The sequence below is a fragment of the Scyliorhinus torazame genome, chromosome 12 (assembly GCF_047496885.1).
Source record: "Scyliorhinus torazame isolate Kashiwa2021f chromosome 12, sScyTor2.1, whole genome shotgun sequence".
NCBI lineage: Eukaryota > Metazoa > Chordata > Chondrichthyes > Carcharhiniformes > Scyliorhinidae > Scyliorhinus > Scyliorhinus torazame.
Genome location: NC_092718.1, coordinates 127,010,351 through 127,154,529, shown reverse-complemented (window position 1 = coordinate 127,154,529; position 144,179 = coordinate 127,010,351).

The following is a 144,179-nucleotide window of genomic DNA, read 5'->3' as shown; positions in this document are numbered from 1 at the left end:
AGTGGTAATTTGTTTGTTATGGACAAAGGTAGAGACAATTTGCAAAAAATGTTGTGGATTTGGGGAAAACACATTTTAATAAAATAGGGTACGATCTGGCCAAGGTAGACTGGAAATGAAACTTCAAGGGAAATCTGCACAGGAGAAGAGCAGTCACGGGCATTGAAAAATTAAATTGGGCGTCTACAGGCCCAACATGTATCCCTTGCGTAACAGGAATGATTAACAAGCCCAGAGAAACATGAATGACCAGAGACATTGAGGATACGATAGGAAGTAAAGGGAGAGGCTTTTAGCAAATACAGGGAAGAAAATAAACATGGGCATTAGTGGAGCACAAAAACTTCAGGACCAAACTTACGAAAGAAATTAGGACAGCAACGTAGGGATATGAGAATTCTGTGGAAGACATCATATATTATCATAGAATTTCCAGTGCAGAAGGAGGCCATTCGGCCCATCGAGTCTGCACCGGCTCTTGGAAAGGGCATCCTACCCAAGGTCAACACCTCCACCCTATCCCCATAACCCAGTAACCCCACCCAACACTAAGGGCAATTTTGGACACGAAGGGCAATTTATCATGGCCAATCCACCTAACCTGCACATCTTTGGACTGTGGGAGGAAACCGGAGCACCCGGAGGAAACCCACGCACACACGGGAAGGATGTGCGGACTCCGCACAGACAATGACCCAAGCCGGAATCGAACCTGGGACCCTGGAGCTGTGAAGCAATTCTGCTATCCACAATGCTACCGTGCTGCCCCTTATAAATTGAGAAACCCCAAATATTCTATACCTATATCAATGGGAAGAGGATAACCAGGGAAAGAGCAGAGGCACCAAGTGGGCAATCCGTGGGTGTTGCACAAGGACATCGGTTGCATGTTGAACGAAAACGTCACATCTGTCTTCACCAAGGAGAATGAGGAGATATGTATGGAACTCGGTAAGAGAGACTGTCAGAGTGTTCAGCAAATTGCCATAGGGAGTGACAGGGTATTGGAGGTGTCGGGACGCTTAAAATGGTCAAATCTCCAGGTCTGAATGACGTGTGTCCCAGGATGCTGCGGGAGGCGAGCGAGTCCCTGACCCAAACATTTAATTGCTCTCTGGCCACGGAGGATTCAATAGAGCTGTAGAATAGCTAACTTGATCCCACGATTTAAGAAAGGTTGTGGAGATAAGCAAGGAAACTATTGGTCAACCAGTTTCTAGTCAGTGATAGAGAAACTATCGGAGAAACTTATGAAGGAGCGAATCTACCTTCAATCGGCGAGGTGAGGTGTGATCAGGAATAGTTAAGGTGGCTTCATCAGAGGGAGCTCATGCATAACACAACTTATTGATTTTTCTGAGAACACGCCCACGTGTGTGGATGAGGACATTGCAGTTCATGCACTTTGCATTGATTTGAGCAAATCCTTTGAGAAGGTCTCATATCGGGGATATATGAAGACGCCATGCACACACTGGGATGCAGAATAACGAATACGGTTCTTTCAAAATTTGCTTACAAATAGGTGACAGAGTTTTATGCCAGACTGCTCCCGCAGTGACTGATAGTCAGTGCCCTGCGGCATACGACAGGGATCTGTGCTGGCACCTCCATTGTTTGTCATTTATATAATGACATCGATGTATACGTGGGGGGGGGGGGGGGGGGGGGGGGGGGGGAAGGGGGGTATCAGTAAGTTGGCAGATGACACAAACGGGTGGCAGGTTGGTTAACAGTGAGTTTGAGTAGCCCGCAGGTGGGTCAGGGGCGGGTGTCAGGAGGGATACGACACCATGCATCCCCACGTGCCTGATCGCCTGTCCATCCGCTGCGGCATGCTTGTTGTTCCCTGCATGCATGATCCTTCAATAAGGCACATGCAGGGAACCTAGCGAGGTAGAACGCCTCGTCCTGATGCCAGTGCGCTGCCCCAGGATCTGATCATCTTTTTTTAAATCGCCGGAGTCTTCCTGCCTGGAATGATGGCAGAGCTCCTGCCACGCATGCTTCCGTCACGTGTCTTGCGCGTGAAAGGGATTCTTCCATTTTTCAGTTGCCAGCAAGGGTGGAGTGAACTCCAGGATAATTCATGAAGAGCCCATGAAAATCAAGCTGAAAACAGGAAGAAAGCAGCATGAAGATGATTACTTGAAGAATCCAAGTTGGCGCAGGTGCATGGAGACTGTCTGAGAGACCGCTCACCCAGACACTTTACTTTAATCTCTTATCACCGTTATGACTTACTGAAACTGTTTTCCACTTCATATACAATCACTAAAACTTGATCATTTATTTTTTCTCAAAGGTTTTAGGGTCCTCGGAACCTCGAGGACCGGACCCGATGACGCGACCCGGCGCGACCGGGCACGACTACGTCAACATCCTACATTCGGAAGCCGCCGAATCACCGCTCCCGACCAGCGATCGCCCGATGACTGGAGCCCACCCGAACAGCGAACGCCCGACGACTTGAGCCCTCCCGACTACTGACCGCCCGACGACAGGAACCCAAACGCCCAGCGACAGTACGGAGATCGGAATCATCCAGCCCAATGACCGGCCGACAACCGGAGCCCACCTACCGAGCGACCACCCGACGATCTGATCCTACCCGCCCGACGTCCCGAAGACCAACCAAAAACTACTCAGCTACTCCAGGAGATCTACTTTGTCCTTTAGGCTCTTGGCTCGACTAAGCCCACAACGAAGTGTGACCAGCTGACCTCTCCGTCCAGTCACCGGGCACGTACCTGATCCGACAACGTGGTATTCAACCTGCCCATCATCCTGAAGAACCTGGGGGAAGGAAAGGTAAAAGACGCGGCCTTTCCCCTCCTACCAATGCCAATCTCAGCGAAACTACACCATAGGTGCATGAGGTCTCGCCGGCGAAGCAGGAATGTCTAAGCCACCCGCGACGCAACAAGTACCGACCGACTTGACCGCAAGGTGAACGCGACCTCGCCGCTCCACGAGACAACACCGGTCCACGTACAACCCCCTCCAGTGAGCCTGCCAGCACCATCATCATCCACGGCCCCTCCCAACGCAACAAGTTACCTTATGCAAAGCTTATACTCACATACAAGACCAGCCGCCGACCCGGAAATCGGGATAACGCGGCAGTCTGAAGGTGACACTTAAATTACACGGCCTCAAGACTCGTCTCCACAGCCTACTCCTGGCGAACGTCCAAGAGATTGAGGACAAGCTGGATGACCTCAATGCTAGACGTACAATCCAGAGAGAAGTGAGGATCTGCTGTGTGCTTTGCTTCACAGTGACATGGCATACGCCGGCCACACCAGACCGTGTCATCCAACCCGAAGGCTTCTCGATCCAGTGCATGGAATGAACAATGGCCTCAGGAAAGCCGAAGGGCGGTGGCGTTTGCCTCCTCACCAATAGCTCCTGGTGCTCGGATGTGGTGTCCCGAGCGTGCCACTCCTCCCAGATCCTGAATACTGACGGTGCAGTGCCGCCCTTTCTACCTCCCACATGAATTCAGCAGTGTACTCATCACAGCATTCTACCCCCATTCCCCCCCCCCCGCCCCCCCCCCCCCCCCCAACCAAGGCGGAAGTGAAGAAAGCACTTGACGATATACACTCCACTATCAACAACCAAAAAACAAATCACCCTTCCAGCCTGGCAAACGCGTCTAGAGACCTCAACTAGGCCAATCTCAGGAGGATTCTATCCAACCCTCATCAAAATGTCTACTGCCCCACCAGAGGTGCAAAACCCTCGGCCACAGCTACACGAGCATGAAAGGTGCCTACCACCCCATTCCTCGACCAAACTTTGGCAAATCTGAACACAAGCTGGAATTCCTACTTCCGGCTTAAAAACAGCAACTCCAGCGTGCTGATCCCAGTCACGAAAACCATGCAGTGTATGTCCGAGGCATCAGTGGACATCCTCCGTGCATGCTTGGACTCTGTGGATTGGCCCATATGCGAGGCCGTGGCAGCTTATGTGAACGAGTACACAACCATCGTCAAAGACTTCGTCAGTAAGTGTGTCGAGTACTGTGTGCCAAAAAAAGACAATAAGCGTGATCCCCAAACGGAAACCCTGGCTTATTCGAAAGTTTCACTCCCGACTGAAATCCCGGAGGGAGGCATTCAAGTCTGACGACCCTGACCGATATAAGAAATCCAGGTACAGCGTACATAAAGCCACCAGGGAGGACATAAGTCAATAATAGATTAAACTAGAGTACAAGCCCAACGACACAAAGCCTGGTCGTGTATGGCAGAGCTTACACGAGATCACAGGCGACAAAGTAAGAAAAGGCAGAATCACTGGGGCTGGAGCATCCCTCTCCGATTAACTGAAAAAGTTCTATGCCCACTTTAAATAGTCAGCCAATACATCAATGGCTCCCGCCCCAAGAGCCCTGGACACATCCATTCCAACTTTACAGCCCCAGAGGAAAGATCTGCCTTCTGTACTAAACGGGCCCCAAAGGAATCCCTTGGCGCGCACTAAAAACCTGCGCAGACCAGCTGGCGAGTGTATTCGCAGACAATGTCAAGACCTTACTTCTCCGTTTCCAGGTTCCCCCTCCCCCCCCCCCGTCTTCAAGATGATGATTATAACACCAGTACCACAGACGTCAAGGGGGCGTGCCTCAGCGACTACCGACCAGTGGCCTTTTTGTCAGTTATCATGAAATAATTCGAGCTGGATCAACGCCAGGCTTCCAGATCGTTTCGATCCATCAGACTGACATGTTCCCTGCAAAACGACTATCCATGATGCCCGATGCTGCTCTTTCTCGTGTATTTGCCACGTTTTGCCCTTGTTCCGCGCTGTAGCTAATCACTATTTGTTGATGTATCGTTTGTCAATCTACTTTGTCGATTATTATTTTTGTCTACCATGGACGTACTGTGCACATTCGCTTCGCCGCATACTTTTGAATTTACTGTGGTACGTGTGTCAATCAATCAATCAATTAAGCAATTTCGGTTTTGTTAATTGTGCCACTGCAAATTATTGTTTAAAGTTCTTGGATGTATATGTCGGGCAGCAGTGGCAAATGAAAGCTTAAAAACGTCAAAACTTCGAAGACATTTAATGTCTGAACATGGCGAGTTCATGAAGAAACCTCATTGACGGGATTCTCCGTTTCTGATACTAATTGGTGACAACAATGTAGAATTCGTGGACTTTCACAATAGAAAAACTGGCGCACCATCGTGACCTATTCCGTTATCGCTAATGGGCCATGAGGAACACAATCGAATTTGACGAGAAACGCTGCGGGTTCACACGTTTCGCAATTGACACTCAGGAGGCTGGAGTTGCAACTTCATATACACATTTCACTCCGCACACACACCATCGCAGCCAACAGGATGGCAGCGAGGATGCCAACCCAGAGGTTTACCGCTGCCGAGCTGGAGACCTTCTTGGAGATTGTGGAGGAGCGGCAGATGACCCTGTACCACGTCCCGTGAAGGAAGCTGCCTGTTACCGTCGTTCGCCGTGACTGGAGCAGGTGACAGAGGCCGTGAGCGCCATAGGCACCACTGTCCGCAAAGGCAAGCAGTGCTTGACGAAGCTTCTCAGGGCGGACAGGGTGAGTAGACAGCACTGTGCCGTTGGCAGTAGCCCACATCCCACACATCCTGCACCACATGGTGATAACGGTACTGGCCACTATGGCCGGGTGCGGCCACCAGCTAAACTCCTTGTGGGCTGCATCAGTCAGAATGTCAAACAATGCCGTTCTCTATTACCCCAAGCCGATGAGAAGGCCACATACAATCACTGGGAGCGAGAGATGAACAGATAGATACCGCCAGGCCTGCGGCCTCTCACAATGGCCGAGAAGAGGGCACTGGACGTGGTCGACGGTCCGGAAGAAAGGGAAGTCGTCGGGTTGGAGGTCGGTCTCAGGCCGCAAAGAGAGAAACTGTTAAGCTGCTGTTCCCCGTGGCACATGCGCCAAACTCATCAACTCCCGCAACCATCCTCACGCCTACCCCTCCCCCCCATTTCCCAGTCTTACACACATGGCCACCAATTCCCCTCCCCCCACCCCCTCCCCCCCCCCCCCCCCCCCCCCCCCCCCCGACCCCCACCCCCGCACCAGCCGGCGGTCGAATCATGCTTCTTGTACTGTGCCTTACAGGGATTTCTGGGGGATTGGGCGGGTGCATTTGTCATCCCCCACCCCCAGACAGTGCCATAGCCGGAGACCCCCCTAAACCCGAAAGTGATACTGACAGCAGCCGGACACACCAGACATCGGTTTGGAGGATGACACAGATTTTCAATCACAGCTATCTCCAACACCCTCCTGCATCCTAGAGACACTCATCTCACTCGGGCATATTCGTGAAGAGTCTCCTCGGACTATCTGCTTCGCACCACTCAATTGACACAGTGCAACAGGCGGAGGTAGGAACCACCGATGCGACAGATGGTCGGAGGGCGTCTGGAACAAACTACCCCATCCATAGTGGAAATGTAGTCAGAGAGACAGGTACTACACGAGGGGCTGTCGTAGAGCATCCAGTCCCTTCAGGCGCAGCTGGAGGAATCCAGCCATACGCATCAGCAGGATATCGTGCCGACAGTGCATTCAAGCCAGGCCAACAGCACACGGATGGCGTCTGCAGTGGAGGCATTGTGGGCAATGCTTTCGGTTATGGATCAGCATGTCGAAGGCCTGAACCATTCTATTCAAGCGATGACCGAGGCTCATCACTGGGTTGCCGCATCGAAGGCGACCATGTCCCAGAGCAACCTGTAAATCGCAGCGGCGATCCTGAGCGTGGCTCAGACACATCACGCCATGGCTGGGAACGTCGGTGGCATTAACTAGACGTTGGCCAACGTGGCGCAGACACAATGGGAAGTAGCCCAGTCTCAGAGGAAGATGGTGCAGTCAATGGTTGATGTGACACCAACGCAGAAGACGATGGCACTGTTGCAAGGTAATGTGACAGATGTTCCACTCTCTGTGTTCCATGCCGGCGAATGTGTCGACCCTGGGCGTGACAAGAGCAGACCTCCAGGAGTGGCAGTGCCACGTGGTGGCGGAGCCTCAGCGAATAGCTTCCTGAGAACCCCCATCCCATGGAATAGCCCGGAAAACCGTGGAAGGATGGGGTGATGGGGCATCTGGTGGTGACAGTCGCTTTGGAGGCGCCCGAACAGCGCGGCACCTCGGACTGCCCCGCCTCCTGTCCCTGGCGCATCTGGTGGGCAGCGGGAAGAACGGGGCGGCATAACGCCACCCGGGAGACCCTATCAGCCAGGTCTCATTCAGGCCTTGTCAGCTCAGAAGACCAGGTCGCAGGACAGGAATCAAACCTGGCCGCCTCCACTACTTCTGTACCGTCTGAAGGACCACCTGGCCAACGTGCTAGGAACGATACGACCAGGACGTTCGACACTAGTTAAGTTGGCACGGATGCAGGGAACAGTGTAGTTATAGTGCTAGGCTACAAATCTGTACATCTTCGTTCACGTTAAACAGCTGTTTGCACTAATACAACCTGACAGTGCGCTGTCAGATAGATGGGCTGCTCTCTGCTGGCCGGTGGGGGGGGGGGGAGGGGGGATATGAGATCGATGAAGAGGTAATCGCCGGACCCTGTGAGAGTCCCGCCCCCTCCTCCTCCCCACCCCCTCCACCCGCACCCCTAGACTGTCCCCAGCACGGCTCCCCAGGGAATCGATCGGACCGTGTGATGTCATGGCCAGCTCGCCTGCATGGATCTCCAAGATGGGTGTTGCAAAGTATTACCACGGATAAGAGTCAGACCTTGTCATACGATGCGGAGCACCAGAGATCATTGGAGAGCAGATTTTCCTCCTCCTCCATTCCATGCACCCGACCCGCTTACACTGCCAACCCAGGCCCCCAACCCATCGTGCAGCAGGTGTGTATCACGCAACGAGCTGTCCATGGCCATTTTCCACCTCCATTGCCCCCCTCCCCCATTCGTTGAACGTGGACACGATCAGAGCGCCCTGTGTGCGTTGACATTGGCACATACGTCGTGCGGTCTCCCAAGCTTGCCTGGGCCCCGTGTCATGCCCACACTCTCCCTCCTTGCATCCTCCTTTTTAGCCGAGCTCCGGTATTCTTCTGCTCCTCCAACACATCGTTCCTCTGCTCTGCTATGTTGTAGAGGCCGCAGCAGGATGGAACGATGCGGCGACACACTCATCAACATACTGGAATGCCCAAATACAGGGATCAGGCACCTGAACCGCAATATCAGGAGGCCAATGCACAACTCCATCACGCTCTTGGACGCTGCATAAGCTTCGTTGTAGTGGAGCTCAGCATTAGTGTGCGGCCTACGGATAGGCATCATCAACTACAAGCTGATTCGATAACCCCTGTCACCCTGGAGCATCCTACCGGCCGGTGCGCCTCGAATATGGCACAAATCGTCGAGATTGCCCGGATGAAGGAATCGTGCACCCTGCACGGGTATCGCACGCAGACGTGAATGTTGCGCAGCTGAATATCAAAGATCAGCTCCACGTTCATCGAATGGAACCCCTTTTGGTTGTTGCAGAGCGGCCGCTTATCTGCAGGTGCTCGAGGGTGGGCATTCATCCCGTCGACCACTCCCTGGAGCTGGAACATTGCGGTGATGGTGGCGGACCCTGCTATCAGGCATTCTGGTGGGCTCAGTCCATATTGAAGTGGACATAGTAATCTGTTTGGACATACAGGGCCTCCGTGCCGGCATGGGTGCATACGTGCACAGAGATCTGTGAGATCGCGGTCAAGTCCCGAAGGACACCATCATATAAACGTTCAGGGCGACGGTCACTTCGAAGGATACTGGGAGCGGGTGTCCTCCCCTTCCCCCATGCTGCCATGTGTGCCATCATCTGGTAGATATGTCGCACTGTCTAATCAGAGTCTTTGACGGCAGGCACTGTCCGGCAGGTCCTCGAATGACAGGCAGTGCCGGTACACATGAGGCCTCACGCGGCATGTCTTTGGAATCAACGCATTCTCCGTGTGTTCGGCAGATGGCTTTCAAACCTGGGCGGTTGCGACCTGTCCAACGCTGGCACGCTCAACTGCTGCCCGCTCTGCTGCTGCACCTTCTTCCTCCGCCTCGAGCAAGGCTCGCTCACACAGCCGCAGGGCATCCCCAGGTCTGCGCCGACTACCAGGAAGGCCCTCATTGCTGATTGAATTTCAGTATCCACTGTCTGCATGGATGACAGAGCGACATATTAGCATAGTGCAAACACTCCGTCGCCATCCAAGTCCACTGTTGTAAATGGTGGCCATGGCTGACACTATGGGATCTGCCCCGCATTACACTCCTCCCCCCCCCCCCCCCCCCCGCCCTCTCTCACCGTATCTCTGGTGCCGACAATGATTCGCACCTTCCGGGCCTCTGGCCCTGGCGCCCGTCCCTGACGCCAGAGGTACCGTTTTCTGGCACTGCCCTTGCCAGGGTTATGCGCCAGGGCACGAGTAGTGGCTAGCCTGCGTGTTGTCCTGGGTGGTATGCAGGTGGCTGGCGGCTGGAATGATGGTGTTGCTTTGGCGTGTTGCGGATTGTGGGTTGCAGGAGTGGAGACACCCATACGACCTGTGTCGCTCTGCAGACCAGGGGTCAATGTGGGGAGGGGTGCGTCAATAGGTGCGCAGCAACATCGCCGGAACAAACGGTGGTCAATACGTGGAAACCGGCTCAGTACCATGCGGGTTCATCTTGGTGACTCGGCTTGTTCCCCGTCCGCTCCCACTCAAGGCCCTGGCAGGGCCCCCTAGCCCAACCCAACCAGCACAGCCAGTGTCCGGCCCGCCAACCCGCAGTCGCTGCTTTCCATGTCCAAGGTCCGCTATCTGTAACACAGCAGCCTCCACACGGGTTTCTCGATTTTCTTTTAACTGAACCGCGCCATTGGGAGCTCGGAGCATCAGAGGACGAGAGTCGCGGAGTCCTCAAAGAATACTGGTCGGACCCGGGAACGGAATGCAAACTATTTCACTGTGTGTGCGTTCAGGAACGCCATGTCACAGCTGTCGACGTGATGGAGGGCCCAATCAAGTTTCCCGATTTCGACATCGGCAAACGGAGAATCCCACTCCATCATTTTTCTCTATGTATGCAGGGAAATCTGAACTCAGCATCTGAAAAAACTATCAGAAATGTAACATTTAATAACAAAGTGGAGCATGCACTTTGTTCCCGTGATACGTGGGTTCCCATGGGTATTACGGTTTCATCTCACAGTTTAACGATGTGCAGCCTCGGTTAACAGGCCATGCGAAATTGCCCGACGTTTGGGTTGTGGGATAGGGCTGTGGCTAGTGCCTAGCTAGAGTGCTTATTCAGAGGATCGATGCAGAACCTATGAGACAAATGGCCTGCTTTTGCACATTCGGGATTCTATGATTCTATTCAATGAAATTGTGAGGACGGAGGAGGCTGATCTGTCACACTAAAAGTAAGTGAAAATGGTAGGTCACCATGGTCGGCTAGTACGGGTCGTGAAGGTTGGCAATTGTGGGTACCAAAGCTTGACCGATTGATTAAAATGGGTCCCGGGTAAAAACGTTTGAAAAATAAAGGGTTGCAGGAAAATATTGACGGGATATTGAAACGGGCAGACAGTGGCAGTCGAAATTCAGCCTTGAGAAGTTTGAGTTGTTAAAAAGAACAAAGAAAGGTTCAGCTCAGCAATAGACCTCCCAAATCTCTGCAGACCACACTGTCCGTCTAACCTAAAAGGTATTACACCTCCGAGTTCCGTATCCCTTTCTTCCCATCCTATTCGTGTATTTATCAAGACGCCCCTGCAATGTCACTATTGTACCTGCTTCCACCACCTTCTCCAGCACTGAGTTCCAGACATTTACTTCCCTCTGTGTAAAAAAAGACCCTCCCACATCTCCTGTAAACTTTGCCCCTCACACATTAAATCTATGTCCCCTAGTATTTGACTTCCAACGAGGAACAATAGTTCTGACTATTCACTCTATCCATAAGACCATAAGACGTAGGAGCAGCATTAGGCCACTCGGCCCATCGATTCTGCTCTGCCATTCAATCGTGTCTGATATTTTCACATCCGCATGCACCTCCCTTCTCCACACAACCCCTGATCCCCTTGTTAATCAAGTACCTATCTAGCTATGACTTAAAGGCACTCAGGAATTTGGCCTCCACAGATTTCTACGGCAAATAGATCCACAGATCCACCACCCTCTGGCTGAAGAAGTTCCTCCTCATCTCTGTTTTGAAGGATCGTCCCTTTAGTCTGAGATGGTGTCCTCTGGTTCTAGTTTTTTTCCAGCATGTGGAAACATCCTCTCCACGTCCACTCTATCCAGGCCTCGCAGTATCCCTTAAGTTTCATTCAGATCCACCCCCCCTCATCCTTCTAAACTCAAACGATTACAGACCCAGAGTCCTCAACCGATCCTCATACGAGACATTCTTAATTCCAGGGATCATTCTTATAAACCTTCTCTGGACCCTTTCCAAGGCCAGCACATCATACATTAGATACTGGGGCAAAAACTGCTCACAATACTCCAAATGGGGTCAGACCAGAGACATAGACAACCTCAGAAGTACCTCCCTCGTCTTCCATTCTAGCCCTCTTGACATGGATGCTAACATTGCATTTCTCTTGTTAATTTCCGACAGAACCTGCACATTAGCCTTAACATAATAAGAACATAAGACCATAAGACATAGGAGCGGAAGTAAGGACATTCGGCCCATCGAGTCCACTCCACCATTCAATCATGGCTGATGTCAACTCCATTTACCCGCTCTCTCTCCATAGCCCTTAATTCCTCGAGAAATCAAGAATTTATCAACTTCTGTCTTAAAGACACTCAACGTCCCGGCCTCCACCTCCCTCTGTGCAATGAATTCCACAGACCCACCGCTCTCTGGCTGAAGAAATGTCTCCTCATCTCTGTTCCAAAGTGACTCCCTTTTATTTTAAGGCTGTGCTCACGGGTCCTAGTCTCCCCTGCTAATGGAAACAACTTCCCTACGTCCACCCTATCTAAGTCATTCATTATCTTGTAAGTTTCTATTAGATCTCCACTCAACCTCCTAAACTCCACTGAATATAATCCCAGGATCCTCAGGCGTTCATCGTATGCTAGGCCTACCATTCCTGGGATCATCCGTGTGAATCTTCGCTGGACCTGCTCCAGTGCCAGTATGTCCTTCCGGAGGTGTGGGGCCCAAAATTGCTCACAGTATTCTAAATGGGGCCTAACTAATGCTTTATAAAGCTTCAGAAGTACATGCCTGCTTTTATATTCCAAGCCTCTTGAGATGAATGACAACATTGCATTTGCTTCCTTAATTACGGACTCAACCTGCAAGTTTACCTTTAGAGAATCCTGGACTAGGACTCCCAAGTCCCTTTGCACTTCAGCATTAAGAATTGTGTCACCGATTAGAAAATAGTTCACGCCTCTATTCTTTTTTCCAAAGTGCAAGACCTCGCACTTGCCCACGTTGAATTTAATCAGCCATTTCTTGGACCACTCTCCTAAACTGTCTAAATATTTCTGCAGCCTCCCCACCTCCTCCATACTACCTGCCCCTCCACCGATCTTTGTATCATCGGCAAACTTAGCCAGAGTGCCCTCATTCCCGTCATCTAGATCGTTAATATATAAAGAGAATAGCTGTGGCCCCCAACATTGAATCCTGCGGGACACCACTCGTCACGGGTTGCCATTCCGAAAAAGAAGCTTTTATCCCAGCTCTCTGCCTTCTGCCTGACAGCCAATCGTCAATCCATGTTAGTACCTTGCCTCGAATACCATGGGCCCTTATTTTACTCAGCAGCCTCCCGTGAGGCACCTTATCAAAGGCCTTTTAGAAGTCAAGACAGATAACATCCATTGGCTCTCCTTGGTCGAATCTATTTGTTATCTCTTCAAAGAACTCTAACAGGTTTGTCAGGCACGATCTCCCCTTACTAAATCCATGCTGACTTGTCCTAATCCGACCCTGCACTTCCAAGACTTTAGAAATCTCATCCTTAACAATGGATTCTAGAATCTTGCCAACAACCGAGGTTAGGATAATTGGCCTATTATTTTCCATCTTTTCCTTGTTCCCTTCTTGAACAGGGGGGGTTACAACAGCGATCTTCCAGTCCTCTGGGACTTTCCCTGACTCCAGTGACTTTTGAAAGATCATAACGAACGCCTCCATTATTTCTTCAGCTATCTCCTTTAGAACTCTAGGATGTAGCCCATCTGGGCCCGGAGATTTATCAATTTTTAGACCTCTTAGTTTCTCTAGCACTTTCTCCTTTGTGATGGCTACCGTATTCAACTCTGCCCCCTGACTCTCCGGAATTGTTGGGATATTACTTATGTCTTCTACTGTGAAGACTGACGCAAAGTACTTATTCAGTTCCTCAGCTATTTCCTTGGCTCCCATCACAAAATTACCAGCCTCATTTTGGCGCTGCCCAATGTCAACTTTTGACTCCCGTTTGATTTTAATGTATTTAAATAAACTTTTAATATCATTCCTAATGTTACTGGCTCGCCGACCTTCAAATTTGATCCTCTCTTTCCTTATTTCTTTCTTTGTTATCCTCTGTTTGTTTTTGTAGCCTTCCCAATCTTCGGACTTCCCACTACTCTTTGCCACATTATCGGCTTTCTCTTTTGCTTTGATGCATTCCCTAACTTCCTTTGTCAGCCACGGCTGCCTAATCCCCTCTCTGATAACCTTTCTTTTCTTTGGGATGAACCTCTGTACTGTGCCCTCAATTACTCCCAGAAACTCTTGCCATTGCTGTTCTACAGTCTTTCCCACTAGGCTCTGCTCCCAGTCGATTTTCGTCAGTTCCTCCCTCATGCCCCTGTAGTTACCTTTATTTATCTGTAACACCTTTACATCTAATTCTACCTTCTTTCTTTCAAATTGGAGATGGATTTCGACCATATTATGATCACTGCCTCCTAAGAGCCCCCTTACTTTAAGATCTTTAATCAAGTCTGGCTCATTACATAACACTAAGTCCAGAATGGCCTGTTCCCTCGGGGGCTCCATCACAAGCTGTTCCAATAATCGTGGACAAGGACTCCCAAGCCCTTTTGGTCTTCTGAATTCCTGAGCATTTCGCCATATTGTAAATAGTCTATGTCTAAATTCCTCCTTCCAAAGCGCAGAAACTCATACTTTTCCCCATTGTATTTCATTTGCCACTTCATTGCCCACTCTCCTAGCTTGTCCAAATCTGCCTGGAGCCCCTTTGCTTCCTCAATACTACCTGTCCCTCGACAGACCTTTGAATCATCTTCAAACTTGACAGCAGTGCCTTCAGTTCCCTCTTTCATATTATTCATGTAAACTGATGAAAAGCTGTGGTCCCAGCACAGACCCCTAAGGCACACCACTAGTCACCGGCTGCCATCTTGAAAAAGACCCATTTATCTCCGCTCCCTACCATCTACCAGTCAGCCAATCCTCTATCCATGCCAGGATCGTATCCTTCACACAATGGACTTTTGTTTGGGGCATGCTCATGCCCCTCATAATTCTAAAGACATTTTTCAGGTCGCCCCTCAACCTCATCAATCAAGTGACAATAACGCGCGAATTTATCTAACCTCTACTCATAGCGAATGCCCTCCATTGCAGGCAACATAGTGGTATATCTATTTGGAAGGACTAATTCGACAAAGACGTATTCAAAGAATGGCCAGGCACAAATAGGTTTCGAGGAACAAAGGGACCGTGGAATGTTTGTCCATAAATATCTGAAGGCAGAAGGGCGAGTTAATAGCGTGGTGAACAGTCATACAGGACACGTGCTTCATCAATCGAGGCACAGATTACAAAAAGAGGGAGGACATGTTCCAGCTGAGTAGAACTTGGTTGAGGCCACAGCTGGACTACTGGGTGCAATTTTGCTCCCCACATTCTGGGGCAGATTTGATTACACAAGACGGAGTGCAGCTGTGATTAACCAAGGTGATGCCTGGGATGAAATATTGAAGTTGTGAAGAGCGGTTAGATCGGCTTGGCATGTTTCATATACAGTATAAAAACTGAGGGACGACTGGATTCAGGTATACAAGACTATGAGACGCATGGATAGTGTGTATAGAGCGAAACAGTTTTTCTTAGATGGAGGTAATTTACGTGGGACACACGTTCAAAGTCAGGGGCGTGAGCGTTCGGGGGGGATTTGAGGAAACACATTTTTATCCACAGCGTGGTGGCGGCCGGGATTTTACTGCCCAGCAGAGTGGGAGAGTTGCGTAGCCTTACATGCTTTAAAAAGTACCTTCATGAGCACTTGGGCACATCCAAACGGTCAAGGCTTTAGCTGAATTGCTGACAAATGCGATCAGGTATGCGGTTGATTTGTTTTTCATGTGTCGCTTTCCACTCGATAGATCGAAGATCCTCTTTCGCACTGCATTATTCAGTGATTCTGAGTTTAATCGACTTGTTCTCGCAAATAAATTACATCTTGATTGAGGAATCACGGGTATCTAATATGTACTACTTATTGATGGTTGACTGCCATTCCATGGTGCCCCAGAATTTGCCAAACCAAAATGCAGCATGAATGTGCTAATGTCAGTTGGTTTGATAGTCGCTTTCACAAGATTGGCTCCAATTATACAAATTAAAACCCTTGAATGTCTAGACTAAAAGGAGTCCTGTTGGAACCTAACCGACTTAGGGAGGACGGCCGGTCAAAGCAGGAACTGCCAAGGAGCTGCGTACGACGGTACGTTATAAAGCAGCCCATGGAATGAATGGTCCATCCAGTACTGCCATAAAGCCCAATAGTTCCTGAGGAATGACCACCACGCTCTTCTGGGCGAGTCTATTTTCCATGACGGGGAACCACGTGTAGACTGAGCGAATCCAATGCAGTGTCTCGTTTTTAATGAGAGAAAACGCATGCGAGCTCATTTACATGAAGGACTAATTAAGAATATATTGAAATGTAGTCATGCATGTGCGAAATATTGCATGGTTCAATAATTTTCTTTCACCGCCTCAATTCCGTTGGCACACCGGGGATGAAATATTGACCCATCTTCGTGAAGCTATACTTCCCAATGCCAATTAACTGGATATATCCATTTGGCACATTGTATGCAAGTTTCGCACATAGTTTATCTCTGTCACGTTTCTGATACTGCAACAATTTCTGAGGTGTCAACTTGGTGAAGCAACAACATAGGAATATCTGTGTGCTAAACAGCATAAGCAGCATGCAATAGGCAGAGCTAAGCCATTCCACAATGACGTCATGAGATCTAACCTCTGCAGTCATAACAGATCCAGCCAGGAATTGTGGAAAATTAGACAACTCACTTCAGGACTAAGCCCCACAAATGTCCCCATCCTCTAAGATAGAGGAGCCAAGACATATGTGCAATAGACAAGGCTGGGGCATTCACAACAATCTTCCGCATGAAGTGTCCATTGGATGATCAATCTCCGTCTCCTCCGGAGATCCATTCTATTACAGAAATCAGTTTTCAGCCAATACGATTGACTCAAATTAGATCAAGAAGCAGTTGAAAACACTGGATAGTGCAAAGCATGTGGGCGCCTGACAATATTCCGGTAATGGAACTGATGTTGTGTGCCATAGAACTTCCAGCACTCCTGGTCAAGCATTTGCAGTGCAGCCACAAGATTGCAACTACCTGGCAATGTGGAAAGGTGCCCAGGTGTGTCCTGCACACAAGAAAAAGGTCAACCCCACCCCAGTCAACCACCGCCCTTCAGTATACTCTCCAACATTAGTCAACCGTTGCAATGAGTCATCAACAGTAGTTTCAATCGGCAGTTACTCAGCAATACCTTTCCCGTGGAGACAGAGTTTTGGTTCTGGCAGGGAATCTCAGCTCCAGATCGCATTGAAACATTCGTTCAAACATGGACAGCAAAGCTAAACACTCGAGGTGAGGCGTGAGTGACTCTCACTGACATCAAAGCCGCATTGGATCGAGTATGGCATAAAGGAGCCCAAATAAAACTGGGGTCAATGGAAATTAGGGGATAGATCTCCACTGGTTTGAGTCATGCCAGACATAAAGTAAGATAGCTGTTTGGTTGGAGGTAAACTATCACAGCTTCAGGATATCACTGCAGATGTTTATTAGGGTAGTGACCTATGCCCAACCATCTGCTGCTGCTTCATCAATAGACTCTCTTCAACCATAAGGTCAGACGTGGGACTGTTTGTGGATGACTGCAGAAAGGCTCATCAGATAATCAAGCAGATTAATCAAATGCAGCAAGGTCTGGACAATATGCAGGTTTAGGCTGGCATTTGACAAGTTACACAAGTGCCAGGAAGTGACTATCTACTGCAAGATAGGTTTTAACCTCCACCCGTTGACATTCAATGGCATCACCATCATTTAATCTTCAAAATCAACATTGTGGCACTTACCATTGATTAGAAACCAAACTTCACTAGCCATATTAATATTGTGGTTGCCAGGGCAGGCCTTAGTCGAGGATCCTACGGCGAGTAAATCACCTCCAACATCTCCGAGGCATACGTCAGGAGCGTCGTGGAATGATTTCCATTTCCTGGACGAATGCAACTGAAACCACACTCACGAATCTCCACACCATCCAGTACAACGTAGCCCGCTTGATTAACCTCTTCGAGGAACATACAAAGCCTCCACCACAGACGAAAATTTGCAGATGTGTTTATCATCTACAAGATGTACAGCTGTAGCTTGCCAAGCTCCATTCAGCAGCAACTTACAAGCCAATGACAACTGCCACCGAAAAGGAAAAGAGCAGACGATACGTGGGAACCTCACGACCAAGAGGTCCCCCTCCAAGTCACTCACCACCTTGACTTGGAAACATATCGCCCTTCTTTCACTTTAGCTGGGGCAAATCCTGAACTCCCTCCCTGCATGTTTTAAGAGGATGTATTTTGTTATCGTACTGCCTATTAGTTGAAGCAGCAGAGTGGGTATAACTACACCTCCGGGACTGCAGCGGTTGAAGAAAGGAACTAACCACCACCTTTTGAAGGGCAACTAGGTATGGATAATAAATGCTGTTCTAACCAGATACGTCCGCATCTCTTACATGAATAAATAAAACGGCAACTGATTGACTGAAATGTGCTTCTTCCCCCATACTCCTGCGGTTTCTTCTCTAAATTGCTTAGTGGAATCGTATCTGCTCCGAGAAGAACGGACTTGGAGTTTCAGCGGGAGCGGAGTGCGGAGGCTGCTGCTGGGTGAGTATTGAAGTTTACAGGAACTTACCTTACAGGAGCATCTCTTGGAGTTTCAGCGGGAGCGGAGTGCGGAGGCTGCTGCTGAGTGAGTATTGAAGTTTCAAGTAACTTACCTTACAGGAGCATCTCTTGGAGTTTCAGCGGGAGCGGAGTGCGGGGGCTGCTGCAGGGTGAGTATTTAAGCAAACACTTACCTGGTCCCGTTTCTGTTCCTCTTTGCTGCTGTTGTATTGTTTTTTTAATTTTATATTTTTTAAGGCGGGAACAGGAAGTTCGGCCAGCGGACTTCTGGGAAGCGGCGTGCCGGGCTGCCGGTAGGTGAGTATTTAGGTTTAAAATAACTTACCTTGCAGGGGCAATCACTTGGAGTTTCAGCGGGAGCGGAGTGCGGAGGTTGCTGCTGGGTGAGTATTGAAGTTTAAAGTAACTTACCTTACAGGAGCATCTCTTGGAGTTTCAGCAGGAGCGGAGTGCGGGGGCTGCTGCTGGGTGAGTATTTAAGTAAACACTTACCTGGTCCCGTTTCTGTTCCTCTTTGCTGCTGTTGTACTGTTTTTTAATTTTATATTTTTTAAGGCGGGAACAGGAATTTCGACCCGCGGACTTCTGGGAAGTCCCTCACCAATAAATTCTGGTGGAGAGGAAACCCGACACACTACACGTGTAGTGTCTCCCACCCGCCCTCCTCCTCTAACCTAATAATAAAACCCATTGGTGTGAGGTAAGTACCATATTGTATGATTATTATTATTATTATTTTTTAAATTTAGTTGTTAGCCAGATCTTGGTTGAAAGTTAGAGGGATGGCAGGGAAGGGAGTGCAATGTTCCTCCTGCAGGATGTTTGAGGTGAGGGATGCCGTTAGTGTCCCTGCTGATTTTACCTGCAGGAAGTGCTGCCATCTCCAGCTCCTCCAAGACCGAGTTAGGGAACTGAAGCTGGAGTTGGAAGAACTTCGGACCATTCGGGAGGCAGAGGGCGTCATAGATAGCAGCTTTAGGGATTAGTTACACGAAAGATTGGAGATAGATGGGTAACTGTAAGAGGGACTGGGAAGAAGCAGTCAGTGCAGGGACCCCCTGCGGTCGTTCCCCTGAGAAACAAGTATACAGCTTTGGATCCTTGTGGGGGGGGGGGGGGGGACTTACCAGGGGTAAGCCATGTGGTACGGGCCTCTGGCACGGAGTCTGTCCCTGTTGCTCAGAAGGGAAGGGGGGAGAGGAGCAGAGCATTAGTAATTGGGGACTCGATAGTCAGGGGCACAGATAGGAGATTTTGTGGGAGCGTGAGAGACTCACGTTTGGTATGTTGCCTCCCAGGTGCAAGGGTACGTGATGTCTCGGATCGTGTTTTCCGGGTCCTAAAGGGGGAGGGGGAGCAGCCCCAAGTCGTGGTCCACATTGACACTAACGACATAGGTAGGAAAGGGGACATGGATGTCAGGGAGTCTTTCAGGGAGCTAGGATGGAAGCTCAGAACTAGAACAAACAGAGTTGTTATCTCTGGGTTGTTGCCCGTGCCACGTGATAATGAGATGAGGAATAGGGAGAGAGAGCAATTAAACACGTGGCTACAGGGATGGTGCAGGCGGGAGGGATTCAAGTTTCTGTATAACTGGGGCTCTTTCTGGGGAAGGTGGGACCTCTGCAGACAGGATGGTCTACATCTGAACCTGAGGGGCACAAATATCTTGGGGGGGGGTAGATTTGTTAGTGCTCTCTGGGGGGGGGGGGGTTAAACTAATGCAGCAGGGGCATGGGAACCTGGATTGCAGTTTTAGGGTACGGGAAAATGAGAGTATAGAGGCCAGGAGCACAGATTTGACGTCGCAGGAGGGGGCCAGTGTGCAGGTAGGTGGTTTGAAGTGTGTCTAATTCAATGCCAGGAGTATACGAAATAAGGTAGGGGAACTGGCAGCATGGGTTGGTACCTGGGACTTCGATGTTGTGGCCATTTCGGAAACATGGATAGAGCAGGGACAGGGATGGATGTTGCAGGTTCCGGGGTTTAGGTGTTTTATTTAAGCTCAGAGAAGGGGGCAAAAGAGGGGGAGGTATGGCGCTGTTAGTCAAGAGCAGTATTACGGTGGCGGAGAGGATGCTAGATGGGGACTCATCTTCCGAGGTAGTATGGGCTGAGGTTAGAAACAGGAAAGGAGAGGTCACCCTGTTGGGAGTTTTCTATAGGCCTCCAAATAGTTCTAGGGATGTAGAGGAAAGGATGGCGAGGATGATCCTGGATAAGAGCGAAAGTAACAGGGTAGTTATTATGGGAGACTTTAACTTTCCAAATATTGACTGGAAAATATATAGTTCGAGTACATTAGATCGGTCGTTTTTTGTACAGTGTGTGCAGGAGGGTTTCCTGACACAATATGTTGACAGGTCAACAAGATGCGAGGCCACGTTGGATTTGGTTTTGGGTAATGAACCTGGCCAGGTGTTGGATTTGGAGGTAGGAGAGCACTTTGGGGACAGTGACCACAATTCGGTGACGTTTACGCTAGTGATGGAAAGGGATAAGTATACACCGCAGGGCAAGTGTTATAGCTGTGGGAAGGGCAATTATGATGCCATTAGACGTGACTTGGGGGGGGGGAGGATAGGTTGGAGAAGTAGACTGCAAGTGTTGGGCACACTGGATTAGTGGAGCTTGTTCAAGGATCAGCTACTGTGTGTTCTTGATAAGTACGTACCGGTCAGGCAGGGAGGAAAGCTGAGAGCGAGGGAACCGTGGTTTACCAAAGAAGGGGAATCTCTTGTTAAGAGGAAGAAGGAGGCCTATGTGAAGATGAGGTGTGAAGTTTCAGTTGGGGAGATGGATAGTTACAAGGTAGCGAGGACGGATCTAAAGAGAGTGCTAAGACGAGCAAGGAGGGGACATGAGAAGTATTTGGCCGGTAGGATCAAGGAAAACCCAAAAGTTTTCTATAGGTATGTCAGGAATAAGCGAATGACTAGGGTAAGAGTAGAGCCAGTCAAGGACAGGGATGGGAAGTTGTGTGTGGAGTCTGAAAAGATAGGCGAGATACTAAATGAATATTTTTCGTCATTATTCACTCAGGAAAAATATAATGTTGTGGAGGAGAATGCTGAGACCCAGGCTATTAGAACAGGTGGCATTGAGGTACGTAGGGAAGAGGTGTTGGCAATTCTGGACAGGCTGAAAATAGATAAGGGCCCGGGAGCTGATGGGATTTATCCTAGGATTCTCTGGGAGGCCAGGGAAGAGATTGCTGGCCCTTTGGCTTTGATTTTTATGTCATCATTGGCTACAGGAATAGTGCCAGAGGACTGGAGGATAGCAAATGTGGTCCCTTTGTTCAAAAAGGGGAGCAGAGACAACCCAGGCAACTATAGACCGGTGAGCCTCTCGTCTGTAGTGGGTAAAGTCTTGGAGGGGATACAAAGAGACAAGATTTATAATCACCTAGATAGGAATAATATGATCAGGGATAGTCAGCGTGGCTTTGTAAAGGGTAGGTCATGCCTCACAAACCTTATCGAGCTCTTTGAGAAGGTGACTGAACAGGTAGACGAGGGTAGAGCAGTTGATGTGGTGTAAATGGATTTCAGTAAAGAGTTTGATAAGGTTCCCCACAGTATGCTATTGCAGAAAATACGGAGGCTGGGGATTGATGGTGATTTAGAGATGTGGTTCAGAAATTGGCTAGCTGAAAGAAGACAGAGGGTGGTGGTTGATGGGAAATGTTCAGAATGGAGTTCAGTTACAAGTGGCGTACCACAAGGATCTGTTCTGGGGCCGTTGCTGTTTGTCATTTTTATAAATGACCTGGTGGAGGGCGCAGAAGGATGGGTGAGTAAATTTGCAGACAACAGTAAAGTCGGTGGTGTTGTCGACAGTGCGGAAGGATGTTGCAGGTTACAGAGAGACAAAGATAAGCTGCAGAGCTGGGCTGAGAGGTGGCAAATGGAGTTTAATGTAGAGAAGTGTGAGGTGATTCACTTTGGAAGGAAGAACAGGAATGCGGAATATTTGGCTAATGGTAAAATTCTTGGAAGTGTGGATGAGCAGAGTGATCTCGGTGTCCATGTACATAGTTCCCTGAAAGTTGCCACCCAGGTTGATAGGGTTGTGAAGAAGGCCTATGGTGTGTTGGATTTTGTTGGTAGAGGAATTGAGTTCCGGAGTCATGAGGTCATGTTGTAGCTGTACAAAACTCTGGTGCGGCCGCATTTGGAGTATTGCGTACAGTTCTGGTCACCTCATTATAGGAAGGACGTGGAAGGTTTGGAACGGGTGCAGAGGAGATTTACCAGGATGTTGCCTGGTATGGAGGGAAAATCTTTTGAGGAAAGGCTGATGGACTTGAGTTTGTTTTCGTTAGAGAGAAGAAGGTTAATAGGAGACTTAATAGAGGCATACAAAATGATCAGAGCGTGAGATAGGGTGGACAGTAAGAGCCTTCTCCCGCGGATGGAAATGGCTGGCACGAGGGGACATAGCTTTAAACTGAGGGGTAATAGATATAGGACAGAGGTCAGAGGTAGGTTCTTTACGCAAACAGTGGTGAGGCCGTGGAATGCCCTACCTGCAACAGTAGTGATCTCGCCAACATTGAGGGCATTTAAAAGTTTATTGGATAAACATATGGATGATAATGGCATAGTGTAGGTTAGATGGCTTTTGTTTCGGTGCAACATCGTGGGCCGAAGGGCCTGTACTGCGCTGTATCGTTCTATGTTCTATGTTAACGGTCACCGTTTCCTAATATGTTTTCATTTTCTTAGATGTCAGGTTATATTTCTAATCTAGTATAGAGACCAGAGTGAATTATTGAACTGTAACATTGGGTTATTATATGACATCTTTTCTTCATGATTGGGACATGGGCGTCGCCGACTTGGGCTGCAGTTAGTGCCCATTAGAAATTACGTTCAGTAGGATGTAGGGAACTGGCTTATTGAATCCCTGGAGTCGAAGTGGTGCCAATACTCGCACAATTCTCTGAGGGACGTCCTTTTACGATGTTGACCAGCGACAATAAGGGCACGGCATTAAATTTCCAATTCGTGGAGGGGAAGTTCTACGTGGTGGTTTTGGAATGTGTCTGCTGCTCGGGTAGTTTGGCCAATAGTGGTCTTGCACTTGGAAGATATCTGGAGCTTTTGTGAGTTTCCATATTCTTTTTTGTACATGATGCACACAGCTGCACATATTAAGTACGTTATTCCCGTTTGCACCATGAAGATTATACGCAGACTATTTACTGGAATACTTCGAATGGAACGTGGATAAATTAATGCAAAAGTCATGCAGAGTGCATGATTTCAGGGAAGGTAACACTGATTTTCTCACGCACGGTAGTTTAAAGTAAATTTATCGGGGCGGCATGTGGCGCACTGGGCAGAATTGGGATTGCGGTGCTGAGGACCCGGTTTCGAATCCCGGCCCTGGGTCACTGTCTGTGTAGAGTTTGCACATTCACCCCATGTCTGCGTGGGTTTCACCCCCACAACCCAAATACGTGCAGGTTAGGCGTATTAGCCACGCTAAATTGCCCCTTAATGGGAAAAAAATAATTGGGTACTCTCAATTTATAAAGAGAAAAAATAAATAAATAAAGTTATCAATGGCTGCATGTTTTCAGGAGAAGAATTTTGTATTGGTACAACCGATCATGTGAAGCAGGGCAACTAATTGACTTTAATATCGTGCTTAAAGACATAACATATTCTAACTGAACAAATGTCAGTCACAATATTGCATTTCCCCTAATCAGCGTTCAACATAAAAACGAACGTTTTGTGAATCTCTGCATACCTCATGTAAGCATGCAAAAAAAAGTGTTGTCTTGTCACATTCTTAGACACTTCGATCAGTTTCTTCCTCAATCGCTTTATCCGGATGCGCTTAGTTGCGAGAAGAACACGTTTGTGATTGAACCAGATGTATTGGTAAACACAGTAGAACAGTCCCCCCCCCCCCCCCCCCCCCCGCCACCTCAAATTATCCAAAGTTAGAAAAATGATCAAAATAATTTTTATAGTCTCCATGTCAAAGAAAGCACTCAAGCTTCCGGCCCAATGCTCTGAGTCTCCATTTACTCAGGACTTCGTCCAAGAAGGTTACTCACACACGTTGTTTCCTTTTATCTCTGGACTATCAGCGATTCTTCTCTACCAGATCTGAAAGACTTCGCTGCGTGGAGTCCTGGTATTCGATATTAATACCTCTTTTCTCACCTTTCCATAAAATGTTCTGGCCCTCACCTAATATTGTCTGTGGGCAGACGTAATACCAAACGTATTGCCGATTGCAACTCTTCTGCAAACGGGAAATCCTACCCCAAGGGTCCATTCATAGCTGTATTATGTGCATGCAATTTTACTCCGTGTATGGTCGCTGGGTGCCAGAAAGTCTAGCTTTATCCGGGTAACCTAAATTAATTGCCCTAGCAGGTTCTCAGCGCTCAATATGTTCGAAATTGGCCAGTTGAAATTCCCATCAGGTCTGACTGTGGTTCTGACTGTGCTGTTATATAAAATATGGATTTGTAACACAAATAAACTGATTTTGTCCAGCATAAATTCCACGCCGCTATAATTTTTACAATAAAAAACATGAATTCTGTTAACATAATTGTTATTACTGCGGGCAGCACGGTAGCATTGTGGATAGCACAATTGCTTCACAGCTCCCGGGTCCCAGGTTCGATTCCGGCTTGGGTCACTGTCTGTGCGGAGTATTCACATCCTCCCCGTGTGTGCGTGGGTTTCCTCCGGGTGCTCCGGTCTCCTCCCACAGTACAAATTCGTGCAGGTTATGTGGATTGGCCATGAGAAATTGCCATTAGTCTCCAAAATTTCCCTTAGGTGTTGGGTGGGGTTACTGGGTTATGGGGATAGGGTGGAGGTGTTGACCTTGGATAGGGTGCTCTTTCCAAGAGCCAGTGCAGACTCGATGGGCCAAATGGCCTCCTTCTGCACTGAAAATTATATGCTGGGCTTGTGTACGGTATTTACAGCCTCACTTGACCGGAAGTAACAACACAGCTGATATTAAAGTTTATTGGCTATAATCCCACGTTTCGCAACTGCGTGTTTCTCTGCAGCATGTCGTTCTGTGACGGTGGAATTTAATCACCTGCGTGTCCACATATTGTGGCTCAGAAATTGGCTAGCTGATAGAAGACAGAGGGTGGTGGTTGATGGGAAATGTTCAGAATGGAGTTCAGTTACAAATGGCGTACCACAAGGATCTGTTCTGGGGCCGTTGCTGTTTGTCATTTTTATAAATGACCTAGAGGAGGGTGCAGAAGGGCGGGTGAGTAAATTTGCAGACGACACTTATGTCGGTGGTGCTGTCGACAGTGCGGAAGGATGTTGCAGGTAACAGAGGGACATAGATAAGCTGCAGAGCTGGGCTGAGAGGTGGCAAATGGAGTTTAACGTAGACAAGTGTGAGGTGATTCACTTTGGAAGGAATAACAGGAATGCGGAATATTTGGCTAATGGTAAAAGTCTTGGAAGTGTGGATGATCAGAGGGATCTCGGTGTCCATGTACATAGTTCCCTGAAAGTTGCCACCCAGGCTGATAGGGTTGTGAAGAAGGCCTATGGTGTGTTGGACTTTATTGGTAGAGGGATTGAGTTCCGGAGTCATGAGGTCATGTTGTAGCTGTACAAAACTCTGGTGCGGCCGCATTTAGAGTATTGCGTACAGTTCTGGTCACCTCATTATAGGAAGGACGTGGAAGGTTTGGAATGGGTGCAGAGGAGATTTACCAGGATGTTGCCTGGAATGGAGGGAAAATCTTATGAGGAAAGGCTGATGGACTTGAGTTTGTTTTCGTTAGAGAGAAGAAGGTTAATAGGAGACTTAATAGAGGCATACAAAATAGATAGGGTGGACAGTAAGAGCCTTCTCCCGCGGATGGAAATGGCTGGCACGAGGGGACATAGCTTTAAACTGGGGGATAATAGATATAGAACAGAGGTCAGAGGTAGGTTCTTTACGCAAAGAGTGGTGAGGCCGTGGAATGCCCTACCGGCAACAGTAGTGAACTCGCCAACATTGAGGGCATTTAAAAGTTTAATGGATAAGCATATGGATGATAATGGCATAGTGTAGGATAGATGGCTTTTGTTTTTTGACTTCCCATGTCGGTGCAACATCGTGGGCCGAAGGGACTGTACTGTGCTGTATCATTCTATGTTCTATGTCTATATTGAAGTCGCAATAGGCGACGGGAAACCCATGGGTGGTTATGATCTCCCGGCCGGAACAGTGGGCGGGATTCTCCTCCCCGCCAGCAGGTCAATGGTTTTTCCCACTTGCGGCAGCCCCACCCCCATCAGTAAATCTCAGAGAGTCGGTACGATTTAATGCGTAATGGAGAATTCCGACAGCGGAGAATCAAGCCATGTGAATCGCAAAGGATGAAGAAGATTACCCTTTGCTTCTGTTCGGTAAATTTGACTATAGTCAGCAAGTTTGTAAAAGGAAAGAGTAAAAAGTAAATAGAAGAGAAAGAGATTGGTAAAAACAAACGTAGCTCCCCTACAGACGGAAGCAGTGAAGAAAGAAATGGCTCAGCAATTCAACACATACTTTGTAATTTTCTTCACAAAAGAGGACATAAATCCGATACCAGAAATGCTGGTGAATTAAAGGTTTAGTGAGAGGGAAGCACTGAAAGAGATCAATATTAGTAGAGCAATGGTACTTGAAAAATTGATGAGATTGAAGGCGTATCAATGCCCAGGTCCTGATAATCTACACCCAGATACATTAAGGAGGTGGCTCTGGAAATAGTGGGTGCATTGGTGGTCATCTTCCGGGATTCTATAGACTCTGAAAGAATCCCTGCATATTGGAGAGGAGCTGATGTCACTCCAACATTCAAAAAGGGAGGTAGAGAGAAAGCAGTGAATTATAGACCAATAAACATAACGTCCGTGGTGGGAAAAATTCTTGAATCCAATATCTACGACTTTATATCGGGACATTTAGAAAGCAGTGCCAGGATCAGTCAGAGTCAGCATGGATTTATGAAGGTGCAATGATGCTTGCCAACTCTGTGCAAATTCCTTGAAGGTATAACTAGTACAGTTGACCATAGGGGCCCAGCCGAGGTGGTATATTTGGAAGTTACAGAAGGCGTTTGACAAAGTCCCTCAAAAGAGATTCTTGTGCGACACTAAAATGCATGAGGTTGGGGCAAGTGTACTGAGATGGATATAAAACTGGTTGGCAGGGAGTAAACAATGCGTAGGAATTAATGAGTAATTTTCAAATTGGCAGGCAGTATATAGTGGGGTGCCACAGGGATCGGTGCTGGGACCGCAGCTGTTCACAATATATATTAATGATTTGGATGAGGGAAGAAAATGTAACATCTCAAAGTTTGCAGATGGAACCAAGTTGGGTGGAGGGTGAACTCTAACGAGGATGCAGAGATCCTACAGCATGATCTGGTTAGATCGGGCGAGGGGGCAATTCAATGGCAGATGCAATATAATTTGGATAAGTGTGAGGGTTTTCACTTTGTAAGCAAACACAGGAAGTCGGATTACTCCATTAACGGTCGTAATTTGGAGAGGGTAATGTGCAGTGTGACCTGCGTTCTTTATGCACCAGTCGCTGAAGGTAAGCATGCAGTTGCAGCAGGCAGTAAAGAAGTCTAATGGTTTGTTGGCCTTCATTGCGAGGGGTTTCGAGTTCAGGAGCAGTGATGTGTTGTTGCAATTATACAGGACCTTGGTGAGGCCATACCTGGAATATTGTGTGCAGTTTTGGTCTCCGTTTCTGAGGCAGTATGTTCTTGCTCTCCAGGGAGTGCAGCGAAGATTTACCAGACGTATTCCAGGGATGGCGGGACTGCCATATGAGGAGAGATTGACTAGGTTAGGACTGTGCTCGCTGGAGTTCAGAAGGATGTAAGGTGATCTCCTAGAGAAATGTAAAAAGCTAACAGGACTAGACAGTTTAGATGCAGGGAAGATGTTCCAGATGATGGGTTTGTCTAGAACCACAGATCATAGTCTGAAGATTCAGGGTACACCATGTCGTACAGAGATGGGTGTCGTGAGCCTGTGGAATTCATTACCACAAAAAGTAGTTGATGCTAAAACATTGAACATGTTCAAGATGCGGTTCGGCATTGAACTTGGGCGAATGGGATCAAAGGTTATGTGGAGAAAGCAGAATGAAGCTACTGAGTTGATGATGGGCCTTGATCGTGATAAATGGTGGAGTTGGTTCGAAGAGCCAAAAGGGTTCCTCCTGCTCCTATATTCGATGCATTTAAAGTACTAGTAATTTTTGATTCTTAGCAGTAATCATAAATAAATAAATAAAGTACAACCATCTACTCACAATCTTGTTTCCAACTCGGACCCCCCCCCCCCTCATCCTCACAACACACACACAGAGGCACACGCAGGAATGGGTGGTGGAAAGTGAAGGTGTGTGACACAAGGAAATAAAAAGATTACGATATTTGATTAAGGTGCATGTCTTCGAGTTCGTTTCTGTCCCAGGTTTAGGCCTTTACCTGGGCACTTCTTCTTCCTTCAGTTTGTAATTATCTGCATTGTCGACTAACGGAGACAGCAGTCGACCTGCAGCCACTAGATGGGGAAACACAGCTCTTCTTCATGCGGGGGTCGAAAGGCTTAAGGAAACTTATCTGCATTAAAATAAAACAGCTGGTTCGAACCAACCACTGACTGTTGTTAGCCAGAGCACTGTCACTGGCCAGCTCATCGGTTGGCAGTTGGACAACTTCATGTCTTCCTCCAAAACTGGATCCTAAGACATAGTCGCCGCCAATGAGACTGATAAATGCAAAACATGGAACACATTGCCCTGGAAAGCACTTCTCACCGGAAAGGCACATTCCGATTATGGGTACACGGACCAAAAATAAATAAGACATAAGGGAACAATGGAAAGAAACAGGAATGGTTCTTGTACTATAAAAATTAATTTATGCCTCAGTTCCTTTAGTCATGACAAGCAATTTCGTCGGCTGGGATTTTCGTCGGCTGGGATTTTCTGAAGAAAATACTCCAAGAGAAAGGAATATTTTCAGGTGTAGCTAAAAGTGTGATAATCTTTCATGGGATTGAAATAAATCAGCAGGAAAAGTTAATTGCAAGCAATTAAGTAAACGTCCCAAACTATAGCTAAGTACAAACGTGAAAATATTACGTTTCTTCATAAACAAGGTGAATTTTGAATGCACTTTTTGTATCGATGTGAGAGAGGCCACTAAACATTAAACTAAAAATGCGATTCATGATTGAAGAACCAAAAGTTATTTGGAGATGCTGTTACAATAATTTTGAAAACAATTATTTCAAACCTCCGCAGACACTATTTATGCAAAACCTCCATCAAAATGTTATTGCGCTACTTTGTGAGGTGAAACGTGGGTATCAAATGTTCACTTGCGGCAGTGCTGATTTTAAGGCCTTCAACTCCCAAATCTCTGCAATCAGAACGTACCTCCACAAGCACATCGGTCTCGCAAATTCGCTGCTGCCCTTTCTTCGGTCTATTTATCCGACCATGTTCAGAAATGTTTTGATTTGTCGCCTGTTATAGTCTGTCCTTTTTAGAGTTGTGACAAAAGGAGTTTGAAATATCATTCTGGACCATATCATGCTGCATTCCAATATGAAGACATGATTCAGACACATGGGGCTAGATTCTACTTTTCAGCGGCTAAGTGCAGGCTCCACTGCGGGGGATTTTGCTGGACCAAATGGGCGCTGACCACTTATCGATTCTGGGCCCGATAAGGGGCTAGCACCTCTACCATGCTGAACTCACGGCTTCTGCGCCGAAAACGACAGGAGAATTGCTGTCTCCCTGGTCGTGCAAGCACACGGCTCACGACTTGTGGCGCAGACTCGACCCACCATCCGCAAACTGACATGCCACCACATGGCCATCTCATGCCTACCCCACATCGGGGCGCAGCATCGCGTGAGGGCCGGCCGATGATGCGCCAATGCTGTTGCAAAGGCATGCGGCGCGGACGCGGTGATGACTTTTCCGAGAGAGCGCGGAGCATGCCTGACGGCGTCATACCGACGCCGGCCTCCATTTGGGCGTCAGAGTCGATTCTCCGCCGGATCACTGATTACAATAGCGGCGTAGGGTAATGGGGAATCCCGCCCATGGTCGCGAATTTCAGTTATCTAGAGAGATTCAGTTACTTCGGATGGTTCTCCGAGTTCTCCTGAAAGACAGGAACGGAAATGGAAAATGTAATTGAAAACAATTATGACGCAGAAATGCCACATTGATGATGAGAATTAAAACAAAATCTGGCGAATGAGACAGAGATCGCAAATCGCCTTTGAGAAGGATAAGGCATGCTAGGTTCTTGAACCGCAAACGTTCAACTTGTGCATGACGACCGTACAGGCTTTTGGTCACACTTTTCCGTTTCTTGGTATTTAATACTGAGGGAACAGTAATTGCATTCCAAGGCAAAGTATTATGCTGTTTCTCGCGATATTACAGCTGTTGGTATCCGCGTGCATTTTTGTCCTTTCTTGTGTTGAATTTACAACGCCGAGGCGTGTTGCAGAAGAAAAGTTGGTGAAATACGTCAGAGCTGCTGTGCCGCACACTGCTCCCATTCTGCGTTCATTTTGAATGAACTGAACATTTAATGTTGAGTTTTGCGATGCTGCCAAACTTTATCGTCTATTTAATCGAGTTGCCAATGTGCTAATTAGAGATAATGTCTTCTGCAATCAACCTGTAGTTCATTGGCCCGGAATGCCCAAGCTCTCATCTGCCCTTGGAGCCAATGAACTGATATAATTTGCCCAGTGGACATTATTAACAGAAACATACTGATAGTATTAATACTGCTATCTAATGGGCAGACCATATGCGTTATACATCGTGCAGAGGTGATGCCATAGTTAAAGAAACAAAATAAGATAGTGTATCCAGGCATTTTTATTGACCATGTGTTTTCAAGAAAAGACAATGCTCACGGCACTGGAGCGGAATTTGGAAGGATTTCCAGAAAGTCAGTTGTCCCAATTCCTCTTTGCAGACCACGGTAATTTAATGGTAGAAGTACAACTGGAAAATAATCGCAGGTTAAGCTATGAATTCAGACAGTAGCAGCATTTAGAAAGCAATTCACTCTGGGCTGGATTCTCTGTTTCGGCGGCGAAGACCCTGCTGAAACGAAGAACTCGCGCGCGTTTTACGAGTTTAAAACCGGCGCCGAAATCTCACCTATTCCGTGACTGGTGAGGGGCTAGCAGCGGGGCCAGGTGGAAATCCGGCTCCAGCGCCAAAAACTTCTGAAGGGCGACCGGGTGCGTGGCCGCAGACGCGCATGTCGTCCAACTGCAGCCGTCACACCGTACAGTATGGCGCTGGCAGTGCGCTGAAACCACCCACGGAACGCAACCACACAGGCCACCACTTGACCATCTCTGGCCACCCTCACCAGCCCGCTAGCACTCGCAAAAGCCCCCCCACCCCCCCCCCCCCCCCCCCACCCCGCCAGCCGAATGGATCCAGGCCGAGTGAGGCTACGCAGTCTGCAGCCTGACCCCTCAGACGTCAAATCAACCGGACGGTCGGGAACCATCGGGGGCGGAGCATCGTGGGATTGCCTTCCGATGACTCGCCAACGGCTTTTCAACGGCATGTGGTGCGCGATGCGATGACGTCATTTCGGAGGGGCGGAGACTCGAAAACCAACCTAAAATTGGCGCCTCCCCCGATTTGGGCGGCCGATGTGATTCTCTGCCCGATCGCCAATTAAGATATCGAGTCTGGGCAACAGTCTCGTTTTTGCACAAGACGATGGAAAACTGGCAATAGAGTGGAAATGTAGGTGAACTGATAAATAACTCAAGTATTGGTGTGGCATAAACTGTTTTGTTTTAATGTAACACCAGCTGCAATTTGACTGACAATACTAAACTCTGCCTATCGGATTGCCAGGATTGAATATCTGCCTTTGCGATAAGGATTATTAAGGACATTGTAAATTTAATGCACCACCACAGTAGCGAGGGTTGCCGCCAACCACACTACACATCATGAAAGCAGACAGACTGCACGATTAAAAATAAACAAAGAAATGCGACATTGGCGTTAAAGTACCCGCATTATATAAGTCATCAAGTATAGGTACTTGCAAAATCCAAAGATATCCAATGTCAGTCAATAGACTTCGACACAGTCAAACAATGCCCAGGCAAACAATGAGACACAGGTGATACTGAATCAAGGATGCACAGTCTGAATAACTGAAAATTGAACGTACAGAGAAACACGCGTGAAAAACACCCATGCTTTTCCGTTCAATGAGATTATGTCTGCACTTGGGCATGAAATCCATTTTCTTGCCTGTTCCCGGACCCATAATTTCCTGTGACTGACAATCACAATCCTAAATTGATTCTTGGATACGGCATTCTCAAAGTAAGTTTCAATAATGCATGAAATGCACAACACATTGACAGAAGTAATGGTCTCTTACCTCAGTCCTAAATTAGTGGCCCCTAATTTGAGAATGTGTTCATTTTTTTAGACGCATTAACAAACGGAAATAATCTCAAAGCGAATCTCTTTTGGAGCTTCTTCAGAATTGTATAGTTATGAAGTGGCCACTTTATGTTTTTGTTTCTGCAGAATCATGGTACAATTATGTGTTCGTTGTGCAGACTCGAGTAATTCATTTTCAACAAAAAGCCATACTCTCGTCGAATATCTAGGAATGGTGTTTCGACTTCTTATAGCCAAACTCAATCACTTCACATTCCCCACATTACTGCCCATCTGCCAGATTATCAGGCAGACACATTGGGAGGATCATCAGGCCTTGCTAGGCTTGCACTCAAGCGTAACTAGACCGGTGAATAGTGGGAGAGCCCAAAAAATGGAAACCGCGCCAGATGCCAAACAGTTTGCAATGTAACCGGCTACCTCCGTGTCGGCATAATTAGAATCGCGCCGTAGCGTGTGTGAGAACCCATCTATCAACACATACACGCCATCTCTAGAAAATTGGCGAGAGCCACCCGTCATCTACTGGCCTCCTGTCATTTACCGGCCTCCCTTGTAAGTGGTTACGTTGCTACCGATTAGTACTCCGTGAGAAAAACGTGAACCTGGCGGAATTATGTCGTTGTGAGCCCGGCAGTGGAGTAGCAATCTTTGCTCACAGACAAAAGGACCAGAGGTGATGGCCTAGGAACCGCAGTGCTTGACGTGGGGGCACCACCATGCCAGAACCTAGATCCGAATCCCATCTCCAGGAGCAACCCTTGTCCGTACCCGTCTGCCACACTGTTCACCCATAACACCAACCGACTACTGAGGCCTCTGGCTGCGCGGCTGAAGTTTGTCGCCATTAGAGAATTGGCAATGGTGGTCAAGTGAGCACTTTACACGTGCCAATTGGATTCCCGTGGTTAGCGGGGCCATGTACGACTTGAGAATCATTGCCTAGTATTCATATAAAACCATGTGGTCCTAGAACTGTTTGGAAATTAACAGCACGCACGCAGCTGTCAACATTCGAACACCACGGTGATAGGACACAGCACCCGGGCCATGAACACGGCTGGAATATGGGTGGGTGGCACAGGGAGGGAACGTTTCCTGGAGAGCTAGACAATGGGCAAGGTATTCAGCCGGCATTGCGGAAGAAAGGCACAGGCATCATAATGTTTGTGCAAAAAGTTGTTTAATGTGCTGTACAATATTCAATTCCCGATAGTGCTACCACCCAACCCTACCAACACCAACCCGAACCCCAGCCAACGCCTCCCTCTCACCTACCCTGGAACCCTCAGTGATGCTCAACGTTCCTGGCCCTGCGAGTTCCACAACGAAGTATAGGTGTGTCCCCAAGATGTGCATCTACGAGGACGCAGCTTACAGCTTAACTCGTCCCGTGGTCTGCGCTGCACCTGGCGGCCGTACCCTGGGGCTCTTGGCCTATTAGGCTCTGGGTCACTTGTCAAAGGCGCATGCACAGCCGTGCCACCATAACCCATGTGCTGAGAACGGGACACGGCCTCTCAGGGATTTGGAACTCGAGGGTGTTAGTGGCGCCGTCGCTGCCCCATGGGATTAGGTCGGGATGACAGTCCGCACTCTCTCCTCCGGCTGGTACGGATAGGGCCTTACTTTGAGATGGAGAGGCAGCTGTACCGAGGCTTGGCTTCCCCTGCATAATCAGGCCCAGGCATAGTTCGCACCATCGTGCCGATGCTCTCTACGATGCTCGTTAGTGACTGCGACACCCCACCAACGCCCCCCCCCCCCCCCACACACACACACCAGTTACCCGGTCATGCTCTGCAGTGCGTCAGTCATGCGCACCTGCGACTGAGTCATGCACAGCAGGGCCTAGGCCATACCCATTCTGAGAGACGAACATGTCACGCAGAACCCTTGCAAGGTCGGGCTGGTAATAGGTGAAATCACTCCGTGACGCAGAATGCCGAAACCGTCAGCCATTGACTTCACGGAATGCATGATCCCTTGAACCCTTCACTTATGGTGCCGATATTATGTATTGGCTCTCCTCTGCGATCCAAAACTTAGCAGTGTTGGCCTCGGTGCCACTTATTGCCCGCGCCATCTCCTGCACACGTCCCCTCTGGGACTGCTCAAATAGGCTGGAATGATGTTGATAGCTACATCTGCATGTCCAGGTTGGTCCCTATTATGCCCATCTGCTCCGGGTAACTATTTTTCAGAGGGGCAGCATCAGGCTGGGCCCCGCTTGGTCCAATTGTCCAGCAGACCTCCAACAGCTGTCTCGCCTGGGGTTCCTTCCTACACCAGATGTATATCAGCAGCAGTGTTGCGCTCACCAGATAGTGCTCCTGAAGCCTGACCACTAACATTTCCCACCGAGCTGTGAGTATTTGCACTGGTGGATGGTGGGGTAGATAGTTGTACCACGGCTATAACAGTTGCAATCTCGGAGCTCGAACCTAAAGTCCTCTCCTAGGAGTAAAGAGAGGGGACTGCCCGTGATGATTCAGCGCCATCGCCTGTAGGGCCTGCGGGAGAATGAACATGTTGTCAGTGGAAGGGATGGGTCAGTCAGTAAGGCAATCACTACTCACATTTGAGAGGCCCTGCGGGTGGAGCCTGGTAGTCACTCACGTCAGCGGCTTTTGCTGCACAACACGGTGGTGATCACCCTATCCCCGGCCACACCAGCCACCTCCAGGGCCCGCTCCTCAAAGGAGATGAGGATGCTCAGGTCCGGCACAAACCGCCAGTCTGGGCCTATGCCGCCGATTATCGGAAAGCTGTTCCTGAGGGTACACAGAGAGGGCTTCGTTAGCTATATTCATGGTTCAGAGTTGTAGGGTCGGGCGTGAAGGGAGGACTGTGTTCTCAGGAGGTTTGAAAGGATAGGAGTAAGGATTGCTGAAGGGGGAGCGTGGATGGAGGTAGGACTTGCGTACGCCTAGGGGTATGTTCACTTGGTCGGTTGGGGTGTGGGACGTTGGTGTCTACTCACCCATGCTGCCAGGCTTCGATCATTGAGCTTATGGAGTTATTGTTTCATAGATGTTTAGAGCATGGAAACAGGCCCTTTCGCCCAGCTTGTCCATGCCGCCAAGTTTCAATCACTAAGCTGGTCCCAATTGCCCCTCTATACCCATCCTGCACATGTAACTGTTTTCTTAAAGGAAAAGAAATAGACCCGTCTCTACAACTGCCTCTTGGAGCTCATTCCAGATGCCCACCACCCTCTGTGCGACCAAACTTCCCCTCGGATCCCTTTTGTATCTCTCCTTTCTCACCTAAAACCTATGCCCTCTAGTTCTTGACTCCTCTACCTTTGGGGAAATATATCGACTATCTTCTGACACGGGACGCCAGTCCTCCTGGGAACACTGCCCGAGCTCACCGCTGCTGCAACCTGGTCCCAGTCAGCATTGGCTGCCTTGTAGCATACCCTCTGGGGTCCTTGGAAGAGCAGGACATGCTTTCTGGCCTCAACCGCGGCCCTCAGCCTCCCCAGGCAAGTATCTGAATCTTGGTGCCTGTGTACTCGGCGCCATTGTTGCGAGCTGGCTGGTGTTGGCTGAGCAAGTGCAGCTTAATACTGTTCGACGATGTTAGCGGAAGTCTGCCGAGCATGGTGCCGGTGAATCAGCTGGCGGGCCGGTATTCGGGGCGGGAAGCACGGGACGCCGTCTTAAGTGGACCACCTAACGTTCAATAGGGTTGCTGGCCTCGCTTGGCCGAGCGCTAGGAAATACCCGCCAAGTGTCCCTCGCTACATTTTTCGCAAGATGGTGCCCATTATATTTCCATATCATATTGCATTCCAGTTGTTCCTCCTCAGTTTATTTTCCACTAGAGTGGTGTTGTCGACGAACCTGCATTTCATCCATTCTGTCTCCCAATCAACGTCACCAATACAGATTTTAATTCGCTGCGAGTCCTGCACTCATCCATCTTGCAATCCTGTCTACTCACTCCAGATCTCCACATTCTAGCTAACCGTTCTCAGTTGATGCCAGAACTGCAACCCCAGCTTTACGAGATTTTATGTTGCCACTTAACATTTTGTGTAGTACCTGACGAATTCTATTTTTCTAAACCTACTTACAATGCACGTCCTAGTTCTAGTATATTTATCTCCTGGCGATTTTTCAAAAATTATCATTCATTTTTCAAAACCAATTATGGATACCCGCTTATCCTTTACCCAAAACTCATATTACGGCGTATACTTCGCTACTTTCTCTCACCCTACGTTGTCAGAAAACGTAGTGCAACTCTTGCCAACTTGCAATTGCAATGTGAACAACTCCAAATAATTAGAATGTTAGAAATCCGGGGAGTTCGCATTACTTCTCTCCACCGCTGTTACGTTCAGCGCCCTGGCGTTCAGGCCAACAGGTAACGCATTTTCAATAAAATATGCATATGTCTTACCACTACCTTGTGTTCGTTTATTTTCACATTGATATAATTCTCCCAGTTACTGTCCATTTTATTATTGCTGTTTGTAGTTTACTTTGAAAACAGCCACAAATTATTTTCAATGTATTTGTCATTTACATATGCTGCATGATACCTTTTTCCGGCCTTGCTTCGAAAATTCCAGCGTTTACTATACCTGTATTTGTCGAGATATGCCAAAGAAAAGACTTTTGCCATAGTAGATAGTCAGGGTGGAAGGATCTATGTTTAAGGTGAGATGGGCAGAGTTTAGAGGCGACGTGCGACGAACGATTTTTACACAGAGGGTAGTGAATGCCTGAAACTCGCTGCTGGAGGAGGTGGTGTAAGCATGCACGATAGTGACGTTTCAGGGCCGTCTTGACAAATACTTCAATAGGATACCAATGGAGGGAAACGGAACCCCGAAGTCTAGAAGATTTTATATTCGACGGAGAGAATGGTCGAGGCTGGCTTGCAGGTTCGAAGGACCTGTTCCTGTGCTGGACTTTTCTTTGTTCTTTGCACTTTCTTTATACATTCATTTTACGTTTACATCCTTTTTATAAAAGTTTTCTTGCCGCTCGACCAGCTTACCAAAATAAGTCCTATCTTTTCTCATTCTACGTCTTCTACAAGACGGTAAGCCTCTTATTGACCTGAACTTGCAGACTGAGCCTCTGCTGCCTCTGTCTCGGTCAGTTTCTGTTCACCAAATAAACATATTTCTGGTTACATTCTTTGAATTGCTGATTTTAATGTGTTGCATAGTTCATTTTCCTCAACGCACTCAGTACTGTTCACCATATACTCTTAGAACCATATAATTTATAGTGCAGAAGGAGGACATTCGGCCCATCGAGTCTGCACCGGCTTTTGGAAGGAGCACACTACTTAAGCCCTCGCTTCAATCCTATCCCGGAAACCTAGTAGCCTCACCTGAACTTTTGGACACTAAAAGGCAATGTATCATGGCCTATCCACCGAACCTGCACATCTTTGGACTGTGGGGGCAAAGAGGAACACCCGGAGGAAACCCATGCAGACACGGGGAGGAAGTACAAATTCCTCACACATAGTCACCCGAGACCGGAATTGAACCCTTGTCCCTGGAGCTGTAAGGCAGCAATGCTAACTGCTGTGTTCCCGCTGCCGCCCCAATCATGAAATTGACGTAATTTTATTTGTTTGGGTTGAAGATTAGCGTTTTTCTTTGAGGTATGCAACGTTAAAATTAGATATGGAATTCAATAACATTGTGTTCACTATTTCAGAGAGGATATTTTACAATGACATTATTAATTTGGGCTGATTCCTTGCACCAAATGACATTTGGGACGTCCTCATCGATATTCTGTTCCATTACCTACTTCACCACGGAAACGTCAAAGGGGTATTTTTCAAATAACATCTTCGGGATGAGTGTTGCAAATTTGATGTCCACTTCCCCCGAAATTATTAGATCATTTTTAAAAAAGTTTGAACGATTTCGTCTTACTGTGCTACTCATTATGAGGGATTGGGGCGGGTCTAATAAATAATCGCACTAACGATTTCGAACTCATAATGTTCATAGTATCCATCCACACGTAATGTTCTTCATGATCATCCGAAACCAGACAATTTCTTACTGCTGTCATATGTTGCATTTTTCGATCAGAGAAAATGCTTCTCCTTTGAAACATTGTCTGACCTTCAAAAATATAGTGTACGCTATCATATACAATTTCCTTCTATGTTAACGGTTAAACACTTCTCGATAATGGAAAAAAAAACGTGAGCTACTGACCTACATTTTGTCAGTGGCGCAACTGTCTTATTGCTCATATGTCGTCCATTCAATCCATTAACTTTTAAACGTCTTCCTTATGTTCGCATCTATATCCTCATTCATCGTTGTATATAGTTGATTAAACGTATTCCCCTTTTTAACTCAACTGCTAAAGAGACTCACGGATGGTATGTTGCCTCCCGAGTGCCAGGGTCCATGACGTCTCGCACCGGGTTTTCAGAATCCTTAAAGGGGAGGGGGGGGGAGTCGCAAGTCGTGGTACACATCCGTACCAACGACATAGGTAAGAGAAGATACGGGGATTTAAAACAGGAATTTAGGGAGCTAGGGTGGACGCTGAGACCAGGACAAACCGTGTTGTCAACTCTGGTTTGTTGCCGGTGCCACGTGCTAGTGAGGTGAGGAACAGGGAGAGAGGGCAGATAAAAACGTGGCTACAGGGATGGTGTAGGAGGAAGGGTTTCAGTGACTTGGAAAATTGGAGCACATTCTGGGGAAGTTGGGACCTGTACAGACAGGACGCTTTGCACCTGAACCAGAGGAGCACAAATATCCTGGGAGGGAAATTTGCTACGGCACTTCGGGGGGGGGGGGGGGGGGGGGTAAACTAATTTGTCAGGGTCTGGTGAAACGATCTGTGTTTCAGAAGCCACTGTCGAGAGTAGTGAGGTACTGAGGAAGGTATCCAGGTCGCAGGAGTGTACCGGCAGACAGATAGGTCTACTTCAATGCAAGGAGCATTCGGAATAAGGTAGGTGAACTTGGAGCGTGGATTGTTATTTGGGAAGACGATTTTGTGGCCATTCCGGAGACATGGTTAGAACAGGTTCAGGAATGGTTGTTGGAATGTCCGGGGTATAGATGTTTCAGTAAGAGTAGGGAAGGTGGTAAAAGATGTGGAGGAGTAGCATTGTTAATCATGGATATTTTAACGGCTGCAGAAAGACAGTTTGAAGGGGATCTGCCTACTGAGGTAATATTGGCCGAAGTTAGAAATAGGAAAGGAGCGGTCACATTGTTAGGAGTTTTCTATATGCCCCCAATAGTAATAGAGATGTGGAGGAAGAAATTGCAAAACAGATTATGGATACGGGTGAAGGTCTCAGGGTAGTTGTCATGGGTGACTTTAACTTTCCAAATATTGATTGGACCTCTGTAAGTCGACAGTTCGGATGGGGCAGGTTTTGTACAGTGTGTGCAGGAGGGCTTCCTGACACTATATGTGGATAGGCCGACAAGAGGGGGGGGGGGGGGGCACATTGGATTTGGTACTGGGTAATTAACTGGGTAATTTTATTTGTTTGGGTTGAAGATTAGCGTTTTTCTTTGAGGTATGCAACGTTCAAATTAGATATGGAATTCAATAACATTGTGTTCACTATTTCAGAGAGGATATTTTACAATGACATTATTAATTTGGGCTGATTCCTTGCACCAAATGACATTTGGGACGTCCTCATCGATATTCTGTTCCATTACCTACTTCACCACGGGGAGAAAGTACAAATTACTCACACATAGTCACCCGAGACCGGAATTGAACCCTTGTCCCTGGAGCTGTAAGGCAGCAATGCTAACTGCTGTGTTCCCGCTGCCGCCCCAATCATGAAATTGACGTAATTTTATTTGTTTGGGTTAAAGTGTTAGATTTGTTTGTGGGGGAGCACTTTGGAGAGAGTGACCACAATTCGGTGTCTTTCACTATTGCAATGGAGGGGGATGGGCCATACGGCAGGGAAAGGTTTATAATTGGGGGAGGAGTAATTATGATGCGATTCGCCAACAATTAGGGAGCATAAGATGGGAACAGAAACTGTCAGGGAAAGGCACAAACGAAAAGTGGAGCTTGTTCAAGGAACAAATACTGCGTGTCCTTGATAGGCATGTCCCTGTCAGGCAGGGAAGAAATGGCCGTGTGTGGGGACCATGGTTCACAAAAGAGGCTGAACGTCTTTTCAAGAGGAAAAAGGAAGAGTATGTATGGATGAGAAAACAAGGTTCAGTCGGATCGCTTGAGGGTTACAAGGTAGCAATGAATGCGCTGATTAAAGGGCTTCGGAGAGCGAGGAGGAGGCGTGAGAAACCCTTGGCGGGTCGGATCAAGGGAAGCCCCAAGGCTTTTTCCTCTTATGTGAGAAATAAAATAATGACCAGGGTGATGGGAGGGCCGGTCAAGGACAGTAGTGGGAACTTGTGCATGGAGTCAGAAGAAATAGGAGAGGCGTTGAATGAATACTTTTCTTCAGTGTTCACAAAGGAGAGAGGTCGTGTTTTTGAGGATGAGAGTGTGATTCAGGCGGGTAGGCTGGAGGAAGTAGATGTTCTGAGGAAGAATGTATTCGTAATTTTGAAAAATCTGGGGTCGACATGTCCCCTAAGCCAGATGGGGTATACCCAAGGATACTTTGGGAGGCAAGGGATGAGATTGAAGAGTCTTTGGCTTTGATATTTGGGTCCTCGCTGTCCACGGGCATCGTGCCAGAGGACTGGAGAGGTGCGAATGTTGTTCCTCTGTTCAAGAAAGGGAATAGGAATGACCCTGGTAATTATAGGCCAGTGAGTCTTACTTTGGTGGTCGTGAAGCCAATGGAAAAAGTCCTGCAGGATAGGATTTATGACCATTTGGAAAGATGCAGCTTAATCCGGGATAGTCAAGACGGATTCGTGAAGGGTAGGTCTTGCCTCACAAACTTGATTGAATTCTTTGAGGAGGTAACTAAGTGTGTAGATGAAGGTAGAGCAGTTGATGTCGTATACATGGATTTTAGTGAGGCATTTGATAAGGTTCCCCATGGTCGGCACATGATGACAGTAAGGAGGTGTGGGATAGAGGGAAATTTACCCAATTGGTAAGTAACTGGCTATCACAGAGAAGACAGAGGGTGGTAGTGGATGGAAAAGTTTCAGACTGGAGACCAATTACCAGCGGTGTACCACAGGGATCAGTGCTGGGTCCTCTGCTATTTGTGATTTTTATCAATGGCTTGGAGTAGGGGGCTGAAGCGTGGGTCAGTAAATTTGCTATTGACACCAAGTTGGTGGAGTAGTGATGAGGTGGAGGGCTGTTGAATGCTGCAAAGAGACATTGATAGGATGCAGTGCTGGGCCGAAAAATGGCAGATGGATTTTAACCCAGCTGAGGGCAGTAGAGCGGATCTGCTGGTTGGCTCTTGCGGGGAAATTTTGCATCAGTGCATTGCGGTAACCGTATCCTGAAGTTGGTTTGTGGAGGAGCTGCTGTAAAGTGACAGTTGAACCCGAAACATTTATTCAGTGATTCCCTCCCTACCTCCTCCTCGAACCAAAAAAAAGGACAATCACTCTAAGGATCCCTTTAAAAACTTACCTTGAAGAGTGACATCACAGCAAAGCAGTGATCGGATTGGCTGGTAAGGAAGTAGCTGGGATAAATTTAACTCTTCGTGTTTTGGTATGCATTGTGATTGGTAAGTAAAATCTTTATACCTTTCACTAATTCATTATTTGATATTGTAATTGTAATCAGTAAAGGTAAAGTGTAAAAATGGCTGGATATCCTAGACCCGTGTTATGCTCCTCGAGCTCAATGTGGGAGTTCAGGGACGCGGCCGATGCCCCTGACTCCTTCATGTACGGGAAGCGTGTCCAGCTGCAGCTCCTGTTAGACCGTATGACGGCACTGGAACTGCGGATGGATCATTTTGGCGCTTCCGCGATGCTGAGGATGTCGTGGATAGCATGTTCAGTGAGTTGGTCACACCGCAGATTAGGATTGGCGAGGGAGACAGGGAATGGGCGACCAAAAGGCAGAGAAAGAGCAGCAGGAAGACAGTGCAGGTTTCCCCTGCGGGCATCTCCCTCCAAAACAGGTATACCGTTTTGGATACTTTTGGGATAGATGACTCACCAGGGGAAGGCAGTAGAAGCCAGGCTCATGGCACAGTGGCTGGGTCTGCTGCACAGAAGTGCGGAAAAAGACTAGCAGGGCTATAGTCATAAGGGATGCAATCGTAAGCGGACTGGACAGGTGTTTCTGCGGTCGAAAACGAGACTTCCGAATGGTAAGTTCCCTCCCGGGTGCACTGGTCAAGGATGTCTCAGATCGGCTGAAGAATATACTGAAGGGGGAGGGTGAACAGCCAGTTGTCGTGGTGCATATAGGCACCAACGATATATGTAAAAAACGGGATGAGGTTCTACAATCATAATTTGGGGAGTTAGGAGATTAGTTAAAAGAAGGACCTCAAAGGTAGTAATCTGACGATTGCTACCAGTGCCACGAGACAGTCTGAGTGGAAATTCAAGAATAATCAGAATGAATATGTGGCTTGAGAGATGGTGCAGGAGGGAGGGGTTCAGATTTTTGGGACATTGGAACCGGTTCTGGGGCAGTGGGACCTTTACAAATCTGATGGTCTACACTTGGGCAGGACTAGAACCAATGTCCTCGGGCGTGCTTTTGCTTACACTGTTGGGGATGTTTTAACCTCATGTGGCAGGGGGATGGGAACCAGATTAGTAAGTTAAACGTCAGTAAAGAGGCAGCAACGAAAGCCAGAAAGGTACTAGATAATAAACTCAATGTGACTAAGGGGAAGAGTAGGCAGGGAAGAGATGATGAACGCAAAGGGACAGGTGGTCTGAGGTGCATTTGTTTCAATGCGAGAAGTGTAGCAGGTAAGGCAGATGAAGTTCGGGCTTGGATTAGTACCTGGGAATATGATGTTATTGATATTACTGAGACTTAATTTGGGGAAGGGCAAGGCTGGCAAGTAAATATCCCAGGGTTTAGATGCTTCAGTAGGGATAGAGAGGGAGGTAAAAGGGGTGGAGGAGTTGCATTACTGGTCAGAGATGATATCACAGCTGTGATTAAGGAGGGCAAGATGGAGGATTCGAGCACTGAGGCAATATGGGTAGAGCTAAGAAATAGGAAGGATGCAGTAACATTGTTGGGACTTTATTACAGGCCTCTCATAACCGAGCGTGAAGTCGAGGTACAAATATGTAGACAGACTATAGAAGAATGTAGGAGCAATAGGGTGGCCGTGATATGAGATTTTACCTTCCCCAACATTGAATGTGACTCATATAGTGTTGGAGGCGTAAATGGAGCAGAATTTCTAACGCGCATCCAGGAGTGATTTTTAGAGCAGTCGGTAAATAGTCCAACTCTGGAAGGGGCCATACTAGGCCTACTATTGGGGAATGATCACGGCCAGGTGGTTGACGTTTCAGTCGGTAATTACTTTGGGAATAGCGATCACAATTCTGTAAGTTTTATAATACTCATGGACAAAGACGAGAGTGGTCCGAGAGGAAGAGTGCTAAATTGGGGAAAGGCCTAGTATAACAAACTTCGGCAGGAGCTAAGGAATGTGGATTGGAAGCAGCTGTTTAAGGGTAAATCCACATTTGAAATGTGGGAGTCTTTTAAGGAAAGGTTGATTGGAGTGCAGGACAGACATGTCCCTGTGAAAATGAGGGATAGAAATGGCAGGATAAGGGAACCTTGGAAGACGAGTGCAATTGTGAGGCTAGCTAAATTGAAGAAGGAAGCATACATAAGATCTAGGCGAGATAAAACTGATGAAGGAATATCAGGAAAGTAGTACAAATCTCAAATGCGCAATAAAGAGGGCTAAAAGGGGTCATGAAATATGTTTGACTAACAGGATTAAGGAAAATCCCAAAGCCTTTTTTTCGTATATAAGGAGCAAGAGGGTAACGAGAGAAAGGATTGGCCCACTCAAAGACAAAAGAGGGAATTTATGCATGAAGACAGAGGAACTGGGTGAGATTCATAATGAATACTTTGCATCGGTATTCATCAAGGATAGGGACATGACGGATGTTGAGGCTAGGGGTGGATGTTTAAATACTCTAGGTCAAGTCGGCATAAGGAAGGGGGAGATTTTGGGTATTCTAAAAGTCATTAATGTGGTCAAGTGCCCAGGTCCGGATGGGATCTATCCCAGGTTACTGAGGAAAGCGAGGGACAAAATAGCTGGGGCCTTAATTTACCAGAATGTTGCCTGGTATGGAGGGGAGATCTTATGAGGAAAGGCTGAGGGACTTGAGGCTGTTTTCGTTAGAGAGAAGAAGGTTAAGAGGTGACTTAATTGAGGCAGACAAGATGATCAGAGGATTGGATAGGGTGGACAGTGAGAGCCTTTTTCCTCGGATGGTGATGTCTAGCACGAGGGGACATACCTTTAAATTGAGGGGAGATAGATATAAGACAGATGTCAGAGGTAGGTTCTTTTCTCAGAGAGTAGTAAGGGCGTGGAATGCCCTGCCTGCAACAGTAGTGGACTCGCCAACACTAAGGACATTGAATTGGTCATTGGATAGACATATGGACAATAAGGGAATATTGTAGATGGGCTTTAGAGTGGTTTCACAGGTCGGCGCAACATCGAGGGCCGAAGGGCCTGTACTGTTCTATGTTCTATTGACAGATATCTGTGCAGCATCCTTGAGCACGGGTGAGGTCCCGGAGGACTGGGGAATTACTAATGTTGTCCCTTTGTTTTAGAAGGGTAGCAGGGATAATCAGGGAATTATAGACCCGTGAGCTTGACATCAGTGGTCGGGAAACTGTTGGAGAAGATACTGAGGGGTAGGATCTATTAACTTTGGAAGAAAATAAACTTATCAGTATAGGCAGCATAGCTTTGCGCAGGGAAGGTCCTGTCTTACAAACCTAATATAATTCTTTGAGGACGTGACAAAGTTAATTGATGAGGGATGGGCTGTAGATGTCTCTTCATGGACTTCAGTCAGGCGTTTGATAAAGTTTCAAATGGCAGGTTGGTGGAAAAAATGAAGTCGGATGGGGTTCAGTGTGTGCTAGCTAGATGGATAAAGAACTGACAGGGCAACAGGAGACAGAGTGTAGTGGTGGAAGGGAGTGTCTCAAAATGGAGAAAGGTGACTACTGGTGTTCCACAGAGATCCGTGCTCGAACCACTTTTGCTTGTGATATACATAAATGATCTGGAAGAAGGTATAGGTGGTCTGATTAGCAAGTTTGCAGATGATACTAAGATTGGTGGAAATGCAGATGGCGAGAAGGACTGTCAGAGAATTCAGCGAAATTTAGATAAATTGGGGAGTTGGCAGAGAAATGGCAGATGGAGTTCAATCCAGACAAATGCGAGGTGATGCATTTTGGAATATCTAATTCAAGAGCGGACTATATGGTCAATGGAAGAGTCCTGGGGAAAGTTGATGTACAGAGAGATCTGGGAGTTCAGGCCCATTGTACCCTGAAGGTGGCAACGCAGGTCGATAGATTGGTCAAGAAGGCATACAGCATGCTTGCCTTCATCGGACGGGGTATTGAGTACTGGAGTCGTGTTACAGTTGTATAAGACTTTGGTTAGGTCACACTTGGAATACTGCGTGCGGTTCTGGTGGCCACAGTACCAGAAGGATGTGGATGCTTTAGAAAGGGTGCAGAGGAGGTTCACCAGGATGTTGCCTGGTATGGAGGGTGCTCGCTATGAAGAGAGGTTGAGTAGATTAGGATTGTTTTTGTTGGAAAGGCGGAGGTTGAGGGGGGGACCTGATTGAGGTCTACAAAATGATGAGAGGTATGGACAGGGTGGATAGCAACAAGCTTTTTCAAAGAGTGGGGGTGTCAATTACAAGGTGTCACGATTTCAAGGTGAGAGGGGGCAAGTTTAAGGGAGATGTGCGTGGAACGTTTTTTATGCAGAGTGTGGTGGGTGCCTGGAACGCTTTGCCAGCGGAGATGGTGGAGGCGGGCACGATAGCATCATTTATGATGCATCTAGACGGATATATGAACGGGCGGGGAACAGTGAACAAAGAACAAATAACAAAGGAAAGTGCAGCACAGGAACAGGCCCTTCGGCCCTCCAAGACCGTGCCGACCATGCTGCCCGACAAAACTCGAATCTTCTACACTTCCTGGGTCCGTATCGCTCTATTCCAATCCTATTCATGTATTTGCCAAGATGCCCCTTAAATGTCACTATCGCCCCTGCTTCCAACACCTCCGCTGGTAGCGAGTTCCAGGCACCCACTACCCACTGAGTAAAAAACTTGCCTCGTACAGCTACTCTAAACCTTGCCCCTCGCACCTTAAACCAATGTCCCCTAGTAATTGACCCCTCTACCCTGGGGAATAACCTCTGACTATCCACTCTGTCTATGCACCTCATAATTTTATAGACCTCTTTCAGGTCGCCGCTCAACCTCCGTCGTTCCAGTGAGAACAAACCGAGTTTATTCAACCGCTCCTCATAGCTAATGCCCTCCATGCCAGGTAACATTCTGGTAAATCTCTTCTGCACCCTCCCTAAAGCCTGCACATCCTTCTGGTAGTGTGGCGACCAGAATTGAACACTATACTCCAAGTGTGGCATAACTAAGCTTCTATACAGCTGGAACATGACTTATCAATTCTTATGTTCAATGCCCCGGCCAATGAAGGCAAGCATGCCCTATGCCTTCTTGACTACCTTCTCCACCTGTGTTGCCCCTTTCAGTGACCTGCGGACATGTACACCTAGATCTCTCTGACTTTCAATACTCGTGAGGGAAGTAGATCCTTGGAAAATAGAAGACAGGTTTAGATAAAGGATCAGGATCGGCGCAGGCTGGGAGGGCCGAAGTTCCTGTTCCTGTGCTGTAATTTTCTTTGTTCTAAGTGCGAGGTGATTCATTTTGGTAGTAACAATTTAAATGCGGATTACAGGGTCAATGGCAGGGTTCTGAGGAATGTAGAGGAGCATAGATATCTTGGGGTTCACCTCCAGAGATCTCTGAAGGTTGCCACTCAAGTGGATAAAGCCGTGAAGAAGGCTAATTGATAAAGAAGCCGTGATAGGCTAATTGGCCTATAAATTTCCACCTTTTTCCTTGTTCCCTTCTTGAATAGGGGGTTACAACAGCGATTTTCCAATCCTCTGGTACTTTCCCTGTCTCCAGTGACTTTTGAAAGATCATAACTAACGCCTCCATTATTTCTTCAGCTATCTCCTTTAGAACTCTATGATGTAGCCCATCTGTGCCCGGAGATTTATCAATTTTTAGACCTCTTAGTTTCTCCAGCACTTTCTCCTTTGTGATGGCTACCATATTCAACTCTGTCCCCTGACTCTCCGGAATTGTTGGGATATTACTCATGTCTTCTACTGTGAAGACTTACGCAAAGTACTTATTCAGTTCCTCAGCTATTTCCTTGTCTCCCATCACAAAATTACCAGCCTCATTTTGGAGCGGCCCAATGTCATATTTTGCCTCCCCTTTGTTTTTAATGTATTTGTAGAAACTTTTACTATCATTCCTAATGTTACTGGCTAGCCTACCTTCAAATCTGATCCTCTCTTTCCTTATCTCTCTCTTTGTTATCCTCTGTTTGTTTTCTGTAGCCTTCCCAATCTTCTGACTTCCCACTACTCTTTGCCAAATTATAGGCTTTCTCTTTTGCTTTGATGCATTCCCTAACTTCCTTTGTCAGCCATGGCTGCCTAATCCCCCCCTCTGATAACCTTTCTTTTCTTTGGGATGAACCTCTGTACTGTGTCCTCAATTACTCCCAGAAACTCCTGCCATTGCTGTTCTACTGTCTTTCCCACTAGGCTCTGCTCCCAGTCGATTTTCGTCAGTTCCTCCCTCATGCCCCTGTAGTTCCCTTTATTTAACTGTCACATCTTTACATCTGATTCTACCTTCTTTCTTTCAAATTGGAGATTGAATTCGACCATATTATGATCACTGCCTCCTAAGTGCTTCCTTACTTTAAGATCTTTGATCAAGTCTGGCTCATTACATAACACTAAGTCCAGAATGGCCTGTTTCCTCGTGGGCTCCATCACAAGCTGTTCCAAAAAGCCCTCCTGTAAACATTCAATGAATTCCCTTTCCTTGGGTCCATTGGCAGCATTATTTACCCAGTCCACCTGCATATTGAAGTCCCCCATGATCACTGTGACCTTGCCTTTCTGACATGCACTTTCTATTTCGTGGTGCATTTTGTGCCCCTGGTCATGACCACTGTTAGGAGGCCTGTACATAACTCCCATTATGGTTTTTTTGCCTTTGTGGTTCCTCAACTCTACCCACACAGACTCCACATCATCCGACCCTATGTCGTTTAGCGCTATTGATGTAATTTCATTCCTAATTAACAAGGCAACTCCGCTCCCTCTGCCCACCTCTTTGTATTTTCGATAGGTTGTGAATCACTGGATGTTTAAACGCCAGTCCTGAATCCAACCATGTCTCTGTGATGCCTACCACATCATACCTGCCAGTCACAATCTGGGCCTCAATCTCATCTACCTTGTTCCGTACACTGCGCGCATTGAAATATAGCACCTTTAATTCTCTATTGACCGTCCCTTTTTGTTTTCTTAGTGTGGTGGACCTTGGTTTACTGAGTCTTTCCATACACTGTGTCATATTTTGTGGGATGGGGACAATCGTAACCACTCTTGAGTTTTGTCTGTTCGTATTTTTTTTGTTCCTAAGCAGCTCCGCTCCCCGCTGATTACTTCACCTCTTGGTTCCCTGACTTTCCCTTCCCCCCCCCCCCCCGCCCCCCCCCCCCCCCCCCACCCAATCTTTAGTTTAATGTCCTATTGACCACCCTATTTACTCTTTAAAGCTCCATGGACAGGCTTAGTAAAACGATTATTTCGGGCAGTGATCCCAGCACGTTTGGCGTCAATCCCATCCAAACGCAATACCTCACTCTTCATCGAGTACATGTGCCAGAGGCGTGTCAATCGGAACGCTTCTTCACAAACGCGCTTTGAATCAATCATTTTGTTTCCACATCTGCCGTGCCATTTCAGTTTTGGCACGTGGCTCTTTTAACATTGTCTGCATTTTACTTTGACGAAATGTATTTGTGTCCCAACTCCTCAGGCATACTTATCAGAACATTACCTTTGGATATAACCAAGACATTGATCCTTAGTTGCACATCTTTAACTGCACGAAGTTCCAGTTCAGAAGTGAGTTTATATCCAAAACCCACACACCTGGTAATCAGCATAACTTTTAGATTCCCTGTGACAGCCTCAGGCAATGGTATCTGTCTTACAGACCATATCACTACGCTATTCCAGTTCTCTCTACGCATATGATTCAGACGATGTGGGTTTCGCGGACTGGACCACGAATTTTTGCCCATCAATAACTGCCCCTGAGTTCTATTCAGGAGGAAGCTCAATTATCTTGCATGAATAACAATATACCTCAAAGTCAAAAGAGCGACCGGTTGGCATGGAACTTCAATGCAACTGTAATCCCATATGTCAGCTGCCTTCTCGTATAAAGAGTAATCTTCCTGCCTTCGAAATATGCTGTCTTGGAGTCTTTGGTGAATTTGTGCAGTACACCTTCAAGATTGTGAACCGCACTGTCACTGTTCGTCCGTGATGGATTTCGTACATATTTGTGAAAAGACAGTCAGTCAAGCAGGCTACTTTGTCTTCCTGGATAGAAAGTTTTTTTTCAGTGTAAATGGAGCAAACCTCCAAGTGGTGAGCATTCCATTAAACCGCTGACTTCTGCATTGTAGCTGGTCGATCGACTTTGCGGTGTTTTGAAGAGAATTATTCGCTGCACTATTCATATTTTGTGACGTCATTTGTAGTCATATTATTTATACTGATGGCACAGTCAAATTTCTGGTCAATGGTCAGGGTGTTAAGGGGCCGCTAGACAATTCATAACACAAAAGTGATTGTGATCCGCGAATATCACTTTCACCGTCCTGTTCAAGACGAGATCCTGGGTTGGACTCTCCGATTTTGAGACTAAGTGCTGACGCCAGCATGGGAACAGGGATGTTTCACGACTTAAAAACGGTGTGACAGCTGGACCAATTCAGCTGGACCGATGGTCTAGCACCATCGCCACGTGAAACGCAACCAGTTCCATGCAAAACGGCGCCCAATTCACTGGGTCCGTGATTAGCGCACATCAGGCTCTCAAGCCGCAGCCCAAATTAAACGATCCATCCACCCACACACCATCCCAACCAACAATATGGTTTGAAGGACTGAGTGTGTTGGATCAGGGACGCTGGGCTGGGCACGCGTGGAGGTGAAGCAGATGACCCTCTATACGGGCCCAAGAGGAATGCCGCCACGCGCCGCCGTTCGCCGTGCCTAGGCGCAGGTGGCAGAGACGGTCAGCGCCCTGGGGATCGTCGTCCGGAATGGCCAGCAGTGCTTTAGGAAATTCCACAACGTCCTCAGGACACCTAGAATGAGTAGGCAGCGCTATGCCCCTGCCAATAACTGTCCACCACCCTACACGGGATGCCAGCATCCATGCCAGCAGTAATGGCCGGGTGCCCTGGTGACTGAGGCCATCATCTCACCAACCTCTGGACTACACGTGTCGGAAATTCTAACAGTGTCGTTGTTTGTTCTTGCCCCGCTGACCTCCGAGAGTTAGAGACGACCATGGAGGACCATAAAACCTGCAGCCCCTCACGATGTCCGAACACAGGGCACTGTCCTTGGACGGCGGCCCGGAGGAAAGGGAGGTCATCGAGGTGTATGGCGGCGGCGGGCGAGCAAGTGACTCACTGATTAGTTACAAATCCCTATGACACATGTGTGGACATCCCTCCCATTCTCCTCAGCACCCACAGACCACACCCTCCTCCCCCTCACCACGACAACCCCCTTCCCAGCCCATACCACCCTCGGCTCATATCCTTTCACCCCCCCTGCCCCACCTCATCCCCCTTGCCCCCCCTCACAAACAACCCGAACCTCCACCCCACGCATCACCACGCTCACTGTTTGCTCACACGTGTCATCTTATGTATTACAGGACCTGCCAGAGGAGGGGCCGGTCAATCCGGAGCGCCTCCCTGACGGCCGTGAACTGACGGGGAGAGCAACCCAAAATCCCGCGCACTGCCCGAGAGTCACGACACCCCGGATCTCGAGTTGGACAACGACACTGATCTACCGTCACTGACCTTCCGTCACTGCTCTCTCCTGCACCCTCCAGCAACACAGCGACGATCACCTCGGGTGGCCACATTGGCGAAGAGGCTCCTGGGCCACTATCTAGTGCGCATTAAACATCGCATCTTCTAAAGCAGTTGGAGGTCGGTGTAGCCGAAAGACGGGAAGGTTCGAGGGCACGCCAGCCCCAGAAACCAGCTGCCTTCCTGTCCCAGCCGCAGTGCATGTGCTGTCAGAGACCCAGGGAGTAAAATAGGCGATGACGGCAGGCACCCAGCATCTGCAGGCGCAGGTGGCGGAGTCCATTCACGTGCAAGAGCAAGGTGTGGTGCCCGTCATGCGCGCCACCCAAGCCAACAGCACACAGATGGGTCCGCGGTGGAGGCAATGGGGGCATCAGCTATGATTCAGAGTGTCCAGGGCCTGCGGAATACTGTGCAGGAGGTGCCGAGGTACAGGGCAGGGCTACCCTCATACCGGCACCTATGTGCCAGAGCCAGCTGGAATTTGCAGCGGCGCTCCCCAGCAAGGCCCATTCACAGCAGGCTATGGTTCAGAATGGCGGCTGCATTGTATACATGCTGGCGGCCAGCGTTGCGCAGACTCGGAGGGAGCTGGCCCAGTCATTGGCTTGCGTGGCACAGACCCTGAGGGTGGTGGCACCGTCGCAGCATAGTGTGCTGCAGTATCAGAAGGCGATGGGCCACTCCCTGAGCTCCGTGCCGGTGAACGTGCAGACACTGGTCGAGACCATTGCGGGCCTCCAGGACTGGCAGCGCCACGTGGCGCGGGGGCTCAGGGGATGGCTCCCTCGCAGCACCGCCCAATGTAGTAAACCGGGGACTATCGGGCACCCCGGGACAGGACGAGGTAATGGGCCCGGAGCCAGAACAGTGCAGCACCTCGAACGCCACAGGCCCCCTCCTGTCCCTGACGTATCTGGTGGGTATCGGGCAGACCACGGCGGCACCACGCTACCCGGGACATCCGAGAAACAGCCGTACCCATCCAAGCTGGGTCATCCCAGGAGCCGTGGGCCAACTGGGACAGGCTGACTCCACTCCGGCTGCACCAGCTGGGGAAAAACCAATAGTTAGTATTAGGACCCGTAAGGCCAGAATGTTAGACATTAGTCACTTTGTCACGGATGCAGGGCACAGTTGAGTTATGCGCCAAGGGCTCAGACTGTCTATGTATTTCCTCACAATAAACAGCTGTAGCCATCGTTATAACCTGTCGCAGTGCTCTGTTTGGTTTGTGTGAGGGTGGGACGGTCAGTGCTGGCCAGGGCGAGTCTGGTGGGTGGGACCACTGCAGGCCCTTTGCGTGGACCGTGCCCCCCCTCCCCCCCCCCCCCCCAGAAAGACCATCCGCAGCACGCCCACCTCAGCAACCCGACGGGGCCGTGTGATGGACCGGGCAGCTCGCATGCAGGGAGCACCAAGGTGGAAGGTGCTACTGTGGCAATGAGTCAGACATTTTCATTCGATGTGGAGCACCAGTGCTCGTTGCAGAGCGGGTTGTCATCATCCTCCATCCCAGTACCAGACCACTGTTACTGCAAACCCATGGCCCGCAGCTCGTAGCACGGAGGGTTGTGCATGCTGGCGGTGTGGTGGTGTGGAAAGTGAATGGGTATGGGTCTGTGATGTGGTATCCTCCTACTGGATGCCCCCGCCAGAGCGGTCCAGGCACCTGAAGCGCACCATGAGGATGCCGAAGCCGTGCTCGACAACATCTCTGGTCTCTGTAAAGGCGTCATTGTAGCAGCCATCCTCGGGGATCTGTGGCCTCCGGATTGGTGTCATCTGCCTCGGCCGCAGCGTGTAACCGCTGTCGCCCAGCAGCCAATCGCGCAGGATCACCGGGGATCAGCGAGTGTGCCGGAAGGGGCTGTTTAGCACAGGGCTAAATCACTGGCTTTGAAAGCAGACCAAGGCAGGCCAGCAGCACGGTTCAATTCCCGTAACAGCCTCCCCGAACAGGCGCCGGAATATGGCGACTAGGGGCTTTTCAACATAACTTAATTGAAGCCTACTTGTGACAATAAGCGATTTTCATTTCATTTCATTTCATGAAGGAGACAGGTACACTGTCAGGGTATCGCACGCAGACGTACATGAGACACAGCTGGTGATCACAGACAAGCTGGATGTTCATCGAGTGAGGGGCCTGTATGGCGACATGCATTACGTTCATCAACCCCTGAACCGGAGCATCCCGGTGATGGCAGCGTACCCCGCTGCCCAGACTTACTGTTGGGCTCGGTCTGTATGACAATGATATGGCGAAGTGGACTGGAGTGGGCACAGTAAAACGTCTTAGAACATTAGGTTGGAGACCAACAGGTTGTTTTCAAATCACCAGCTTTCAGAGCGCAGTTGCTTCATCGGGTAGAAGGTCCCATGACTTGATGAACGAGCTGCGCTCCGAAAACTAGCGATTCGAAACAAAGCTGTTGGACATTAATCTGGTGTTGTACGACTACTTACTGTGCCCACATCGAAATGGATGTACTGATTCACCTGGGTTTATAGGCGAAAGGAGTGGTGCGGGAAAGAGGTATTCCATTTCATGGGGCATTGGCACCAGGACTGGGGCAGGAGTGACCTGGACCGTTGGGACGGTCTTCACCTGAACCATTCTGGGACAAGTGTTCTAGCGAATAGGATAAATAGGTTGGTCACAAAGACTTTAAACTAGCAAGTTGGGGGGGGGGAAGGGAAGGGGAAAGCTATGGGCAGTATAATGGTTAATGGAGAGCAAGGCAGCCGGTTACGTGACAGGTTATTATGTAGAGATATGGGTTCAAAGACAAGAAAAATAATTTGCAAAAGTTACTGATCAAGCTGTTAGGATTCATAACAAAGACATTAAAAACAGCATACGTGTACTTTAACTGAATGCTCGTAGTATACGGAATAAGGTGAATGAGTTGATGGCGCAAATCATCGTGAATGACTATGATTTAGTGGCCATTACTGAAACATGGTTAAAAGATGGTCACAACTGGGAGTTAAATATCCAAGTGTATCAGACTATACGAAAGGATAGAATGGACGGTAAGGGCGGTGGTGTAGCTTTGTTGTTTAAGGATGGCATCCGGGCAATAGTAAGGGATGATATTGGTGTTACGGAGGGCGAGGTTGAATCAATTTGTGTGGAAATCAGGAATAGAAAGGCGAAAAGGTCACTGATAGGAGTAGTCTATAGGCCACCAAATAGTAACAGGATGGTAGGGCAGGCAATAAGCAAAGAAATAACGGATGCATGTAGAAATGGTACAGCGGTTGTCATGGGAGATTTTAATCTGCATGTCGATTGGTTTAACCGGGTTGGTCAAGGCAGCCTTGAAGAGGAGTGGAGAGAATGTGTCCGGGATAATTTCCTGGAACAGTATGTAATGGAACCTACAAGGGAACAAGCGGTCCTAGATCTGGTCCTGTGTAATGAGACAGGATTGATTAATGATCTCATAGTTCGGGATCCTCTTGGAAGGAGCGACCACAATATGGTGGAATTTAAAATACAGTTGGAGGATGACAATGTAAAATCAAACACTAGTGTTTTGTGCTTAAACAAAGGCGATTACAATGGGATGAGAGAAGAACTAGCTAAGGTAGACTGGGAGCAAAGACTTCATGGTGAGGCAGTTGAGGAACAGTGGAGAACCTTCAGAGCGATCTTTCACAGTGTTCAGGAAAGGTTCATACCGACAAAAAAGAAAGACGGTAGAAAGGGGAAAAATCGACCGTGGATATCTAAGGAGGTGAGGGAGAGTATCAAATTGAAGGAAAAAACATACAAAGTGGCAAAAATTAGTGGGAGACTAGAGGACTGGGAAGTCTTTAGGGGACAACAGAAAGCTACTAAAAAACTATAAAGAAGAGTAAGGTACACTATGAAAATAAACTTGCTCAGAACATAAAAGCAGATAGTAAAAGCTTCTACAAATGTATAAGACAAAAAAGAGTGGTAAGGTAAATATTGGTCCTTTGGAAGATTATAAGGGGGATTTAATAATAGGAGACGGGGAATTGGCCGAAGAGCTGAACAGGTTTTTTGGGTCAGTCTTCACAGTGGAAGACACAAATAACATGCCAGTCACTGATGGAAACAAAGATAAGATAGGTGAGGACCTTGAAATGATTGTAATCACTAAGGCGGCAGTATTGGGCAAGCTAATGGGGCTAAAGGTAGACAAGTCTCCTCGGCCTGATGGGATGCATCCCAGAGTGTTCAAAGAGATGGCTAGGGAAATTGTAAACGCACTAGTGATAATTTATCAATATTCACTAGACTCTGGGGTGGTCCCAGAGGATTGGAAAGTAGCAACGTGACACCACTGTTTAAAAAAGGAGGTCGGCAGAAAGCGGGTAATTATAGGACGGTAAGCTTAACTTCGGTTGTAGGGAAAATACTGGAATCTATCATGCAGGAGGAAATAGCGTGGCATCTGGAGGGAAATTGTCCCATTCGGCAGACGCAGCATGGGTTCATAAAGGTAGGTCGTGTCTGGCTAATTTGGTAGAATTTTTTGAGGACGTTACCAGTGCAGTAGATAACGGGGAGCCAATGGATGTGGTATGTCTGGATTTCCAGAAAGCTTTTGTCAAGGTGCCACACAAAAGGTTGCTGCATAAACTAAAGATGCATGGCATTGAGGGTAAAGTGGCAGCATGGGTAGAGGATTGGTTAACTAACAGAAAGCAGAGAGTGGGGATAAATGGGTGTTTCTCTGGTTGGCAACCTGTAACTAGTGGGGTCCCTCAAGGATCAGTGTTGGGCCTGCAGTTGTTCACAATTTACATAGATGATTTGGAGTTGGGGGCCAAGTGCAATGTGTCAAAATTTGCAGACGACACTAAGATGAGTGGTAAAGCAAAAAGTGCAGAGGATACCGGAAGTCTGCAGAAGGATTTGGATAGGTTAGGTGAATGGGCTAGGGTCTGGCAGATGGAATTCAATGTGCAGAGGGACCTGGGTGTGCTGGTGCACGAGTCGCAAAATGTTGGTGTGCAGGTGCAACAGGTGATTAAGAAGACTAATCGAGTTTTATCTTTGATTGCTAGAGGGAAGGAGTTCAAGACTAGGGAGGTTATGCTGCAATTGTATAAGGTGTTGGTGAGGCCACATCTGGAGTATTGTGTTCAGTTTAGGTCTCCTAACCTGAGAAAGGACATATTGGCACTGGAGGGAGTGCAGAGCAGATTCACTCGGTTGATCCCAGAGTTGAGGGGATTGGATTATGACTAAACGTTGAGTAGACTGGGACTGTACTCATTGGAATTTAGAAGGATGCGGGGGGGGGGGGGGGTCTTATTGAAACATATAAAATTATGAAGGGAACAGATAGGATAGATGCGGGCAGGTTGTTTCCACTGGTCGGGGAAAGCAGAACTAGGGGGCATTGCCTCAAAATAAGGGGAAGTAGATTCAGGACCGAGTTTAGGAGGAACTTCTTCACCCAAAGGGTTGTGAATCTCTGGAATTCCTTTCCCAGTGAAGCAGTTGAGGCTCCTTCTTTAAACGTTTTTAAGAAAAAGATAGATACCTTTCTAAAGAATAAAGGGATTCGGGGATATGGTGTTCGGGCCGGACAGTGGAGCTGAGTCCACAAAGATCAGCCATGATCTCATTGAATGGTGGAGCAGGCTCGAGGGGCCAGATGGCCTACTCTTGTTCCTAGTTCTTATGTTCTTATGTATAGGGCATTCGTGATGGCGTGGATGCACCTGCGCACCGATGTATGTGAGATCCTGTTCCCCATTCAGCGTCTGGAAGGACCCCATTGTGTAAACGTTAAGGTGACCATCACCTTGATGATCACCGGCAACTGGTATCCTGCCCCATTCCCCTACGATGCCAGGTGTGCTATCATCTGGCAGATGTGTCGCACTGTCCCTCTGCTCATACGCGGTCTCCGATGGCATGGTCCTCGAATGACATGCGGCGTTGTTCCCCGCGGGACCTCTGCGGCGCCTCTCTGGCACCTCCTTCTCCCTGGCCTGTAGGGCGGCCGGCTCTTCAGCCTGAGCGACCACCACCTGCCCCTCTGGTGCCCGCCCTGCTGCTGCAGCTTCCCCCTCATCTCAGGGGGCCGCTGCTCACGAGGCCGCAGGGCATATCGCAGGCCTACGGCCATCACCACAGCGGCCTTAATTGGTGGTTTATGTCCGAATGCCATTCTCCTAAGGAGGTGGAAGGGCAACGAATTAACATGGCGTATACTCTCTATCCCAGCCAGGTTCCTTGGGCTGCAAGATAACCCCGGTTGGAACCGCATGTCCACCGCAACACCCCTGTCCCGTCTGTGGCCCCGGTTCTGGCGTCCATCTGTGCAGCCAGCGGTACCGTTGGCTGCCACTGCACTTATTGGGACTCCCTTTGGTTTGGCCCTGGATAGTCCCCTGCTGGGTGTTTGCCCGTTGGGTGTGGTTTTCGGGTCCCGGGGGTGGCGCTCTGGGGCACGGGTGGGGTGGTGGGTGGACTCACGCATATGGCCGCTGCCACTGTGTAGAACTCGGGCCGGAGCGGGTGATTAGTGGCTGCGCAGGAAGATAGCCATTCATGGCGGTCGCTGCGTGGGCAAAGGCTCAGTTCCGTGGTGGGGCACCGCGGCTGCTTGGCCTCTCATCTCCCCTCTCCTCCCCTGGCCTTGGCAGGAGTCCACACCGCAGCGAGCATGGCCGGTGTCCGGGCTAACAGCACGCAGTCACTCCACTCCATTCCCTACATCATCCCTATCGCTCTGCATCCAGGACGCCAGGTTCACGATTTATAAAGCCAGAAGTGTACCACGCCAAGGAGAACTCGGCCCATCAGAGGCCCGCTAATGACATGCATACTGTACTTTCACCCCCGCGGTGAGCGACACAGTTACGCCATATTCGGCGTGCCGCAGCACCTCCATTTGGCGTCAAAACGCCGCCTTCCGCGATTCTGGTATCAGAAGCTGTTCTCCAACCAATCCGCTTGTCGATGTCGACAAGTGGAGAATCACGCCAAGTGTTTGGGTATTTCTGCTTTGCTACATTCATTGTTTCATTGGCGAAGAAATAATCGTCGTTGACGAATCCTGTGCTATTATTAATGAACCACGCGCCTTCTGAGAGAAGGAAGGACATTGATGCAGCAATTGAATATGCGTGGGCATGTTTCTGTTACCTAAATAGGGCGAAAAAACGATGAGAGTAAAACTTTATTGTCTGAGTCACTTGAGGATTATATAAAATAATGCATCCAGCAGCATGACAGAGAAATGGAGAGAGAGGTAAAACGATTTTAAAATGATTAACAATAACAACTCGGAAGCAAAGGTCTCCTGATAATGGAAGGGAGATATGAAGGGACTTTACCATCAATCAAGCGGATTATTTAATTTTGAATTGAATTATATTCCCGGGCTGTTTGGACGAACTTGGTGCACAAATGGTGGAATACCTTAGCAGAGGGGTCAGGAGATTACAGTTACTATAATGTGTGCAGGTGCAATTTCTAAGGAAAACTATTAAACATTCCATAAACTAAAACTCTGCGATCTTACGTAGAATGTAATAGGAAACAGAGCAGTTAAGGCAAGGGGCATGTCGGGACCAACGTGCATCTTACAATGCAATTCAAGGAAAATAAATAGAAGAGCATTAGAGTAAGGTTATGATAACTATGTGCATAGGTGGAAGATTACATAATTTCATGTTTCGGAACACATTTGGCGAAATGCAATTCGCAGGTCATCTTGACATAAAGTGGACTGTGAAATCGTGTGGTGACGTTGAACGTGCTTTAACTGAATCGTTTAAAACGATGGTAAAAGTTAAAGCTAGGGTATCTCGACAATTGAAAAAAACAGAGTGGGAATATCTATAGTTAAGGAGACGTAGAGTTTGTACACATATGGCAGGGGAAATTACAAGGAGGGATATTTGATTACATTTGGAACTCTGCCTCTTCGGTATATGTCACAGCGTGGCTCCCATTAGTTGGACTGTTAAGGAGATACTGCATAATTTTAAATTGTTTAAAGGGACACGACTCTATATAGAGGTAATGAAGAGATTACATAATTTAGGGAATGCCCCAAATATTTTCAAACTCGTGACAAATAGACAGACGAAATATTGGTGCCGCCTCGACATTTTGAAAAGGGATTATATATTTCTGAAAATGGCTCATGATGGGCCGAAGCATCTGTCTTACACTCATCAGAGCAATTCTGAAACATACTCAATGTAAAGACAAAACAAAAAATAATTTATGACAACTGATTCCTGATCAGTTGGCAGGTGGACTATGAATGGTAGATGCGTTGGCACGGAACATTTCAGGATCAATCAGCGCCCAATTGCCGAATAACCAGCACTCTATTTTCATGACGCATGAATTGTTGTTATTTTTAAATTTCCTTTCTTTACAAATGTTTCTCATGATATCAAGACAAGCCGTGTGCATTTTCTGCAGCAATATCCAAGTGCGTCTTACCGAACGGCTCTGAGTATACAGAAGATCAAATACATGTCGAAATTAGTGAATCATTAACTTGAAACCTGGGCCCATGGAACGTTAGTACAGCTGAAGGACATTCGGACCTTCGAGACTGCTGCACTATTCAATATGATCATCTCGGATCATCTAACTATCTATCTATATATCTATTTTTCTATCTATCTAACTATCTATCTATATATCTATCTATCGATCTATCGATCTATCTATCTGTCTATTTATCTATCTATCTTTCTAAATATATCTCCCTATCAATCGTTCATCTATCATTCTCTTTGAATCTCTCATTCTATCTTTTACCTTTCACTCTTTATTTCGGTCTACCTATGTGTCCATTCTTTCATTGGTCGATATTTGTTGTTTTGTTAATATTGGATCATGACTCTGCACCTTGGTTATGAGAAGTCACACTTTGTGCACGTTGCGTTCTTCGTGTTATCGCCGCCTCAGGCATATACCCCCCATTTCCTTTTCTTTACTCTTCTCACTAAGAGCGCTTTCGTTGGTCATTCAACCTGTCCAAATAATACTTCCATATCACTTCTCCTGCTTGCCATTACTTTGGTCACTGTGCTCCTCCAACCACGATCTATATTTTTTCTTTTACAAAGGGATTATTTGTCAAAGACCTCTTCGTTCTAAGACAAAAACAACTGACCCTGAAAACCAACCCTTCATCAGAAATATTGGGCGGGATTCTCTCTTCCCCTATCAGTATGTTTCATGGGGCCGCATTGTTCTTTGGCGGCACCGTTCTCTTTTTTCTCTGCTTGTCAATGGATTTCCCAGTGATGCCTCGCCACGCCATTGGCGAACCATATGGCAGAGCCTCACTGCCATCAGGAAGAGAGAATCCCAACGGCTTGAGAATAAGAGCCAAACATTAGCTACTTGGGAACCGGCCAATCCAGTCCATAATTTCCACATGATATTTATAGCGCCCTATTTTAAGCGTTATACGGATACAGGAAAATAAAATCCAATAATCCATGGAAATCCCCAGCCAGGCTATTCATCATGCAATGCCTTGTCAATGGTCGATACCTCGGTTCATTCGCTGACCACTCCCTCGTCTCCTGGGCAATTAACGCAACTCATATATGTCTTCTTCCTGTGCTCTTTACGCTATGCATCTCTCACTTGTATTGGTCACTTTTCTAATGCACCCTTTTCCCAACCTCCCTCGATTTAAAATCTGTTATTCTAATTTGTCTTGTTTCCTCGGCTCATCACCACATCTCACATCGAATATATTCTATACTAACGGTTGCAATTTAGGCACTATGAACCGTGATCATCATTTGGCAGGTCAACATAATCTTATCATCTACTTTTCCACCATTCCCTTGTTTCCTACTTGACCTAATATCTGCATTCCAGATCGGCCAATAGTACAGTACGAATGGTACCGAGAGAAATGAAAACACTTATATTCATGTTGATAGATTGAATATCAGCGATGACACATTAATTCGCTGCAGGAAAGCCGCTACATCAGTGATCTAACTAAGTAATATAAAATCACTGAACGATCATTCGGTGGGCAGCACGGTCGCACAAGTGGATAGCACTGTGGCTTCAGGGTGCCAGGTTCGATTCCCTGCACGAGCCTGTACGTTCTCCCCGTGTCTTCGTTGGTTTCCTCCAGGTGCTCCGGTTTTCTCTCCAGTCCAAAGGCGTGTAGATTGGGTGGATTGGTCATACTAAATTGCCCATCGTGTACAAAAAGGTTAGAAGGGGTTATTGAGTTACGGGAATAGGGTGGAAGTGAGGGCTTAAGTGGATCGGTGCAGAATCGACGGGCCGAATGGCCTCCTTCTGCACTGTATGTTCTATGTTATATTTTTGTCTTTGTATTCTTGGCCAGATATTGGAAGCATGGCGCGAATATCTATGAATGAAAGACTATTTACAACAAAGATTTTTTTAAAAGTAAATTTTGCATTCAAGATAGAGTTGCGCGCTAGATTAAGCGATATCAACAAAAAGTAAAATAGATATCGCCTTTCAATTGAACAATTCTCCACACTGGATAATGTTAACCGAAGAATCATAGAATAAGTACGCTTTACAGTGTAAAGCAGAAGAACGGCATTCTCTCCGTCCATTCGGTGAAGACTCTCTGCAGAGGAACTGAGTGGTTCCTACCCACGGCCTTTACCTGCAGCCTTCCTTATTTCTGTTTCCAGACAATTATAAAAATCAATTTTAATTCTTACTTCACAACATCCGCAAGAGATGAAGAATAGATGCAAGTTTATCAACATAAGGGAGAAATAATTCGGCTTTGCAATGCTGCAACGACTTACCTGCGCTTAACCTCTTCAGTGACTATGTTACCCAACCCCAACGCCCGCACCTCCGACTCAAATGGCGTTGAATGAAGGCTGAACAGCGGGTCCTCGGCTCCAGCGTCAGAGGACAAAGGAAGCGGAGGAGAACATGACCAATTCCAATATCACTACCGTCTATAAAATGGCGGAGTCTGCATGTCCGACTTGAAATTACAAGCCACGGGAAGTGTAGCAATTCAATGGAAATTGTCGGTGGCTGGAGGATCGGGAAATTGGCACACAATCGGATGTTTCCCTGATATATCGCTTCCTCTACAGATTTGCGTGTCATTTCTATTGTGGTTCTATTCATTTTCATTTCATTGAATACCGGTTTGATCCATCCGAATCGTATTATAATCCTCCTTCTTCCACTTTCGACATTCTGTTATGAGTGCAATTTTATTTTTCTGAAGAGCTACTCTAAAGTAAATGATGCGATGTTCACTTTTTCAGAAATGTTTCAGTACAGGAAGTTGGAAAAATTGTTTCCTCTTTTTTCCCATCACTAAATCTAAACTTGCCTCCTTTTGCAGTATTCGAGAAAGACCGTGCTTTTCAACAAACTTTAACAGTTCCTCCCACTACTTGCCCGTGCTCTATGTATTATCACAATAGAGATTTCACAATTGAAGCGTCCAAAGGAGCAAACCATATTAATTGCATAGAATTGTCCTCTCTGCACAGATGTGATCCGCTATCTCTCTTTCACTACTTGGAGCCTATACCATGCAACCTCCAGGATCGTCATGCCAGTTCTGTTTATGAACTCGAACAAAATACGTATCCTTGTTATTCCTCAGGATGGCTGCCGATGTTAAACGCGACACTGGGTGCGTTGTTCCGGTGCCTGAGCCACGTATTTCACGGCGGTACGCCGTTCACTAGTCGCATGATTTATACTTCCTCCCCTTGTCAATGCGTATTCCCATTGAAGTCACCCCAGTTCACCAGGAAACAAGGAATGCGCTCTAGACGAGAGAAAATAATCCTAACGAACGGAATTCGGATTCGGTGTATCCTCTCATAGCGCACTACGGCCACCTTCTGCAGTCGCGGATTCGTTCAGTAGTTTCGGCAGCCTGCCTGGGGTGAACATGTTCCTGTATTACAATCGAGAGATGTGGGCAAGATAATCCGTGTGCCTGAAATTCTAATGGCTCCAAAATTATTTCACGAGCTTGCGCAATTGCGTGGCAGGCATAGAATATGTATTGGCTTACGGCTCTTGTCTGTTGGTAAGTATAAATCTGTTGACCCTTTAGAGAAGCAGGGGAAACTGGATGACAGACATTCCTGCTCCATTTGGTCAAATTATATTCCGTTCCAGTATACTGGCTACCATGTGCATCCGACAGTAACCCTTCGTTATCTGTGACAACGCATCGGGTGTTTGGAATCGGCTTTCCAAACCAATCCAGACCCCATTTCTCCCGCAGACGAAATCGTGGAGCTCAGTTACAATTTAACGTTATGGTTTGTTGCCCTCCTCTAAGCCGAACTGAAAGATTTTGCGCAGATATTTAATTTCTACCATATGAACGTAGATTTACACCGAACAATTGTTTGTGTTTTTAGCGTGCAAAAATACATAACATTGCGTCGACAAACCATTTTTGTAATTACCTTGGAGCAGTGAAGCATTTCGCTGGCACAAAGACCAGTGCATGAGTGTGGCAACTACATTAAAAGGATAAGCTATGCATTATTCTGAGATCGTTTTAAACAATCGCCGTTACTTCTGGCCAACTTGTGGAGATACGATGGTAATGGTAGAATACACTTCGCTCAACTGAATCAATTGAAACTATATTGCTGACTCAAATATGTGTCTAAATAGCCGTATTCGAAATTATGAATAGATATCCCCATGCTTCTTCTGCTCGTTGTTGCAAAGCTGTCCTGTGAAGGGGAATTACGCATTGGGGCAAATTAGTAGTTCCGAGTGTCATGCAATGAATGTCACTTCACGGCTTGGAAAGTACCAGTTTCAAGTACATGCTTCTCGCGGTGGTAGCAAGTTCCGTCTCCTCTGAAAAGCTGAAAAATAAAATAGAAGCACTTGAATAAAAAGTTGAATCTGCAGAAACATGTGAATCAACTCGAACCAGAAACGACCATTGGAAACCAAGTCTTGCAGGCAAATTTGGATCAACTTTCATATGACCAAACAGTTCATCCCAGAAAGGAATATTGTGAAAAGAAAACGGCTGTTTTCCATACTCCAACTAGAGTTTGCTCCACATTTAGCACACATGAAAACAAAATAAATTACGCGTCCCATTTGAAAGACACTTCATATGGAGGGAGTGAGCGGATACAAATCAAGCAGTACTGAATGTAAGAACAAGTTCAAGCAGCTGGAGTGCGTGGAAATTATTTGAACGGCCTATTCCCCCATGCATGTCAGAAAAAGTGAGTTATCGCACATACTGTTGGCGAAAAGAGGAATAAAATCTGTGGGTACAATTCGGCCTGGAAACAGCAAAATATTTAAGTCTTCAAAGTTGGAGGAAGGATCAGGCGAGACGTCGGAAAGGACTTAGCACGGCATAATTAATGATGACATAAAATGGGACGATGTAATTTCTAAAACGGCGACTTCGAAAGTGCAACGTTCCGAGAACAATCGAGTTTTAAATCTTCAAAAGATCAGTGCTGTTTGCCCAAATCATGTCCTGGATTCTCCGGTTCCAAGCCGATTGTTTCTTCTCAGCGTGCCATTCGCTGGCGGAGAAATTCTGTATTCCCGCCCAATTATCCACAAATGTAGTTGTGCAAATGTTGAACTGACATGGAAAATTTCAGTATACTGTGAATGTGCTGAAACTATCAAAGCAGGATTTGTTCGTCGTTATGTTGAATTGTTCGTTCAGGGAAATACGACGAAGTAATTTTAAGGTTCAAAGACTTTTTAATTCTCTGAAATTCTACTGGTTCGATGAACAGAATGGCCTTTGACCGTTCCTTATTTCAAATTGCCACGTAGCTTGTATTATATTTTCTTACACCATGCAATTATCACTGAATCATCCATCTCTTTCATTTGTGTTGTGTGTTAACGCAACAAAACACAGGGTTGGGATGTTGACTTGTGAATGATATTATACCGTGCCTATCACACTGTCACTGATGAGGTAGTGAGATGAGGAAGCGGATTCAGTAAATTTAATAATTCTAGAACACTTTACCGGTGCGACTTATCAAGGCAGAACATGTAAAGTAAGACGCTCGTGATCACGTTCTCAGGAACACGAACGATGCACATTAAATATTCGCCTGGCCTGCGACGCCCATGTTCCAGGAATTAATATAACAGAAACATAGCACGAACACAATGTCGGTGTCTTGTTTCTGGTTTAATTTGACTATAATTTTCTTTTTTTGTATGTGCTATTGCCCCTTTCGATCAACATGACGGAAATTCTTACACATTTCAAAGATCTAAGTACATTTGTGGAAGGTAAGTATTGGAAGCGCAATTAAAGGCTTGAATTATGTTGGATTGATTGGTTATCAATCATGGCTCAGGTATTCTGTATCTTTAGCATACGTATACCAACTAAAATCACCAATCATGTTTAAGGACATTCAATGATTTAACTTTTACGGATCGAAAAATCGTAAAATTGCAGCAACAAGCCTAACATTGGTTTAAAAACAATCATAGAAACAATACTGCCACTGCATTGCAGCGTTCAAACGCGGTCGGTTATGGCAAACACATAACATACTTCGAGAAATGCCCAGCATCTCTGCATTTTTACTTTGTGTGATTTGTATGTCGAAAGCGTTGCTGCATTGGTAGCATAAAATAGCATAACTTTTGTACTGTCAATACATTGATGTTCAGTGAATATGTTTGGGCAATTTCGGCTTTATCATTCCCGGCGAGAAAACAGTGTATGTCAGGAATGCTCTAAATAACGTATACTTCACTAAAGAAATAAATGTATGGACGTCAACGTTTCGTGTGGAAATGAATTAATTTTAAGAAGCAGTTCCATTTATTTTAAAACTCGCACTTCTCTCCTTTTTTATCTATCCACCTTCTGCAGGTGGCAGTCTATTTTATCTGCTCCTAATTGGCCATGGAAGGTACCATTTTCCACCTGTATTTTGGCTCTCAGCAGGCCATGCTCATTGTTACTGGCATATCAGATTAAAATCCCTCCCTTCCAGCTCCATCAGATTCTAGTTGTGCAATGAGTGCCCAGACACATTCCCAAGAGCACAGAAGAGTAAGTCACATTTTAGGGTCGAAAAACCTTAATACAAAACATTGTAATTACATTATTTAACGGAAGACCGCAAATCTAATGAATCCATAACAGAAGGTACACGACAACATCGAAGATCTGCGAACATCTGTAGAGAGAGAAACGGAGTTAACATTTCGTTGCGTTTCACATAATACTTTGACGGGTGCTTTGCTTTATAATATACCATAAATGTTACAACACAATATTCTTATTATAATGTCCATATCGTTTTGTGTTTTTTATTGTTCCTGTAAGCCTTCATGCGTCCGAATCGTTGATCGGTGGAGGGTTGGGGTTCCGGGCATATTTTGCGAGAATGAAGATCGATTTGCGATTCCACTGCCGTTATAGAATACCGGTGAATACCACACACGAAAGTAAAATCGGTTTCCCAGTGGCATTTGTGGCATGGGCTGGGAATTAATTCACATTTTTTTCAGATGGTAACTGATATTGCGGAGATCTAACATTTTCTGCAATTGAACTCACAAAGCCACCGAACTGGGTTTTCCGATGTGTGTCGGAGAAATAACCGCCAAGAAAACGTTTAAGATTTAGTTGAGACGATGGCAGTATGAATGTTGGATTGACACAGAATTAATATAAATTGGAATACAATTTCAAAATTGAGATTGTGAACGGGGTGCACCATCGTAACTGTTACACTGAGTCAATATCAAATTAGCAGGGTTAAAGAAAAACTACCAACAGTACACTACAGGGAAATGCCAACAACGCAAATGTAAACTGAATGTTTGGGCTGAAAACTATTCCGCTGGTTTCCCTTTTCACAAAGATGACATTCTTCAGCTCCAACCACCATCTATTCGGACGCATTCAAGTCTAAGGAAGCAGAATAATATTCAGAAATAAATGGATATTATACGACAATAGACAGAACTGCGTTGCAACATTCACGTATATTATAAAGTATTGCACCTGTCCTCGTATTATATTATGCGAATCGAAAGCTAACTCAATTTCTCTCTCGACAAATGCCGCACGAATATTGTCGCAGCTGCTGCGTTAATGGCGGCAGGCCAATACGTTTCGCCGACAGAATATGATAACTTAATAATATTCGATTTGCGGAATGAACGTCAATTAGGTTAACTTTGAAATTGAAATCGAGTACTTAATTTATCAGCAGGGGCATTAAATCACAGTACATCTGAAATGTGCCATGAATCCATATCCCTCGCAGGTAACGGTAAGCAACATGTTTGAAACCCTGAGGACGTTTTGCTCTCCGACCAACTATAAAACTGACACAGGAGGACACTTTAATGAATTTGAATGAGCAACAAAAAGCGACAGCCATACATTTCTAATTAACTGCAGTGATCGGTCGGGAAGGACGGTCGGGTGGTATAGTCGCTGGATTATTAATCTAGAGACCTAGGATAATGATCGGGGGACCCGGCTTCAAACGCCACCACGGCAGATTGTGGACAAGTCTAGAAAATAGCTGGAATTAAAAGTCCAATGCTGTCAATGAAAATATTGTCGATTCCATTGTGAATTGCTGACAAACGAAATCTGGTGCACTAATGGCTTTCGAGGAGAAAAAGTGCCACCCTCACCTGCTCCAGCCTATATGTAACTTCAGGCAAACAACAATGATGTTCCTGACTTCCGGTTGGCGGCTATGCCGAGGGAGGTCGCACGTTCAGCAGCTCCCGCCGGGACCGGACTTTTGAGCTCTTCAGAGGGGCCCGAACGGCAATTGTTCGACGGCTTCCAGAGTGGGAAGGTGACAGCATGGTCCCCCCGACATTATATGGTTTGGACCAGGAGTGGAGAGGTCAAAAAGTGATCGTGGTGCAGCGAAAAGTGCGAGGAAGGAAAAGCAAGATGGTGGCGGGTGGAGACCAAGCAGCGTGGGCGCAGTGGTAGCAGGAGCAGCAGGAGTTTATTAGACGCTGCTTTGAGGAGCTGAGGACAGAAATGCTGGTGCCAATGAAGGTGGCAATTGAGAAGCTTGTGGAGACTCAGAAGGCCCAAGGGCGGCGATCCTGGAGGTGTGGCAAAAAGCCTCGGAGAACGAGGACGAGGTCTTGGGCCTGGCGGTGAAGGTGGAGGGCACGAGGCGCTGCACAATAGGTGGGCGGAAAAATTCAAGGACCTGGAGAATAGTTCGAGGAGGACGAATCTTCGGATTCTGCGTCTCCCTGAAGGAGTAGAGGGGCCCGATGCCGGGGCATGTATGAGCACGATGCTCAATTCGCTGATGGGCGCAGGAGCTTTCCCGAGGCCCCTGGAGCTGGATGGGGCTCATCGGGTCCTGGCAAGGAGACCCAAAGCCAATGAGCCGACAAGGGCTGCAGTGGTGAGGTCCCACCGCTTTATGGATAGAGAGTGTGACCTGAGATGGGCCACAAAAGAGTGGAGAAGCAGGTGGGAGAACACGGAGATCGGGATTTATCAGGAATGGAGAGCAGAGGTGGATAAGCAGATGGCTGGTTTCAACCGGGATAAGGCGGTGCTCCATTGGAAGGGGGTGAAGTTCAGGATGCTGCAGACAGCACGATTGTGGGCCACGTTCCAAGATCGGCAGCACTATTTTGAAATGCCTGATGAGGCATGGAACTTTATACAGACTGAAAAGTTGGACTCAAATTGAGGGTTTGTCACGGGGGTATGTTTACTGTGTTTACCACGTTTGGGGAATGTTCTTTTTGTTTGAGTGCTGGGTGGAGATGGGTGAATGGATTTGATGTGGGGGCTGTGGGATAATGTGGGCATCAGTGTTGGAGGGGCAGGGCCCCACGGAGGAAGAAGGGGGTGGGGACCCGGGGATGGGGAGATGGGGTAAGGCCGCAAAAAGGAGCTTTGCCAGTGGGGGCGGGGCCGGCTCAGGAAAGCGAGGGCTTTTTCTCACGTTAGGGAAGGATGGGGGCGGCGCCGAGAGGGGGGAGGGAGGGCGGTGCTGGAGAGCAGTGCAGACTGGCTGACAAGGGGTGGGGGATTCTCACACGGGGCGGGGGGGTCGATGGAATGGCGGGAGATGCCGGCGTCAGATGATTTACGGGCATGTCATGGGGGAACAAAATGGGTAGATGAGGATCTGGTGGGGGAAGGGGGAGGGGGGGAACTGGGTTGCAGCTGCATTGACCAAAAGGGAGCTGGAAGTAGAAGAGATATTCTGGGCGGGGGTCCGCCGCCTGGGGGACTGGAGGGTGCGGCAGGCGCGGGCACATGGCTGGCCTATAATAGGAGATGGCTATTCGGCGGGAGAGAGGTGAGTTGCCCCGCGATCCGGCTGATAACTTGGAATGTGAGGGGCCTTAATGGGCTGGTCCAGAGTGCCCGGGTGTTCGTGCACTTAAAGGGACTAAACGCAGATGTGGTTATGCTGCAGGAGACATATCTGAAGGTGGCATATCAGGTTAGGCTCATAAAGGGATGGGTAGGGCAGGTCTTCCATTCAGGGCTGGATGCGAAGAGTGGAGGGGTTGCAATACTGCTGGGTCAGTGCGTGTCGTTCGAGGCACTGAATATTGTAGTGGATATTAGAGGTCGATATGTGATGGTGAGTGGTAGGTTGCAGGGTTTGCGGGTGGTACTGGTGAACGTATATGCCCCGAATTGGAATGATGCCGGATGTATGAAACAAATGCTGGGTCGGATTCCGGATCTGGAGGTAGGAAGCTTGATAATGGGGGGGGGGGGGGGGGGGGACGGGACTTCAACGCGGTGCTGGACCCAACAGTGGACCGTTCTAGGTCCAGGATGGGTAAGGGGCCGTCTGTGGCCACGGTGATCAGGGGGTAGATGGACCAGATGGGGTGTGTGGATCCATGGAGGTTTGCCAGGCCGCTGGCCAGGGAATTTTCCTTCTTTTCCCACGTCCATAGAGCCTACTCCCGGATATTTTTTTAAATTTTGAGTGGGGCCCTAATCCCGAAAATGGAGGGAGTGGAATGTTCGACCATAGCCATCTCTGACCACGCCCCGCATTGGGTGGAGCTGGAGTTGGGGGAGGAGAGGGACGAGCGCCCGCTGTGCCGCCTTGTTGTGGGGCTGTTGGCGGATAAGGGGGTGTGGGGGCGGGTGCGGGGGCGAATTGAAAGACATTTGGAGGCCAATGACAACGGGGAGGTGCAGGTTGGGGTAGTCTGGGACGCGTTGAAGGCGGTGGTCAGGGGAGAGCTAATCTCCATTAGGGCCCACAGGGAGAAGAGAGAGGGGAGGGAGGGGGAGAGGTTGGTTGGGGGAGATTTTAAGGGTAGACAGGAGGTATGCAGAGGCCCCTGAGGCGGGGCTACTTAGGGAGCGACGGAACCTCCAGATGGAATTCGACCTGTTGACCACGGCGAAAGCAGAGGCACAGTGGAGGACAGCGCAGCGGGCAACGTATGAGTATGGGGAGAAGGCGAGGTGGATGGTGGCACATCAGTTTCATAAGAGGGAGACAGCGAGGGAAATTGGTGGAGTTAAGGATAGAGGGGGGAATACGGTGCGGAGTGCGGTGAGAATAAACAAGGTACTTCGGGACTTCTATGGGGATCTGTACAGGTCTGAGCCCCCAGTGGGAGAGGAGGGGATGCGACGATTCCTAGATCAGCAGAGATTCCTGAGGGTGGAGGAGGAAGAGGTGACTGGTTTGGGGGTGTCGATTGCGCTGGAGGAGCTGGTTAAAGGATTGGGGAGCAGGCGGGGAAGGCCCTGGGGCCGGATGGGTTACCGGTTGAATTCTTCAGGAAATACGTGGACCTGCTGGGCCCGTTGCTAGTGAGGACTTTTACTAAGGCGAGGAAGGGGGTACCTTGCCCCCGACAATGTCTAGGGCGCTAATTTCTTTGATATTGACGCGGGACAATGATCCATTGCAATGTATGTCATATTGACCGATCTTGCTCATCAATGTTGACACTAAGTTGCTGGCGAAAGTGCTGGCTAATTAAGGACTGTGTCCCGATTCATGACGACCAGATGAGAGTTGTGAATCGTAGGCAGCCAAATACAAATGTGTGGAGGCTCCTCAATGTGATTATGATGCCGTCGGTGGAGGGGGAAGTGGAGGTAGTGGCAGCTATGGATGCAGAGAATGCCTTTGAGCGGGTGGAGTGGGAGTATCGTTGGGAAGTGTTGTGGAAGTTTGGGTTCGGGGAGGGGTTCATCAGTTGGGTTGTTTAGCACTGGCAATTGAGCCGCTAGCCATGGCACTGAGGGAGTCCACGAAATGGAGGGGAGAGGAACACCAGGTGTCTTTGTATGCCAACTGGCGGATCCAGTGGAGGGGATGGCAGAGTTCATGTGGATCCTGAGGGAGTTTGGGGACTTCTCCGGGTAAAACTCAACGTAGGGAAGAGTGAGCTCTTTGGGGTTCATTCGGGGGACCAGGGAAGGGGGACAGATGAGCTACCGCTGAAACTGGCGGAAAGGAGCTTTCGGTACCTCGGGATCCAAGTAGCTAGGAGTTGGGGGGCCCTGCACAAGCTCAATTTGATGCGGTTGGTGGAGCAGATGGAGGAGGATTTTAAAAGATGGGATATGCTGCCACTCTCACTTGCGGGTAGGGTGCAGTCGGTCAAAATGACGGTCCTCCCGAGGTTTCTATTTTTGTTCCAGTTCCTTCCCATTATGATCCCCAAGGCCTTTTTCAAACGGGTAAGCAGGAGCATCATGGGATTTGTGTGGGGCAATAAGACCCCGAGGGTGAAGAGAGTGTTTCTGGAGCGTGGCAGGGACAGGATGGGGGGGGGGGGGGGAGGGGATGGCGCTGCCGAATTTGTGTGGCTATTATTGGGCAGCCAATGTGGCAATGATCCGTAAGTGGGTCATGGAAGGAGAGGGGGTGGCGTGGAAGAGGCTAGAGATGGCGCCCTGTGTGGGCACGAGCCGGAAGGCGCTGGTGACGGCACTGCTTCCGCTCTCGCCGACAAGGTACACCTCGAGTCCGGTGGTGGCAGCGACGCTGAAGATCTGGCGGCAGTGGAGGCGACACAGGGGCGAGGTGGGAGCCTCGGTTTGGCCCCCGATTCGGGAGAAGCATCGCTTCGTCCCGGGAAGGATGGTTGGGTGCGTTTCGGAGCTGGCATCGGGCAGGGATTAGAACAATGGGGGACTTATTCATCGATGGGACGCTTGCGAGCCTAGGGGCGTTGGAGGAGAAGTTTGGGCTACCCCCTGGAAACGCTTTCAGGTACATGCAAGTGAGGGCATTTGTGGAGCGGCAGGTGAGGGAATTCCCGCTGGTTCCAGCACGAGGAATTCAGGACAGGGTGAGTTCGGGTGTATGGGTTGGAGAAGGCAAGTTTTCGGCGATGTACCAGGAGCAGAAGGAAGAGGCGGAGGCCTCGGTGGAGGAGTTAAAGGGCCAGTGTGAGGAGGAGCTTGGGGAGGGGATAGATGAGGGTCTGTGGGCTGATGCCCTGAGTAGGGATAATTCTTCCTCCTCTTGCACCAGGCTCAGCCTAATACAGTTCAAAGTTACTCACAGAGCGCATATGACAGGGACGAGGTTGAGTAGGTTCTTTGGGGTTGAGGACAGATGTGGGAGGAGTTCGGGGAGCCCGGCAAATCACGTCCATATGTTCTGGTCGTGCCTGGCGCTATATGGGTTTTGGAGGGGTTTTACGAGGACTATGTCCAAGGTGGCGAACGCCCGGGTCAAGCCGAGCTGGTGATTGGCATTGTTTGGGGCATTGGATGAGCCGGGAGTGCAGGAGGCGAAACAGGCCGGTATTCTGGCCTTTGCGTCCCTGTTGCCAGGCGGAGGATTTTGCTACTATGGAAAAATGCGAAACCCCCTAGTGTGGAAACTTGGATAAATGACATCGTAGGGTTCATCAAGCTGGAGAATGAAGTTTGCCTTGCGAGGGTCTGTGCAAGGGTTCCTCAGTCTGTGGCAACCGTTCCTAGACTATCCCGCGGAGCGTTAGGAGGTCAGCAGAAGCAGCTCAAGGGCGGTGGGGGGGGGGGAGGGGGGGGTAGGGGCGGTTTCTTTTTGGGTGGCGTTTTGGTGAAGGTGGGAGGGGGGGGGGAATCCCTATTTGTGTTTTTAAATGTTATAAGGGCATTATTGTATATGGGGGAAATCCAATTTATAATTTCTGACTGTTGTGTTCTTGTTTCTTTCTCTTTGTTGCGGGGGGAGGGGGGGATTGTTGAAAATTTGTTGAAACATTTGAATAAATTTGAATAATTTTAAAACAATTATGTTCCTTACTAAAATCTGGGGGCATGTGCCAACGTTCGGAGAGGGCTGTGGATGTAATGCATATGGTCTTTAGGAAGGGGTTTGACAATTTCCCACGTAGCATACTGGTACATAAACTAAATCAGGTGGAATTAAGGGCGGACTGCAGAGATGAATACAGAACTTTGTTGGTTAAAGATGAGAGACAGTAGCGGTGGAAGACTGTTTTCCATAATGGGGGGTTTATATTTAGTAGTATTCTGCAGGAATCAGTGCAGCAACCGCTGTTGTTTTCAGTATATATAAATGGTCTGGAGGAACATGCGTGTGATCTGATTAGTAAGTTTGTGGATGACACGACAATTGGCGGAGTTACTGATAGCACCGAGACTAGTCAGAGGATCCAACAGGATATGGATGGATTGGAGACTTGGGCACATAACTCGCAGATGGAGTTTAATCCAGCCAAATGCGAGCTGATGCATTTTGGAGGATCAAATCTAGGTATCAATATGACAGTAAATGGCATAACATTTTAAAAGAGAGTGACCTGGGCGTGCAGATCCACAGTTCCCTAAACGTGACAACACAGGTGGCCAAGGTGATTTCGAAGGAATATGACATACTTGCCTGCATTAGCTGGGGCACTGGGTAGAGAAGTTGGGAAACCATGTTGCCGCTGTATACAACATTGGTCAGGTCGCATTTGAACTATTGCGTTGTGTTCTAGTCAGTACATTATCAGACGGACTTGAAAGCTTTGGAGAGAGTGCATAGAAGTCTCAAGCAGATATCCCCTGGTCCAGAGTGAGTTGGACATGAGGACAGGTTGAATAAACTGGGATTGTTATCAGTGGCAGGATGGAGGCTGAGAAGAGGCCTGCAAAAGGTCAATACCATTGTGAGAGGCATAGACAGTGTGGATACTCAGAGTATTTATCCAAGGCTGGAAGTGTCAATTACCATGGGGCAAAGCCTAAAGGTGAAAGGTGGAAATTGTAAGGGCCATGTGCATGCTAAGGTTTTCACGCAGAGAGTGGTGGGTTCCTGGTACGCGCTGCGAGAGGATGTGATGAAAACAGGCAAATTAGCAACATTTGAGAGGCACCGGGTTAGGAACATGAATAAGGAGGAAATAGACGTATACAGACCAAATAAGTACACAAGATTTTTTTTGTTCGGGTAACATAATCGGCACAGGCTTGTACCTATGCTGCACATTTCTTTATGTTTTCTTTGTTCCTTCTTTGAAGAAAGCATCACCCTGTTGTGTGGTCCTACCACCCTGCTAAATGAGATAGACTTCGACCTGATCTACTGACTTAAATGCAAGCATCCGTGAGGCGTTCCGGGCCATCAGCAGCCACACAATTGCACTCAATCACAGTCGGAAACGTCATAGGCCGTCAAATTCCCCACTCTGCCATTACCACTAAACCGCTAACACTAAATTCGGCGATAAATACTGTTCAGTAAAGAGTTCACGACAGCATGCCATGAACAGCATCAGGCATACTGGAAACTGAGGTGTCAGCCTAGGAAACTATATCGCATGGCCATTTGTGTGCCACGTACCTCACGGAGAAAGACATAGATAGAGCTAAGAGATCTCACAACAAACGCTTCAGACCGAAGCACTGCAGTCCTCACACATCAAGCAGTGAATGGTGATGGAAAATTAGACAACTCACTGGAGCAGAAGGCTTCACTGATAGCCCCATCCTAAATGGTGATGGAACACAGTAAATATGTGCAAAAGACATGGCTGCAGAATTTGGAAAACTCTTCATCCAGAAGTTCAGAGAAAATAATTCATCTCGGTCTCCCCCAGCGATCCTCAGCATTACAGATGTCAGTCTCACCAAATAGTATTGAATCCACATGATATTAAGAAACGGCTGAATGCTTTGTATTTGCAATGGCTATAAGCCCATACGACAATAAAACATAGGAGTGGAAGTAAGGCAATTCGGCCCATCGAGTCCACTCCACCATTCAATCATGGCTGATTTCAACTCCATTTACCCGCTCTCTCTCCATAGCCCTTAATTCCTCGAGAAATCAAGAATTTATCAACTTCTGTCTTAAAGACACTCAACGTCCCGGCCTCCACCGCCCTCTGTGGCAATGAATTCCACAGACCCACCACACTCTGGCTGAAGAAATTTCTCCTCATCTCTGTTCTAAAGTGACTCCCTTTTATTCTAAGGCTGTGCCCGCGGGTCGTGGCCTTCCCTGCTAATGGAAACAACTTCCCTACATCCACCCTATCTAAGCCATTCATTATCTTGTAAGTTTCTATTAGATCTCCCCTCAACCTCCTAAACTCCAATGAATATAATCCCAGGATCCTCAGACGTTCGTCGTATGTTAGGCCTACCATTCCTGCGATCATCCGTGTGAGTCTCCGCTGGACCTGCTCCAGTGCCAGCATGTCCTTCCTGAGATGTGGGGCCCGAAATTGCTCACAGTGTTCTAAATGGGGCCTAACTAATGCTTTATGAAGCTTCAGAAGTACAACCCTGCTTTATATTCCAAGCCTCTTGAGATGCATGACAACATTGCATTTTCTTTCTTAATTACGGACTCAACCTGCACGTTTACCTTTAGAGAATCCTGGACTAGGACTCCCAAGTCCCTTTGCACTTCAGCATTATGAATTTCGTCACCGTTTAGAAAATAGTCCACGTCTCTATTCTTTTTTCCAAAGTGCAAAACCTCGCACTTGCCCACGTTGAATTTCGTCAGCCATTTCTTGGACCACTCTCCTCAACTGTCTAAATATTTCTGCAGCCTCCCCACCTCCTCCATACTACCTGCCCCTCCACCTATATTTGTATCATCCGCAAACTTAGCCAGCATGCCCTCAGTCCCGTCACCCAGATCGTTAATATATAAAGAGAACAGCTGTGGCCCCAACACTGAACCCTGCGGGACACCACTCGTCACGGGTTGCCATTCCGAAGAAGAACCTTTTATCCCAACTCTCTGCCTTCTGCCTGACAGCCAGTCTTCAATCCATGTTAGTACCCTTGCCTCGAATACCATGGGCCCTTATTTTACTCAGCAGTCTCCCGTGAGGCACCTTATCAAAGGCCTTTTGGAATTCAAGATAGATAACATCCATTGGCTCTCCTTGGTCTAACCTATTTGTTATCTCTTCAAAGAACTATAACAGGTTTGTCAGGCACGACCTCCCCTTACTAAATCCATGCTGACTTGTCCTAATCCGACCCTGAACTTCAAAGAATTTAGAAATCTCTTCCTTAACAATGGATTCTAGAATCTTGCCAACAACTGAGGTTAGGCTAATTGGCCTATAATTTTCCATTTTTTTCCTTGTTCCCTTCTTGAACAGGGGGGTTACAACAGTGATTTTCCAATCCTCTGGTACTTTCCCTGACTCCAGTGACTTTTGAAAGATCATAACTAACGCCTCCACTATTTCTTCAGCTGTCTCCTTTGGAACTCTAGGATGTAGCCCATCTGGGCCCGGAGATTTATCAATTTTTAGACCTCTTAGTTTGTCTAGCACTTTCTCCTTTGTGATGGCGACCATATTCAACTCTGTCCCCTGACTCGCCGGAATTGTTGGGATATTACTCATGTCTTCTACTGTGAAGACTGACGCAAAGTACTTATTTAGTTCCTCAGCTATTTCCTTGTCTCCCATCACAAAATTACCAGCCTCATTTTGGAGCGGCCCAATGTCAACATTTGCCTCCCGTTTTTTTAAAATGTATTTAAAGAAACTTTTACTATCACTCCTAATGTTACTGGCTAGCCTACCTTCAAATTTGATCATCTCTTTCCTTATCTCTCTCTTTGTTATCCTCTGTTTATTTTTGTACCCTTCCCAATCTTCTAACTTCCCACTACTCTTTGCCACATTATAGGCTTTCTCTTTTGCTTTAATGCATTCCCTAACGATGCATTCCCTAACTTCCTTTGTCAGCCATGGCTGCCTAATCCCCCCTCTGAGAGCCTTCGTTTGCTTTGGGTTGAACCTCTGTACTGTGTCCTCAATTACTCCCAGAAACTCCTGCCATTGCTGTTCTACTGTCTTTCCCATTAGGCGCTGCTCCCAGTCGATTTTCGTCAGTTCCTTTCTCATGCCACTGTAGTTACCTTTATTTAACTGTAACACCTTTACATCTGATTCTACCTTCATTCTTTCAAATTGGAGATTGAATTCGACCATATTATGATCACTGCCTCCTAAGTGCTCCCTTACTTTGTGATCTTTAATCAAGTCTGGCTCATTACAAAATGATCAGGGGGTTGGATAGGGTGGACAGTGAGAGCCTTCTCCCGCGGATGGATATGGCTGGCACGAGGGGACATAACTTTAAACTGACGGGTAATAGATATAGGACAGAGGTCAGAGGTAGGTTCTTTACGCAAAGAGTAGTGAGGCCGTGGAATGCCCTACCTGCTACAGTAGTGAACTCGCCAACATTGAGGGCATTTAAAAGTTTATTGGATAAACATATGGATGATGATAATGGCATAGTGTAGGTTAGATGGCTTTTGTTTCGGTGCAACATCGTGGCCCGAAGGGCCTGTACTGCGCTGTATTGTTCTATGTTCTATGTTCTATGTTCTATTACATAACACTAAGTCCAGAATTGCCTGTTCCCTCGTGGGCTCCATCACAAGCTGTTCCAAAAAGCCCTCCTGTAAACATTCAATGAATTCCCTTTCCTTGGATCCACTGGCAGTATTATTTACCCAGTCCACCTGCATATTAAAGTCCCCCATGATCACTGTAACCTTGCCTTTCTGACATGCACTTTCTATTTCGTGGTGCATTTTGTGCCCCCGGTCCTGACCACTGTTAGGAGGCCTGTACATAACTCCCATTATGGTTTTTTTTTGCCTTTGTGGTTCTTCAACTCTACCCACACAGACTCCACATCATCTGACCCTATGTCGTTTAGTGCTATTGATTTAATTTCATTCCTAATTAACAAGGCAACCCCGCCCCCTCTGCCCACCTCTCTGTCTTTTCGATAGGTTGAGAATCCCTGGATGTTTAATTGCCAGTCCTGAACCCCTTGCAACCATGTCTCTGTGATGCCTACCACATCATACCTGCCAGTCACAATCTGGGCCACACACTCATCTACCTTGTTCCATACACTGCGTGCATTTAAATATAGCCCCTTTAATTCTCTATTGACCATCCCTTTTTGTTTTCTTAGTGTGGTGGACCTTGGTTTACTGAGCCTTTCCATACACTGTGTCATATTTTGTGGGATGGGGACAATCGTAATCACTCTTGAGTTTTGTCTGTTCGTGTTTTTTTTTGTATTCCTAAGCAGCTACGCTCCCCGCTGATTACTTCACCTCTTTGTTCCCTGACTTTCCCTTCCCCCCCAATCTTGAATTTAAAGTCCTATTGACCACCCTATTTACTCTTTTCGCCATAACACTGGTCCCAGCTCGGTTCAGGTGGAGACCATCCCAACGGTATAGGTCTCCCCTGTCCCACAACTGATGCCAGTGTCCCATGAAAAGGAACCCCTCATTCCCACACCACTCTTTCAGACACGTGTTAACTTCCCTTATTCTTGCCTCCCTATGCCAATTTGCACGTGGCGCGGGCAGTAATCCGGAGATTATGACCCTTGAGGACCTGTTTTTTAATTTGAATCCTAGCTCTTTATAATCTGTAAACAGGTCCTCTTTCCTAGACTTGCCTATGTTGTTGGTACCGACATGGACCACAACAACTGGATCCTCCCCCTCCCTCTCCAGTATCCTTTCAAGCCGGTCAGAGACATCCCACACCCTAGCACCGGGCAGGCAACATACCATGCGGGACTCTTTATCCTGCTCACAAAGGATACTATCTATCCCCCTGATAATAGAATCCCCTACGACTACAACTTGCCTATTTACTCCCTCCCCTTGAATGGCCTGCTGAACCATGGTGCCTTGGTCAGCTGACTCACCCTTCCTGCAACCCTGTTCGCCATCCACACAGGGAGCAAGCGCCTCCTACCTGTTGGACAGAGTCAAGGGCTGAGGCTCCTGAGTTCCTGACTGCTGGTTCCCTTTCCCTGCCTGACTTGCAGTCACACCCTGCTATCCCTGGCCACTGGCAGGATTTAAACTACTTATTCTGACAGGTGTGACTGCCTTCTGAAACACAGTGTCCAGGTAAGTCTCCCCCTCCCGGATGTGCCTCAGTGTTTGAAGCTCAGAGACCAGCTCATCAACTCTGAGCCGGAGCTCTTCGAGCAGCCAACACTTACTGCAGATGTGGTCGCTGCAGCTCGCAATGAGATCTGCAAGCTCCCACATCAAGCAGCTCAAGCACATCACCTGACCAGCCATCACGAATTAATTAATTAGTTTAATTTAAGTTTATGGTGGGGCCTGCTTCAGCCAATCAGACACGAATCTACACTTCACTTTTAACTGAAAAACAGCACAATTAGATTAACCACTTACCTTTCCTGGTTACCTCACTGCACCAAACTACCAAATTCTCACTGTCTGTATCTCTCACTCAGCTGTGTCTCCTTGACCTGCGCAATGCTAATAATATAATATAATAATGCTAATAATAATATAATATGGCACTTACCTCACACCAATGGATCTTATTATTAGGTTTGAGTAGGAGGGTGGGTGGGAGACACTACACGAGTAGTTTCTCGGGTTTCCTCTCCACCAGAATGTATTGGTTGAGCGGGGGGGGGGGGGGGCTTCCCAGAAGTCCGCTGGTCGAAAAAAATAAAACAGAAAAGACGTGTTTTTAAAGGAAAAAGTTAACTCCCAGAAATGCCTTACCGCTCCCGCCGAAATCTAAAGGCCTGCTCCTGTGAAGGCAAGTGTTTTTTAAAGGAAAAACGTACCTCCCAGAAATGCCTTGCGCACCGCTCCCGCCGAAATCCAAAGGCCTGCTTCTGTGAAGGTAAGTGTTTTTATGGACCCTGATAACATTCTGGCAATAGTACTGAAGAGCTGTGCTCCAGAACTAGCCGCACTCGTAGCCAAGCTGTTCAAGGGCAGCTACAACGCTGGCATCTATCCAGCAATGTGGCAATTTGTCCAGTTCTGCACCGTACAGAAGAAACGAGACACATACAACCCAGCCAACTGCCTCCCTGTCGTTCTCCTCCCAGTTTTCAACAAATTTTTCGATGGCATCTCAACAGTGCTATTAAGTGACACGACGCTGCAAGAATCTACTGACTGATACTCAGGTTGAGTTCCACCAGTCACCAGTTCCTGACTCATTACTGCCTTGATTCAAACGAAGATGAAGGAGCTGTTAATCACAGGTGAGGCGAAAGTAACTGTCCTTTATATCAAGGCAGCATTTCGCCGGTACGGCACTCAGGACCCGCAGCTAAACTGCAGTGAATGGGAATGTTGGGTGGGTGGTGGTGGGGGGGGGGGGGGGATTCTTCGCTGTATAGATTCATACCTGGTAAAGAAGAAAATGGTTGTCGTCGATGCAGGTAAATCATCAAAGTTCCAGGAATCACTGCAGGAGTTCTTCAGTGTAGGGCCTGTCCCCAAATATCTTCATCTGCTTCATCATAAGGTAAGAAGCTGGGATGTTCGCAAATGATTGCACAATGTTCAGCACCATTCACGACTCCTCAGATAATGAAGCAGCCCATGTTCAAATGCAGCAAGACCAGGACAATATCCATGCTTGGCATGACAAGTGGCAAATGTATTCGGTGTCAAAGAAGTGTCGAGCAATCAGCTTCTCCGACAATAGAATGTGGTAGGGGATGGTAACCGATGCAGGAAGATGGAAGGTAGTAAAACAGGAACAGAAACAAAAGGCAGTAAGGGGGAAAGTGTAAGGCAGAGAAGCCATAGTCAAAAATCAAAAAGGACGACAGGACAAGGTACAGTGACTGATGGGAGCTCAGTGAATAGGACCAGGAATACTAAAAGGAATAAAACGGGAAGTGAAAACATTAATGGTAAGCGACGCGGTAGGTTGTTACATGAAGATATGCGTACAACGACAAGGAAATTTAGGAGAAAGGTTAAGAGGAAATATAACTTAGGAGAGGTTACTGATCGATGTGTTAAGATTCAGAACAGAGGTAAAAAAAGCCAACATAAGTGTACTTTACCTGAATGCTCGTAGTATTCAGAATAAGGTAAATGAGTTGATGGCGCAAATCATCGTGACTGACTATGATTTAGTGGCCATTAGTGAAACATGGCTAAAGGATGGTCACGACTGGGAATTAAATATCCGAGGGTATCAAACTATTCGGAAGGACAGAGTGGATAGTAAGGGAGGTGGTGCAGCTCTGTTATTTAAGGATGACATCCGGGCAACAGTAAGGGATGACAACGGTGCTATGGAGGATAAGGTTGAATCCATTTGGATGGAAATCAGGAATAGTAAGGCGAAAAAGTAACTGATAGGAGTAGTCTATAGGCCACCAAATCGTAACATTATGGTGGGGCAGGCAATAAATAAAGAAATAACTGATGCATGTAGAAATGGAACAGCAGTTATCATGGGGGACTTTAATCTACATGTCGATTGGTTTAACTAGGTCGGTCAAGGCAGCCTTGAGGAGGATTTGATAGAATGTATCCACGATAGTTTCCCAGAACAGTATGTAATGGAACCTACGAGGGAACAAGCGGCCCTCGATCTGGTCCTGTGTAATGAGACAGGATTGATTTCGGATCTCATAGTTAGGGATCCTCTCGGAAGGAGCGATCACAATATGGTGGAATTGAAAATACAGATGGAGGGTGAGAAGGTAAAATCAAGCACTTGTGTTTTGTGCTTAAACAAAGGAGATTACAATGGGATGAGAGAAGAACTAGCTAAGGTAGACTGGGAGCAAAGACTTTCTGATGAAACAGTTGAGGAACAGTGGAGAACCTTCCAAGCGATTTTTCACAGTGCTCAGCAAAGGTTTATACCAACAAAAATGAAGGACGGTAGGACGAGGGAAAATCGACCGTGGATATCATAGAATTTACAGTGCAGAAGGAGGCCATTCGGCCCGTCGAGTCTGCGCCGGCTCTTGGAAAGAGCACTCTACCCAAGGTCAACACCTCCACCCTATCCCCATAACCCAGTAACGTCACCCAACACTAAGGGCAGTGCATAGCACCAATATCTAAGGAAATAAGGGAGAGTATCAAATTGAAGGAAAAAGCAAACAAAGTAGCAAAGGTTAGTGGGAGACTAGAGAACTAGGAAATCTTTAGGGGGGCAACAGAAAGCTGCTAAACAATCTATAAAGAAGAGTAAGATAGATTATGAGAGTAACCTTGCTCAGAATATAAAAACAGATCGTAAAAGTTGCTCCAAATACATAAAACAAAAAATAGTGCCTAAGGTAAATATTGGTCCTTTAGAGGGTGAGAAGGCAGATTTAATAATGGGAGATGAGGAAATGGCTGAGGAACTGAACAGGGTTTTGGGGTCGGTCTTCACAGTAGAAGACACAAATAACATGCCAGTGACTGATGGAAATGAGACTATGACAGGTGAGGACCTTGGGACGATTGTTATCACCAAGGAGGTAGTGATGGGCAAGCTAATGGGGCTAAAGGTAGACAAGTCTCCTGGCCCTGATGGAATGCATCCCAGAGTGCTAAAAGAGATGGCTAGGGAAATTGCAAATGCACTAGTGATAATTTACCAAAATTCCCTAGACTCTGGCGTGGACCCGGCGGATTGGAAATCAGCAAACGTGACACCACTGTTTAAAAAAAGAGGTAGGTAGAAAGCGGGTAGTTATAAGCCAGTGAGCTTAACTTCAGTTGTAGGGAAGATGCTGGAATCTATCATCAAGGAAGAAATAGCGAGGCATCTGGATGGAAATTGTCCCATTGGGCAGACGCAGCATGGCTCCATAAAGGGCAGGCCGTGCCTAACTAATTTAGTGGGAGTTTTTGAGGACATTACCAGTGCGATAGATAACGGGGAGCCAATGGATGTGGTATATCTGGATTTCCAGAAAGCCTTTGACAAGGCGCCACACAAAGGGTTGCTGCATAAGATAAAGATGCATGTCATTAAGGGGAAAGTAGTAGCATGGATAGAGGATTGGTTGATTAATAGAAAGCAAAGAGTGGGGATTAATGGGTGCTTCTCTGGTTGGCAATCAGTAGCTAGTGGTGTCCCTCAGGGATCAGTGTTGGGCCCACAATTGTTCACAATTTACATAGATGATTTGGAGTTGGGGACTAAGGGCAATATGTCCAAGTTTGCAGACGACACTATGATAAGTGGTAAAGCAAAAATTGCAGAGGAGACTGGAAGTCTGCGGAGGGACTTGAACAGGCTAAGTGAATGGGCAAATGTCTGGCAGATGGAATACAATGTTGACAAATGTGAGGTTATCTATTTTGATAGGAATAACAGCAAAAGGGATTATTATTTAAATGATAAAATATTAAAACATGCTGCTGTGCAGAGAGACCTGGGTGTGCTAGTGTGTGAGTCGCAAAAAGTTGGTTTACAGGTGCAACAGGTGATTAAGAAGGCAAATTGAATTTTGACCTTCATTGCTAGAGGGATGGAGTGAAAGACTAGGGAGGTTACGCTGCAATTGTATATGGTGTTCGTGAGGCCACACCTGGAGTATTGTGTTCAGTTTTGGTCTCCTTACTTGAGAAAGGACGTACTGGCACTGGAGGGTGTGCAGATGGGATTCACTAGGTTAATCCCAGAGCTGAAGGGGTTGGATTACGAGGAGAGGTTGAGTAGGCTGCGACAGTACTCGTTGGAATTTAGAAGGATGAGGGGGGTTCTTATAGAAACATAGAAAATTATGAAGGGAATAGATAGGATAGATGTGGGCAGGTTATTTCCACTGGCGGGTGAAAGCAGAACTAGGGGGCATAACCTCAAAATAAAGGAAAGTAGATTTAGGACAGAGTTTGGGAGGAGCTGCTTCACCCAAAGGGTTGTGAATCTATGGAATTCCTTGCCCAGTGAAGCAGTAGAGGCTCCTTCATTCAATGTTTTTAAGATAAAGATAGATAGTTTTTTTGAAGAATAAAGGGATTAAGGATTTATGGTGTTCCGGCCGGAAAGTGGAGCTGAGTCCACAAAAGATCAGCCATGATCTAATTGAATGCTGGAGCAGGCTCGAGGGGACAGATGGCCTAATCCTGCTTCTAGTTCTTATGTTCTTATATTCCAAACACTTCCATCGGGCAGAAGACACAAACGTCTGAGAACACTCACCAACAGATTCAAAAATACGTCTTCCCTGTTCGACCCAGATTCCAGAATGGCCCTCTTATGGACTTAACTAATCTATCTATGCATCTTCTCTGTCGTTGTAGCACAAAACACCGAATGCTTTACCGGATGACTGTGTCCATCTATTTGTATTGTGCATTTATCGTATGTCCTATGTTTTTAATGTATGGAACAATCTGCCTGATCTTTACGCTGAACAGGACTTTTAACTATACTTCGGCACACATGACAATAATTCTGAATCTAATCTGATCTATAAAGTGAACAACACTCAACAAGCTTGACCCCATCAGGACAAATCAGCCCGCTTGCCGGTTCCCCCTTCCACAAACATTCAAACTCTCCACCACCGATGATCCGTGGCCACCGTGTGCAACATATCCAACATGCACTGCAGGAACTCGCAAAATTCACTGAGACAGCCCCTTCCAATCACACGAAGGACAAGAGCAGCAGATGACTGGGACGGCCAACCACTTGGAGTTTCTCCACGAATTTACTCACCACCCTGACTTGGAAACATATCGCTGTTCTTTCACTGTCGCTGGGGCGAAATATTTGAACGCCCTCCCAAACATCATTGTTTGTTGTATCTACAGCTCAGGGCTGCAGAGTTTCAAGAAGTTTGCTCACCACTACCTTCTGGGGAAGGTGGGACCTCTACAGACAGGATGGTCTACATCTGAACCTGAGGGGCACAAATATCCTGAGGAGGGGGGAGAGATTTGTTAGTGCTCTTTGGGGGGGGTTAAACTAATGCAGCAGGGGCATGGGAACCAGGATTGTAGTTTTAGGGTAAGGGAGAATGAGAGTGTAGAGGTCAGGAGCACAGATTTGACGTCGCAGGAGGGGGCCAGTGTTCAGGTAGCTGGTTTGAAGTGTGTCTACTTCAATGCCAGAAGTATACGAAATAAGGTAGGGGAACTGGCAGCATGGGTTGGTACCTGGGACTTCGATGTTGTGGCCATTTCGGAGACATGGATAGAGCAGGGACAGGAATGGATGTTGCAGGTTCCGGGGTTTCGGGGTTTTAGTAAGCTCAGATAAGGAGGCAAAAGAGGGGAGGTATGGCGCTGCTAGTCAAGAGCAGTATTACGGTGGCGGAGAGGATGCTAGATGGGGACTCATCTTCCGAGGTAGTATGGGCTGAGGTTAGAAACAGGAAAGGAGAGATCACCCTGTTGGGTGTCTTCTATAGGCCTCCAAATAGTTCTAGGGATGTAGAGGAAAGGATGGCGAGGATGATCCTAGATAAGAGCGAAAGTAACAGGGTAGTTATTATGGGAGACTTTAACGTTCCAAATGTTGACTGGAAAATATATAGTTCGAGTACATTCGATGGGTCGTTTTTTGTACAGTGTGTGCTGGAGGGTTTCCTGACACAATATGTTGACAGGCCAACAAGAGGCGAGGCCACGTTGGATTTGGTTTTGGGTAATGAACCAGGCCAGGTGTTGGATTTGGTGGTAGGAGAGCACTTTGGGGACAGTGACCACAATTCGCTGACGTTTACGTTAATGATGGAAAGGGATAAGTATACACTGCAGGGCCAGAGCGATTGCTGGGGGAAGGGCAATTATGATGCCATTAGACGTGACTTGGAGGGGGGGGGGGGGATAAGGTGGAGAAGTAGGCTGCAAGTGTTGGGCACACTGGATAAGTGGAGCTTGTTCAAGGATCAGCTACTGCGTGTTCTTGATAAGTATGTACCGGTCAGGGAGGGAGGAAGGCGTCGAGCGAGGGAACCGTGGTTTACCAAAGAAGTGGAATCTCTTGTGAAGAGGAAGAAGGAGGCCTATGTGAAGATGAGGTGTGAAGTTTCAGTTGGGGCGATGGATAGTTACAAGGTAGCGAGGAAGGATCTAAAGAGAGAGCTAAGACGAGCAAGGATGGGACATGAGAAGTATTTGGCAGGTAGGATCAAGGAAAACCCAAAAGCTTTCTATAGGTATGTCAGGAATAAGCGAATGACTAGGGAAAGAGTAGGACCAGTCAAGGACTGGGATGGGAAGTTGTGTGTGGAGTCTGAAGAGATAGGCGAGATACTAAATGAATATATTTCGTCAGTATTCACTCAAGAAAAAGATAATGTTGTGGAGGAGAATGCTGAGACCCAGGCTAATAGAATAGATGGCATTGAGGTACGTAGGGAAGAGGTGTTGGCAATTCTGGACAGGCTGAAAATAGATAGGTCCCCGGGTCCTGATGGGATTTATCCTAGGATTCTCTGGGAGGCCAGGGAAGAGATTGCTGGACCTTTGGCTTTGATTTTTATGTCATCATTGGCTACAAGAATAGTGCCAGAGGACTGGAGGATAGCAAATGTGGTCTCATTGTTCAAAAAGGGGAGCAGAGACAACCCCGGAAACTATAGACCGGTGAGCCTCACGTCTGTAGTGGGTAAAGTCTTGGTGGGGATTATAAGAGACAAGATTTATTATCATCTAGATAGGAATAATATGATCAAGGATAGTCAGCATGGATTTGTGAAGGGTAGGTGATGCCTCACAAGCCTTATCCAGTTCTTTGAGAAGGTGACTGAACAGGTAGGCGAGGGTAGAGCAGTTGATGTGGTGTATATGGATTTCAGCAAAGCGTTTGATAAGGTTCCCCACGGTAGGCAATTGCAGAAAATACGGAGGCTGGGGATTGAGGGTGATTTAGAGATGTGGATCAGAAATTGGCTAGCTGAAAGAAGACAGAGGGTGGTGGTTGATGGGAAATGTTCAGAATGGAGTTCAGTTACAAGTGGAGTACCACAAGGATCTGTTCTGGGGCCGTTGCTGTTTGTCATTTTTATCAATGACCTAGAGGAAGGCGCAGAAGGGTGGGTGAGTAAATTTGCAGACAATACCAACGTCGGTGGTGTTGTCGATGGTGTGGAAGGATGTAGCAGGTTACAGCGGGATATAGATAAGCTGCAGAGCTGGGCTGAGAGGTGGCAAATGGAGTTTAATGTAGAGAAGTGTGAGGTGATGCGGAATATTTGGCTAATGGTAAAGTTCTTGGAAGTGTGGATGAGCAGAGGGATCTAGGTGTCCATGTACATAGATCCCTGAAAGTTGCCACCCAGGTTGATAGGGTTGTGAAGAAGGCCTATGGAGTGTTGGCCTTTATTGGTAGAGGGATTGAGTTCCGGAGTCAGGAGGTCATGTTGCAGCTGTACAGGCTGCATTTGGAGTATTGCGTACAGTTCTGGTCACCGCATTATAGGAAGGACGTGGAGGCTTTGGAGCGGGTGCAGAGGAGATTTACCAGGATGTTGCCTGGTATGGAGGGAAGATCTTATGAGGAAAGGCTGATGGACTTGAGGTTGTTTTCGTTGGAGAGAAGAAGATTAAGAGGAGACTTAATAGAGGCATACAAAATGATCAGGGGGTTGGATAGGATGGACAGTGAGAGCCTTCTCCCGTTGATGGAAATGGCTGGCACGAGGGGACATAGCTTTAAACTGAGGGGCAATAGGTATAGGACAGAGGTCAGAGGTAGGTTCTTTACGCAAAGAGTAGTGAGGCCGTGGAATGCCCTACCTGCTACAGTCATGAACTCGCCAACATTGAGGGCATTTAAAAGTTTATTGGATAACATATGGATGATAATGGCATAGTGTAGGTTAGATGGCTTTTGTTTCGGTGCAACGTCGTGGGCCGAAGGGCCTGTACTGCGCTGTATCGTTCTATGTTCTATGCTCTATGTTCTCAAACGTAACTCGGAATGGTCAACACATGTTGACCTAACCATGTCGCAGTCAGAATATCCAAACTACATGTCGTAGTCAGAATATCAATACAGTTGTTGCTTAAGTGAGAAATATTCTTTTAAATGACTATTAACAGATACGGAGATGTACAGTTCAATAAGGACAGGTCGGTAATGAAATCTATTAGAAACGCAAACCATTGGGTTTACGTTGAAACTGCGGTCTATGCTTCCATCACAGATGTGTATATGTTGGTCTTTGGTCATTAGTAATCCCGAGGACGTTGACGGAGGGGAGATCAAGAAGAAACAACGGACCAGATGTAGGAGAACATGACATCGAGTACCTCGATGCAGTGCACCGATCCAAGTGGGTGAAACGTTAACAGAGCTACATTTCCCACATTCCATCAGGGAGTGCTGCAGCCGAATCCTTCGCCTCAGGAAGCCCAAAACCATCCACTCAAACATATACCTCAGTTGCTCCGGCCCATGTTTCCAGTCAGCTGCTTGTTCAGCGAACCCCGACAAAAACATCAAAATTAACACCCTGGGTTTCGAAGGAACCACCACCAACAACACAGATGATTCAGTCCTGAATAAGACCGTGCTAGGCTTGAAGTTCGGCAGGAGGATATGACAATATATTTCCGAAATATATGAGACACTTGTGGCACAACGTCTTGCCTAGCAGACCGAGGAAATAATAACACAGCCAGAAAACCATGAGTGACTGAGATATTTAGGATAGGATAGAAAGAAAGAGAATAACTTTTCGCAAGTACAATGGGAGAAAATCAGTGGAGCAAAGAAAGTGCAGGGCGGAGCTTACGAACGCAACTTGAAGACGAAAGAGTGAATATGAGAAATATCTGTCTGGGAAAGTAGAGAAAATACAAAAATATTCCAAAAATGTTCGAAAGGGAAGATTATATCCATGGAAATTGTAACGCCCATAAATGAGCAAGGAAGCAATCTGCCGGTGGGTCCAAAGGAGATTGTTGGGCATTGGTCACTTACCTCACATTCGCCTTCACCAAAGGTAATGAGGATATTATATGGAACTAGAAGAGAGCGACTGCGAGTTTGTTGAGAAAATTTACAAAGGGAGTGACACATTATTGACGGATTTTGCAGGCTTAAACTCCAGGTCCAGATGATTTGCGTCCCAGGCTGCTGCGTGAGGCAAGGGACTGGATAGCATGGAATCGGACCAAAAACGGTAACTCTTCTCCGGTCACGTGGGAGGCTCGAACAAAGAACAAAGAACAAAGAAATGTACAGCACAGGAAAAGGCCCTTCGGCCCTCCAAGCCCGTGCCGACAATGCTGCCCGAATAAACTATAATCTTCTACACTTCCTGTGTCCGTATCCCTCTATTCCCATCCTATTCATGTATTTGTCAAGATGCCCCTTAAATGTCACTGTCGTCCCTGCTTCCACCACATCCTCCGGTAGCGAGTTCCAGGCACCCACTACCCTCTGAGTAAAATAATTGCCTCGTACATCTACTCTAAGCCGTGCCCCTCTCACCTGAAACCTTTGCCCCCAAGTAATTGACCCCTCTACCCCGGGGAAAAGCCGCTGACTATCCACTCTGTCTATGCCCCTCATAATTTTGTAGACGTCTATCAGGTCGCCCCTCAACCTCCGTCGTTCCAGTGAGAACAAACCGAGTTTATTCAACCGCTCCTCAAAGCTAATGCCCTCCATACCAGGCAACATTCTGGTAAATCTCTTCTGCACCCTCTCTAAAGCCTCCACATATTTTTGGTAGTGTGTCGATCAGAATTGAACACTATACTCCAAGTGTGGCCTAACTAAGGTTCTATACAGCTGCAACATGACTTGACAATTCTCATACTCAATGCCCCGACCAATGAAGGCAAGCATGCCGCATGCCTTCTTGACTACCTTCTCCACGTGTCTTGCGCCTTTCAGTGACCTGTGGACATGTACTCCTCGATCTCTGTGCCTTTCAATACTCTTGAGGGTTCTACCATTCATTGTATATTCCCTACCTGCATCAGACCTTCCAAAATGCATTACCTCACATTTGTCCGGATTAAAGTCCATCTGCCATCTCTCCGCCCAAGTCTCCAAACAATCTAAATCCTGCTGTTTCCCATGACAGTCCTCATCGCTATCCGCAATTTCACTAACCTTTGTGTTGGCTGTAAACATACAAACCAGACCAGTTACGTTTTCCTCCAAATCCTTTATATATACTACAAACAGCAAAGGTCCCAGCACTGATCCCTGCGGAACATCACTGGTCACAGCCCTCCAATTAGAAAAGCATCCTTCCATTGCTACTCTTTGCGTTCTATGACCTAGCTTGTTCTGTATCCACCTTGCCAGCTGACCCCTGATCCCGTGTGACTTCACCTTTTGTACTAGTCTACCATGAGGGACCTTTTCAAAGGCCTTACTGAATTCCATATAGGCAACATCCACTGCCCTACCTGCATCAATCATCTTGGTGACCTCCTCGAAAAACTCTATCCAGTTAGTGAGACACGACCCCCCCTTCAGAAAACCATGCTGACTCTCACTAATACGTCCATTTGCTTCCAAATGGGAGTCGATCCTGTCTCGACGAATTCTGTCCAGTAATTTCCCTACCACTGAAGTAAGGCTCACCGGCTTGTAGTTCCATGGATTATCCTTGCTACCCTTCTTAAACAGAGGAACAACATTGGCTATTCTCCAGTCCTCCGGGACATCACCTGAAGACAGTGAGGATCCAAAGATTCCTGTCAAGGCCTCAGCATTTCCTCTCCAGCCTCCTTCAGTATTCTGGGGTAGATCCCATCAGGCCCTGGGGACTTATCTACCTTAATATTTTTTAAGACGCCCAACACCTCGTCCTTTTGGATCTCAATGTGACCCAGGCTATCTACACACCCTTCTCCTGACTCAACATCTACCAATTCCTTCTCTTTGGTGAATACTGATGCAAAATATTCGTTTAGTGCCTCGCCCATTTCCTCTGGCTCCACACATAGATTCCCTTGCCTATCCTTCAGTGGGCTAACCCTTTCCCTGGCTTCCCTCTTGTTTTTATGTACGTGTAAAAGCCTTGTGATTTTCCTTAACCCTATTTGCCAATGACCTTTCGTGACCCCTTCTAGCCCTCCTGACTCCTTGCTTAAGTTCCTTCCTAGTTTCCTTATATTCCACACAGGCTTCGTCTGTTCCAAGCCTTTTAGCTCTGACAAATGCCGACTTTTTCTTTTTTATGCGGCCTACAATATCTCTCGTTATCCAACGTTCCCGAAAATTGCCGTATTTATTCTTCTTCCTCACAGGAACATGCCCGTCCTGAATTCCTTTCAACTGACACTTGAAAGCCTCCCATATGTCAGATGTTGATTTGCCCTCAAACATCCGCCCCCAATGTAGGTTCTTCAGTTACCGCTTAATATTGTCATAATTAGCCTTCGCCCAATTTAGCACATTCACCCTAGGACCACTCTTATCCTTGTCCATCAGCACTTTAAAGACTACTGAATTGTGGTCACTGTTCCCGAAATGCTCCCCTACTAAAACTTATACCACCTGGCCGGGCTCATTCCCCAATACCAGGTCCAGTACCGCCCCGTCCCTAGTTGGACTGTCTACATATTGTTTTAAGAAGCCCTCCTGGATGCGCCTTACAAACTCCGCACCGTCTAAGCCCCTGGCTCTAAGTGAGTCCCAGTGAAGATTGGTGAAGTTGAAGTCTCCCACCACCACAACCCTGTTGTTTTTACTCTTTTCCAAAATCTGTCTACCTATCTGCTACTCTCTGTCCCGCTGGCTGTCGGGAGGCCTGTAGTAAACCCCCAATATTGTGATTGCACCCTTCTTATTCCTGATCTCTACCAATATAGCCTCACTGCCCTCTGAGGTGTCCTCCCGTAGTACAGTTGTGATATCCTCCCTAACCAGTAGCGCAACTCCGCCACCCCTTTTACACCCCCCTCTATCCCGCCTGAAAAATCTAAATCCAGGAACGTTTAGCTGCAAATTCTGCCCTTCCCTCAACCAGGTCTCTGTAATGGCAACAACATCATAGTTCCAAGTACTAATCCAAGCTCCAAGCTCATCTGCCTTACCCGTAAATCTTCTTGCAGGAAAAAATATGCACTTCAGGCCACCAGACACGCTGTGTTCAGCAACTTCTCCCTGTCTGCTCTGCCTCAGAGCCACACTGTCCCTATTCCCTAGTTCTCCCTCAATGCTCCCACGTACTCACCTATTGCCCCCGTGCCCACCCCCCTGCCATACTAGTGTAAACCCTCTTGTGTGATAGTAGCAAAGCTCGCGACCAGGATATTTATGCCTCTCCAGTTTAGATGCAACCCATCCTTCTTATATAGGTCACACCTGCCCCGGAAGAGCTCCCAGAGTTCCAGATAACAGAAACCCTCCCTCCTACACCAGCTGTTTAGCCACGTGTTTCGCTGCTCTATCTTCCTAGTTCTAGCCTCACTGGCACGTGGCACAGGGAGTAATCCCGAGATTACAACCCTAGAGGTCCTGTCTTTTAATTTTCTGTCTAACTCCCTGAACTCCTGCTGCAGGACCTCGTGCCCCTTCCTGCCTATGTCGTTAGTACCAATATGTACAACGACCTCTGCCTGTTTGCCCTCCCCTGTCAGGATGCCCTCTACCCGTTCGGAGACATCCTGGAGCCTGGCACCAGGGAGACAACATACCATCCTGAGGCCTCTTTCACGTCCAGAAGCGTCTACCTGTGCCCCTGCCTATTGAATCCCCTATTACTGTTGCTCTTCTGCGTTTTGACCCTCCCTTCTGGACATCAGGTCCAGCCGTGGTGCCACTGCTCTGGCTGTGCTTTTTCCCCCTGATTGTCTATACCCCCGACAGTATCCAATGGGGTATACCTGTTCGAGAGGGGGACAACCAAAGGGGATTCCTGCACTGACTGGCTGCCCTTTCTGGTGGTCTCCCATGTCTCTGCCTGCACCTTGGGTGTGACCACATTTATATAACTGGTATCTATGACGCTTTCCGCCACCTGCATGCTCCTAAGTGCATCCAATTGCAGCTCCAACCGAACCATGCGGTCTGTGAGGAGCTCCAGTTGGGTGCACATTCTGCAGATGAAGCCATCTGGGACGCTGGCAGCCTCCCGGACCTGCCACATCTCACAGTCAGAGCACTGCGCCACTCTAACTGACATTGCGTCAATTAATTAGTAAATTAAAGTTAAAAGTTAAAATTTAATTTAAAAAAGGTTACTGTTAACTATCCGTTTCGTAGCACTAGATTTCTACTATAAATGTGAAAGCTAAATTCAGCACTCTCCGATCGCTGGCTTAGATACCCCTCTAAATTTTAAGTAAGTAATTATGTTTAATTAGTTACCAATGCCTTATTTTTTATATTTAGTTTAGATTTCCAACCAGCCTCTCAGGTCACAGCTTTTCTGTGATATCACTTCAGTCACCCCCCCCCCCCAACACACACACAATTTGAAAACGTAATAAAAGTAAAAATGAGTAAAAATCGCTTACTTACCTTCTGAGGGTCTCATATGTTCTCACGTTCCCTTCCTGACAGAGACTGCTCCTCCTCCTCCGAACGGCTCCCGAAACTAGGCCGCGATCTTTTTAAATCTCCGCTCCGACTCGCATCTCCTGCGCTTTTAAAATCTCCGCTCCGACTCGCAGCTCCCGCGCTTTTTAAATCTCTGCTCCGACTCTCAGCCCCCTCGCATTTAAATCAAGGCTCCGACTCGCAGCTCCTGCTCTTTTTAAATTTCCGCTCGGACTGCGCTTTTTAAATCTCCTCTCCGACTCGCAGCTCCCGAGCTTTTTAAATCTCCGCTCCCGCGCTTTTTAAATCTCTGCTCCGACTCGCAGCTCCTGCGCTTTTTAAATCTCCGCTCCGACTCGCAGCTTCCGCGCTTTTCAAATCTCCGCTCCAACTCGCAGCTCCTCCTCTTTTCAAACCTCCGCTCCGACTCGCAGCTCCGGCGCTTTTTAAATCGCTTTTTAAATGGAGTGGCCAGCCTCAACAGATAGGGAATTAATGTCTCCCCTCTCTGCCTGCCCTGGAGGGGAAATTATTCACCACATCAGAGAAGAATGTCCTATCTCGGACACAATGCACGCCTACCTGCACACATTGCAAACAGACCGTAATGAAGTGATTGTCTTTCGCAAAGTAGTGTTGTTGGATGTCATCGTCGGATGGTAAAAATATCTACTATTGAATATAATTTCCTTCCTCCTTATGGTAATTGCTGATCATCCACTGGGGTACTCGACGTTTTCTGCTGGAGAATGCAGATCTTATAAATGGGATGCAATAACGTGCAATCAGCTATTTACGTTGCCACATCTGGGATTAGGAGGCATGTCAGTTTTTAACCATGCCTCAATACGAGCTTTCAAAACGTATCAATGCTATCCCTGCGCAAATAACGATAAGTGGTCGGCTTGTATTTGTTTTGATGTATTATGCGAACAAAGAGCGCACAAAATCAATTCTGATCAATTGCAACCTGCTGAGAAATACCGAAACAAAACGATTAACACCTAATACAACAGTCGACGGTACGGTGCCACCGTGGTTACCACTGCTGTCTCACGACGCCAGGGAGCACCGTTCAGTTACGATCTCGGGCGACTGACTGTGTGGAGATTGCACGTTCTCCCCGTGTCTACTTGAGCTTACTTCGGATTCTTCTGTTTGCTTCCACAGGCCAAAGATGTGCAGGTTAGGTAGATTGGCCATGCTAAATTCCCCCTTCGTATGCAAAAATATCCAGGTTGGGTGGGGTTACAGGGTTAGGGACAAGTCGCGGCTGAGGTTGCGTGCTCTTTCGGAAGGTCGGCAGACTTGCAAGGCCGAAGGGCCTCCTTTTGCATTGTTCTATACATTTAATCAGTCTCTACCATTGCCGACTGCATTATCCTGGCCAAAGATAATCTAAAATTTTGCAACACATCCGTTGATTATCTTGGAGTATATATAATATTTCACTTCCGTAATCTACATATGTCAAGTGATTGTGCAAATGCGGAATGAATGCAGATCCATTAAGTTCTTAGATCTGGGAATCAATTTAAGAGCTGACCTGTTTATAACATCTACCCAATTTGTACTTCGAATTCGAGGCACCTAATCGTAAATTGTGTTCTATTTTAGTCTTAGCTCGTGAAAAAACAAGTTCCCTGCTGTCGTGGATTTGCTCACTAACAGCAGTAACACTGATCAAACAAGCCATGACAACATGCAATTTGCCCGAAGACAAGTCTGTCCAGCGACTTCACAATCATCATCGATAGAATTCGGTGCGAATCGGTTATTAGTGGGGACAGATTCCCAATACAATTGGGAGATGACAGAGGTATCGACATGCTAATGTCTCGTGTCAAGGAATGTGAGAAAGGTAGAAAGCCAAATCCAAAGAGTACAAAATCGAAGAGAAGACGGTCTAACTGCCTGAACACTCAGAAGCAGGCAGTACAGTTTATATCTTAGCATCTTGGAGGCTAGTTTTACACCTGGCAGTCATTAAGTCTTCCAGCAAAGTAAATGCAGACAGCTTCGTAAAGGGTGTTTAATCATCTTCCCTGGGCAATTAGAATGCGTTTCGCAGAATTGATTACGGTTTCTGAATTGCATGGCAACTGTAAACTGGTTGTGGCACACCGGCCTATGTAGTATCGAGGTGATTTCGGGGAATACAGAATCCACAAGAAGTTCAGGGATCGGAGATATAATTTGGAACAAGGAGTGTTTCTACATAGATTGTATGCGTGTGCTACGTTACTCATATACTTAATTATCTGTACATTGTGCACTCCTGGTCGGTTGTATTTATCTTTTCTGCAATTTAATACCTAGTCTGTAATAATTGTTATCCGACGCCCGAGCTATGTATTCAGACTTGTGTTTCAGATTACTTCGCAAACCATTCGAAAGGAAGGAACAAAACTATACACGCCCACAAACTGGTATTCGAAACTGGGTTCGTCTCACAGATAATATTCTTGTGGTTTGTGATTGAAAAACCGTGGTCTCCCAATGACCTGACTGCCCAGATCTCACAACACCATCAGCAGCATCTGTTTCTCTTGGTACGTGCGTGTTGCCACTACCAAGTAGCCTACATGTCCGAATATTTTGCGACCTCACGATTACAGTAATAGTACGAGAGAACGGAAAGACTGACGCCCTCCCGCTCAACAAAAGGCCACCGACTGCACGAAGCCTACCTCCCGACCAACATGCTTTATCCCCTCAACGTTCTGAGCTAATGCCCCTCCAGCAACACGGCTTCTAATCTCTGACCACCGGACCATTTCCAAAAATGTTAATTTACCTTCTGTCCTTTTCGGGTCAATAAAAGCCTTAAATTCAGCCGTATGCGCCGTGACATTACGGCTTGGTTCGCATGTCCCCTTGCCAGGAACATGGAGCAAAAGTGCTCCACAGCTTCTGCACTGCGCATTTTTCATCTGACCCGGTTTGGAAGATCGGGCGGGAAATGTCAAGACGACGTCAGTAAAAAGCAGCGCAAATGCATTGCGAAGAACGTTCTGGAGTAGTATACAATCTTCTTCAGGGGATAAAATTGAAGTATGTTATTATGATTATGCACAATTGTTCAGTTTCGGTCCAAACGCTAAAGTTGATAATTTATTAGAAGCATAATTGAGGGGCGGCACGGTGGCACAGTGGTTCGCACGACTGTCTCACGGCGCCGTGGCCCCGGGTGGGATATCGGATCCGAGTCACACTCCGTGTGGAGTTTGCATATTCTCCTCCTAGCTGCGTGGCTCTCACCCCCACAACACAAAAGACGCGCGGGGCAGGGGGTTTGGCAACTCTAAATTGCCCCATAATTGGTGTTGTAAAATTAAAACAAAATATACATAATTGACTTGACATGGCAACTTTACCAGCTGCAGCAAATGGGCCTTATGGATATCTTTGTGAATTATAAGGTCGTCTGACAAATAATCCCGACAGCGTGACTTAGCATGGTTCTATGTTGTTGAGGTGGACTCTGAAATGTGTACAGTGGATACATTTGGGAAGAGTGGTATTTATTGAGATAGTTGTACCATGTTCCAACTGAGGATATGTTCTTCTGATTCAAATCGGTGGAAGGAAACAAAGTGAATTACTGAGGCAGATGTGGAGAAAAATTCACTTCTGCCCTTGCAATTGTTCAATGTATGGAGGTTATCGCAGCTTTCATACTTGAGTGGTTCAATTGTAAGCAAGAAGATCAAATTGACCAAGGCCTAATTTTGAAACGAGTAAATTAATAACGTTTGTACGTGACGACAGAAGATTCTGGCAGCGCATGAGGTAGCACATTTCTCTTGACCTCGAGACGGTGTTATGCCTGCCGTGTTCCATCCTTCAGAATACTTTCTGTGAGCTGGAGAGTAAGTGACGTTTGACTCGACGGATTGAAATGTCGTGGTGGATGTAGGAACGTAGGAACAAGTAACACTGACACAGAATTTATTCCAAGACAGTATGCACATTTCTCAACGAAATAAACAATAGACAGAGGGAATGATCTCTGTCTTGGTACCAGCAATTCACACAGTGTGCCATTCAGTTCGTGTTTCACACGCGAGAGTCTTACACGCTGGCATTGTAGTGGTTGAGTGAAGAGTTAGCATTCAGTTGAATCGTGCTGGCGCCTGCTTAACTGTCATTCAAATAAATGCGGCTGCAGGGACCCCTTAATATTATTTTAGACGAGTCGAGTTCCGAGATTTGGAGATATGAAAATTGATGACAAAATAAACACATGGGTAACGACAAACTCGAGTATTAAAAGAGCCACAAACTCAGAATCAAAATCGTACACCATTAAATGACAACACCGTTTGGAAAATGCTAAAACAATATGCATAATTGCACACTACTGTATGTATGTGGGCAGTAATTTAATTATGAATCCCAACGGATTGCTTGCAGGAATCAAAAAGACGTAAGTAAGTAAGACACAAAAGCATGGTGTAACTTTGTTTGCAACGTACCCACGACTGCGATATCAATCTGCAAACGAATTGGTAAAGTCTGAAGCAGAACAAGAGAGGGCATCAGACGCAAATAATGACTCAACCGTATTGTCGGGCAAGACCCTTCTTGTGGGAGAGCTCATGCAAGATGGAGATTCACATTCAGTTTCAATGCTATAAAACGTGTCCTAAGTCGACTGTGGTTATTTATGTAAACTAAATTAAGCAGATATGAGGAGGAGGTGAGCTACTGTGGACTTGGCTGATTCGTTAAAGTATAAGAATGTGAGAAATCCATGGCACGCAATCACAAAGATAGTTGCTGACTTCCAGCACATAAATGTTGCTTGTATGATGCACAGTCGTAATTAACGAAATAACTGAATAATGACATCAATTCTTTAAAATGTATATGTAAATAATTCAGCACATACTCCCGATACACCATGAATAAATGAAAACAAAGGGGAAGAAATTGTCTATGAATTAATAGTAAAGAGAAATGAACTAGTAGACGTTAGATGTGACTGCAAATCGAGCACAAAGTCGAAACGAGCTAACATCAATGAAGTCGGAGCTGATCTGGCTGGGGCTCGTCTTTGATTGCATTATGCCTGACAATAATTTTTTGTGCCATAAAGGGCGATACTAGACAATTAATAATGGAGAAAAACGGGGAATGCAAAGTAGAGTGCAATAAATATATAACTAAATAGATGCATACCTACATTACAGAAACAGAAATACTGAAAATATATATTTCCATTAACGATCACAAAAAATAAATGGAAAAAAATGAAAAAAGAACGGAAAAACAAAAGCGGAGCGTGAAGCAATTGGGATCACCAAGAAATAGGTACTACGGAAATAAATGGTACAAAATGTTGGCAAGGGTAATGGAAATATCAGCGTGAGTGGCCACGTCTCCAAGGTTGTGGCGCCAGAGAAAATAAAGGTTGTTACTGCTAAGTATTTATGCTCAAGGTTTTGAACGGTTTGGATCGGATGGATTTGTTCATTGACACGTGTACCGAGGACAGTGAAAAGTATCTTTCTCCGTGCATCTCAAACAGATCATTTAGTACATGAAAAGAAAATACGTAATAGTGCAACACAAGGTACACAATGAAACTGCATGGACACCGACATCGTGTGACGGCTACAGGTGTGAAGTATTCATAACAACAGTCGATAAGAAGGTCGTTTCGGAGTCTGGGAATAGGGGGGAAGAAGGTGTTTTTGAATTTGTTCCTGCGTGTTCTCAAACGTTTGTATCTACTGCCCAATGGAAGAGTGAGTAATCCGGGTGGGAGAGGTTTTTCATTATGCTGCCCGCTTTCCCAAGGCAGCGGGAGATGTAGATATAGTCAATGGACGGGAAGCGGAAGTGTGATGGAATGGACGGTGTTCACGACTTTCTGAAGTTTCTTGCGGTTGGGCAAAGCAGTTGCCATACTAGGCTGTGATACAGCCAGTTGGGTTGTTGTCTGTGGTGCACCTGTAAAGATTGGTAAGTGGCAGCGTGGACATGCCGAATTTCCTTGGTTTCTTGAGGAAGTCGATTTCAGCGGGAGCGGTGGGCAAGTGATTTCTGGGCGGTAAGTGTATCCTTTAAAAACTCTTACCTTCACAGGAACAGGCCAGTCGATTTCAGCGGGAGCGGTGGGCAAGTGATTTCTGGGAGGTAAGTGTATCCTTTAAGAACTCTGACCTTCACAGGAACAGGCCAGTCGATTTCAGCGGGAGCGGTGGGGAAGTGATTTCTGGGAGGTAAGTGTATCCTTTTTTAAAAAAACACTTCTTTTCTGTTTTATTTTTTTCGAACGGCGGACTTCTGGGAATACCCGCCCCCCCCCCCCCCCCCCCCCCACAACCAATACATTCTGGTGGAGAGGAAACCCGAGACACTACATGCGTAGTGTCTCCCACCCGCCCTCCTCCTCTAACCTAATAATAAGACCCATTGGTGTGAGGTAAGTGCCATATTATATTATTATATTATTAGCATTGTGCAGGTCAAGGTTCGGAGGTGGAGGAGCAGTCTCTGTCAGGGAGAGAACCTGAGAACATCTAAGACACTCAGAAGGTAAGAAGGTAAGTAAGCGATTTTTACTCATTTTTAATTTTATACCTTTTTCAAATTGTGTGTGTCGGGGGAAACTGAAGTGACATCACAGAAAAGCTGTGACCTGAGTGGCTGGTTGGGAATCTACACTTAATTTAAAAAATTAAGCATTGGTAACTAATTAAACATAATTACTTAATTATAATTTAGAGGGGTATCTAAGCCAGAGATCGGAGAGTACGATATTTAGCTTTAGCATTTCTATTATAAATCTAGTGCTAGGAAACAGATAGTTAGCAGTAACTTTGAAATTTAAAAAAAATATATATATAACAAAAAATAATACAAATTTAATTTTAATTAATTGACGCAATGTCAGTTAGAGGGGTGCAGTGCTCTGACTGTGAGATGTGGCAGGTCCGGGAGTCTTCCAGCGTCCCGGATGGCTTCATCTGCAGAAAGTGCACCCAACTGGAGCTCCTCACAGACCGCATGGTTCGGTTGGAGCAGCAATTGGATGCACGTAGGAGCATGCAGGTGGCGGAAAGCGTCATAGATCGCAGTTATGTAAATGTGGTCACACCCAAGGTGCAGGCAGAGAAATGGGTGACCACCAGAAAGGGCAGGCAGTCAGTGCAGGAAGCCCCTGTGGTTGTCCCCCTCTCGAACAGGTATACCCCTTTGGATACTGTCGGGGGGGGGGGGGTAGCCTATCAGGGTAAAACAGCAGCAGCCAGTGCAGTGGCACCACGGCTGGCTCTGATGTTCAGAAGGGAGGGTCAAAGTGCAGAAGAGCAATAGTAATAGGGGACTCTGTAGTCAGGGGCACAGATAGGCGCTTCTGTGGACGTGAACGAGACTCTAGGATAGTATGTTGCCTCCCTGGTGCCAGGGTCCAGGATGTCTCCGAACGGGTAGAGGGCATCCTGAAGGGGGAGGGCAAACAGGCAGAGGTCGTTGTACATATTGGTACTAACGACATAGGCAGGAAGGGGCATGAGGTCCTGCAGCAGGAGTTCAGGGAGCTAGGCAGAAAGTTAAAAGACAGGATCTCTAGGGTTGTAATATCGGGATTACTCCCTGTGCCACGTGCCAGTGAGGCTAGAAATAGGAAGTTAGAGCAGCTAAACACGTGGATAAACAGCTGGTGTAGGAGGGAGGGTTTCCGTTATCTGGACCACTGGGGGCTCTTCCGGGGCAGGTGTGACCTATATAAGAAGGACGGGTTGCATCTAAACCGGAGAGGCATAAATATCCTGGCCGCGAGGTTTGCTAGTGTCACACGGGAGGGTTTAAACTAGTATGGCAGGGGGGTGGGCACGGGAGCAATAGGTCAGAATGTGAGAGCATTGAGGGAGAACTGGGGAATAGGGACAATGGGGCTCTGAGGCAGAGCAGACAGGATGAAGTTGCTGAACACAGCGGGTCTGGTGGCCTGAAGTGCATATGTTTTAATGCAAAAAGTATTATGGGTCAGGCTGATGAGCTTAGAGCTTGGATTAGTACTTGGAACTATGATGTTGTTGCCATTACAGAGACCTGGTTGAGGGAAGGGCAGGATTGGCAGCTAAACGTTCCAGGATTTAGATGTTTCAGGCGGGATAGAGGGTGGTGTAAAAGGGGTGGCGGAGTTGCGCTACTGGTTAGGGAGAATATCACAGCTGTACTGCGGGAGGACACCTCAGAGGGCAGTGAGGTTATATGGGTAGAGATCAGGAATAAGGAGGGTGCAGTCACAATGTTGGGGGTTTAGTACAGGCCTCCCAACAGCCAGCGGGAGACAGAGGAGCAGATAGGTAGACAGATTTTGGAAAGAGTAAAAACAACAGGGTTGTGGTGATGGGAGACTTCAACTTCCCCAATATTGATTGGAACTCACTTAGTGCCAGGGGCTTAGACGGGGCGGAGTTTGTAAGGAGCATCCAGGAGGGCTTCTTAAAACAATATGTCGACAGTTCAACTCGGGAAGGGTCGGTAGTGGACCTGGTATTGGGGAATGAGCCCGGCCAGGTGGTCGATGTTTCAGTAAGGGAGCATTTCGGTAACAGTGACCACAATTCAGTAAGTTTTGAAGTACTGGTGGACAAGGATAAGAGTGGTCCTCGGATGAATGTGCTAAATTGGGGGAACGCTAATTATTACAACATTAAGCGGGAACTGAAGAACATAGATTGGGGACGGATGTTTGAGGGCAAATCAACATCTGACATGTGGGAGGCTTTCAAGTGTCAGTTGAAAGGAATTCAGGACCGGCATGTTCCTGTGAGGAAGAAGGATAAATACGGCAATTTTCGTTAACCTTGGATAACGAGAGATATTGTAGGCCACGTCAAAAAGAAAAAGGTGGCATTTGTCAGGGCTAAAAGGCTGGGAACAGAATAAGCCTGCGTGGAATATAAGGAAAGTAGGAAGGAACTTAAGCAAGGAGTCAGGAGGGCTAGAAGGGGACACGCCATGTCATTGGCAAATAGGGTTCAGGAAAATCCCAAGGCTTTTTACACGTACATAAAAAGCAAGAGGGTAGCCAGGGAAAGGGTTGGCCCACTGAAGGATAGGCAAGGGAATCTATGTGTGGAGCCAGAGGAAATGGGCGAGGTACTAAATGAATACTTTGCATCAGTATTCACCAAATAGAAGAAATTGGTAGATGTTGAGTCTGGAGAAGGGTGTGTAGATAGCCTGGGTCACATTGAGATCGAAAAAGACGAGGTGCTGGGTGTCTTAAAAAATATTAAGGTAGATAAGTCCCCAGGGCCTGATGGGATCTTCCCCAGAAAACTGAAGGAGGCTGGAGAGGAAACTGCTGAGGCCTTGACAGAAATCTTTGGTTCCTCACTGTCTTCAGGGGATGTCCCGGAGGACTGGAGAATAGACAATGTTGTTCCTCTGTTGAAGAAGGGTAGCAAGGTTAATCCAGGGAACTACAGGCCGGTGAGCCTTACTTCAGTGGTAGGGAAATTACTGGAGAGAATTCTTCGAGACAGGATCTACCTCCATTTGGAAGCAAATGGACTTATTAGTGAGAGGCAGCATGGTTTTGTGAAGGGGAGGTCGTGTCTCACTAACTTGATAGAGTTTTTCGAGGAGGTCACTAAGATGATGGATGCAGGTAGGGCAGTGGATGTTGTCTATATGGACTTCAGTAAGGCCTTTGACAAGGTCCCTCATGGTAGACTAGTACAAAAGGTGAAGTCATACGGGATCAGGGGGGAGCTGGCAAGGTGGAACAAACTTTTGTTCGGTTCTGGATGGCACTGCCTGGCAATACGGTGGAGGCAGATTCAGCTCTGGCATTTATAAGGGTAGTATACTATTCCTTGAATCGAAACCATGTTCACGGCAACGGGTAGAAAGCAGGAAATGAGAGAAAGTCACGACACTGTATTGTAGGACCGGAGCAGACATGATGAACCAAAGGGTCTTTTTAGTGCTATAAAGTTCAGTCATTGTAAAATGCTGGGCCGTTCTGCAGGAGGAACAGGATGTACAGAGACGACACTTCAGTAGAGAAGAAAATAATAAAAATAATAAAGAAAAATACAACCTGAGACTGCTGGATAAACACAGCCAGTCTGGCAGCATTTGGGGAGAAAGAGAAAAGAAAGTGCTTTGATGGAATATGGCTCTTCTTCAGAATCGAATCCCTCCACAGATAAAGCCGTAGATATTCAGTTTTCCACCTCTTTCTGTTATTTGTTTTTCAGATTTACAGTATATATCGTATTTTGCTTCTATCTGAGGACGGTGGATGACTTGGCTGGACAGTGGCTGCTGTGTTGCCAAGTCACGCATGAAACAATTCAGAGATAATTCATGATGGAAATATTGCCCCTTGTCAGGTCGCCAGGAACGATATTTCCAGTACCTGTAGGTGACGGGTGATGCGACAGTTTCAAAAGTGCAATGGCCTCCTGTGAAACGAATAATCTACTGAGCTGTATTCTCCTCTTTGGCAGGTTTGCGATCGGGGGCCACCGCTCGTGGGCGCACACGATCCGTGGGGGTTTGATTGTTGGGGACGTCTTCTTGTGTGGGCCCGCCATATAGATTGAGGACTGAGCTCAGGAGAAACTTCTTCGCCGAAAGGGTTGTGAATCTATGGAATTCCCTGCCCGGTGAAGCAGCTGAGCTACTTCATTGAATGTTTTCATGGTAAAGATTGATGGTGTTTTGAAGAATAAAGGAATTGATGGTTATGGTGTTCGGGCGGGAAAGTGCAGTTGAGTCCACAAAAGATCATCCATCATCTCACTAAATGGCGGAGCATGCTCGAAGGGTCATATGGGGTATTCCTGCTCATGGTTCTTAATTTCTGGTGTTCCTATGTTGTGTGGGGAGGCCGCCACAGGCGGCCGCCGCCCGCATGCGCGGACACGCGGCCAGAAGTGCAGGGCCGTGTATTGGCAGCCGGAGCTGCGTGGAGTATTCCGGGACACTGGCAACCCCCTTCAAAATGGACAATCATTCTGGAATTTCTCTAGAAATGTCCAGAGTGATTCGCGTCCGTTTTCTTGCGAACATGGGGACGTTCAGTTTCAGAGAATTCCGCCCGGTGCCTCTGTTTTAAAACACTCTGGGCGGGATTCACCGAGCCGACGCACGGCTAGAGAATAGGCTTTCACGTCGTTCTGAAGCAGTTTTGCGATTCTCCGCGACCTCGAAAACAGCGCGATTGCAGAGAAAAACGGGAGGTGCCCCGACGAGCAGTTCTTCTGGCCCCCAAATATTCTGCACCACTGCAGTCTCGACCGCGTGGTCAGAAGTCACGACGGCGTGGTAATAACCACATGTAACAAATCGCTAGTCAGGTGTGTTGGCGGACGAGGCGTCCAGTGCAGGTAGGATTGCCTTTGGGGACCTCGGGCTGGAGAAACGGGCTCGGCCGTGGCTGCTGCGAGGAGTGGGGGAAGGCCTTTCAAGGTCGGAGTGTGTCGGGGAATGGGGCGAGGGAGTCGCGGATGCCGAGCGGCACCCGCCATGACAGGGCAGTCGCAACGGCACGGACGCCATTACCGTTGCTCTGATGATGGGCACCCACCTCAGGCGCTGGCTGAGCCGAGGCATCCCGACATTTTGGATGGGTGCCAGACCCCTCACAGGGCCCCCCACCCAGCCGGCGCCACCCACCAGCTGGTAGATCCAGGGACGCACTCACTGTAGCCCCCATTGAGGGCAGTGCCATGAAACGGTGGCCCTGGCAGGAGGGTCGGGCGTAAGGAGTCGGGGCACCGAGGTGGCGGGGGTGGTGGGGACATGCGTGGCTGGGGCGCGAGGTGCGACCCAGGGAGTCCATGGAACCCATGGCACCTGGCTGTGGAGGTGTGTATTCACCATGACGAATGTTTGTCTTCCGCCACCCTCTGCAAAACATAATTTCGCTGCATGTTCCAGTGATGTTCGCACGGTGGGGTGTGGGGGTGCGCTGCCCTGCATGGAGCCCTGTTGTAGCTGGAGCAGGGGCATCACAGTACGGAGGAGGAGGCTGCAGCTGACGAGCTGGCCGCAGAGGGCCAGGTGGCAGCGACTCAGTGTGGAAGACCGCCCGCCCGTCATGCCGAGGACGATGAGGAGGACCACGTCTGGAGGGAGCCACAGGACGAGGAATACGAAGAAGTGGAGGAGGGGGAGAGGGTGACGTGGAGGTGGTGCCACAGAAGCGCCTGATGAGGTCTCGTGTATACCGGCGCCACATGTCATTCGGTGACCTCCGGATGAGCAGGGAGACCGTTTCCCATATCTGCCACATGAAGGCACACCTGGCATGGGTGGGGGTGGGGGGGGGAACTCCTGCTTCCGTTTGCCGTCCAGGTTACGGTCGACCTGAACGTCTACGCTACGGGCTCGTTCCAGTCACTGACTGGGTACCTGTTCGGCATCTCGCAGTCATCGGCGCAGTGGTGCATCCGTGCAGAGACCGGCACCCTGTATGCTATTGCGGACCGGTTAATTGTTTCTTTCGGACCGTGCTCGTAAGGTTGCCCGGACAGCTGGTTTCGCTGGGTCGCCGGGTTACCCATGGTACAGGGGGTCATCGATGGGGTGCACGACGCCATGTGGCAACCGGCGGATAACAGGCCGATGTTCATGAACAGAAAGGGCTACTACTTTCTGAACGTTCAGGTAGTTTGTGACTACGAGGTGAAGATAATACATGTCTGCGCCCAGTACAGGGGCAGTGTAAATTACTAGTTTATCAAGGCGCAATCATTCATACCTGACATGTTCGAGAGATGTACCCCCCCCCCCCCCCACATCCCCCCCCCCCCCCCCCACCCACCGCCTATGCGGGGCAGGTTGCTGTGAAACAGGGTTTACCTGTTGTGCTCATGGCTGATGACGCCTATACGGAGGTCACAAACAAAACTGTGGCCCCGCTACAACGATGCCCACTGTGCGATTAGGGGTATGGTCGAGCGGTGCGTCGGGGTGCTGAAGATGACCTTCAGGTGCCTGGAATGCTCTGGAGGGACCATCCAGTACGAGGCAAGGAGGGTCGACCGCATCATTGTCGTCGACTGCGTGCTCCACAATATAGCCAAGCAGAAGGGAGATGTTTTGGAGCAGGAGGGGCCAGTGTCAGGGACAGGGGCGGTGGAAATGGATAGGGAGGTAGCACTACACTACCGGCAGGGCCAGCGAGCACGGTACGAGTTGACAGCCGCATGTTTCACCAACTAGGGGAGTGAGGTTTGCTGAGCAGGGGCACGAGTCCACAATCTGGCACCAGCTCACCACCCACAGCACTCAACTCCCACAACACCAATGAGACTAATCTCCCTCACCACGGACCAACCTTAAGTCCCACATCACTGCGCCACCCGCATGCATTCCACCCGTCCATGATACATCTGTCTGTGGCACAATGGGCTGGGATCACACGGTTGCTAGTGACAGTGGGTCTGGTCCATGCCATGGAGGAGGATGACAATCTTCTTTGCGATGAGCTCTGAGCTCTACATCGTTAGGCAATATCTGACTCATCGCCACAGTAAAAGCCTCCAACTTCTGCGCTCCCTTTATGCGGGCTGGACATTTCATCACATGGCCCTGTAGTTTCGCTGGGGGTGGGGTGGCGTGGACATCCCGGGGGAGGAGAACGTCACACGCAGCGGGGATCAACGTTCCATCACCCCCAGTGCCACTCAGTTCCCTCCGCCAATCATGTAGCGGGCACAGTACAGGCCCAGGATTCGTCGGTGGCACAGTGTGTTTATTAAAAACCTTCTGGGTGTCTAACGTTCAATAACGTTCAATAACGTACAATAACGTTCAATACATCTCTGTGGTTTGCCAGACGGTACAGCAGGAGGGGACTGCTGATACTCCAGCCCTGCGGCTCGGGTCCCCTTTGGCGCAAGTCTCCCGGGGTGGCCCGGCCTGGATGGGCCAGCCTGCACCTCGGGCGTCCCTGGTGGCGTGGTGCCGCGCGGTTCTGCCTGCTGCCCAGCAGATGCACCGGGGATGGTACAGGGGAGTCCGTGGTGCCGCGGTTTTCCAGGTTCTCCCCTGCAGGAGTCACCGTCACGGGCCAAAGCACCTCTTCCCGCCTGGGATGCCCAGTAGCCGCTGGGCTTCTCCATAAGACGGGTGTGCGAGCTGAGCAATGTCGCACGGCATCCCCGAGACCTGTCGCTGTCAGTCCTGGTCCGCTCTGGTATCAACCAGGGTATGCAAGTTTTCGGCCATGGTGGTCAGGGAGTTCGCCACCCCTGTCCTGGTCTGTGCATGCCGGCCAACACTTGCGCAATGGCGCCAATGCTCTCAGCCATGGTCTGCTGAGACGGGGCCACAATGAGGAGCGCCGCTGCAATCTGCAGCTGGCTCTGGGTCATGGCTGCCTGTAAGTGGGCAGCCCAATCCTGGTTCACGGAAGCTGCATGCACAGTAAGCCCCAAACCTTGCATAACCTGACCCTTGCCCGACACCGTCACACCCATTGCCTCTCCCGACGATGCCACAGGTGCGGCTTCGGCCTGGGTAGCATGCATGTCCTGCACAATTCCCTGCTCTTGCACATGGGTGCGCTCGCCCACCTGCGTCTGCATGTGCTGGAAACCGCCCATTTTCACCTTCGCTGGCCTCTGGCCCCTGAAAGAATCTGGTTTGTGAGTGGGTGTGAAAGCTCATGGAACGTCTGGGTGGCAGCTGGTTGCTGGGGCTGGGCTCCATCCGACCTTTCGGCTTCTTGGCTGCTCCTACCTCCAGCTGTTGTGCCAGCGAGGCTGTGTAGTGCTCACCAATGAGGGTTCCAGGAGCCTCAACACTAAATTGCGCAACCGAAGTGATAGTCTCTGCGATGGTGGAGGGCGGAGAAGATAGTAGTGATGGTAAGTGGACTTCTATGTCTGTGTCGTCATTAGGGGCAAAGTCTGGGGTCTCCTCTGTCGCCTCGAGTCGCGTTCCTACCTTCTCTGTTCTTGTCCTCTGTGTTCATGTCCTTTGTGTTCATGTGTTCTGTGTGCCGTCCGAAGTGTTCCAATCCTCTGTATTCCATTCCCCTGTGTGCCCGATCTCTGTGCGTCTACCCTCTGTGGGTCCCTCCTCTGTGTGTCCATCCTCTGGCTGTCCGTCCTCTGGGTCTCTGTGTTCTGGGTCTCAGTGTCCTAAGTCTCAGTGTCCTGGGTCTCAGTTTCGGGCGCAGGGCTGATGTGACGGCTGCTCTCCCCGTCGGTACTTGCGTCCCTGTGGGCCACCGGCCCAGGCACATCCTGGGGGCGGGGGCGCCGAATGGTCCGGGTGCACTACCAGCTGCTACTGTAAAACACAATACAGCATGTATGGTTTACAGGTGTACGGGAGTGAGGGGGTGAGGTGAATGGGTGCGGTGAGGGGGTGGCTGAAAGGAGGTGAGTGTGTGGTGTGAGCGGCTGTGGTGAGGGGCTAGGGCGAGTGGGTGGGGAGAAGGGGGTGAAGAGGGATGAGAGAGGGGTGAGGGGTGTGGGTAAGGGGATGAAGGAGGGGTGAGAGGATGTGATGACTGGTCGGTGAAGCTGTGGTTGAGAGGGGGTGAAGAGGGGGTCCCACTTGGTGGCACGCCTCCGCTCTGGGCACCGGCAAACCCCTGGTCCTCCTGTCCGTCAGCAAACTCCAGTGCCCTCTGCTTCTGCACGCTGAGGGAGTGCAGTACAGGTGCACCCCTCCGGTTTTGTCCCGCTCCCTGCAGTTGCAGGCATTCTTCTCCTGAGGAGAGGGGGTACACACAAACAGCAACAGTGTTAGGCTGACCGATGAATGCGGCCCAGTGGTTGGTCTATCATGACATAGGTGCACAGGGGATCTGGCCAATCAGGCTGGAATGGGTGGGTGCAGGCATGTGGGTGAGGGCGGGGGATAGAACGTCCCACTGCGGGGGGGAGGGGGGGGAGGCCAAACTGTGTGGGGTTAGATAGGTAAATGCCAGGGCTGGGTACTGACCCTGGTTGTCCTGAGGAGGTCCTGCAGCTTTTTCGGCACTTGTCGCATGTCCTGGCTACCATCCCAACGGCGGTGACAGTAGCGCCCACCGCCGAACGGTGTCGCCTGTGGTTCTGCGGCAGGACCAGGGGACAGTACCCGCCTCCTCTGCTCCACCGCGTCCAGGAGCGTGTCGAGGTCGCCATCACGGAACCTGGGTGCTGCGTGGCGGGCGGCCATTTCCCACTGACAACTCTGTGTGAGGGGTGCGTTCTTTGACGCGGCCTGCACATCGGGCGCTGAATCGATGGTCTATGGGGCCAGTTGATACCGTCGTAAAGCACTCCGTTTTACGACAGTGTCAACACTGTGCCCGATTGCTGGAAAACCCCTCCCCTTGTTTCGAATTCTCCAGCTATTGCAATTCACTTTTCCCAGTGGCAGAACAACTGGTTACCTGGCGGCTTGGCGTGGCTTTAATGAGAAGAGCAACGACATAAACATTGGATATATGCCATGTTGGTGCTATCAATCAGTGCAGCGAATTCTGGAACTGAGTGGTAAATGCATAGATTCACCTATGGGTCAGATTTATTTCCTATGTTGCAGTAGTCGGGTAGTTCCTACTGCTACTGTCACTGGCATACCTTCCGTGCACTCTGGGGAGGTAGCGCAAAGCATTGTTTTCGGCCAACAACCTGTAAATTGAAGAAATCTGTGAAAGGGGCTACCACTTGGAGAGTAAGGACTGAAGCACACCAAATTCGACACGGGCAAGTTGCAGCCTAATCAGCGCTTGCTATGTGACAAAATTTTGGAATTATATAAGCTATATAAGCAGAGCACAAAAAGAATAGATGAACGATATGACCAAATTAACCATCAGCTGATCTCTGAAGACGAAACTCTCGCGGGTCATTGCATGCTTTTTAGTCGTGTGCGAAAATCCATCAACAGTGCAGATAGTTATTGAAAAATTAAATTGCGATCAAGTCGTGATGATTGTAGGTACAGGGGATGTCGAGATACATGACATGTTCTCAGGATATCGATTTGACCATTAGCACTAGTAGAAAATAGAAGTGAAACAAGATGATGATCTTAAACGATGGAAAACGGATGTTATGATGCACCGGACGTTAGTGCAGGTGACAATATATCATGAGTGTTTTTTTCACTATCACTCAATCACATGTATCCCTACTTATTTAGCACAAATACAGGTTGTTACTAAGACCGACATATTTTGGTGCTGATCGTTATCGCACTTTGATCTCCATACATATCTTTGAATACAGACTCCAACCCCGAGGGGCGGAATCGAAACAGCACGAGACATGTATTTCGAAATATGCGCATATGCAGTCCTTGGAGTAGAAGGGGTGGAGGTGACGATGATGCCTATCGCGACCTCAAACACAACAGCTGGCCACCGCCCCGCCCCCCCCTCCCCCACACTATTCCAACCGACCCCTGACAATAGCCCCGTGCCAGCGGCACAACTGGGAGACGATTATGGCGATGTTCAACTTTTCTGTACACCATCTCACTTCCTCAGCAGCCACGGCGCCGATTTCACGATTTTTAAAGCAACAAGTGTCCCAGCTCTATTGGGACCAACGGCACATGGGAGGTGGAACATCGCAGAGGCCCTGGAGAATCCAGGGTCGGGCACGCTAATGACATGCAAACGATGTTCACTGTACAGAAATTCAGGACCACATTGACGCCGATCTCAAGGTGGCAGGGAATTGCGATTTGGTGTCAAATACGCGACTGCCACGACCATATTCTCTCCCCAATATCGTTGCCCGGTTTTCGCATCAGCAAACTGCGAATACCGCCCACGACGTTTCTCTCCACACCAAAGGAGACCAAGGTGATCCATGTTGCAGCGAGACAGTAATGAAATGATCTGATAGAATAATATAGGTTCAATTCGTAGAATTATAGAATTGTAGAATATACAGTGCAGAAGGAGGCCATTCGGCCCATCGAGTCTACACCGGCCCCTGAAAGACCACTGTTACAAAGCCCACACCTCCGCCCTAGTCCGTAACTCAGCAACCCTACCTCACCTTTGGATCCTACGGAACAATTTAGCGTGACAAATCCACCTAACTTGCACATTTGGGCTGTGGGAGGAAACCGGAGCATGCGGAGAGATCCCACGCAGACATGGGAAGAACGTTTGGTCTCCGCACAGACAGCACCCGAAGCAGGGAATCAAACGCTGGTCCCTGGCGCCGTGAAACGATAGTGCGAACCACTGTGCTACCGCGCTGTTATGTTCAAAATTTACAGAGGACACGACCTGATAAAAAGTCAAATACATTTGAGAAGATATGAACGCACGTCTTTGAATCCAGTGGATGGAGGTGGCATATAAAGAGGTACCTAAAAAGAACCAGGAAGCTAATATATCAGTGCCATTCCATACGCAGCATTTTAGTTTTCGCAAAGACAGTTAATAAGTTAATAAAACAATTAGAGCATGAAATATATTGGGGAATTACTCCAGGTAGACAGCGCTATTAAATACCCGTCAGAGACCAAAGGGAAAAATAAATTCCTTTGAAACAATCATCTGATATTTATGACATCTAATTCGTTTTCCACTATTATTGAACTAGAAGATATTTAACAAATGTATTTGTTTCCATTTAGCATTACATTTATTTGGAAAGCACCTAATTGTTTGCAAATTATTTGTAGACGCCTTTTGATCTGGAAAGAGACATTATAAATTAATGCATTTCTCTCCTTGTTTACACCTAGAAAATACAGTGGCGAAGAAGGAAGTGGACCTGTTAAGTGAGACATTGTTTGCTTGAATTTGTTTAATTAAGATTTTGTTCAGTTTGTTGGCTGTTAAACGTTTTTCTCTGTTTAACTGGGCGCTGATGATAAACTTGCCTTCAACTGAAACACAAGCAAAGAAAAAAACGGAGTTTGACTCTCGGTGTATTATATTTAATTTCCTTCACTCCACGAATATGGCACATACCGGCTTGTCATGATGTACAATACCACCCACATGGTGATGTACGAGAACACATGACCCAGGCGCTGGTGTTCATGTGGCGTGGAGCAGTGGCGTGAAAATAACGAAGCACAAAAATGTCTCCTAACCTGTACGTTGTGTTGTACCTCACAAGGCAGTGCTCTCAGTCATTCATGCCGTGCATTTTACCAATAGAAGGATACGAAGCCTTACTGGAGGCAGACGTATCCGACGTCCTCCAAACTATTCCGTTCCGATAATACCTCCAACCGACTCGAATATAATATTTTGAAACGCAATTTCGGATCAGTTCTCGGAAAAAATATGCTTTCCATGACACAATTATTGATCCATTCTGCCCCAGTCAGCAACATTTCCACCTTAGTAAATTATTCCTCACAGCGCCAGGGACCTGTGTTCAATGCTGGCCTTATTTCCCATTGCGGAATTTTCATGTCCTCCCCGTGTCTACGTGGATTTCGTCCGGGTGCTCCGGTTTCCGCCCACAGTCGAAATATGTGCACGTTATGTGGATTGGCCACGCAAAATTGTCCCCTCGTGACCAGAGGTGGGAAGGTTAGGTGGGGTTACGGGAATAGGGTGACTGAATGGTTCTGGGTAAGGTCCTGCTTCAGAGGATAGTTGCAGATGCCTTGGGCCGAATGGTCTCCATCTGCACTGCAGGGACTCTATGAAATTTAATAATTTCTGATTTGGAAGGCATTGGGAATAGGGTAACACGCATTGACACCAGTGAGAATTTATCTCCCTCGGTAAACGTTCTCCGATATCAATGGTTTTGTTTGACCACTTCTCAACCGTCCATTTAAAAAAAACACCTACTCAAGTGACGTCATTACTTTATAATATATGAATTCAAATCCATGTGTCGCGTGGTGACTTTCTAAGTTCACATACTTGTGGGCAGCACGGTAGCATTGTGGATAGCACAATTGCTTCACAGATCCATGGTCTCAGGTTCAATTCCGGCTTGGGTCATTGTCTGTGCTGAGTCTGCACGTCCTCCCTGTGTCTGCGTGGGTTTCCTCCGGGTGCTCCGGTTTCCTCCCACAGTCCAAAGATGGCGGGTTAGGTGAATTGGCCAATGATAAATTGCCCTTAATGTCCAAATTGCCCTTGGTGTTGGGTGGAGGTGTTGAGTTTGGGTAGGGTGCTCTTTCCAAGAGCTGGTGCAGACTCAAAGGGCCGAATGGCCTCCTTCTGCACTGTAAATTCAATGATAATCTATGATTAATCTAAGACAAAGGTTCGGCACAACATCGTGGGCCGAAGGGCCTGTTCTGTGCTGTATTTTCTATGTTCTATGTTCTATGTATGACTGTCCTTTCAAGCTCCCAGAATGTTGTTAGAATCATTCCACAATGACATTTGCATCGAATTCCCAGCAAGTCAAAAACGAATGCAAGCAGCACATGCCGATCTGCAAGAATTCTGGACCATATTCATGCCATGCTGCTCGGATAAATGGCAAGTAATATTTGTGTCAAAGACGTGTCGGGCGGGAATGAGGTGAAAACAGGAGAGAAACAAACTATCTCCCTTTGTTTAGCTCTTAAAACTACCGGAGTAATAAAGCTCCAGTTTTGAAACACAGTGCACTTTGGACCAGCTCTCTGGATTGGACCAACATCAGTTTAGTCATTCATTCTCTCTCACAACGATGCTCAGAGGCAGCAAGGGTATACCACCTTAAACCGACACATTAGAAAGTCGCCAGATTCCTTTGGCAAGCACAGGAATTTTATCGGCTTGAAGTGCAATGGCACCAGATTAATGGAATATCGCCACATGGATGTTCCTCTCCAAGTCTGTCAGTATTATACACATATATAGCTGTTCCATCACAGCACTCAATTTCCCCCTCTAACAGGGAGTTTTCAAGAAGGCGGTACACATAACTTGCAGAAGGGCAATTAGCATTAGTCAAGAAAATATGGTCCAGCCAGCGAACCCAACTGGCATTAAAAGAATAAAAATAACATCACTAACAATACCAATGTAAGAAAAAAGTGTTCAGCCGTAACGAACTTACGTGAATACCGTTTTAATCAATGTTGCTCATGAATCTGCCATTCTTTGTGAAATGTTTTCACAATGTTGACATAGTCGTATTTCCGGCAGTGTTTAGGGAAATTTAAACTCTGTGAAAAGAATAGTTGTGGAATTGTGAAACAAAAAACGAGCGAGTAAAACATTAGCTAACGATTAGAAACCCAATGTCCATTCAATATGTTTCAGAAGCATACTTATTTAATGTTGATTGTTCCACTTCCAATGTCATTGCGATTTCGTAATGTTAATCGTGGTGCCTCTATATATTCTGTATTTCGGAAACTCTACTCATTTCTTTTAAGACAAACAACTGGCTGTCACAGTAAACGGTAATGCAAAAGAAAATATAGAAATTTCATTTGATCATATGGAAATATCAAATGTATTTGATATTACTTGCTTTTCACTTCATAGACGTTTGTGAGGTTTTATGACAATTCATCTGAGATTTTAATGTAAATCATCGAGCACCAGGTTGTTCTCACCTACCTGCAATAGGATGCCCCAACTTCGAGGGGAAAACAAATGAAGGCAGATGTGAAACGAAACGTTAATGGTGAGAACACGCGCCCTGGCACAATATCCTCTCGAATTTCAATGTCATAGCATAAAAAAGGAAACAATATATGATTTTATGTCCAAAACAGAAACGGTTCAATAATTACCTGGTAATCAAAGGTACTTCTAATTCAAGCCACCTCACGCAGCCGGGAAACACACGGGAGACGTAAGCTGCAACGGGAACAGAGGAGCGCGATGGTCGTTTCTTGATGGTAAGTGTTTCAGCCATTCTGGAATGCAGGATCTCTTCTGCGGGCGGCAACGTACTGCCTCCGACTGGATTCAGGCTGGGTTGTATGCCCAGCTGCTGAGCTCCTGTCCAGCCACGTGTTTCTCGACCGCGTGCCATTCACATGCGGTGGCATTATAACTTCTAGCCACATGTCAAAAAACACCCCATTATAAACACCTAAGGAGCCTTAAATCCGGGGCTCAAGTGCGCTGTCGTCGGGGAAAGTGAACCGCAACGAGCAGGGGATTCCGTTCAACACGGTAGCACAAGTGGATCGCACTGTGGCTTCACAGCGCCAAGGTCCCAGGTTCTATTCTCCGCTGGGACACTGTCTGTGTGGAGTCTGCAAGTTCTCCCGGTGTCTGCGTGAGTTTCCTACGGGAGCTCATGTTTCCCCCCACAGTGCATATGCGTGCAGGTTAGGTGGATGGCCCTTAGTGTCGAAAAAGGTGAGGAGGCGTTTTGGGGTTATGGGGATAGGGTGGAAGTGAGGGCTTAAGTGGGTCGATGCAGACTCTATGGGCCGAATGGCCCCCATCTGCACTGTATGTTCTGTGTTCTATGTAACATTTAGAAATGTAACACACTTTTTAAATGCGTGACCCGTTACCCTGCAGCCTGTCAATTTCCGGAGTATCGTACAATCATGCACGGGTCTTATTCTGGGAAATAACATTCGCAATTTACCAAATGACTACCAGGTTAATTTATTCATAAAACAGTACACACAATTAACTGACAAGTAATAATTCCATCATACCATGATACACTTCGAACTTTCCGTTTCCAAATCACAGAAGAAAGAGGCAGGTGTGAGAAAAGCGCAATTCGTCTTTCATCTCATTGTATGATATGTATGTTCGACATAAAGAAAATAATAAAAATACCAAAACATGCAAATTATGGGGTGAGGACGTTATGGAAATACAGAGATGTATATTCATGTGTAAATACAATGCAGTAGGGATATCAGAACTTTCTATGTAAAGGACGTTTAATTGTTGCGTAGCAGATTCTTCTGTATATTAAACGTGTACTTCAGCACTAATTGGAAACGCCCTTTGTGTGGAGACTTGTCGGGGAACTCTCTGTTCATTTGGTGTGATTCTTTCTGTGTCCGTCCCCGTCTGGCCAATTGAATTTCTCAGCATATTTGTTCCTCCTAGCTGGTGGCCTACATTGAGGATGAACACAGGAGACTCAGCATGTATTCAGTCAAATCACAGAAAGTGGCCGGACAGGTAGGACGCACAGAACTCGAATAATAAAATTATTATTGGGAATCCTGGACTAAACACTGCTTCAGGTTCATATGTTGTAATGTCTGAACAGTGGGCAGCACAGTTCAGTAACAACATAAATGACATTTAAGGGTGTGCGGTTTATTTAATGGAACCAAATCTGAAAATGTCATGGAGACGCCGGGACAGAAACATTGGTGGAGTGAAGAGGAAAGTGATGTTTCCTCAAAGCTGTGAAGCTTCGGAAAATGTACATATTAATAAACTCTTCCATTTGGGGAACTGCTAAGTCTCAGAATTCACAGCATAACACAACTTATTAAAGGAGCAACCGTGACATGAGGAAGTGTTTATTTATCTCATTGCATCCTCATGTGGTATACATGGCTGCATGTAATATTCTTAATCAAAACAAATGCACTCGGATCTAATTCTCAATTGGAAAAACTGCTTCGTCTTTTCACGACAGGGAGAAAAAAATATAGTGTCAGCTGGAGCCGTAACAAAACTGTCATGGAAAAGCACTGTGCAAAGTTTTGATGCTGGCGTGCTGCGTTATCGTTAAGGATGTTGAGATGGACTTCCGGTTGCGGCTATGCCTTGGTCGTCGCTCGTTCGGCAGCTCACGCCGTGAACGGACCTTTGGGCCCACTTGAGGAGGCCCAGTGGCATTTGGACGACGATTCCCGGTGTGGGAAGGCAGCAGTAAATTTCCCCCAGTTCTGCATGGAGTGGACCAGGAGTGGAGCGGTCAAAAAAGTGATCTTGGAGAAGAGAGGAGAGCGGGCGCGAAATACTAAAATGGCGGCGGGCGGAGACCAGGCAGCGTGGGCGCAATGTTCGCGGGAGCAGCTGGAGTTGCTGAAAAGCTGCTTGGGGAGATGGAAGCAGAGATGCTGGCCCCAATAAAACCGTCGATTGAGAGGCTGGTGGAGACTCAGAAGGCTCAAGGGACGGCGATTAGAGAGGTGCAGCAGAAAGCCTCTGAAAACAAGGACGAGATCCTGGGCCTGGCGGTGAAAGTGGAGGCGCTAGAGGCTCAGCATAAAAAGTGGCAGGAACAGTTTGAGGACCTAGAGAACAGGTCAAGGAGGAAGAATCTCCGGATTCTGGGTCTCCCTGAAGGTGTGAAGGGGTCCGACATCGGGGCATATGTAGCCACGATGCTGAATAAGCTAATGGGCGCTTGAGCCTTCCCGAGGCCCCGGGAGCTGGATGGGGCGCACAGAGTCCTGGCAAGGAGGCCTAAGGCAAATGAACCCCCGAGGGCAGTAGTGGTGAGGTTTCGTGCTTCGCGGACAGAGAGTGAGTCCTGAGATGGGCGAAGAAAAAACGGAGCAGCAGGTGGGAGAATACGGAGATTCACATCGACCAAGACTGGAGTGCAGAGCTGGGCAACAAGAGGGCAGGATTCAACTGGACCAAGGCGGTTCTCCACCGAAAGGTGGTGAAGTTCGGGATGTTGCAGCCAGCACGATTGTGATTCACTTTTCAGGACCATCACCATTATTTTGATATGCCGGAGGAGGCGTGGACCTTTATTCAGAACGAAAAATTAGACTCGAACTAATGGTTAGCTGCGGGTTTGGGGAAAGCTGGGGAGTGGGAAGGGGTGGTTGGATGTGATATGGGTGTTTTAATGGGCATTGGTATTGTTTTCGGCGGGTTGCTCCTCGCGTTCGAACGGGGAGGGGTTGCAGGAGGCACTGGGCCGTTGGGCATTGGGGAAGGCTGCAGGAGAATGGAGCTGCGCCACACTGGGCGGGGCCGGCCCTGGTGGAAAATCGCGGGCTTTTTTCCCGCGCTAAAGAAGGGGGCGTGGCCCGACGGGAGGGGCGGTGCGGGAGGTGTGTCCGGATCGACTTGAAGGGGGAGGGGAGGACATTGACGGGGAATCTAAACGGGGGATCGTTGGCAGAGACGGGAGCGACTGGGGTCAGCAGGAGTCAGCTGACTTACCGGAGTGCAATGGGGAAGAATTGACCGAACGGGAGCTGGAGGTAAGAGGGAGAGTCGGTGCGGGGGTCCTCCATCTGGGGGGACTGGAGAGTGCGGGAGTTGTGGGCACGTGGCTGGCCTAAGAAAGGAGATGGCTAGTCGGCGGGGGTGGGGTCCTTCGATCTGGCTGATCACCTGGAACGTGCTGGGCCTGAACGTGCCGGTCAAGAGTGCCCGGGTGTTAGCACACTTAATGGGACTGAAGGCAGACGTTGCTATGTTGCAGGAGACACACTTGAAAGTGGTGGATCAGATCAGGCTGAGAAAGGGATGGATGGGGCAGGTCTTTCATCCGGGGCTGGATGCGAAGAGTAGAGGGGTTGCAATCCTGGTGAGGAAGCTGGTGAATGAGTATGCCCCAGATTGGACGATGCAGGATTCAGGAAGTGCATGCTGAGTCGGATCCCGGAAATGAAAGTGTGGAGCCTGATAACGGCGGGGGGGGGGGGGGGGGGGGGGACGACGACTTCAATACCATACTGGACGTGGCACTGGACCGATCCAGGTTGAGGTCGGGAAAGAGGCCAGCTGCGGCCAAAGTTCTCAGGCGGTTTATGGATCAGATGGGCAGAGTGGATCCGTGGAGATTTGCTGGGCCGACGGCCAGGGAGTTCTATTTTTTCTGCCACGTGCATGATGTCGATTTCGGTGGCGTGAGAGCAGCTGGTTAGTCAATTTCAGCGGGAGCATTGCGGAAGGAGGTTGCTGGGAGGTAAGTCAACCTTTAAAAGCACTTCTCTTTGCAGGGGCAGGCTAGTCGATTTCGGTGGCGTGAGAGCAGCTGGTTAGTCAATTTCAGCGGGAGCGTTGCGGAAGGAGGTTGCTGGGAGGTAAGTCAACCTTTAAAAGCACTTCTCTTTGCAGGGGCAGGCCAGTCGATTTCGGTGGCGTGAGAGCAGCTGGTTAGTCAATTTCAGCGGGAGCATTGCGGAAGGAGGTTGCTGGGAGGTAAGTCAACCTTTAAAAGCACTTCTCTTTGCAGGGGCAGGCCAGTCGATTTCGGTGGCGTGAGAGCAGCTGGTTAGTCAATTTCAGCGGGAGCATTGCGGAAGGAGGTTGCTGGGAGGTAAGTCAACCTTTAAAAGCACTTCTCTTTGCAGGGGCAGGCCATTCGATTTCGGTGGCGTGAGAGCAGCTGGTTAGTCAATTTCAGCGGGAGCATTGCGGAAGGAGGTTGCTGGGAGGTAAGTCAACCTTTAAAAGCACTTCTCTTTGCAGGGGCAGGCCAGTCGATTTCGGCGGGAGTGGAGCTGGCTGGTTAGTCAATTTCAGCGGGAGCATTGCGGAAGGAGGTTGCTGGGAGGTAAGTCAACCTTTAAAAGCACTTCTCTTTGCAGGGGCAGGCCAGTCGATTTCGGCGGGAGTGGAGCTGGCTGGTTAGTCAATTTCAGCAGGAGCTGAGAATTTTTCTTTTTTTTTTTAAATTAGTTTTTTAGGCTGGATCAGGAAGTCGACCCGCGGACGTCTGGGAAGACCCTCACCAATAAATTCTGGTGGAGAGGAAACCCGAGACACTACACGTGTAGTGTCTCCCACCCGCCCTCCTCCTCTAACCTAATAATAAAACCCATTGGTCTGAGGTAAGTACCATATTTTTATTATATTATTATTATTTTTTATAAAAATTTAATTTAGTTGTTAGCCAGATCTTGGTAGAAAGTTAGAGGAATGGCAGGGAAGGGAGTGCAATGTTCCTCCTGCAGGATGTTTGAGGTGAGGGATGCAGTTAGTGTCCCTGCTGATTTTACCTGCAGGAAGTGCTGCCATCTCCAGCTCCTCCAAGACCGAGTTCGGGAACTGGAGCTGGAGTTGGAAGAACTTCGGATCATTCGGGAGGCAGAAGGGGTCATAGATAGCAGCTTCAGGGAATTAGTTACACCAAAGATTGGAGATCGGTGGGTAACTGTAAGAGGGACTGGGAAAAAACAGTCAGTGCAGGGATCCCCTGCGGTCGTTCCCCTGAGAAACAAGTATACCGCTTTGGATACTTGTGGGGGGGACGACTTACCAGGGGTAAGCCATGGGGTACGGGCCTCTGGCACGGAGTCTGTCCCTGTTGCTCAGAAGGGAAGGGGGGAGAGGAGCAGAGCATTAGTAATTGGGGACTCTCTGGTCAGGGACACAGATAGGAGATTTTGTGGGAGCGTGAGAGACTCACGTTTGGTATGTTGCCTCCCAGGTGCAAGGGTACGTGATGTCTCGGATCGTGTTTTCCGGGTCCTTAGGGGGGAGGGGGAGCAGCCCCAAGTCGTGGTCCACATTGGCACCAACGACATAGGTAGGAAAGGGGACAAGGATGTCAGGCAGGCTTTCAGGGAGCTAGGATGGAAGCTCAGAACTAGAACAAACAGAGTTGTTATCTCTGGGTTGTTGCCCGTGCCACGTGATAGTGAGATGAGGAATAGGGAGAGAGAGCATTTAAACACGTGGCTACAGGGATGGTGCAGGCGGGAGGGTTTCAGATTTTTGGATAACTGGGGCTCTTTCTGGGGAAGGTGGGACCTCTACAGACAGGATGGTCTACATCTGAACCTGAGGGGCACAAATATCCTGGGGGTGAGATTTGTTAGTGCTCTTTGGGGGGGGGTTAAACTAATGCAGCAGGGGCATGGGAACCTGGATTGTAGTTTTATGGTAAGGGAGAATGAGAGTATAGAGGTCAGGAGCACAGATTTGACGTCGCAGGAGGGGGCCAGCGTTCAGGTAGGTGGTTTGAAGTGTGTCTACTTCAATGCCAGGAGTATACGAAACAAGGTAGGGGAACTGGCAGCGTGGGTTGGTACCTGGGACTTCGATGTTGTGGCCATTTCGGAGACATGGATAGAGCAGGGACAGGAATGGATGTTGCAGGTTCCGGGGTTTAGGTGTTTTAGTAAGCTCAGAGAAGGAGGCAAAAGAGGGGGAGGTGTGGCGCTGCTCGTCAAGAGCAGTATTACGGTGGCGGAGAGGATGCTAGATGGGGACTCTTCTTCCGAGGTAGTATTGGCTGAAGTTAGAAACAGGAAAGGAGAGGTCACCCTGTTGGGAGTTTTTTATAGGCCTCCTAATAGTTCTAGGGATGTAGAGGAAAGGATGGCGAAGATGATTCTGGATATGAGCGAAAGTAACAGGGTAGTTATTATGGGAGACTTTAACTTTCCAAATATTGACTGGAAAATATATAGTTCGAGTACAATAGATGGGTCGTTTTTTGTACAGTGTGTGCAGGAGGGTTTCCTGAAACAATATGTTGACAGGCCAACAAGAGGCGAGGCCACGTTGGATTTGGTTTTGGGTAATGAACCAGGTCAGGTGTTCGATTTGGAGGTAGGAGAGCACTTTGGGGACAGTGACCACAATTCGGTGACGTTTACGTTAATGATGGAAAGGGATAAGTATACACCGCAGGGCAAGAGTTATAGCTGGGGGAAGGGCAATTATGATGCCATTAGATGTGACTTGGGGGGGATAAGGTGGAGAAGTAGGCTGCAAGTGTTGGGCACACTGGATAAGTGGGGCTTGTTCAAGGATCAGCTACTGCGTGTTCTTGATAAGTGTGTACCGGTCTGACAGGGAGGAAGGCGTAGAGCGAGGGAACCGTGGTTTACCAAGGAAGTGGAATCTCTTGTGAAGAGGAAGAAGAAGGCCTATGTAAAGATGAAGTGTGAAGTTTCGGTTGGGGCGATGGATAGTTACAAGGTAGCGAGGAAGGATCTAAAGAGAGAGCTAAGACGAGCAAGGAGGGGACATGAGAAGTATTTGGCAGGAAAGATCAAGGAAAACCCAAAAGCTTTCTATAGGTATGTCAGGAATAAGTGAATGACTAGGGAAAGAGTAGGACCAGTCAAGGACAGGGATGGGAAATTGTGTGTGGAGTCTGAAGAGATAGGCGAGATACTAAATGAATATTTTTCGTCAGTATTCACTCAGGAAAAAGATAATGTTGTGGAGGAGAATGCTGAGCCCCAGGCTAATAGAATAGATGGCATTGAGGTACGTAGGGAAGAGGTGTTGGCAATTCTGGACACACTTAAAATAGATAAGTCCCCGGGACCTGATGGGATTTATCCTAGGATTCTATGGGAGGCCAGGGAAGAGATTGCTGGACCTTTGGCTTTGATTTTTATGTCATCATTGGCTACAGGAATAGTGCCAGAGGACTGGAGGACAGCAAATGTGGTCCCTTTGTTCAAAAAGGGGAGCAGAGACAACCCCGGCAACTATAGACCGGTGAGCCTCACGTCTGTAGTGGGTAAAGTCTTGGAGGGGATTATAAGGGACAAGATTTATAATCATCTAGATAGGAATAATATGATCAGGGATAGTCAGCATGGCTTTGTGAAGGGTAGGTCATGCCTCACAAACCTTATTGAGTTCTTTGAGAAGGTGACTCAACAGGTAGACGAGGGTAGAGCAGTTAATGTGGTGTATATGGATTTCAGCAAAGCGTTTGATAAGGTTCCCCACGGTAGGCTATTGCAAAACATACGGAGGCTGGGGATTGAGGGTGATTTAGAGATGTGGATCAGAAATTGGCTAGCTGAAAGAAGACAGAGGGTAGTGGTTGATGGGAAATTTTCAGAATGGAGTACAGTCACAAGTGGAGTACCACAAGGATCTGTTCTGGGGCCGTTGCTGTTTGTCATTTTTATCAATGACCTAGAGGAAGGTGCAGAAGGGTGGGTGAGTAAATTTGCAGACGATACTAAAGTCGGTGGTGTTGTCGATAGTGTGGAAGGATGTAGCAGGTTACAGAGGGATATAGATAAGCTGCAGAGCTGGGCTGAGAGGTGGCAAATGGAGTTTAATGTAGAGAAGTGTGAGGTGATTCACTTTGGAAGGAATAACAGGAATGCGGAATATTTGGCTAATGGTAAAGTTCTTGAAAGTGTGGCTGAGCAGAGGGATCTAGGTGTCCATGTACATAGATCCCTGAAAGTTGCCACCCAGGTTGATAGGGTTGTGAAGAAGGCCTGTGGAGTGTTGGCCTTTATTGGTAGAGGGATTGAGTTCCGGAGTCGGGAGGTCATGTTGCAGCTGTACAGAACTCTGGTCCGGCCGCATTTGGAGTATTGCGTACAGTTCTGGTCACCGCATTATAGGAAGGACGTGGAGGCTTTGGAGCGGGTGCAGAGGAGATTTACCAGGATGTTGCCTCGTATGGAGGGAAAATCTTATGAGGAAAGGCTGACGGACTTGAGGTTGTTTTCGTTGGAGAGAAGAAGGTTAAGAGGAGACTTAATAGAGGCATACAAAATGATCAGGGGGTTGGATAGGTTGGACAGTGAGAGCCTTCTCCCGCGGATGGATATGGCTGGCACGAGGGGACATAACTTTAAACTGAGGGGTAATAGATATAGGACAGAGGTCAGAGGTAGGTTCTTTACGCAAAGAGTAGTGAGGCCGTGGAATGCCCTACCTGCTACAGTAGTGAACTCGCCAACATTGAGGGCATTTAAACGTTTATTGGATAAACATATGGATGATAATGGCATAGTGTAGGTTAGATGGCTTTTGTTTCGGTGCAACATCGTGGGCCGAAGGGCCTGTACTGCGCTGTATTGTTCTATGCTCTATGTTCTATACCTATTCACGGATAGACTTCTTTGTGGTGAGCAGGGAACTGATTTCAAGAGTGGAGGGAAGGAAATATTAGGCCATAGCGATTTCGGACCATGCCCCGTACTGGGTGGAGTTGGAGTTGGGGAAGGAAAGGGACCAGTGGCGCTTGGACGTGGGACTGTCGGCAGATGAGGAGGTTTGTGGGCAGGTCCGGGGGGTGCATTCAGAGATACATAGAGGCCAATGATAATGGGGAAGTACCGGTTGGTGTTGTTTGGGAGGCTCTGAACGTGGTGGTTAGAGGGAGTTGATCTTAATTCGAGCTCACAGGGTGAAGAAAGAGAAGACGGAGAGGGAGAGGTTGGTGGGGGAGATATTAAGGGTGGATAGGAGGTATGCGGATTCCCCTGAAGAGGGGCTGCTGAAGGAGAGGCGGAGCCTCCAAACGGATTTTGATTTGTTGACCACGGGGAAAGCTGAGACCCAGTGGAGGAAGGTGCAGGGGGCAGTATTGACATATGGGGAGAAGGCGAGCCGGATGCTGGCGCATCAGCTACGCAAGTCAGAGGCGGCAAAGGAAATTGGAGGAATCAGGGACAGAGAGGGGAATACAGTGCGGTGTTCGGTTAAAATAAATGAGGTATTCAGGGATCTCTATGGGAACCTGTATGAGACAGAACCCCCGGAGGGGGGGGGATGCGTCGGTTCCTGGGCCAATTGAGGTTCCCGCGGGTGGAGAAGGGGCAAGTGGGAGGCCTGGGGGCTCCGAATGGGAGAGAGGAGCTGGTTACGGGGCTGGGGAGCATGCAGTCGGGCAAGGCCCCGGGGCCTCATGGGTTCCCGATCGAATTTTACAGGACGTTTGTGGATCTGCTGGGTCCGCTGCTGGTGACAACCTACAACGAGCCGAGGGAGGAATGGATTCTCCTCCTCCCCTCCCCCCCCCCCCCCCGGACAATGTCTCGGCCGCTGATCTCGCTGATCCTGAAGCGGGACAAGGGCCTGCTGCAGTGTGGCTCGCATCGGGCGATCTCGCTCCTGAATCTAGATGCCAAGTTGATGGCAAAGGTCCTAGCCACAAGGATTAAGGATTGTGTCGCGGGAGTGATACACGAGGACCAGACGGGGTTCGTGAAGGGCAGGCAGTTAAATGCAAATGTGCGGAGGCTCCTGAATATGATGATGATGCCCTCGGAGGGTGGGGAGGCAGATGTGGTGGTGGCAATGGACGCAGAGAAGGTCTTTGATCGAGTGGAGTGAGAGTACCTATGGGAAGTGCTGGCAGGTTTGGGTTCGGGGAGGGGTTCATGAGGTGGGTCAGATTGTTATATCAGAGCCCGGTGGCCAGCGTATTTACGAACTGGCAGAGATCAGAATATTTTAGGTTGTACCTTGGGACGAGACGGGGTGCTCCCTGTCCCCTCTGTTGTTTGCTTTGGCAATGGAGCCGCTGGCCATGGCGTTGAGGGAATCAATACACTGGAGTGGGTTGGTCCGGGGAGGGGAGGAACATCGGGTCTCGTTGTATGCTGATGACCTGTTTTTGTACATCGCAGCTCCAGTGGATGGGATGGTCGAGGTCATGTGGATCGTTATGAAGATTGGGGACTTCTCAGGCTACAAGCTTAACGTGGGGAAGAGTGAGCACTTTGGAGTGCATGCGAGGTGCCAAGAAAGGGGGCTGGAGGAACTGCCACTTAAAAGGGCGGAGAGGTATTTCCGATATTTGGGTATCCAGGTGGCCAGGAGTTGGGGGGCCCCGCGGTTGGTAGACCAGATGGAGGAAGACTTTAGGAGATGGGACGTGTTGCCACTCTCCCTGGCGGACAGCATGCAGTCCGTTAAGATGACAAGCCTCCCTAGGTTCCTGATTGTGTTCCAGTGCCAGCCCATCCTCATCCCCAAGGCCTTTTCTAAGCGAGTAAGCAGGAGCATTATGGGGTTTGTATGGGCAAGACCCCGAGGGTCAAGAGGCTGTTTCTGGAGCGTAGTCGGGACGGGGATGGGCTGGCGCTACAGAACCTTTGTAGTTATTTCTGGGCAGCCAATATGGCAATGATTCGGAAATTGGTAAGGGAGGGAGAGGGGTGGCATGGAAAAGATTAGTGGTGGCGTCATTCGTGGGCACTAGCTTGGGAGCGATGGTGACGGCACCTTTGCCGCTACCGCCGACGCGGTACACCACGAGCCCGGTGGTGGCGGCGACACTGAGGATCTGGGGGAAGTGGGGACGGCACAGGGGTGAGGTGGGGGCCTCAATTTGTTAGGGGGGGTTGGGTTGACTTGTTTTTATCATTGTAAGGGGCATTTGCGTCATTTTTGTTCTTAGTTTGTGAGATAGTTTAATGTTTAGTGGTTTAAGTTGGTGGAAGGGATGGCGTAAGGCCCCCGCCCCCTTTTTATTTTTCTTATGTAAACTTTCTTTCCTTTTTGGAATGTTTTGTAAAAATGTATTGATCACCTGTAATCAATATATTTTTTTTTAAAAAGAGGGTGTTGAGATGAAGATGTCGCCTTTCCATTTCTAAAAGGAGGCATGATAGTCGGAAGGGTTTTGTTCCGATATCAATTTCAGGTGGTGGAAAGACACCAAGTTATTAATTCTAATTCAGAGTAGATGTGTGCAATGTGAGGATCATTAACAACGTAATTCCACGTGGGAGCGAAAGCTGCCAACAAAATTTCGTTAAATTGGGAGGTGTACATTTTATGTCTGTGTGAATCAAAACATTTTTCAGAAGTGCGAACAAGAAAGACAGCAACATCAAATGACGAATCAAAAGGAAACGAATCAAATTGGAAGGCCGGAAGGAGCAAGATCTTCAGTTTTTCACTAACCTCGTTTTCACCGGGGTCTTCCACTCCTGATTCGATCTAATAGCATTTCTCATTGAACAGCTCACTTCCAATGCTATTGAACACCGTGAGATTGCAATATCTCTGTTGTCCGATTAACTTGTTCAGTGGCCATGATTGCGATTCACTTCGTGGGCCGGCAGCGCACCCTCGCCCGTGTGTGTCCCAGTGGGGTGTGGTGGTTGCTTACGCTTGATTATCCAATCCCACCAGCCGTGTGTATTTCGGCAGATCACCCTTCGATCGAGACAGGGGGCGGGATTCTCCGTCAACTGGCGCGACTTCCGGGACCGGCGCCTACAACGGCTCAGATCAGTCCGGCGTCGGGACCCCCAAACAACGTAAATTCTCCGGCCCCGAATGGGCGAGCAGTGGCGTGACGCCATTCACGATGTCGTCACCCGATGTCACCGCATGACGTACCGGTTCAAAAGACGAGGACCCCCACCCACCCCCCCCACCCCGGAAGACCCGATATGATGGCCGCCCGCCGCGCAGCACGCAGCCCCGAGGTTCTAGGACCGCGACATCGAGGCACTCCTGGACGCAGTGGAGGAGAAGAATGAGTCCCTGTACCCAGGACACGGCCGCATGGTCGCCCCACGCCTCAGCTGGCGTCTGTGGAGGGAGGTGGCAGAGGCCGTCAGCGCTATGGCTCTGACTCCACGGACATGCACCCAGTGCCACAAGAAGGTGAACGATCTGGTCCGGGCAACCAGGGTGAGTCCCCCCTTCCTGCCCGATGTGCGGCACCCCCCCAGGTGAAACCACCCCTAACCCTAACCTCTGCATTATACGCGCAACCGATGGCATTCATTCATATACCTGTCTAACACTGTTGCCCTTTACCCCTGCCAACCACCCGACCACACAGGAGAAGCGCGCACACAACAATAGGGAGCATGAGAGGACTGGATGGGGCCCAGCATATGAGAGGCCACTCACCGTACATGAGCCACCGACAGCCCATTCCCATATCCCCTCTCCCCATCTCCCCCATATCCCCCTCCCCATATCCCCATATACCCCCTCCCCCACATACCCCACATCCCCCCTCCCCCACATACCCCATATCCCCAATACCCCCCTCCCCCACATCACCCACATCCCCCTTCCCCCCTATCCCCCATATAATCCCTCCCCCATATTCCCCACATCCCGCTTCCCCATATCCCCCTTCCCCCATATTTCCCCTATCCCCTTCACCTGACGAATGTGATATAACATAGTAAGTTTAAATATTAGTTACAGCAATGTAGATAGAGGCCAGTTTAATTCTAGTTAGTTCACAAAGGACACAGGATTTCAGCAAGCATGACAAGGAAGGGGGAGGGGTGTCAGGTAGAGGAGGGGAAAAGGATGCTGGGTAACAAGAGGCCCAGGGTTAAGGAATGAGAAGAGAGCCAAGTAGGATGTATGGCCAGGTCAGGAGGCGTATAGGATGACCTATGGGAATCGTGTATGTGAAACGTGATGCCATTTGAATTTATTTGTAGAGATTCCTTTGTCTCCAATATCACTCGGTTCGGAAGACCCAGGAGGCAACTTGTGTTCTGGGTTTTTGTGAAGCGAGTCAGACTTACAAGATGGTTAAACATAAATAACACTATGCCTACAAATCCATCTCGAGTTTTATTGAGGCCAGACTGAAGGGTAACGAATTCAACATTTGTCACACCCATAACCCCCCCTCCCCATAGCCCCTCTCCCCTATATCCGCCAAAATCCCCACATTTACCTTCCCCATATCCCACATATGCCCCTTCCCCCATATACCGCATAACCCCCTCCCCCATATCCCCCATATTCCCCTCCCACATATCACCCACATCCGCCCTCCCGCATGTCCCCCACATCCCCTTCCCCATATCCCCATATCCGCTTTACCCCATATCCCCCATATCCTCCCTACCCATATCCCACCTCCTCCATATCCCCCACATCCCCCTTCCCCCATATCCCCCTTCCCCCATATCCCCCTTCCGCCTATCCCCCTCCCCATATCCCCCTCCCACATATTCCCATATCCCCCTCATCCCCCTTCCCCCACATCCCCCACATCCCCTTCAACCATATCTCTAATATCCCCCTTCCGCCATATCCCTCATATCCCCGTCCCCCATATCCCCCCTCCCCATATCCCCCACATCCCCGTTCTCGCATATCCCCCACATCCCCATTCCCCCATATCCCCCACATCCCCGTTCTCGCATATCCCCCACATCCCCATTCCCCCATATCCCCCACATCCCCCTTCCCTCATATCCCCATTTCCCCCAACCCCCCTCCCCCATACCCCCATATCCCCATTCCCCCATATCCCCCCCCACCCCCATATCCCCCTCCCCACGTCACGTTATCACTGCCTGCGTGTCTAACCATGCATGCTTCATTGTGTATCGCAGGAGCAAACGTCGAGGCATTCATCCCCGCAGATGCCGACCGTCCGCAGGATAACCCAGGGCGACCACGGGATATGGAGAGAGCCGGACCCTACGACACGCGAAACGACTACCCAGGACACCACTACCCAGGACACTCCTACCCACGACACCCCTCCCCAGGACACCCCGACCCACGACACCCCTACCCACGACACCTCAACCCACGAGACCACTACCCAGGTCACACCTACCCAGGACACCCCTACCAAAGATACTCCTACACAGGAGACCCCTACCCAAGAGACCCCTACCCAGGACACTCCTACCCAGGAGCCTCCTACCCAGGAACCCGAAATGCAGGAGAGTGACACAGAGTGGATGGGTGGAGACGAACCACCACCCCAAAGTACCATGGACTCAGAGTCGGACGATGCGCACCACTATACGATACTCATGTCTCCAACAGCCTCCACCGTCGCAGAGACACTCACCTCGGTTGGGCACTTTAGTTATGAGGCGTCTGGTACACTCACTGGTGCGCACAACACAGCCGTACAGGTACAGCAGGTGGAGGTAAGAGCAGCAGAAGGGCCGGGAGGTCGGAGGGCATCCTTACGCAAGCGAACATCTGCCGCCCAGATGGATCCCGGGTTCCTGGAGTTACCACGCCCACCCATAGCCCCGATGCAACCACCGAACCTGGGATGAGCAAAGAGGGCGACGGCCAGCTTGTAGCAGCTGCAGTCGCAGGTGGATGAGTGCACCCGCGTCCAAGAACTGGGAGTGGTGCCGGTCATGCATGCCACCCAGGCTGATACCGCACGGGTTGCGTCTGCAGTGGAGGAAATGGGTGCGAGGGTGTCAGACATGGGGAGCAGTATGCGAGGCCTGGGAATTTCCGTGCAGGCGGCGTCTGTGGCCCAGGACATGGCTGCCCTCTCACAGGAGGCCAAGAGCCAGCGCCAGCGGCAGATGGCAGAGGCGCTACACGCCATGGCCCTGTCTCAGCAGGCAATGGCTCAAATCCTGCAGGCCATGGCCCAGTCTCAGCAGGCCATCGCTGAGGGCATCGGCGCCATTGCTTATGTGCTAGCCGACGTCGCACAGTCACAGACACGGATGGCCAACTCCCTGAGCGCCATTACTGCAAACCTTGAGACCCTTGTCGATACCAGCACGGGCCTCCAGGACTGGCAGCGCCAGGCGTCGGAGGGACGTCGGATGGCCGGTCCGTTCGCACCCCCGACCCATGTAGAGGCCTGGGGGCCATTGGGCACCCCGAGGGAGGAGGAGTCCTTGGTCCCCCTGTAGGGGATGTCCAGGAACACTGCAGCACCTCGGACTCCCCCCTTCCGTCCCAGGTGCATCGGGTGGGCAACGGGCAGCACAGGCTGGCAGCTCGCCATCCCAGTCGCCCTTTCGCAGCCTGGCCCATCTAGGCCAGGACGCCCCAGGGAACGGCCGCCAAAGCAATCCAGTGTAAGAGGGCAGGAATCGTAGGAGTCCACCTCCAGTTCTGCTGTACCTTCTGGGGAACCACCTAGGCATAGTCAAAGGGCCCGTAAGACCAAACAATTAGACACTGAGTAAGTTGGCATGGGTGCAGGGCACAGATTAGTTATAGGGGCTAGCGCACGTGTATGCATTCTTTGTTATTAAAAAAAATGTAACACCTTCAGAAGCTGCCTTTGTGCTCTGTCCGAAGTCCACCTCCAGTTCTGCTGTACCGTCTGGGGAACCACCTAGGCATGTAACTTGAGCGCCACTGTGTGTGTGAGGGGTGGTTTACGTCGGCCTCAGATGAGTCTGCCCCCTTCCCCGTGGGCCGCCCTCACCATTCCCCCGGCCAGAGGACGGGACCGTGCACTGCAGTGTCACAGCTGCATGCAGGGATGGTCCGTGTTGATGGTAGTACTGTGGCCATAGGTCAGACATCGTCCAACGATTTGGAGCCAGGAGCTCATTGCAAAGGGGTTGTCATCGTCCTCCATGGCCTGCAATAGAATGATTCCACCGATGCCCGTGAGAGCCCGGCCGTCGTGCCGCCGGTGGATCTGCAATGGAGGGGTGGTGTGCATGCGAGTGGGGTGGGTGTGGTTGGGGGGGGGGGTGTGAGGGTTCTGGGTGGGTGGTTGGGTGGGGGGAGGGGGGTTGAGAGTGTTCGGGTGTTGCCATGAAATGTGTATGTGGCCATAATCGCCGATTCCCACGCCCCCTAGTCAGTGAAGCGGGTGGCTATCAGCCTGCCCCGTGTCCGCTGGCCCAGCCGGTAATGATGGACAGCCAACAGCCCATGTCTAGCCCGTCTGCCCTGACCATTGCCCCCATCCCCCTCATCTGGGTAGGACTGCGCCTCTTCCTGCTGCTCCTCCATTCCACCCTCCTCTGCCTGCGGAACATCGCCTCTCTGCTGGGCTATGTTGTGCAGGACGCAGCACACTACAATTATGCGGCCGACATTATCTGATGGATACTGGAGGGCGCCCCAAGAGAGGTTAAGGCACCTGAAACGCATTTTGAGCACGCAAAGCACCTCCCTATTACACCCCTTGTCGCTGCATGGGCATCATGCTGTGGCCTCCGTATAGGCGTCATCAGCCACGACCGCAAAGGGTGACCCCTGTCGTCCAGCAACCAGCCCCTCAGCCAGGGGTGGTGTCGCTCGTACATGCCGGGGATGTAAGACCGCGACAAAACGTATGAGTCATGTACACTCCCGGGTACAGGGCGCAGACGTGCAGGGTAATCATGCAGTGATCGCAGACCACCTGGATGTTCATGGAATATGTTGGTGAGCACTGCCCTGTTATCCGCAGGTGGCCGCACGGTGACGTGCATCCCATCGATCGCGCCCTGCACCAATGGAAACCCGGCCACGGCAGAGAAGCCCATGGCCCGGACATCCTGGCTGCCCCAATCCACAGGGAAGCGGATGTAGCAGTCCGCAATGGCATATAGGGCATCTGTAACTGCCTGGATGCACCAGTGCACTGATGTCTGCGAGTTGCCGGACAGGTCCCCTCCTGGCATCTGGAACGACCCAGCGGCATAAAAGTTCAGGGCCACCGTAACCTTGACGGACACGGGGAGAGGGTCGTCCTCCCCCCCCCCCCCCCCCCCAGTGCCATGCGCTGCCAGGTGCGCCAGCATGTGGCAGATGTGTGCCACGGTTCCTGGCTATCCGGAGTTTCCTCCTGCATTCCCGGTCCGTGAGGTCCTGGTACGACAGCCGGGGCTGGTACATATGGGGCCTCCTCGGGTGCTTCCATTGCCGTGGCGCCGCGATGTCCTCCTCCCCTTCCTCATGTTCCTCCTCCACTAAGTGATCACCCTGCTCCTTGTCCTCCTCCTGTCGGGCGGGCGTCCCTCCAGCCTGTGCGGCTGCCGCCTGCCCCTCTGCTGCATGCTCATCTGCGGCAGCCTGCGCCGCCTCTCCGACACGCTCCTCCACCTCCAGGGCAACATGGCGAATAGCGGCCGCCGCCACGGCGGCCAACATCGCTGGCTGATCAGAAAATCTGATGGCCGGCCGGGGTGGGATGGGGGGGCGGGGTGGGGGGGTGGAGGGAACGACGACACGTCATGATTGCCCGTACCAGCCCTACCGCAGCCAGGTGGCATGGACTCCATGGGCGCGACTGTTGGAGGATGGCACCTAGCCAGGCGGAAACACTCCCTTGCCCTCGCACCCCCCGTCCCCCGTCCCCGGCACTATTCCCCGTCCCCCCGTCCCCCTCGCCGGCACTCACCCCCCGCACCCGGCACTCACCCCCCAACCCCCCCCCCCCCACCCCCACCCCCGTACCCGGCACTCACCCCCGCGTACAGGGCACTCATTCCTCCTACACGGCACTCATCCCCCCGTTGACGGCACTCACCCCCCCGTACCCGGCACTCATCCCCCCGTCTCCGTCACTCACCCCCCCCCCCCGTACCCAGCACTCATTCCCCCGTATCGGGCACTCATGTCACCCTACCAGGCACTCATCTCCCCATACCCTGCACTCATACCCTCCCCACCTCCCCGGCACTTATACCCCCGTACACGGCACTCACCCCCCAACCCGTACCCGGCACTCATCCCCCCGTACACGTCCCCCACGCACCGCTCCCCGGCACTCATCCGTCCGTAACCGGTACTCACCCCCTCGTACCCGGCGCTGATCCCTAACCCGGCACTCACCCCCCCCCCGTACCCGGCAATCATCCCCCCTTCCGTGGCACTCATCCGCCCGTACCCGGCACTCAACCCCCGTACCCGGCACTCACCCACACTTACCGGGCACTCTTCGCCCATGTACCCGGAATTCATTCGCCCCCACCCCCCCGTACCCGGCACCCATCCTCCCGTACCCAGCATTCACACCCTCCCCTCCCCCCCGCGTCTGGCACTCATGCCCCCCATCCCGGCACTCATCCCCCTCCCCGGCACGTCACCCCGTACCCGGCACTCATACCCCCTCTCCCCGGCACTCATACCCCGTACACGGCACTCACCCTCTCCTCCCAGGCACTCATCGCTCCCCCGTTCCCCGTTCCCCGGTACCCCCCCCCCCCGCCGCCCCCCCCGTACTCATCCCCCCGTCCCCGGCACACACCACCCCGTACCCGAACTAATCCCCACGTACCCGGCACTCACCCCCCCATACCCGGCACTCATCCACCCGTACAGGGCACTCACCCAGATACACCGCACTCATCCTCCGTTGACGGTACTCGTCGCCCCCCCCCCCCGTACCGTCACTCATCCCCCCGTCCCCGTCACTCACACCCACCGTACCCGGCGTTCATCCCCCTATACCCAGCACTCATGCCCCCCTCCCCGGCACTCATCTCCCCGTACTCGGCACACCTACACACCCCCCGCCCCTGCCCGGCACTCAGCCCCCGGTACCCGGCACTCACCACCCTCCCCGGCACTCATCCGCCCGTACCCGGCACCCACGCCCCCTCGCCGGCACTCATCCACCCGAACCCGGCGCTGACACCCCGCACCCGGCGCTCAGCCCCCGTCCCAGGTACTCACCCGCCTCCGTACCCGGCACTCATTCCCCCGTCCCCGGCACTCATCCCCCCTTCCTCGGCACTCATACTCGCCCTACCCGGGACTCATCCCTCCCCGTTCCCCTCACAGGCACTCATCCGCCCATACCCGGTACTCCCCCCGCCCCCCCCCCCGTACACGGCGCTCATCCCCAGTCCCGGGTACACACCACCCCGTACCCAGAACTCATCCCCACGTACCCGGCACTCATCGCCCCCTCCCCGTAGCAAGCACCCCACCCCCACCCCCCCGTACCCGGCACTCACCCCACCCCGTACCCGGCACTCATCCACCCATACAGGGCACTCACCCAGCCTACGCCGCACTCATCCCCCCGTCCCCGTCACTCACCCCCACTGTACCCGGCATTCATCCCCCCGTACCCGGCACTCATGCCCCCCTCCCCGGCACTCATCTCCCTGTACCCAGCACTCCTACCCCCCCCCCCCCGCCACTCCCCGGCATTCAGCCCCCAGTACCCGGCACTCACCACCCTCCCCGGCACTCATCCGCCCGTACCCGGCACCCACGCCCCCCTCCCCGGCACTCATCCACCCGAACCCTGCGCTGACCCGCCCGTACCCGGCGCTCATGCTCATCCCCCGTCCCAGGTACTCACCTGCCCCCGCACCTGGTACTCATCTCCGCGTCCCCGGCACTCATCCCCCCGTGCACGGCAATCAACCCTCGTACCCGGCACTCACCCCCCCTTACCCGACACACATCCCCCCCCCCCCCGTCCCCGGCACTCACCCTCGCCCTACCCCGGACTCAGCCCTCCCCGTTCCCCTCGCCGGCACTCATACGTCCGTACCCGGCACTCCCCTCTTCCCCCCGTACCCGGCGCTCATCCCCCGTCCCCGGCACCCACCTCCCCGTACACAGGAATTCATCCCCCCGTCCAAGGCATTCTTCCCCCCACCCCCAACCCCCCTCCCGCACGTACCCGACACTCATCCCCGCGTACAGGGCAGTCACCCCTCCTACACGGCACTCATGCCCCCGTTGATGGCACTCACCCCCCATACCCGGCACTCATCGCCCCGTCTCCGTCACTCACCCGCCCCCCCCCACCGTACCCGGCACTCATCCCCCGTATCGGGCACTCATGCCCCCCTCCCTGGCACTCATCTCCCCCTATCCGGTACTCATACCCTCCCACCTCCCCGGCACTCATCCCCCGTACACGGCACTCCCCCCCCTACCCGGCACCCATCACCCCCCCCCAGTACCCGGCACCCACGCACCCCTCCCCGGCACTCATCCGCCCGTAACCAGCACTCACCCCCTCGTACACGGCGCTGATCCCCCCGGCACTCACCCCCCCCGTACCCGACACTCATCCCCTCCTTCCGCGGCACTCATCCGCCCGTACCCGGCACTCACCCCCACTTACCGGGCACTCTTCGCCCACGTACCCGAAACTCATTCGCCCCCACACCCACGTACCCGGCACTCAACCCCCCGTACCCAGCATTCATCTCCCCCCCCCGCGTCTGGCACACGTGCCACCCACCCCGGCACTCATCCCTCCTCCCCAGTACATCGCCCCGTACCCGGCACTCATACCCCCTCTCCCCAGCACTCATACCCCATACACGGCACTCACCCTCTCCTCCCCGGCATTCATCCCCCCGTACACGGAACTCACCCCCGCCGTACACGGCGCTCATCACCAGTCCCGGGCACACACCACCCCGTACCCAGAACTCATCCCCACGTACCCGGCACTCATCACCCCCTCCCCATAGCAAGCACCCCACCCCCACCCCCCCGTACCCGGCACTCACCCCACCCCGTACCCGGCACTCATCCACCCATACAGGGCACTCACCCAGCCTACGCCGCACTCATCCCCCCGTCCCCGTCACTCACCCCCACTGTACCCGGCGTTCATCCCCCCGTACCCGGCACTCATGCCCCCCTCCCCGGCACTCATCTTCCCGTACCCAGCAGTCCTACCCCCCCTCCCCGCCACTCCCCGGCACTCAGCCCCCAGTACCCGGCACTCACCACCCTCCCCGGCACTCATCCGCCCGTACCCGGCACCCACGCCCCCCTCCCCGGCACTCATCCACCCGAACCCTGCGCTGACCCGCCCGTACCCGGCGCTCATGCTCATCCCCCGTCCCAGGTACTCACCTGCCCCTGCACTTGTACTCATCTCCGCGTCCCCGGCACTCATCCCCCCGTGCACGGCACTCAACCCTCGTACCCGGCACTCACCCCCCCTTACCCGACACACTCCCCCCCCCCCCCCCCCCCGTCCGCGGCACTCACCCTCGCCCTACCCGGGACTCAGCCCTCCCCGTTCCCCTCGCCGGCACTCATCCGTCCGTACCCGGCACTCCCCCCTTCCCCCCCCGTACCAGGCGCTCATCCCCCGTCCCCGGCACCCACCTCCCCGTACACAGGAATTCAACCCCCGTCCAAGGCATTCTTCCCCCCACCCCCACGCCCCCTCCCGCACGTACCCGACACTCATCCCCGCGTACAGGGCAGTCACCCCTCCTACACGGCACTCATGCCCCCGTTGACGACACTCACCCCCCGTACCCGGCACTCATCGCCGCGTCTCCGTCACTCACCTGCCCCCCCCCCCCCACCGTACCCGGCACTCAGCCCCCGTATCGGGCACTCATGCCCCCCTCCCTGGCACTCATCTCCCCCTATCCGGTACTCATACCCTAACACCTCCCCGGCACTCATCCCCCATACACGGCACTCCCCCCTCTACCCGGCACTCATCACCCCCCCCCCCGTACCCGGCACCCACGCACCCCTCCCCGGCACTCATCCGCCCGTAACCAGCACTCACCCCCTCGTACACGGCGCTGATTCCCCCGGCACTTACCCCCCTCCCGTACCCGACACTCATCCCCTCCTGCCGCGGCACTCATCCGCCCGTACCCGGCACTCACCCCCACTTACCGGGCACTCTTCGCCCACGTACCCGAAACTCATTCGCCCCCACACCCACGTACCCGGCACTCAACCCCCTGTACCCAGCATTCATCTCCCCCCCCCCGCGTCTGGCACACATGCCCCCCACCCCGGCACTCATCCCTCCTCCCCAGTACATCGCCCCGTACCCGGCACTCATACCCCCTCTCCCCAGCACTCATACCCCGTACACAGCACTCACCCTCTCCTCCCCGGCACTCATCCCCCCGTACACGGAACTCACCCCCCCTACACGGCACTCATCCCCTGTACCCGGCGCCCACGCACCGCTCCACGGCACTCATCCTCCCGTAACCGGCACTCACCCCCTCGTACCCGGCGCTCATCCGCTGTACCCGGCACTCAACCCCCGTACCCGGCACTCAACCCCACTTACCGGGCACACTTCGCCCACGTTCCCGGGACTCATTCGCCCCCCCCCCGCACCCGGCACTCATCCCCCCGTACACAGCAACCGCCCCCCCCCCGCCTCCCCCCCGCGTCCGGCACTCATGCTCCCCATCCCGGCACTCATTCCCCCTCCCTGGCACGTGGCCCCATACCAGGCACTGATACCCCCTCTCCCCGGCAGTCATACCCGATACACGGCACTCACCCTCTCCTCCCCAGCACTCATCGCTCCCCCGTTCCCCTCGCCGGCACTCATCCGCCCGTACCCGGTACTCCCCCCCGCCGCCACCCCCCCCCCACGTACACGGCGCTCACCACCCCGTCCCCGGCGCACACCACCCCGTATGCGGAACTCAACCACACGTACCCGGCACTCACCCCCCCCCCCCCTCCCCCCCCCGTACCCAGGACTCATCCACCCGTACAGGGCACTCACCCAGCCTACACCACACTCATCCCCCGTTGACGGCACTCACCCCCCCCGTACCCGACACTCATCCCCCCATTCCCGTCACTCACCCCCACCGTACCCGGCGTTCATCCCCCCCTACCCGGCACTCACCCCCCCTCCCCGGCACTCAACCCTCGTACCCGGCACTCAACCCCCCCGCCCCCTTACTCGGCACATACCCCCCCCCCCCCGTCCCCAGCACTAACTCTGGCCCTACCCGGGACTCATCTCTCCCCTTTCCCCTCTCCGGCACTCATCCGCCCATACACGGCACTCACCTCCCTCCCCCCTCCCCCCCGTACACGGCGCTCACCCCCCCCGTCCCCGGCACCCACCCTCCCCGTACCCGGCATTCATCCCCCCGTCCCCGGCACTCATCCCCCCGTACCCGCCACTCATCCCCGCGTACAGGGCAGTTACCCCTCCTACACGGCACTCATCCCCCCGTGCATGGCACTCAACCCTCGTACCCGGCACTCACCCCCCTTACCCGACACACATCTCCCCCCCGTCCCCGGCTCTCACCCTCGACCTACCCGGGATTCAGCCCTCCCCGTTCCCCTCGCCGGCACTCATCCGCTCGTACCCGGCACTCCCCGCTTCCCCCATGTACCCGGCGCTCATCCCCCGTACCCGGCACCCACCCTCCCCGTACACAGGAATTCATCACCCCCGTCCAAGGCATTCTTCACCCCCCCCCCCCGCCCGTACCCGAAACTCATCCGCGCGTACAGAGCAGTCACCGCTCCTACACGGCACTCATGCCCCCGTTGATGGCACTCACCCCCCGTACCCGGCACTCATCGCCCCGTCTCCGTCACTTACCCCCCCGGCACTCATCCACCCGTATCCAGCACTCACCCCCTCGTACACGGTGTTACCCCCCCCCCGGCACTCGCCCCCCCCCCTCCCGTACCCGGCTCTCATCCCCCCGTACCAACATTCACCCCCCCCCCCCACCCCCCCGCGTCCGGCACACATGCCCCCCCACCATGGCACTCATCCCTCCTCCCCGGTACATTGCCCCGTACCCGGCACTCATACCCCCTCTCCCCAGCACACATACCCCGTACACGGCACTCACCCTCTCCTCCTCGGCACTCATCCCCCCCCCGTACACGGAACTCACCCCCCCCCTACCCGGCACTCATCCCCATGTACCCAACTCCCACGCACCGCTCCACGGCACTCATCCTCCCGTAACCGGCACTCACCACCTCGTATCCGGCGCTCATCCGCCGTAACCGGCGCTCAACGCCCGTACCCGGCACTCACCCACACTTACCGGGCACACTTCGCCCACGTACCCGGGACACATTCGCCCCCACCCCCCCCCCCCGGACCCGGCACTCATCCCCCCGTACCCATTAAACCCCCGCCTCCCCCCCCCCCCCGCGTCCGGCACTCATGCCCCCCATCCCGGCACTCATTCCCCCTCCCCGGCACGTCGCCCCATACCCGGCACTCATAACCCCTCTCCCCGGCAGTCATACCCCATACACGGCACTCACCCTCTCCTCCCCGGCACTCATCGCTCTCCCATTCCCCTCGCCGGCACTCATCCGCCCGTACTCGGTACTCCCCCCGCGCCCCCCCTACGTACACGGTGCTCATCACCCCGTCCCCGGCACACACCACCCCGTACGCGGAACTCATCCCCATGTACCCGGCACTCACCGCCCCCCCCCGTACCCGGGACTCATCCACCCTCACCCCCCCCCCCGTACCCGGGACTCATCCACCCGTACAGGGCACTCACCCAGCCTACACCGCACTCATCCCCCGTTGACGGCACTCACCCCCCCCCCCCCCCCGTACCCGGCACACATCCCCCCATCCCCGTCACTCACCCCCACCGTACCCGGCGTTCATCCCCCCTACCCGGCACTCACCCCCTTCCCCGGCACTCATCTCCACGTACCCGGCACTCCTACCCACCCCCCCCGCCCCTCCCCGGCACTCAGCCCCCGGTCCCCGGCACTCACCGCCCTTCCCGGCACTCATCCACCCGAAACCGGCGCTGACCACCCGTACCCGGCGCTCATCCCCCGTCCCAGGTACTCACCCGCACCCGCACCCGGCACTCATCCCCCCTTCCCCGGCACTGATCCCCCCGTGCCCGACACTCAACCCTCGTACCCGGCACTCAACCAACCCCCCCCCTTACACGACACACACCCCGTCCCCGTCCCCGGCACTAACTCTCGCCCTACCCGGGACTCATCTCTCCCCATTCCCCTCTCCGGCACTCATCCGCCCATACACGGCACTCACCTCCCTTCCCCCCCCGTAAAAGGGAGCTCATCCCCCCGTCCCCGGCACCCACCGTCCCCGTACCCGGCATTCATCCCCTCTTCCCCGGCACTCATCACCCCCCCCCCCCCCGTACCCGCCACTCATCCCCGCGTACAGGGCAGTTACCCCTCCTACACGGCACTCATGCCCCCGTTGACGGCACTCACCCCCCCGTACCCGGCACTCATTGCCCCGTCTCCGTCACTCACCCCCACCCACTCCCCCGTACCCGGCACTTATCCCCCATATCGTGCACTCATGCCCCCCTACCCGGCACTCATCCCCCCCTACCCCGTGTACAGGGCAGTTATCCCTCCTACACGGCACTCATGCCCCCGTTGACGGCACTCACCCCATGTTACACGGCACTCATCGCCCCGTCTCCGTCACTCACCCACCACCCACCCCCCCGTACCCGGCACTTATCCCCCGTATCGTGCACTCATGCCCCCCTCCCCGGCACTCATCCCCCCCTACCCCGTGTACAGGGCAGTTATCCCTCCTACACGGCACTCATGCCCCCGTTGACCGCACTTACCCCCCCTACCCGGCACTCATCGCTCCGTCTCTGTCACTCGCCCCCCCCATACCCGGCACTCATCCCCCGTATCGTGCACTCATGCCCCCCTCCCCGGCACTCATCCCCCCCCTACCCGGCACTCATCCCCCCGTACCCGGCACCCACGCTCCCCTGCCCGGCACTCACCCCCCCGTACCCGGCACTCATCGCCCCGTCTCCGTCACTCACCCCCACCCACCCCCCCCGTACCCGGCACTTATCCCCCATATCGTGCACTCATGCCCCCCTCCCCGGCACTCATCCCCCCCTACCCCGTGTACAGGGCAGTTATCCCTCCTACACGGCACTCATGCCCCCGTTGACGGCACTCACCCCATGTTACCCGGCACTCATCGCCCCGTCTCCGTCACTCACCCACCACCCACCCCCCCGTACCCGGCACTTATCCCCCGTATCGTGCACTCATGCCCCCCTCCCCGGCACTCATCCCCCCCCACCCCGTGTACAGGGCAGTTATCCCTCCTACACGGCACTCATGCCCCCGTTGACCGCACTCACCCCCCCTACCCGGCACTCATCGCTCCGTCTCTGTCACTCACCCCCCCATACCCGGCACTCAACCCCCGTATCGTGCACTCATGCCCCCCTCCCCGGCACTCATCCCCCCCCTACCCGGCACTCATCCCCCCGTAACCGGCACCCACGCACCCCTGCCCGGCACTCATCCGCCCGTAACCGGCACTCACCCCCTCGTACACGGCACTGATCTCCCCGTCCCCGGCACTCAGCCCCCTCCCCCCACCCCGTACCCGACACTCATCCCCCCTTCCGCGGCACTCATCTGCCCGTACCCGGCACTCAACCCCCATACCCGGCACTCACTCGCACTTACCGGGCACTCTTCGCCCACGTACCCAGAACTCATTCGCCCCCACCCCCCCGTACCCAGCACTCATCCTCCTGTACCCAGCATTCACCCCACCCCCCGCGTCCGGCACTCATGCCCCCCATCCCGGCACTCATCCCCCCTCCCCGGCACGTCGTCTCATACCCGGCACTCATGCCACCTCTCCCCGGCACTCATACCCCGTACACGGCACTCACCTTCTCCTCCCCGGCACTCATCGCTCCCCCGTTCCCCTCGCCGGCACTCATCCGCCCGCACCTGGTACTCCCTCCGCCGCCACACACTCCCCCCCCCCCACTGTACACGACGCTCATCCCACCGTCCCCGGCACACACCACCCCGTACCCGGCACTCATCCCCCCCGTCCCCGTCACTCACCCCCACCGTACCCGGCGTTCATCCCCCGTACCCAGCACTCATGCCCCCCTCCCCGGCACTCATTTCCCCGTACCCGGTACTCCTAACACACCCCCCCCGCCCCTCCCCGGCACTCAGCCCCCGGTACCCGGCATTCACCACCCTGCCCGGCACTCATCCGCCCGTACCCGGCACCCGCGCCCCCCTCCCCGGCACTCATCCACCCAAACCCGGTGCTGACACTCAATACCCGGCGCTCATCCCCCGTCCAAGCTACTCACCTGCCCTTGCACCCGACACTCATCCCCCAGTCCCCGGCACTCATCCCCCCGTGCCCGGCACTCAAACCTCGTACCCGGCACTCACCCCCCCCTTACCTGACACACTTTCCACCGTCCCCGGCACTCACCCTCGCCCTACGCGGGACTCATCCCTCCCCGTTCCCCTCGCCGGCACTCATCCGCCCGTACCCGACACTCCCCCCCCTCCCCCCTCGGACCCGGCGCTCATCCCCCCGTCCCCGGCACCCACCCTACCTGTACCCGGAATTCATCCCCCCGTCGACGGCACTCATCCTCCCCGTACCCCCCATTCATCCCCGCGTACAGGTCAGTCACCCCTCCTACACGGCACTCATGCCCACGTTGACGGCACTCACCCCCCCGTACCCGGCACTCATTGCCCCGTCTCCGTCACTCACCCCCCCCCTTCGTACCCGGCACTCATCCACCGTATCGGGCACTCATGCCCCCCTCCCCAGTACGCATCTCCCCGTACCCGGCACTCATACCCTCCC